Source organism: Lontra canadensis, unplaced genomic scaffold, assembly GCF_010015895.1.
Source record: "Lontra canadensis isolate GAN:19392208 unplaced genomic scaffold, GSC_riverotter_1.0 scaffold1, whole genome shotgun sequence".
Taxonomy (NCBI): Eukaryota; Metazoa; Chordata; class Mammalia; order Carnivora; family Mustelidae; genus Lontra; species Lontra canadensis.
This window is the reverse complement of record NW_022630995.1, coordinates 86,655,546-86,760,576: the sequence shown is the minus strand read 5'-3', so window position 1 is coordinate 86,760,576 and position 105,031 is coordinate 86,655,546. Positions and strand designations below refer to the sequence as shown.

General features: G+C 38.9%; 1 protein-coding gene across 5 annotated transcripts; it reads right to left on the bottom strand.

Annotated features, from left to right (window-relative positions):
• Positions 1–6,330: 6,330 nt before the first annotated feature.
• Positions 6,331–76,881, bottom strand: TRPC3 (transient receptor potential cation channel subfamily C member 3). 5 transcript variants are annotated; one of them, XM_032858375.1, is made up of 13 exons: positions 76,575–76,881; positions 56,251–57,022; positions 49,091–49,279; positions 40,069–40,233; positions 36,911–37,127; positions 34,716–34,949; positions 32,141–32,405; positions 29,176–29,371; positions 26,053–26,262; positions 24,702–24,749; positions 22,813–22,896; positions 9,418–9,493; positions 6,331–6,770 (listed from the first exon to the last, which is right to left on the bottom strand). In XM_032858375.1, exons 1-13 carry the CDS (start codon positions 76,787–76,789, stop codon positions 6,628–6,630), a joined length of 2,814 nt encoding a protein of 937 aa, XP_032714266.1. In that variant the 5' UTR covers positions 76,790–76,881; the 3' UTR covers positions 6,331–6,627. The 5 variants fall into 5 exon arrangements, with proteins under 5 accessions (XP_032714266.1, XP_032714267.1, XP_032714268.1 ...); XM_032858376.1 differs by having other exon boundaries at positions 9,418–9,490; XM_032858377.1 differs by lacking the exon at positions 24,702–24,749.
• Positions 76,882–105,031: the final 28,150 nt, after the last annotated feature.

Here is a 105,031-nt window from a genome sequence, read left to right as displayed (position 1 = left end):
GATGAGTAAGATACATCTCCTCTCCTAATTTCTTTGTTCTACTAGCGCAGAGTTCACAAGTGATGGTGAAACAAGAACTGAAACCCCGAGAAGAGGTGCTTCTTAGGTAGAAAAGTAATTTCCTGCAAGGGATCTGAGAAGGTTTTTGACTAGGTACAAGAATGTTCCAGACATTTTCTTTTTCTGAAGCTAAAATAACGCCATATTAAAACAGACAACAGTACCTGAAGATGGGTTAACTGTGTAGCAATTTTGGGGAAAATACACATCAATTTAGAATCAAGAAAAATACAGATAAATTTCAGACATAGTTCGAAAAATAAAGCCACAGAAGAGATAGAAGAATATAGAGTTGTAGAATTTAGTAGAGTTTAGGGAATTAGAAGGTATATTAGTTAGCTAGGGCCCCCATAACAAAGTACCACAAACTGGATGACTTTAAACAACAGAAATTTATTTTCTCACAGGTCTCACAGGCTAGGAGTACAAGATCAAAGTGTCAGTAGGAAACCAATCTTCTGAGGCATCTCACCTTGGCTGGTAGATGGCCATCTTTTCTGTGATTCTTCATGAGGTCTTCCCAGTTTTATAGTTGTGTCCTAATCTCTTCCAGTAAGGAAACCAGTCAAATTGGATTAAGGCCCACCCTAATGACCTCAATCTAACTTAATTACCTCTTTAGAGGTCCTATCCCCAAATTTAGTTGCATTCCAAGGTACTGGGGATTAGGACATATGAATTTAAGTGGTACATAATTCAGCCCATAACAGAAGGCAACTTATCTGATCTTAAGAGGAATACAGGAAACCACAAAGAAGCATATTAAAAATAAAGATGAAACACTTCAATATGTAACAAACATTTTTACATATAAAAAATTGGGGGGATATGAGTATTATACACATTCATACAGATTAACAAAAATGGAAATATTATGATTCCAATATGTAAACAGGCAAAAATATGAACAGGTATTTCACAAAGTTGTTTCTGAACAAACTTATAGAAATCTATTACCTTCATTTCTAATCAATAATACTGAAGCAAGATATCTTTTTTATTTTGCCTTTCAGATTAGAAAAAGATTTAAGTGATAACACTGTAGGTTGCAGAGACAGCATGTTCTCATCAACTGTGATGCTTTAAACTGGTAATAAAACCCTTTTGAAAGCAATGTATCAATATATATCCAAACCTGTAAGTATGTGATTTTATTTTTAATCCCGTAACTCCAATTTTGAATATTTAATCTACAAAAACAAAGCAAAGTAGGAAGTCATAATTAAGGGACCATTTAAAATAAGAACCTAACTGTCCAGTATAAAGGAAATAGTGCATGCACTTCATAGACTACTGCGTAGCCACTGAAATAATGGCTGCATAGCAATGTGGAAAGTGTTTGGGATAATAAAAATAGACTATAAAATAGTATATATACCATGATTACAATTATAGGAAAGGGCTTGTTATGAATTAAATTAAAAATTTTTTATTTGGTTATAGATTAAAGGATTATAATCTTGTTTTCTGTTTTCCATAAGATTTGTACATTTTTAAAAAGATTTTATTTATTTATTTGGTAGAGAGAGATAACATGAGAGAGAGAGAGTGCATGAACAAGGGAGAGGGGCAGAAGGAGCAGGAAGCCTGATATGGGTCACCATCCCAGGACCCTGGGATCATTACCTGGGCCACAGGCAGACACTTAACTGAGCCATCCAGGCACCCCAAATTTTGCAATTAAAAATAAAATTGTTATAAAATAAAATTAAAAATTAAGAGATTCTAAGACTCCTGTGTTTAACTCTGTGTAGCTCCCAAAGTGAGTATTCTTCTGTCCCTATGATTGCCAGGTTCTGATAAACGGTTATCCAGAACAGTAGGTACCAAATCTTTCCATCTATTTTCTTGTTTCCCTTCTCAAGTGCTAGCATTGCACATTAACATCTTAAGGAAAATTATACTGATATTATTCCTGTTTTTGCATTATAACAAATCAAAATATTGAAAACCTGATAAAGTGGGCAGGAATTATCTTTTCGAATATTATTCTGGGAAATTCGGTAAGTATTCCAGGGCTGGACAAAATCTTAGAAACCATTAATCCAATGTTTTCCCTTTTGGATCCACAAACCATTTTCATTGTAGTATATACTCTTTCAAAACCCTTCAGGATTTTAATAATTATTTCTTTTTTTATTGTGAAATTTTGTGACTAAATTTGTACAGTAGGAGAATGCTTGTGTAGAAATGTAACTTTAAAGAAAAGGCAGTTTATTTTAGTTTGTTATATTATTTAAGGAAGCATTCTAAAATTCATCTTCATCCAATCTTTGCAATAAAAAAATAAAATAAAAACATATACTGACAATGCTTATTTCCCATTTAACAAGTGATGCCCACTGTTTATTTTACTTTAAGCTAATTGTGTAAAATAAAAAGGGTTTATTTTGAAGATCACATTTCTTTTAAAACATTGAAATGAGGCTATGATACAGCATCAAAAATAGATAAAAAGAGCTTGCATAATATGATACTTGAAATTTGTTCATTTTACATCTAGAAAAGGCAAGTGATTTTTTTTTAAGTACCATGTTTTGTTTCTAAATGGCAAAGGTTTCAAAGTATGAATTTTAAATACTTCTTATACAATTAGCTGGGTTTTTATTCACAAAAAAGAAAAGCCAAGTTAGACAAAATTGCCACTATAGTTTCTCTTTTCAAACATATTTTAAGTTACTAGAGACAACTTGGTGGGCTACATTAAAAAAATCCAAAAACAAAAACAGATGATTGTATCTCAGATGTAATAAATATTGCCTTGAGACAATTTACAGAAGTATCATACACTTCAGTAACTTATAAATCTTATGTTGTGGTCTTAAAGCAGGCATTATGAGTATAAATTAAACAACTTATGACTAAGAATACAAGCAACTTAAACTGCATTAAAGTTAAAATCATCACACAGGTGGAGATGGCTGACTGAATGACCGACTCGTAAGTACACACATTGGGCTCCACTAACACATGGTATCAATTTGGAAACTCTCAAACTCTTATTTAAAAAAAAATAACAAATAGCCCTTTTAGATTGATTTAAAAAAAGAAACATGGGGTGAGAGATCATTATCACCTTGGATGATGATATGACCCCCTGAAACAGCTCTATGACACCCAAAGACTGAGAACCTACTTGTAGCATAACCCCGTTTGACTGAACAAGGTATGAAACCAGATTTGTCTAGGGCATTCAATTAACTGTCAATGTGATTTCAGTTCTCTTCAGACATCATAAGACAATTTACCCTCCCATTTACAAAAGCTTTCATTTGGCTTAACACATTTAAAATTGAAATATATTGGACATGATTGTGTAAATGAAATATATTGGACATGTTTGGGTAAAAGAGTTATCCTAAGTTGTACTAACTTTGCTTTTCATAATCACAAAATATGTTATTTTTAAATTTTTATACTGCAAAAAACTCTGAAAACACTGGATATTATTTTGCTTAGTTCCCTCTTTTATTTCAAGTCTATGAATCTAAGCTTCTCAACATATTGTGAAGGCCATTAAGTGAAGGGTCTTCAGTAAATTAAATACAGAAACACAAAGTGTCAAAACTTTTAAATAAGCCTAAGAAGCAATTTGAGGGTTGCCTTCTTTCCTTTATCTGTAACCGAGGAAAAAACTACGAACAGCAGCGAGGTTGAAAAAGAGATCTAGGACTTTGATAATTTTCTAATTAATCATAAATACCTAAATGTCTTCTGCTAAACAAATTGTTTTTGGTCCTGTTAAAATGTTCCCTTACCCGAGTTGCCCCTGACTTCTTTGAGCATTGCTTTTAACCCCAGTGCTGTGTTAAAATGGTGAGTGGGGCAAGGACTTGCTGACCCAGAGCTGTATCATTAACCTCAAAGAGGTACTAATTTTGACAGCAATTGCCTAGAGTAATCCTTACCTTGCCTCTATATTGCCACAATAATACCCAGGTCTTAGGATGAGCTTAGTGGGGACAAAGTCTAGCAAGATTTGGATGTGCTGATTTACTGAAGGAATGTTCTCAGCAGAAAGGGAGGAAGGGAAACGGGGTAAGACAGAGGAAAAAAGCTAAACCCATATTTGGTTTCAATTGGAGTCTGGCTGAGCCTAATCCCTCCCAAAGCTCTAGAACATGAATTACACCAAAAAGTTGGCCCTACCTTGAAACAAGGGCCCAGCCTTTTTGTCTCCACCCCAGTCAATCTGTCATTGATATGGGGAAGAGGAGGCATAACAGCCAGGGCAAGGCTGCTTCCTCTCAGTGGAGGGCAATTCCCCAGGGAAGGGGATAGTTGGGAACTGCTAAGGAGCCAACACTCACAGAATCTGGGACATGCCTGCACTGGCCCACAAAAAGGATCTGGGCAGGACATCAATAGCATCAATAGTATCCACCGCACCTTGGCAACCCATCTTCCATCTTGGCTACCACCTAGAAGCTATAAAGAAGGAAAAAAATGAAATAACAGAAATATACCAGAGTTTTATGTAAGTATAGTCAAAACAAAACAAAACAAAACAAAACAAAAACAACCTACGTTGAGAACTCTATAGTTGTGGGAGGCATGGGCTTAAAAAAAAAAAAAAAAAAAAAGGAAGTAGTTTCTCACAGGGTATATATGCCATGAGCTTTATCTTCTTCCAAGACTCCAAGGATCCTAGGCTGGATGTCCTCAGATGAATCTGACATTTTGTCATTCAAAATGTTTCCAGTCCCAATTAGGAATATTACTAAATATGCTGTTCCATAGCTATAGGCAAAAACTTATTTTTCTTGGACTCCTAGATAATACTAGAAGACTGAAAGTATTGTCTATTATGGAAACTCCATGTCTTTACTGTTTTATTATAAACAATAGTAACATATAATGATGAAAAATCAATATTCTATTCAGTTCTGAGAGATAACATAAAATACAAAAAGTATGAAAATGTTTCAGACAAAATACCATTAGCATATCACAAAAGTTAATGAAATATTTTACAGTGGTAGTAAAACTGTATAAGTTCTTTTCTTACCTTAACTGTTTTAACTCCCCAAAAGTAGAAATTAAGAAATTATCTGTAAAGATCTTTATGTAGTACCATTTAATGTTCATTTTTATTTTCATGCCTAGAAAGCCTTCCTGTGTGATATTAATGATTTTTGAAGTATCATGTATTTAATTGGTTTTTAGAACCTATAAAACTATCCTTGAGCTATGATCAAAAATCATATTCCCATAAGACCTGACAAAAAAACAGAGTGAAGAGAATCCAGGTGATAAGCACAACTCTATAAGAGATTAAAACCCAGCTGGTTAAAAAAAATTTTTGAGTGCTTTATGTTCTGTGAATAGATGAGGGATATTACTGGCCTATATTCCCTTTCTTATTAAAGTTGTGAGGTGGTGTGGATATTACCAGTATTCAGCTCAATTATAGAATAAATCAATTACAGGCTCATCACCATCCATTTTGTGTAAAAAGTGTAACTGAAATGCTTCAATAAGAAAAAGGATGTCGATCTAAGTAGTGAGAGCAAGAGATGCCTCAAAGGGAAATGAAACATACCTGGTGCTGCTTGAATATGTGTTTCCACGTAGACAGCCATTGCTTGCTCTTGGTTCTTCCCATACACATACCCTCTAAAACTCAGAATGAAGCTAATGGGCAAGATAGAAGTTAGTTGTTGATATCTTCTTTAGCATTAAACATCAGAGGCAGAAATTAGAAGGTTATCACAAAATAGCAACCCTGCATGGCCCCTAACTTTAAAAAAACAAACTCACCACCCCACTGAGTAAATTCACATTACTGAAAAACAACAAAGGAAAATTTAAGACAGAAAACAAACTCTATAGACTTTAGAAAAATCTTTAATGCGTCGTTTTGAACAATTCTATTATTATTTAATTACATTAAATATGTAATGTAATTATATTTTCTATTAATTCATTTCATTGTTAAATTCTTCATTCAGGGCTCAAAGGTTCTAGGATTATTAGTGATGCCAAAAATTCTAAGAAAATCTTACCAAGTCATAGCTGGTTATAAAATTTCTTTAATTTCTATTAGAAAAAAAAAAACAACTCTGAGCACTTGGACAAGGGAAGGAATGCTACATGGTGATGGCCTTTTCATTTTTATTTGTATTTTGTTGGCAGTTCTGTTCAGTTGGTTTCAACATTTATTGAGCACCTACTATGTACCAGGCACTGTACTAGACGCTGGAGACACTAAGATGAATAAGACATGGTCCCTGTCTCCAAGGAGCTTATAGTCTCTTGGAGGCAAACAGGTAGTGCAAAGACATAGAGTTTATTCTAAAGTGGACAAAAGTGTCAGTAATGGAATAATACTGGGCCTTTAAATACAATGGCATGTCATTGTTTATAATGTCAAGGCAGACAATTAAAATGAAGAGCATTTTCATGTGATAAAACAATAAAATCATTAAGACCTAAGTTTCAAAGATTCACATGATAAAGGTAGTTAATACTAAAAATTTACACCACAGTTTTTCAAGTATTTCATACTTAGAAATATTATTGCCCACTTTTGTGCTATAGTCAAAGCCATTATTCCAGGTTACTGAATCATTCACATCTTGGCATGCTAGGATTCAGTTTCTCACTGAGTTTATGAATCAGAACGGCTAATTCCTCAGTTGCTTGGCTCTTGTCCTCCAAAAGTTCATAACGAAGGCTGGAGATATCTTGCTTGATTTCTTTTAATTCACCTATAGTATTTGTATTTAAAAAAAAATCATTGGTAATTTGCTCTTTGGATCAGAAAAGAAGAGAGAGTGAAATTCATACAAATGCATATAATATTAATACATTTGCTTCATAAAGTCCAAGTTATTTTTGTGGAATTTTTTCCTTCAAGATATTTAAGAAGTATCAGTCTTTTTTTTAAATTTTTTTTTAGATTTTTAAAAATTTGTTAGAGGGAGAGAGAGAGATCACAAGCAGGGGGAGCCGCAGGCAGAGGGAGAAGCAGGCTCCTTTCTGAGTAAGGAGCCTGATGCAGGATTCAATCCCAGGACTCTGGGATCATGACCTGAGCTAAAGGCAGACACCTAACCTGAGCCACACAGCTGTCCCAAGAAGTATTAGTCTTTAAAAATATACTGACCTTTGAAAAAGTTGTAAGAAATAGTCCAGCTATGTTTTCAATAGTAAAACTCCACTAAAGTACTGTTCTGTGGCTCAAACACCTCATAATTCTTCAGCTACCTGATCTACAGCCAGAGTATCCTATTCTGTCTATAGAGAGTCCCTTTGGTTCCCGCAGACATAAGGGTTGAAACCTACATGGATCATCTCCTTTTGCTAGGATGGATGAAACTCCTAGCAAAAGGTGATTCAATCTGTTTAACAGGCAAATATTGACATGGGACAAGTAAATTTTAAGTCAGGTCTGAAGTAAGGGAAGGCAAGAAAAAAAAAGTAGTGATTATTAGGGAAGGCTATGGTAATGAGCTTAGGGCCAAGGAACACTTTGTAGGACACAGAAAACCAATGTATAAGGAAATAACAAGTAACAAGTAAGAAATTAAGTTTAGGTGTGATACCACTGGCAATGTGTATACACACAGGAGTCTCCAAAGGAGACTTTCTGGCTCTTAAAGCACAAGTATTCCCATAATTCAGCTTGGCAGTATTTTGAGTATATGTAGTTTGCAATTAAGAACTAGATTCTTTTGCAAATGATTGCAATGTAGATAAGCCATTCACATTGGAAGGTGAAATTTGGGGTGGAAATTTATCCTGAATCTAAGAAATGATTCTTCACAAATTATTGGTATTTTAACAAGCTTTCTGTAAAAGAATCACATGTAAAACATACTTTCCATAATATTCCCTGGTACCTTTATGATGCTTAAAAGTGTAATTTCTATATTCTTTTATATATATACAAGTCAGAAACTTTTTATCGTAAAGAACTCATAAAACATTTGCATACACATAAAACATTTGCAGATTCCTTTTTTTAGGCAAAAAAAAAAGTGCTTCTTCCTTTCCCATCTGGCAATATGATTCTAATTTGAAATCACGAGGCTGGTCTTTGGTGAAGGAAATGGATTCTCACACCATTCAGTATCACATTTGGACTATAAACCCATTAGATCCCCTTTTGCCTCCATAGCGCCATATCCTTCTTCCTTGTTTTTGAGTTATGGGGAGACTATTCGTTGTTATTTGTAGGCTCCCAATATGGGAAACACAAACTACTCAACCTCTTGGACTTCAGTTTCCTCATTTATTAAATGAGAATATTAAACTCTATGATAGTTTAGTTAGAACTTTGTTCAAACTCCATATTCTTATTAACTCATTTTCCCCTTTAGAGCAAGGATATGGAAGATGCTCCTTTGTTTTTGATGCTGTCAGCCATCCAATTACCCCAGATAACTTTGTTTTTCTTGTCCTCTCCCACCCCCACCAGGGAGGTTACTGTACGAATGATCAGATTTCTGCTTCCTGAACTACAACCCCTTTCCATTTCTCCCTGAGACAGCTTCTTGGGCATCATGATTGGATTTTTGCTGGTCTTCAATCACACATTCATACACTTCTTTTCTACATACACGTATCAGTGGATAGACCAGATTTTCCAGGGATTCCTTGCATCCATCAAGTAAAGGTTTTGAAGGCCATCACCATTTTATTTAGTTTAGCCCTTTCTTCTCTTATCAGCATAGATAGATCTAGTGGCATCTCATTGCTATTAGAAGCTACACTTTCCATTTTTAAGGCAACTTACTTTTCCCAGTTTGATTTCTTTCCAACTCTGGGCCTGTTCTTTGGCCTTGCCTTTGGAGAAACGTTTTTATAGTACAGACAGATGCCCTGCCTAGGATATGCCTGGAAAAATAGGTACCTTAAATAAGGAGCCAAGAAGAAAAGTGAAAGGCAAAAGTGAAACATGAGATGAGAAAAATGGGTTACAGATTTCTTTCTGTACAACAAAGCAAAAATTTTTCTGAAGAAACGTATGTTCTATTTGAGCCAACCAGCCAACTATTTTACTGGAAAATGTTAACGTTGCAAAAATGTTAACATTCATGTGAACTCACTGCAACAGAACTGAAACTACTGACTACTTTATATAATAGGACTTGAAAGGTTTCCAGAATGATTGCAGGTTTTACATTCTAAGAATCAGTTACAACATTGTGAGTAGAGATCAACTGTCTCTGATTGACATTTTTAATAACCTTTTCTTTTAAAAGATAGTTTTAGAAATGTAACCTCAGATTCTCCTATCAATCTTGGAACTGTTGCCTGAGATTGGATTTTTAAAAGTATCCTTCAATATCAAGTTTCCCAAGGTCATTAAGTTAGTTGCAAAAGGATGTTTCTCAAGATGGAGATGCTTACCTTCATTAACTTCATCATTTTCTTTGTCCACTTGTGCTTTCAGAACATATCGCTTTATAAGTCTTTTCATTATCTGCTGTTGATCAAAAAGAAATAATTATATCATCAATGATACACATAACTAACCTGGATCCTATTCTCCAAAGAGACTTACATACTTGTAAAGCAAACGCAGCTTGGGAGAGAAAAACTTTATCTAACTATATATAGAAGATTTCAGAACTCAACCATTTTTCACCTTCTATTAAGACTTACTGCATTATCTACAAACATTCTCCCCCACCCCTAGGAATGGAAGAAGCTAAAAAAAAGTTAAGTTGGAGGAATTAATTCATGGTTTCTCTTTAAGATGTGCTGATACCACATTATTATCTAAAAACACTACCTTATTTCTCACTGTGAAAAAAATATAAATATATGTTCAACAGAGAAAAGTTGGAAATTACAGAAAAGAAGAAATAAACAAAGATCATTAATTGTCCCACTACCCAAAGATAATCGTTGTTATTTTGGTGTATGCCTTTTTAAATTTTGTGTGTTTACTAAATACTATATATATATACACACATATATATTTTATGTTTTCAAAATACCATATATTCTGTGATGTTATATGCTTTCTTCTCATAGCAATATATATTGTAAATATATTTAATCTAAAGAAATGCTCTTACAGGATAACTATTTATCCATAAGGAAAAAGTAAAGTAAAATTGGAGCCCTACTTTATACCATACACATGAAAAATTAATTCCATATGCATCTTAAATGTGAAAGATAAAGCTTGTAAATCCTTTAAAAGAAAGCAAAGGAGAATGTATTTATAAATTCAGTGTAGAGCTGGATGTTTTTTAAACAAGATAAAAAATTCCAATTATAATAGAAAAGATTGATGAATTCAATATTATTACTATTAAAACTTCATTAAAACCTCTGGTAATAGAGATACTATAAAGAAAACAAAAAAGCAAGCCACAAACTGGAAGAAAATATTGGCAATATTTACAACTGATAAATAACTTAATTTGGATCTAAAATACACGAAGAACTTTAATTCAAGAAGAAAAACTCATATAACCCAATAGAAAAAAGGGCAAAGACAAACAGGCATTACACAGAAATGGAATCATGACTAGTCAAATCAATAGGCATATAAAACAATCTCAAATCTTTTTCTCAGGGAAATACAATTTACAATTAAACGGAGACACAATTTCACATCTAAAAAGGGAAAAATATAATAAATTTTATAATGCCAAATGTTGGAAAGAATATGAGTCAATGGGGACTTTGACACTCTACTGGCATGAGTACAAACAGACCGCTCTGGGAAGCAATTTGGCATTATCTTTCAAAGTCGAACACTGGTACTTCCTTTCACCCAGAAGTCCACTCCTTGATACAGAGCCTGGAAAAACTTTACACAAGTGGACCAAGAGACATAAACAACAATGTTTATAGCAATCTTGTCCAAAGCAGCAAATACAAACCAGGAAACAGTCTAAACAAAGATCAACAGGAGAATAGAGAAACCATGGTATGTTACACAATGTAATCTCATTATGTTCACTAATGAAATTAAATAATGAAATCAGTGAGCTGTAGCCACATAAAACAGGATGGATGAAACTTAGAAGCATAAATGTTGAATGAAAAATTCAGTTTGCAGACTTCACAAAGTATAAAATTATTCTTACAAAGCTCGATAAGTAAATCTACATAATGCATTGTTAGGAATATTTATTTAATGTAATAAGTTTATACTAGAAAAGGAAACTAAAGCAAGAGGATGAGAAACTCAAACTTCAACTTAGCAATTACCTCTTAGGTGGAGGCAAGGGGTGGGCCAGGAAGGAGCACCTAAGTAGAGGCAATGGGCAGAGAATGTCACCATTTTCAGGGAAGTGGTGGTTTCCATAAGCATACATGTCATTATAATTTATAATGTGTTACTTACATTCTTGTACATATATCAAATACCACATTAAAAAAAATAAAGGAAGGAAGGGGGGGAAAAGGCCTGAGCTGAAGTGAAAACATAGTTAAGAAAGTAGAAATCATGAAGCTAAGTGACCCATTAGATGCCAAGCTCAAGGAAAGGGAGAAATCTAGGAATATTCAAAATGTCTATCTCAAAGAATAACAGATCAAGAGACAGACTATGCTACTGGAAAGGAAAAACCCATTTTACCAATTGCAGTAAAATAGAAAACCTATTGAATTCTGTGGAATCTAGACTTCAGGGCAGACTCATAGCTGGGTGGACTTGGCTTGGACCTGGTTGTTCATTCGCCAAATATTTATTGAGAGCCAGCTTGGTGCCAGGTACTGTCCTAAATGCTAGGGATGCAACAGTAAGCACAGCTCCTACTCTATCTAATAAAATGTCATTGGAACAATTCACTATGATGGGTGGACATGTCAGGGATCTACTTAACCTTAGGGGACAGCAAAGGTGATTCCTATAGAAAGAAAATATAAAGAAATGGTTATCAGTTAAAAACAATTTGAAAGTCAGTAATACAAATCACTGGGAAAGAAAAGACTGACAAATAGTACTGAGACAAGAACTATTCTTAAGGGAAAATTAAAATTAGATCTCTACCTCATATCATATATAAAACAAATTTTTCAAGTCAAATAGATCAAAGGTCTAAATGTGAAAAGCAAAATTTTGGAAGGAATAGGGAAATACATCTTGAAAAAGCTAAAGGAAAGGATAAGCCATAAGGAAGAATAAATCTGACTATATTAAGACATTTTAAAACTTTTATGCAAGAAAGAATACCAATGAAATGTAACCTTATGTCAAATGGGATTTTTCTGGTTGTCCTGAAATTGTTGATAAATCCAAAACTGATGAGAAAGGATGCTAAGTACTCCATGGTCTAAGACCAAGCTGTCACTAGCAGTTGGGGCCAGCCACCTCTCAAGGCTTACTGAAACTCACTAGACCAGTACTTACCATGAATTTCCTCCTCACTCCACATAAGGAAAAGGACTGTGAGACGTGCGAGGAGTCAGGGGCTTTTGGGGTGGAGAGATTATTCTTTCTTTCTGGGTGGAAGGAAGGAAGATAGGGTACCTCCAGTCCCCAGAAGCCAAGGGAGAGGGAAAAGCCAAGGCAATCACTCATAAAGATTATAGTTGCCTAAACCAAAGGCCTGGCATCCTGCTCCCAATTAAATATCGATCCCAGCAAACTTGCTGACCTGCTCCTGGCAATTAAGTAAAGGCAAAAAAAGAACTCAGTTAAGAGTATAACAGCCATTGGGTCAACATGCACTCCCATTAATTTGGCAAACATAAAATTTCCACTATATTGGGTGGAAGGCATTAATACACATTAGTGGGAAAGGGGAGTCTATTCAATGAATGGGACTGGGATAACAGGCTATCCTTATGGAAAGGGTGAAAATTAGATGTGAACCTGAAGTCAGTGCTAGATCTCTGCTTCAGGAGCTGGGCAAAGGGGAGGTAGCCTCCGTGGCTTTTTCAAACACTCTCATCATGCTCCCAGCCCAGTTACAAAGGCAGCATATGGGTGCCTGCCACATGAGGACATTAAAACTTGTCCAGCATTAGAGCAGTAGTGACAAACAAGGAGGAAGCTGCACCCACAGTTCACTCAAGTGGAAAGATGCTTGCCCTTTGGCTAATTCTTCCCACTTCACATAGCAGAGGACACCTTGATGAGTTAGGGGATGGATGTATATACAAAGCAGACCATAGCCTTTCTCCACTAGAGACATGGAAAGGTTTCGTTTGTGCTAGGAGTAAGGAGGAGAAGAGATTTAGATTTGATTTGGACATTCATGGTTCAAGATAAACTTAACTGTCTTCTTTAATTATAAACAAGAGACTTTTTAATAACCAAGTCACTGGAGAGTTATGGAGTCTTGACAAGATGTTGTAAAGGGATCCTCCATCCAACAGAAAAGAAGAGTCCCAAATAGGACAGTTAGTGGGAAAATATTGAAAACAAAGTTATTTTATACACTCATATGCTGAGACGCCCTAATAAACCCATTACCCAAAGTTAAAAGACAAACCGAAAAGTAAGAGAAGTTGTTTGCGAAACACATCAACAAAGAATTGGAATGGGGGTGCCTGGGGGGCTCAATGGGTTAAGCCTCTGTCTTTCAGCTCAGGTCATGATCTCGGGGTCCTGGGATCAAGCCCCGCATCACATTGGGCTCTCTGCTCAGCAGGGAGCCTACTTCCCTCTCTCTCTCTGCCTGCTTCTCTGCCTACATGTGATCTCTGTCTGTCAAATAAATAAAATCTTAAAAAAAAAAAAAAGAATGGGGATGAAGAATATTACAGAATTTTGAGAAGTCAATAAGGAAAAGGTAAATAGCCAAGTAGAATCAGGAAAAGGAATTTAAATTCACAAAAAAGGAAATCTGAATGACCAACATATAAAAAGATGTTCAATCTCACTTAGTAATCAGAGAAGAGTAAATTAAAATAACGAATACATTCACACCTATGAGTTTAGTGAACATTTTTTCTTCCAAAAAGATTTCATATCTATTGAAGAGCTGAAAGTAAAACGAATTCACATATACTCTTTACCTAGATTCACCAGTGTGAGAAAGTTGCTGCCTTGCTTTATCTCACTATCTATATATTATTATATTGCTAAGGAATTTGAAAATAATTTTCAGACATCATGTCCCTTTATCTCTAAATACTTCAGTATTCCCAAAGAACAAGAATATTCTCTTATATAACCATCCTACAATGATCAAACTTTAGAAAAATTAACATGGGTCAAGAACTGTTTAATACATAGTTCATATTCAGTTTCCTTTTCCTGAGGAATAATATTGCTTTCAGATGTTATTTATCTTTAGTCTCCTTTTATCTGGAACAGTTCCTTGGCCTTTGTCTTTCATGAGACCCACATTTTTGAAGATGTACGGGGCAACTGTTTTTTAGTAGGCAAATGTTTTAAAATCTGTTAATACCAAGTGCTTCTGCAAACAGTGAGAAACTCTTGTACCATGTTGCTGGAACTATAAACTGATAAACTACTCCCAGGTAGGCCATCCAGAAAAACACTTAGAAATGTGCAAAAGTAGACATTTACTAAGATCCTAAATACAGCATTATTTATAATAGTCAGAGAAGGAAAATAAGAGAAATATTCATTAATAGAGGAATGAAAAAACAAAATGGCTTATTCATACAATGGAATATTACACTATAGCAGTGAGAATGAAAAACAAGATGTACATGTATCAATATAGGTAATTCTCAAAAGCATAAAGTGAAAAAAGTGCAGAATACATAGTATATTATTCGTTTATGTATATTTTAAAAACACATAAAACTAGTACATAAAAATATGAATGTACTTATGAAAGTAAAAATACAGAGAAGCATACATGGGAAGAACATACTTGAACTTCAAGATAGTAAAGATCCTCATGGAAGGATAAGAGCTAATGGGATAGGGTAGGGGCATTTAGTTGTATCAAAAAATCCTTACAAGAAAAGGTTAAAAAGAATATGGCAAAATGTTAGCACTTATTAAATGAAGATGGTAGTGGCACAGATGTCTACCAGGATATTTGTGGTACCATTCTGTGTATGAAATAGTTTATCATCAAAATTTAAAATATAATAAAATAAAAACTATTAAAATATTCTTCTGAGTAGGCTTTTAATGCTGCCTAACAAACTGATGTGCTTCACCAGCCTGGGCATTCATTCCATCTCCAGCAGCAATAGCTTCAATTATAATAAACAGACAAACATTTTTCACTTTTACAAACAAAGCTGTAAACACTTCAGCTAATACATAAACTGAGAAAAATTCAGAGCTTAATAAGGGCTTGTTTAGAACCATTCAGAAATGTGTTATTTAGAAATCCTATCTCTACAAAAAATTAAAACTGCTTAAAAATTAAAATGAGGCAGAATGAGTTTGGAGTAAAAAAAAAAATCTCTGACTTTGAACAGGTCTTTATTTATTAGCTGAGTGAACTTAAGGTGCTTAAACTCCCTAAGCTCCCATTTCCTCCGTATTAAAAAATGGGGGTAATAAAAATTCAGAAGTTGTACAGATTAAATCATCAAGCGCATGTAAAAGCAGGATTTCGGCTTAGAAGAGGTTCTTTCTTGCTAGCATTTTTTATGAAGGTAAAATGTGAAGACTAAGATATTGCTACCCATATGCTCTAATAGGATATTCTCTAAAATATTTAACATAATCCAAAACTAAGAAAAAGTCTATGAAAAGATGTACGATATTTTTAAAGCATATTTACTGCCAGAAAGAAAGAAGATAGGAAAATAAAATATTTTAAAAATTCAAATAAAGTACAGGTTCCCTAGAAACACCTGTACAGAGTCACTCAGATTAAATTTTTTCACTGCAGGTAGATACATTCATCTTTGACCTATAGGGAAAATTATGGTTATAGGTTTAAATTTTTTTCCCTTCAAAATTGGGTGTTTTAGGTTTTCCATGTATCCCATAAAAATTCTCATTTTTAAAAAAGCTTTTTATCTTAATATTTACAGTTTAAATATATTTATATGTACCACCATCCTAAATTTGAGCTTCTCTACAAGGCAAGAAGATACCTGATGTTGGATTGAACTCAGTTTCTCCACACGTGGCACTACCTGGCAACAGTCCATCCCTCAGTTCATGTTGGAAAAATAATTCATGTGAATTCCAAAATTATGTACAATTCAGAGAAGGGGCAAAGGTTGGCCATTTCCATTCTATTAGGTGGCTTGTCTGGTGAACCCAAGGCAGTATTGTGTAAGCAGTTAAAAAAGTGGGCTGTAAGGGCAAATTGCCTGGATTTGAGTTGTGACTCCATTATTTATAAGCTGTGGAACCTTGGCAACTAAAATTGCGTACTGGAAATGTTACAATATACATTGTAAAAGAGATAATATAGGTAAATTACACAGTAGGTGCTCAATTAACATAACTATTATGCTCTCATTATCGTGTATGCTTCTGTAAAGCAAATCTTGATTAACCAATCTTAATAATGATGGTTATATAGGCAAAGATCATAAAACATATGTGACACATAAAATTACCATTATAAATATTATCTTTAAATTTTCAACTGATTCCTTAACCAAAGCCAGTCCATTAACTAAATTGACGAATAACAGGTCATCATTTTCCCTTCTTGGTCAAGTTACTAACTAATGGAATAGAAAACTAAAGGAATAGAGGGTCTATAGATTAATTTCCACAGTTCACATACCTCCAGGAACTACCCAAATTTCTTGATATGATCCTGTGAATCACTCTTTAAAGTAGACATTGTGACTTTTGTAGAGTAGACTATGGATTTTCTCTATCCAGGGTATGGAAAGCCTAGGTAGCAGTTACCTTAAACATTATCTCTTGCAAATAAATCTGAGTTCCTTTCTCAACTCTCCATTAAGACTGGGAAAAGGAATGAAATGAGGGTGGTTGGATATATAGATATGCTCTTCATTCTCAAAAGGCATCAAAGCTTTTCTTCTCACTTGCTTATTTTTCACTGATTCAAATTCAAGTAACAACTGTGAAACATTCTCTCAAGTACTTTTACCTTCATTTTCTCATTTAATCCTACAGAGAAGCCAAATTTAACTGTTATCAGGAGTTCCATAATAGGGATAGTAGCAATCTTTAAAGTATGACTATAAGGCAAGACTCATTGGGAGATGGAGAGGAGAAGTGAGTTGGGGGAAATCGGAGGGGGAGACAAACCATGAGAGACTGTGTACTCTGAGAAACAAACTGATGGTTTTGGAGAGGAAGGGTATGGGGGTTGGGTGAGCCTGGTGGTGGGTATTATGGAGGGTACATATTTGTATGGAGCACTGGGTGTGGTGCATAAACAATGAATTTTGGAACACTGAAAAAAAATAAAATTAAAAAAGAAACAAACATAAAGAACTCAGAAGTGAAGAGTAAAATTTTAGAGAGGGAAGGGACCTTGGAAGTCACATGTTTTTCATATTTTCATACCACTCACTTTGAGACGGCCTGACCCATCACCATTGCCCAGCCTCTGAACAAACAGCTGTGATTCAGAGCCTAAAACACTTTCAGGACAGCTGATTTAATCTATTTTTAGACAACCACAGCAGTTTAAAAACAATTCTTTTGTATTGCACCAAATCTGCTTCATTGTACCTTCTAACCACTAGTCCAAGTTATGTTCTTTAGAGAAACATGAGAAGAAAATCACTTCTACTTGATCAGTTTTCAAATATTCCTCTCCTCTTGGTTTCCCTAGGTTCTCATACCATTTCTTTATGTTTCACTTATACCACATAGCCACAAACACAGGGTTGTGTGATGTTCATCTACTTTTTTCTGCCCTTCCCTTCCTTCCCAACTCAACCCCACCTTTCCATTCCAGGGAGAGATAAATCCTTGAAGGCATGGACTGTAACTTTATATCCTTATAATGAAGGACCATTCTGAATAGTGGGAATCTTAAAATATGCCCTCAAACTCACTGTGAGTGAAGCTTAATATGAATGTATCATATTGCCTCCTTTGAGAAAAACTGCCATGTGCCTTCCAGTAAAACCACGCCACCTATGTTAACTTTCATGGATTAGATCAGGGACTACCACGTGGGCCAAAGACAGCCTGACACTACCTGGACCAAAGTTGTCCCCAAGTCAAAGAAGCTGGTTAAAGCAGAGCTGCTACCAGAGACACCAGAGATAACAGGACCCAAGAACCTACAGCCTTGCCTCTGTGCAGCCTTAGAAAAACCTTCCATTTCTTAAGGTCACCTTAGCATATCTATGTACCTTTAACTTGAACTAACACAGGTGTTCATGAACAGAATTCAATCAAGGCCATCCCTCCAAGACCTTATGTTTTCAGAAAACTCATCCTTAGTTCTGTAAAAAAAAAAAAAATCTGTACATACATAACAAAAATGATCTCAGCATACTATTAATAATTGGTGTTAATATAAATAATACTGTCAATAAAGAATTTTGAAAAGTCTTTCTCTGTTGTACTTTGAGACACATTCGAATCTCTCTGTTTTTGAGGTAATTGGCGAGGAAATACTCATTTAGATCTAAAACGCACAGGGTTGTTAAAACCAACTGGTTTAGCCATGTGTTTTTTGAAGATGGATGTGACTATTTTTGAAAAAAATGTAACGTCAATATGGTATTGACTCAGTTAATAATGTGAATAATTATCTGAGTTTAGTAATGAGAATAAAGCATTTTTGTGTATCCTATGAACTAAGTATAAAAGTAATTCTTTAGAGATATTCCAAAAATATTCTAAGCTGTGGTAGCACCATTAGCATTGGTGTACCCCAAAAGGTTACCACTTTGAAGGAAATAATCCCCATTTAGCAGATTAGGATCTAGGATTTCTTTAAGGCAAGTCATATATTAAAATACACCGCCTAAAAAATATCGATAACAACTAAACCAATTGTTATCATTTGTGGAGTTCATAATAAAGAGATTTATCTAAATATAATCAAGGCATTTATATGAATTTTGATTGGCATATGAAGTTTGATAGCTGATCAAAACTTTTTTTCTCGGAGTTTATAGAAGCATAACAATTTGCAGACCACAAGAAGTTTGAATTTGACAGTAAACTTGGGAATTTCCCCCGCTTCTAAGTCATTCAAAAGCAACAAGGAGAATAAGAAACAGAAAGACAAGGTCCTTTGATGAAACTTAGAGACATCCATATTCTTTTTTAGAAAGGTTATATGAAAAGATCAAGTGCGAGTGTAAGGAAATGACAAGGGCAGACATTCATGGCCAAGAACTTCCCTTGACTTTCTGATACAAAATCTTGAGAAGCTTAGAATAGAAAAGGGAAGGAGAAATTATCATCATCACTGGAGACAGAGAATTGGCACTGAGATGAAGCTGCACAATCAAATCTTAACAAACGAATCCTAATCTTCCACTGACTTTCTCAAATATTACCCTCCCACAACTTACTACCCCTGGGAACGCAAACCTCTTTTCCTCTGTCTTGTCACATCTCCCCAAATTTACTACCCTTTGATAAGATGATATATAAGCTCCAAATTCAAACTACCGTCTTGAGTTACTCATCACTGAGTTCTCCAGTGCATGTACACTTTGTGTGTGTAAATAAACTGTGGGTTTTCTTCTCCTATTAATCTGTCTTTGTCAGTTTAATTGACAGGCCCCAGTGACAGAACCTAATGGGTAGAGAAAAGATATTTTTCTCCTCCTCCCTGGCAAGTTCTAATGATTTAATCAACAAAAGCTGGGAGAAGGGGGGAAATGATGGAAGAGAAAATAAACAAATTGATTTTCTCATATTTTAGAGCTGGAGGATCAAAAGAGAAAACTTACAACTTATAAATCAAGTAACAGAGATAGAAGTATGTGTAAAGACATAAAGATAAGCACCAAGACAAGTAATATTATTCATTTCAGCAGAGACTGCCAATTCTTTTCCTGGGTTTTTTAGCTTGGCAAATAGCCGCTAGGAATTATGACATTATTTCCCACACTCCATTGCAGGTAAGTTGTGCAGCTTTACAGAAGATCCTTACAGAACAGAGGATTGTCTTTCTCCCTATCACCTTCTAAATGTATTCTGGAATGCATACGTAAGAGCTAGAGCTCCAAAAGCTTTCTTGGACCATGAGAGCACGTTAGACTGAAAGCCAGTCATGACAGAATTATATGATCCAAGAGCCTTGGTCCCTGACATTGGTAGGTACCATACCAGCCCTGGAAATGACCCCCTCCTGACTTTTTGAATAGGTGAAGAGAAATAAATTTCTGTGTTTTTTTTTTTTAACTACTTAGTGGATGGTATTTGGTGGTTTTGTGTGGTTTGCACCAAACTTAATCCTAATTAATATGAATGATAAGAGGATACTTTATGATACTGAGTACACATATGAAGATCTGAATGAATGGAGAGATGTATCATGTTCTTGAAAAGGAAGTCAGAACATTATAAAGAAGTCAATTTTACTTAAGTTAATACAATCACAATAAAAATACCAATAGAATATTTTGCAAACTACACAAGCTGACTCTAAAGTTCAATATAAACAAGAAAGAAGAGCCATAGTATTATGTAAAATAAGTCTTCAAGAACATGAATATGTGTGTGTTTGTGTCTATATATTTTGACTTTTATTCTAAACATTATATAATAATTAAAATAATATGGTTCTATCACATATGGAAAGCACAGAAATAAATGTAAGGAGATAAAGAAATTTAGTAAGTGGTAAAGGTGATATTTCAAGTCACTAAAGGGATGCCTGGGTGGCTCAGTTGGTCAAGCATCTGCCTTTGGCTCAGGTCATGATCCCAGGACCCTGGGATCAAGTCCCGCATTGGGTTCCTTGCTCAGTGGGGAGCCTGCTTCTCCCTCTGCCTGCCACTCCCCCTGCTTGTGCATGTGCGCTTTTTCTCTGACAAACAAATAAATAAAATATTTTTTAAAAATCAATAAAAAGATAATTATTTAATATATTCAGCTATATAATCATCTGGAAAAAAATAAATTTGGATTCCCCACCTCACACTTTGCATCAAAATATATTCTACATGGGTCAAAGATTTTCATGTAAAATGTGACACCATAAGTACTAAAGAAAAGTGTGTTAAAAATGTCTTTAGTATTCTTACGTGGGGAAAGACCTTTCTAAACAGGATGCAAAATCTAAAGCCATAAAGTTTGGGGAGCTGACTATACAAAAATCAGAAAGTTGGGGAAAATATATTTTTTGAAAGATTTTATTTATTTATTTGACAGAGAGAGAGAGTATGAGCAGAGGGAGTGGCAGTCAGAGGGAGAAGCAGGCTCCCTGCCAAGCCAATGCAGGGTTCCATCCCAGGACCCTGGGATCATGACCTGATCTGAAGGTAGCAGCTTAAGCGACTGAGCCATCCAGGCACCCCAGGAAAAAATATTTAAAAAATACAAAGCAAACAGAAAAAAATTATTTTTCAACTCATATCACAGGCAAAGGGCCAATTTTCTTAAAAGAATTCTTAAAATAATTCTTAAAAGAATTCCTCTTAATTTATAACAAAAAGACCATCAAGAAAAGTAAATACATAGGATCTCAAACATAAGGAACACTAAACATAACAAGATGGTCAAGTTCATTCATCACAAAGGATGCCAAATAAAACTACACTGTGATACCATATTCACCCATCTATTTGGCAAAGATTAAAAAAAACCTCTGGTGAGGGGCGCTTGGGTGGCTCAGTGGGTTAAAGCCTCTGCCTTCGGCTCAGGTCATGATCCCAGGTCCTGGGATCGAGCCCCGCATCGGGCTCTCTGCTCAGCGGAGAGTCTGTTTCCTTCTATCTCTCTCTGCCTGCTTCTCTGCCTACTTGTGATCTCTGTCTGTCAAATAAATAAATAAAATCTTTAAAAAAAAAAACAAAAACCTCTGGGGATACACTGCTGGTACACTTAGGAGGAAATGGGCTCTCTCATACATTTATTGTAAGAATACAGAATATAAATTGGCACAAGGTCCATCAAAATCAATTTGATAACTAAAAAATTAAAATGTTTAGATACCAACTTCACAGATTTGCACATATTTCAAATGTCATATATACAAGGTTACTTACATATATACAAGTCATATATACAAGGTTACAAGCGTTGCTTGTAACAGCTAAATATTGGCCATAACCTCTATTTCCACTGATGGAACACTGACATATTAAATATAACCATATAATGGGATATAAGGTAACCATTAAAAAGGCTTTGACAAGCAATTTTGCAGAATGTGCTGCTTCAAGAAAACGATACAAAACTGCACCCATTAACTGACATCGCCATGCATTACAAATTCCTGGATCCTCATTCTTGTGATCTGGTACACATCAGAAATCTATAGATTTGATAGTTAAAATGATCAATCAGATGGAAAGTAAAAAGCTACAACTTCTTCTGAGTTGGAATTTAGCATTCAAACGTCACATCTAATATCAAAATGCAAAACACATTTTAAAGTAGTACTGATGAAACAATATAACCTAAGAATCCATGGGGAAAATGGATTACCTGGAGATGTGTATCAGGTTTCCATACTGTGAGAGCATTATTTTCCCAATATATCATATCTTTCACTGCTTTTCCAGCTCAAGGTATTTGAAGGTGTTCTTTGCAAACTGTGGCAACACTTTGCTTTTAATATTACAAAGAACTCTTCTTCCTCAACCAAAAAAATGAGGACCCGGACTCTGATTTCCAAAGTCCTGTCCAACTAACATACTATTTTTTTTCTGTACCGTTCTATCCTCATAATACATCAGAACACAATTCTACTCACTACACATGCACACACACACATGGAATTACATACAGGGAAAGAGAAACATCTGTTGAATGCTTACCTGATAACGTGTTGGCTGGTTGAGAATGCTGTTAAAACTGTGTGATTCAAAAACTCTTGAGTTAGACTGAGTGAAGAGGTTTAACTAGGAAAAAATACAATTAACCTAGTAAATTAGAATACATTCATTGGGAAATCAAAAATATAATCTACTATATTCTCCTTGATAACATTTCTGGAGTCAACACTTCCAAGGAACATTTTGTGGAAGTTGAATTTCATAAATGATATAATATATTTCCAATGGTAAAAATTCACGTGAGCAACATGCTCACACTTATCAAGATGTTCACAAGGTGTACTGCAGTAGAACTGAAAACGTATTTTAAAATCTGGCTCACGGGGGCGCCTGGGTGACTCAGTCTTTTAAGCGTCTGCCTTTGGCTCAGGTTGTGATCCCAGGGATCAGGGATCGAGGCCCACAACAGGTTCTGTGCTCAGCCTGCTTCTCCTCTCCCTCTCCCCCTGCTTGTGTTCCCTCTCTCGCTGTCTCTCTCTCTCTGTCAAATAAAGTATAAAAAAACACAAATCTGGCTCATACTAAACATAATTATCAAAATGTATTCATGGCATCTAGAAGGCAAAGATGCCTAGAAGCAATTGTCTGCTCCTGAGCCTATATTTGTCTCCTACACTTGAACAGAAACACGCTACAAGTTCAAAAGGTATCATTCGATATTTTATAACCCTAAAATATGAGCCAAAATAACATGTCTTCCTAGGATCATGGCCTTATACTGATTGAGATTCACAACTTTGAATAGAATAAGCTTAAAGAATTTTGATTCTCTTCTCTCTTTGGGTTTAACTTCACAGTTGGTAGAAGGGTAGAAGGAGAAAGTAAGAGTAGAACACTGTTACTGGCTACTCTTCATGTATGTGAGCGGGACCCGCCTCTTAACTCTTGGGCAAGCTGCTACTGATAAGGTATGATTCAAAGGCAGGGCCCCCTGTGCAAAAATATGTACGCCCCATCACCTGACTTCAAAGCATCATAACTCAGGAACGTGTGGGATGCTAAGAGGAAGGAAGTGGCACAATCAAGCCAAGAAAAAACCTGGGCTAATAAAATTAATTCTCCTCTTTGCCACTGGAGGTCAGTATCTGACTGTTGACTGAGATCAGTTCTAGTGGTTTGGACAAAGGATTTCTCTGGGCTCCTTCCTCTCTTCTAAAAAAGAATTAACAGAGACATGTAATTTCTCCAAAGTTTTACTAAAGTCAGTACACAGACAGTATTAATATTCATGGTATTAATAATATTAAAGAGATTTAAACATCTTCCTGCATAATTTTAAAAAATTCAAGCAAAATGACAGCTTTAAACCAGATCTGGGGAGACTGGGAAGCCAAGGCTCATAGCTTCTGAGAGATCAGTGCTCAACTTATTTTCCACTTCCGGCAACTTCTCTGAAAAAAGCTATTCTTTCTGCCAATGGTGCAATACAGGCGGGGGGAAGACACCCCAAATGAAGCACATCTGCTCCCCTCACATCCCTTTGTGCGAGCTGCATTTCCCTTACAGGGGCGGGGCCGAGGGAGACACAAGCCACCTGAACGCGCACTCTTGACCTGAGGGTATTTCCCCCCTTCAACGCTGTGGCACTCCCAGGAATGAAGTCAGTGAAATCAGTCTTCTACAGAAAGAAAACTTCAAGATGTGCTGGGCAGAGGGGCATGGGAGGGGAAAATGGGCCAGTAACCAAGCCAGAGCAGCAGGTGCTGAGTATAAGGCAACCCGTGCAGTAGAAAGAGCTAGACATCTGATGCTGGAAAAGTTGGATTCCACACCTACCCCGCCACTGGCTAGCTCCCTGACCTTGCATAAGTGCACTACTTTAAGGGTTTCAGGGGTCTTATCTATACAACGGGACTAATAATAATACCTACCTCACAGTGTTGCATGAGGCTCAAGTGTACAGCAAAGCACTTTGTGAACTGTGAATGAGGAAGGGCACTGATATTTGTTGAGGCTGGAACTGTGTACATCTCAAATCACCCTCACATTAACCCTACAGAGTTTTCTCTTTCAGATGGGACAGCTAAGTTTCAGCGTGATAAAATGACTTCTCCACGTTACTCACTAGGAAGCCATTAAGGCCCCAAATTCAAATCCGAATCTAACACAGAGGCGCTCCTCTTTATATTGTCCTGCTTCTCACCGTGTACACCTGAGCTCCTATTTGAAATCATGGGATGATACAGTCAAATCAGTGCCCTGGAACTGAACAGCCTTAAGAGCCCACATCCAAGTAAAATTTAAAAAGGTTTCAAAGGCTTAACGAATAAGATGCCGGGGTATTACAAATCTTGGAAATGCACATCAGTTTTTTTTAAGTGAGAAATTAGATTGCAGGGATCCGGTCTTTTTCACCAACTTCAACTGAGAGCAAGTACCTACCTACCTCTGCTAAACCGGCCTGTACTTTATGGAGGTAACGCTGCCATCTGGTGGGCTCCCAGGGTATCACAACTACAGGCCATCTTCACAACTAAGGCAAAAATGCTATTTTAACTCCACACATTTGCTCCTCTATGTCTTGCTCCCTGTTATTTGAGGTCCTGCTCACATCATTTGACTCCCCTATCAATTCTACCTCTGAAAATTAAGTTCATGATTATAAAGTACTATCATAAAATCCATCTTTGTTAAAATCAGAGTATGACTCAATCTAAAATTCAAGTATGACTTAACTGGGACAACTTTTGGACAAACCATTCTTAATTATTTATAAAAATGGTATTTACGGTTAATATTTGAGGGTGCTCTTAGGTTTGTGCCAATTTTATGATAGTAAAGAAAAAAAAAGATTACTTAGCCCAATCAAGAGTTTCTAGAAATAAGAATATGGTGGCGGTAAACTATGCATACAACCAAGAGGAAAATGTGAGGTTAAAACTATTTAACATCAGAATAACAGGTGAGAGGCATGGAACACAAGAAAACCAAAGTGTTTCCCCACAATAACTCTTTTGTTTACTTTTAACAAGTTAACAAGGTGTTTTTGTTTGTTTTTAATCTGGTGCTTTGCATGAAATTCTGACCAAAAGCAGGATACAGATTAAGTGACTTCTTGAAACATTATGAAGATATTAAGTCTTAGCCTGTGAAAGACTACAGAACAAACAATAACTTTCAACATCTTCTAAGTTCACACATGAAAATTACTGAACAAACATCAAAGACAAGGAGAAAGACAGAACAGTCATCCTTAGGTCTTGGTGAGTTTTGGATACCTACCCTGGACTTGGAGTTACCCATTCCCATTTCTATATCCTTCTGTAGCCGGCTCCTCCTGCATTTGGAAAAGTTAATGATCCGCATGACGAAATAAACAAATGACTTCGGACTAGGAACTAGACTGAAAGGTGGAGGTAATGTTTTTCCATCATCAAAATAAGATAACCAAAGTTTTGAACGGGCAAACTTCCATTCTACATCACTGTCATCCTGTGTCATAAAAACAGAAAAGAAACAATGACTCGTTTTGAGTAAGGGACAGGCAGGGCTAGGTAGGGGCACATAGGTGATGGCAGGGGCGGTCAGCTATGGGATCAGGCTCACAAAAGTCCCCCAAATGCAAAGGTGTAAGGAAACCAGAGAGAAGGGAACCAACCAGACCAGCCTCCCCAGGTGTCAGAAGTGGAATCTTGTTATGACAGCTACAACAGTTCCCATAAAGAATTATTGGACCCTAAAAAGGAAGTAAGCCATTAAAGGTGTTGTCACTAATCCTTACTCAATGGTGCTATCAGTAGAGAAGTTCAATAAAAGACCAACCCTCAAAGCCCTCAGTGGCAACCCTGTCAGGACCCCTCTCACTCCTGAGAGCTTTTTCTCTATTCTCGCTTAGTAAACTTGTATTGCTTTCCTCACTCTCCTTTGTCTGAGAGATTCATTCTTCAACTCTGTGAGACAAGAAACTCATTCTCCCCCTTCAATTTTAAAAACAAAATATTCCAGTAATTGATTTCAGTAGGATCATACAAGGAAGCTAAATTACACTCTTGAAATAGAAAAGTGACTTATATACATTTATCTGCATATAACCTCTATTGGCCTACATATATTCTTAGCACTGCTAAGAATGTTTTCATTTTTCTCTTCCATATGCCTCTGTCTCTACCCAGTGAAACTGAACCAGAATGTCCTGTCCCCCAGCCAAAGATTAAGCAAAAATGCTAGAAAAATTCAAGGTCAAGGAAGGACAAAAATTCAAGGTCAAGGAAGGACAAAAAGATTAACTCCTCCCTCCCTTCCCACCCCTGCCAATTCCACATATTCAACAGGACATCCCCACTCTTCACCTGGCTTCCCCCCTCATCGAGACCCATCCAAGGCAGGCTGTAGATAGACCATAACACACTTCAAGAGCAAAAGAAAAAAAAAAATAGCACTAAGCTGAATTGTACTTCGGAGGTTCTGTGTCGGCCATCTGTCCTCAAATGTCATATGAGGCCCTCAGTGGCCTATTCCTATCTTGTTTGTCCTTTTGATGAAGCATAGCTGGAAGGCAGGCAGGGAAGGAGAAGGAGAAGGAGCCCCACCCTAAGAGTAAACTACCCTTAAAAGGATTTTACACCACCCAGGAAGGAGCCCTTCACCTATCCCATGTGATCGGTGACAAAAACCTGATTGGGTGACAGGCACAGGGAGGGTTGATCAGATTACAACAGCCTGTCTCAACAAGACCATAAAAACCCCTAAACTTAGAAACTCTAGTGGCCACCCTTTTGGATCCCCTCCCTCCTCGGGAGTCTCTTACTAACACTTCACTATCACTCAATAAACCTTGGCTTGCTACCCACCACTCTGTCTGGTCTACCTCTTCATTCTTCCGAGTGGTGTGACCAAGAACTACGGGCACCAACAGAAGGAGAAAATATCCCTTTTATTCTCTGTCCTGGACCATGGTGATGAAGAGAAGAAATGAAGAGGAGGGGGTTCAAAGGTGGGAGAAGTGGCTTGCTTATCTCACACTGCCCAGACTGCTGTTACCACAAACAGATACTCAGGGTCCCACAGTTTTCATTTCTGGGGGACCTAACTTCTACTTTGAGATACCATTTTATGTGTCTCTAAAACACACACAGTCTCAATGCACTTAACAAACAGCAAAGCACTAAAGAGATATTGAACACAAACCTGGAGGACATGGAAAACACACACAATGATAAAGGAAGGTACCAAACCAAGCCTAATCCAAAACAAGTAGAGTGACTTCTAGAATACTAAAAATTCTGACTGGATACAGAACATCATCTGGGTTTGCCAGACATCTAGGAATTCCCCTACTTGATGAGGGAGCAGGAGGCTGGCTGAGGACAAAGCAAAAGCTGGCACCTTGCACCCCCTCTCCTCCCACTCCCCTCGGTAATATGTGTGACATTCTTCAGGCATCCCTGACTGCCCTAAAAGAAAAACAAATAGTTAACTTGCAGAGATCGCAATCCTGCAAGACAGGAGTCTCCCTTGGTTTACCAATGTCCTAGAGATTTACAACAAAGAAGCTATCTTAACAATAGCACAATTTCCAGAGGCAAATAACTCAGTTCCTCAAGCCCTAAATAAAGTTAAATTTCTTCTAAACCCAAATCTCACTAACAAGGACACTTGATAGGAGAAATGTGGAAACTTTAGATCTCCAAGATAGTGTCGAGAATCATTCCCAAGCCTATGGCCCACTGATATACATCTAAAGGTTCTCACAAGATTTTTACTACTAGTAATAAATAACCTTTCTCCCAACAATAGCTGGCCCCTCAAGGTCCTGGAGACCTTGCTTACAAAATTCCTTAGAAACTAACATCACCCCCTTTGTTCTCACCTACCCAACTCCTGTGTATATAATCATCCACTCCTCAGGATAACGGCGCAGCAGCTCTTCCTGCCCACGGGTCCTGTTCCCGTGCTTTAATAAACCACCATTTTGCACCAAAGATGTCTCAAGAATTCTTTCTTGTTCATCGGCTCCAGACCTCAGCCCACCGAACCTCACCTATGTTCCAGAACTTCATCATACTGAGATCTTTCAGATGGTTGCCTGGCTAATCTAGGAGAGAATAATTCCCCTATAGCCAATAGCCAATAGTTGTAGCCCCTAATTTCAAAACTTTTGAAATGTATTTTGAGAGGAGGCAGAGTGATGATAAGTTCAGGGGGACCCTTTTTGTGCTCTTAGAAGACACTGGAGGCTGTGAGCCTATCTACCCAGGAAGAAAATGCAGGGAAAGGTCCTGGCTCCCTCTGCTTGCCTCTTAATTTAGAGGAGCTGGAAATCCACCACAGGGCACAGAAACAGATGTAGGATACTATTAGAATGGGATGGCAAAAATAGACACCATGGATAGAAAGCAGGTTTACCTCAATTTCTTGATATGAGCTATTAATCATAGCAATTAACATGTTGAGTAAAACGACCACCATAGTTACATTGTATATTCCATAAAGAACGTATCCAATATTCTCTATGAATTTGTGATCGTATTTGAGCACAACGGAAGTGACTTCAGACAACCCAAATATCGACCAAAACAAAGTCTTGAAACTTTCTTCTACGCTGTTGAGAGAATAAGGTACACAGTAAATAAACTGACAGCTTTCAGTATGAAAAATTCAAAAGAGAAACCTGATAGGGTTTAAATTCTATACAGAGGTAAAAATGCCATCATTAAATATCATCATAATAAACACCACGAGTATAATTATTTTATCATAATATTTATTAGAAATCATTCTCTCAGGTTTTTAGGGGTTTGTGATTAAGTAATGCCAATGCCTAGCTTTTCTAGAAGTTATCATCAAGTGAAATGTCTCTGAATTCAGCAGAGGAAAGCTGATGTCATGCCACGATACCCATTCTTTTCTTCTAGAAGGATGGAAATTTGGGGGTTGATTTGGTAAGTGGTTTAGACATTTAAATCAGGTTTTCTGGAGTAGAACAAGGCCAGGATTAAAATCATATACTCGCTTATAAAAAAAAACAAACAAACAACATATTCCCTGCACCATGGCAGCAGGGAAGAATGAAAACCACCTACATACGCATCAATGGGAGGAGGGTAAATAATTCTGACATCTATATGATGGATGGTATGTGGCCAATGGGAAAATGAGACAGATCTATTTACATGTGTTTCTATAAAACGATATCTGAGATCTATTAAGTAAAAAAATAAGATATAGCAAGAGTGAAATAGTCTACCATTTGACTAAAAGAGACGGGTTTACAAATACTTATATTCTTGTTTGTGTATAAAATATCTCTGAAAGTATCCAAAAGAAACCATTGCCTCTGTGAACTAAGGAGAAATAAGAGGCAGGGGTCCAGTGGTGAAGAAGGGACATGGTTTTCACTATAGACACCACTCCATGATTTTTTTGCCACAAGAATATATTACCCACCCAAAAGTTTTGCTTAACTGGAAATGAAGAGGAGGGAACAGACTGAGAGATTTCTATTCTTTTCCTTTAATTTATACAACTTACTCCCTGAGTCTTCCATCACAGCGATGAACACATAGGCCTCTACCAGACTATTTACCTACTTTTATCCCCTCAATGATCTTTGCCAGCTGAATTTGCCTGATTTGGGCCTATAACCAAGTTGTACTTACTGCTTTGTGAACCACAAAAATAATCCTTAAATTAAACAATTAGACATGTGGAATTCCATTACTTTGGAAAAAGCCAGTCCTTTTTCCAAAGGAACATTAATGGGAACAGTCCAGTTTAAAAAATATATATATAACAGATTCTAAATAACAATTTTGTAGATTTACAGGTTTTAGCACTAGTTTGTTTATTCACCCCATCATTCAGCAAATGCTGGTGGAACACCTATTAGGTTCTAGAAAGTGTGCTAGAGCCTGAGAGTAGAAGCCTGAATAGAAAGGTTCCTACCTCTACATAGTTACTCTCTACCACAAAACATTTCCCTGCATGATGTTATAGCATAGATAGTAGCAGGAGACTAAGAAAAACTAGAACCTCTCTGTTCCTTGCCATTAATGTAACAGGATCCCCAAATTCTCTGACTCCTTCATCTTGCTCTCTGGCAGACCTTCTCACCTCTAACTTCGAGAATACAGATTCCCGAGAATCTCTGCAGGGGAAGAGGCAGACAGCGGAAAAGGGGAGGTTCCTGAGCTCCGACTGTGGGCTAGAGGCTTTCTATCAATGACTTTATGTAACCCTCACAAAAACCCAGTTCCAACCTTATCGTGGTTATTGTAAGAAGAAGGAAACTAACACAGAGGACTGTTGAGTAACTTGACCAAAAGCCAGAGCCAGAAACTAGCAGAGACTGCACCCGCATCTCCATCTGCCTGATTTTCCAGCCTCTATCCTTTTCACCGTATCAAGTTGCCACATCCTCACACAAAACAGTGACAACAATGTGTTGTATAAAATGAGTTCTCACAGAGTTCAAAAGGGTGGCCATGTGCGTAGGATCTTTCCGTCCCTTCCGGAGTGAGTTCAAACAGAACTTTTTTTCATTACAATAAAGTGAGTTTCAGTTCTCTTTTATCCCTAAGACTTTCTCTATATACCTATTTGAAAAAAAAAAATCATTTCAAAACAATTTAGATGCCTGAAAGGGCTTAATATTCTATTTTAGTCTACAGGGAACTTATTGAAGGTCTAGATTCTTTCCAGTTGTGGCATGACAGGTTACAAAGGGAGACAGGGAGGGTTTATGATCTCCCTACCTGGAATGACTACAGTACAAAGGGAGGGCCCCATCCCTGCCCTACTAAATGCTGGTAAGTGAGAGTATCTCCCAACTAGATGTCTCCAGGCTGAAGGAACTTCAAGGAACAATGACTAAGGAAGTTTAATTAAGGAAGACTTCCCAGGCAAGGTGAGTCTCCAGTGTGGATACCAGGGTGACTACAGGAAGGAAGCGGTATTAGTGTTACAGTGAGCTGCACAACATTTAGCTTCAATTTCTTCTTACTCAACTCTGTACTGATTAATGATACATTAAAATAAAAGCCAATGCTTCTTTTTTGAATAGTAATGGCTACAAAAGGACGAAACTAAATTTAATGTCATACATAATATAAGAGACATCCAGTATTAAAAATTTGCTGCCTAATTCTCTTAAAATAGTCAGTTTTGTCTAGGATTTTTCCAAATTCTGATTCCATTCCACTCAAAGAAATGAGCCTTTGGAGCAATGTAATCACACATAAGCATTGTTTTTAATGGATTTCTTTTTCCCCTTAAAAACATCTTTATCAGGATTTCTGAATTTTTTGTGTGTTCACTTCATTTGGATTTGTTAGAAATTCTCTTCATCATACCTTTTTTATATTTTACTTACGTGGTAAAAGCAGCATTTACTTTAGCTCCAAGGTAGTAAGAATACAGTATGAACATGCCAATCATAAAGGCAAGAAACACCATAATAAAGAGGACCATGAACTTGAAAATATCCTTCACAGTCCTTCCAAGAGAGATCTGCAGGGGGCCAAAGCTCTCATTTGCAGGAAGGATATATGCAATCCGAGAGAAGCTGAGTACAACAGCTATAGCATATAGGCCTTCAGATATGATCTGAGGGTCAGAAGGGAGCCATTTATCTCTGGCTAGAAAAAGAGAGAGAGAGAGAGATTAGAAATGGAACTTTTTGTTCATTGCTAGCCATGCAAAATAAATACCTTAAATAATATCTATTTTTTAGGTGGATTTTTAAAAAAAGATTTATTTATTTATTTGACAGACAGATATCACAAGTAGGCAGAGAGGCAGGCAGAGAGAGAGAGGGGGAAGCAGGCTCCCCGCTCAGCAGAGAGCCTGATGCGGTGCTCAATCCCAGGACCCTGAGATCATGACCTGAGCTGAAGGCAGAGGCTTAACCCACTGAGCCACCCACATGCCCCTAGATTTTTTTTTTTTTTTAATCTTGGTTGAAACTACTCTAGATTTAATTAACTGCCCAGGCACTGTTTTTCATGTTAAACCAGAAACATATGAATTCCACACTCACACGGAATCTTGTACTAGAGAAACACTCTTGTAAAGATACGAAGCCTGCTTCACATGGAGTAGAAACAGAATCAAGTACCAAAGATACAGAAAGAGGTTAAAAATCCTTCATCAGACACAGACTGTGTCCAGAATGACAAAACAATTGACTTGACTAATTTGTTCCCTCAGTTACTAGATTTATTGATGTGCTATTCCGTCACCCCATAGGCTCAGTTGGCAAAAAACTTCTTTTTCATATTTCATGGGGAAATTAGTTCATCTGACAGTTTGTGCAAGTAAAATGGCATATTATGAGAAGTAAGAATGTCAACTGAATCACAATGGTGCTGTCAGTGTGGTATCTGAGCAAAACAACTTGTTCCCAGAAAATGTAATACGCTACTAAGATGTAAAAATTTGGGGGATAGATTCTAAAGGATGACTCCACCCCTTTCAAGGTCACTTAGTTCACGACAAACTACAGGATACTCATTCCCAGGAGGGTCAGTGAAATACTATGTGGCTAATTGTGTGCAAACCTAATCGTTCTCAGATGAATGAACACATTGTAGACATTTTCAACAAGAAAAATTAACATTTGTTGAGTGTTTAATGTGTACCAGACACAATGCTTTCCCTTAATTCTATGGATTTGGTGTTATTATTATCCGCTCCTTAGAGATGCAGAAACAAATACTTGGAAGGGCTAAGTACTTGATCAAAATCATACACACAATAAGAAGTAAATCCTGAACTCACAAATTTCCCTCCAGATTACAGTCAATTAGATACACATGAAGACATTTAAATAAATAAGTTACTAAAATAGGATAGATGTTACACAAAAATACAATTTAAGCTAATTCTTTAATAATAAATGGTAATCATTTACTCATTTGATCTGGTCTCCTTGACATAAAAAAAATCCTTGTTTGCTGACAATAAGAGCTAAGGTGTTTAAATTTCCCAATGTGTGAAACGTACATTTTATATTTTGGAGCAGGCACTCAGTCTTCTTCTTTAATAATGTTAACACGCCACTTGTACTTATGACAATGTAAGCCTTAATTATACTTGTAAAGAATTATTCTTCAAAATCAGAACACATCTGAACTCTGTGCCTGAGTTTCCTTATCATTAAAATAAGGGGTAGGCAATACATTTCTAAAGTCCTGTCCAGACTTAAGATTGTGAAACTACATGAAAATTTGCTAATCACACCTCCCCAGTCTGGCCGCAAGGGAGAGGAGGCTCACATCACTTACCCCTGGTTTGTGCTGGCAAGGATGGAATCACTATCCTTGCACCCTGGTTGTCAGCGGGGGCCTCCCTGCTCTTCATGATACAGAGAAGGTAGGCATGAATTCCCTTCCACCTTGTGTGGAGGGGCAGGACATCACCCCAGTATTTCTGCGTGTTCTCCAGAGCTTATCATCTCATGTCACTTTAGCTCCTACTTCCTGCCTCTGCTGAGTTTTTGTTCACTTCACCTGAGCAGCAGCGCAGCACCTTTTACTCTTTTATCCCCTCTGAACCACGCTTTCAGAGACTCATCTTCCATCTCGATCAGTTTATCAAGCTATTTCCCCCATAGTTAAGACAGTTTCAAACCCTAAAAATATATACGAGTAATTATGTTGTTGGGCTCAAAGATAATTTCCTCCTACCCTGCAACATCTTCTTTGTAGAGTTTTGAACACTGAGGCACAGAGAAGTAAATTAACTTGAACGAAGTCACAAACAGCAAGGGAGAGTCATGGCCTTGACAGGAATCCAGTTTTATATAGTTCCATAGCTCATGCTCTCGCCTCTGTTCATATACATTCAACACACATCTCATACTAAACATGGACATATCCTTCCAAAGTGTGGTTTCAGTACCTTTCCTGAAGACCTTTCATATGAGGACCCTGCAGTCAATAACTTACCGTAAGTGAAATACTGGATCTCCGGTGGAAGTGTAACTTCACTGAGGTCGCTTTCTTGTACATAACTGTCCACATACTGCTGTGCTTTTGTTGCCTGAAGGAAAGCTAGGAATCTGGCCGTGAAAGCAGCAATGAAGATGGAGAGCATCCCGAAGTCCAGCACATTCCACAACTGCAAAATATATTCCCTAGGTCCTTCCAGCCAGAGCTCCTTACACTCAGACCACATCATTCCTGTCACACAGGAAGGTACAGATTATATCTCACAGCTTAGACAGAGAAGCTCATACTTGGTCCACCACCAGTCCCCATCTAGAAAATGCTCCATAGATAAAGCAGCATATGAGGCACCACAAAGCACCCACTACTGTTCAACTCCCTGATGCCCTGGGCAGAGTCACATGGAAGAAAAATCTTTACTAAGTCAGAATTAGAATTTGGAGTAACAGAGTTCTACATCTGGTACCAGAAATGGGATGGGCGGGAAAGAGGGAAGGAAAATAAGCAAAGAAGACTCTTCAAGCCCTGTGAGACTTTGGGAGGAGAGGAGAAAATTCATCTTTGTGAATTCCAATGGTTATCAAACTACAATAATTACTGGCGAAACAAACCCCTAAATGAGAAAGTTATGGTAGACTTTTAAAAAGATCATTTTCCCAATCACACAGGAACACTTACATCATTCCCCTACCTTCTCTCCTCTTTTTAGTTTCATGCTAGGGAGGTGAGGAATATCACTGGACAAAGAAGGAACCCTTAAGCAGGGGCCCTAGGATTCTGTGAAGAAACCGAAAGCAGAAAATGCCATTCTGGGAGAAGAGGGAAAAATATTCCAATTTAACCATTTGTCCTGACCATGTAAGGGGAAGACATTGAGGAATTTCTAAAAAGGTATTAGCTCAAGATAAAATTTATAAAATAATTATTTGACCCAGGTTGAGTCCACAGGAGTGAATGAGGGGAGTAACCATGTTATTAACTCAGGAACTAAGAAGATACAAAAAAAAAAAAAAAAAAAACTCTGGGAAAACAGAGAGAACAGATAAAAGTGACTCTGTATTAGTGATGGTTAGATAAACTAGTTCCTACCTCCACTTTTTTTCCTCTCATTGCCTAAAGTTTTTAATTTTAACATAGCTATTCAAAATGGACACTTGTGAGCCAAGATGTGAAGGCAGCCCAAGTGTCCAATGGTCAATGGATGGATAAAAATGTGATATATGTGTACATACACATACACACACACACACACACACACACACACACACACACATATACATACTGGAATATTACTCAGCCATAAAAACAAATGAGATCTCAGGTTTCCAACAACATGGGTGGGCTTAGAGGGTATATACTAAATGAACGAAGTCAGAGAAAGAGAAATACCATACGATTTCACTTCTGTGTAGAATCTAAAAATCAAAATGAAGAACAACACACTCTTCAATACAGAGAACAAAGTGGTGGCTGCTAGAGGGGAGGTCAGTGGGGGGATAGAGGAAAAAAAGGACATTAAGAGGTACAAACTTCTAGTTAATCAATAAGTCATGGAGATAAAAAGTACAGCACTGGGAATAGTCAGTAATACTGTTATAACATTGTATGGAGATTGTACTTATTGTGGGGAGCAGTGAGTAATATATAGACTTGTCAAATCATGATATTGTACACCTGAAACTAATATAACACTGCATGTCAACTATACTTTGCTAATAAAAATCTAAAAAAAGCAAAAAAAAATGGACTATTATAAGGTAAAGTAACAATTAAGGAAACTCTCCTAAAAAAAAACCTCTGAAACAAAGGCAAAAAATGTTCTTTAATTATCAGTTAATGGCTACTGGGATATTTCACAAGTATTTCAATGAAATATTTGATCATCGTCAGTGAGTCACATTTTTATAAAATTTATAATTACTCAATAATTGAAGTTAGAAATGTGGTGTATTCATAATTAGGCTCATGTTATGCATAAAAATTTTTACTTAGTGTTAAGGGATACATTTTAGTATTATTAAGTTGCCAAATCACTCAATTATTTTGTTCTGCTTATCTTACAATGATGATGTTGTCACCATATATCACATGATAACACTTTAAGTAAAAAAGCAGTCATACACACACACACACACACACACACACACACACACTATTTTTTGTAGAAATTAGAATATTTAAAACAGTAAGCTCACCGAGAACCCAGACCATAATTAGCATCTCTGTCCACGTGAACTGGGTGGTTTTCACCCTGAAGATCTGCTTGGGATAGTCAATAACAGTGATATTGGGCAGCGTGGTGATGCCTTCGAATCTGTCTGAGGCATTGAACACAAGCAGGCCCAGGAAGATGATGAAAGAAGCAGCATGTGCAACAAACTTCATAAAAGGGCTTCGCAGAATTTTCCCCAGCTGTAGGACAATAGACAAACAAAGAAGAAGAAGAAACTTCTACTTTGGAAAGCTTGGCTTCTGCTTTTGAAAATGACGATACAGGATTTAAAAAAAAATAGATGAAATGAGAAGACTTCCAAAATTCTGCTTCTGTTTGTGAAGAGCTATACATTATGAAAACTACTCTTTTTAGGGGATGCTGCCTCCAAGAGTAATTTAAGAAGTCTTCAAACTTCATTGTTTCTAAATATCCAATTTGTCTTAGAGTTGACTGCATTCACAGGTGCATTTCTGAAAATCACCAAGGCATATGCTGGTTATTCTTATTTTTACAGGAAAGACTACGCAACCAACATATAGGTTTTGAGAGTCTAGGAAAAGAAACTCCAAATTTGTAGTGTGTTTTCTTTATTGCTTTATAACTGAAACTTTATGAGTTTGGAGACTCATTCATTTATAACTGAAGTGTTATGATGTGTTTGTAGTACCTAACAAGGCCTTTGAAAATTAAAAACCTCACTAGTACAGAAATAAATTTTTGTTCTCATTTCTAAATATTCTGAAATCAAGCTGTACTTTGCATGCTATAAAAAAAGACAGAAGATATCAGAATCAGGTAAATGTTTTATGTGTTATTACCTCAATAAGAAGAAGGAGGTACGCAATAACTAAAACCTTTAAGTAGGTTAACTTAATTAAGTCAGCACTGAGTTTGGAAAATCATATAAATAGTACAAAAGCATCTCTAAAGTTCAGTGCATAATTATTCTAAGGTAACTCCTTTAAAATCCCATGTGATATAACGTCCTTAAAAGCCCCATGTTCTAACAGAAATGAAAAACAATTCTGCCTGTCCCAAGGGCTTCTTCAGCCCAAGAATTAGGTACATTTGGTAGATTTATCAAATAAGTTCTCTAGCCTACATACTCAGAACCAACTTCAAACTCAGTCTGTGACCTTACAAAGCACAAGCGTCACTTCTAAGAGAATGCAACTTCAAACAAATGTTTTGTATGTCTGGAACCTTAATTTGATGTCAACAAATCACGGAAGAATGTTAAGCATTTCTGGAGTTGAACATGAACGCAGACAGACAAGTGTCACATTTTCCATATCAGACACAGAAAAAGAAACAACACATTTACACGCCGCTGTGCTGTTCTGCAGCTGCAAAGAGCCACATTTGCAGGAGCTCATCTGTAGCACATAGTGATTTCTTTTGGGTGGCCAAGTCTGTTTCTCATCAAGGCTGATTTTTTAAAACTTGAAATTGCATGAAAATAAAGCAGCATGCCTATCTTAAAGATAGGATATATGTAGGGAGCTCTTGCTATGCTGTCTTCTTGCCACAGTCTAGGTGGTATACAGTAGATATAAAGATGGGCTCCAGCAACGATTCGATGCCCTCCTTTCACCATCTCCACTGGACAAAGAGTTCACCACACCATTTTTTTTTTAAGATTTTATTTATTTATTTGTCAGAGAGAGAGCACGAGTGAGAGAGAGAGAGAGCACAAGCAGGGAGAGGCACCGGCAGAGGGAGAAGCAGGCTCCCCGCTGAGCAAGAAGCCTGCCCCAGGACTTGATCCCATACCCTGGGATCATGACCTGAGCTGAAGCTGGAAGCTTAATTGACTCAGCCACCCAGCCATTCCTCACCACACCATTTATAGGAGCTGCACTTTTCTAAGTGAGGACAAAAAAGGAGTGGACTTCAATGTTTTAACTGATTAAGCTGCCCCCAAATATGAACACTTAAAAATCGGACCTTTCCAGGTCATTTCCCTCAGGAAGGGAAACTATTTGCAGGGGAAGTGATTTTTGCTTTAACGCATCCTCTCTCATCATTTATAGATTTTAGACTTAAGGGTTCATATATTGGAGGAATGGTAAGGTACTTTGCCATGATACATATTAAAGACACTTAGTCGACTTATCAAAACTGATCAGAATGACAGACTTTCTGCCTTCAGTTGCAGGGGCAGCTCAACCATGAAGCAAGAGGGATGAATATTCTCACATGTGTATGGGTCCTGCAGAGGGGGCCTCCCTCTGCCAGAAAGACTACTGAGCCAGAAAGATGACAGATTTCCAGGATCATTTGTAAGTGGCCTTGGCTCTTTTCCTGAAATGGCCTCTGATTTAAACAAAATCAGACTTTGGAATATAAAAACAGGATTAAAGGATCTCACACCAGCTTCTTCTCCCCAGCAGTGCTCCTTATAAACCCAATACAGATTCTGTCAGCATGACTAGTATTCCTTCCCATATCTTGTTGGAAAATCTATGAGGCATAATTAAATTGAGTCATACTGGCAAGTTGAGAGAGAGATAAAGGTAGTAAACAAAACAATTCAAGCAAAACTAAATAGATAAACAATCTAAAAATTCCAAAGCCCCCAACCCAAATTCTACCTTTTTTAGAAACTTCTGAAGGAACAAAGGGCCGGAGGAACCTGGCATGGACTTTCTGGAATTCTTCAAATTAACACCACTGTTCATGACTGCACTTAATACACTCAGCCTCAGGTCTCTTGACAGGTTCCAAGGAGTCACTCTTCCAGTTCTCAGGTTAACTGATTCTTGGTGCCACTGCTATAGGGCTGTTCTCCTACCACAGGCCAACTCAGTTGACTCTCTGTTTATTAAGCTGTCAACAGAATTAGCAAAGTGCCACCTCACCCAGGTAGCTTTTCCTCTTGACTACCATGGGGATTTTATCTTAAAAACCTGGTAAGTATCATATGCCTTCAAATGTGGTCTATCCCACTGTACCAGATCCTTTTTCCTCCCTTATTTGAATTTATCCAGTCATTAAAAAGCAGAATTTGTGTTCCTGAGTCAATTACCATTCAGGGTAAAACTGACAAAAGACTAAGTAGGGAGCTTTTTCTTTTTTTTATCCCTAAAGCACACAGTACATGAACCACTGAGGAAATGGATGGAGAAAAACACATACCCTGCTGCATGGTGCGATCCAGTAGCCAATGGCGAGAAATGGGAGGCCCAAGGCCACAACCAGCACAACCAGACACTTGATAGCTATGGTCTGTTCCCGCAGGCCTGACAGGTTCTCATACCAGATTGTCAAGAGCTGCTGCTGGCAGTTGGGGTGAGCCACAAACTGTGGGCAGAAAGAGACGTGGGTTACTGTACCATTGAGGACACTTCAGCTACTGAACACTTGTGCATCCTAAAGATATTAATATGCACTTTTCTGGAATATAGGCACTAGAATATGCTCCTTTACCTTACCTCCATTTCCCAAAATTGCTTCAGAACTAGTAGAATTAAAGTTGGCAACAAGAGGGTAAAATTGATGTTGTCCTTAATCACAGTTCTTTCTGACTGAAAGTCCCCGTAATTCACAGATTCCTCTCCAGAATCTAGGTGATGTATGCTTTCCTTTGTGGAAATGTGTCCCATCTCACTGTCTGCCAGCTTACTTGCGTTTGGTTCAAGATGGAAAAGAACAGTTGTTTTGTTTATCGTAGACTACAGCTAAAAGAAAAATGTGTCAAGCTTCACAAGCAATTCCTAAAATGCTACATGTAGGAAAAATATACACACCGCATGCCCTATGTACATGTACGTACTACCACTGCAAATGTGCAAAGATCTACAAAAAGCCAACAACTGGCAAGACTATGCATGGTCCACACTTGCACTTCCTCCAGGAACTGGTATCAAATGTCCCTTCCTTCCTGTTTCAGTAATCTGTCCTCTTTTTGTTGCTTCCTCTCTCACAGGTCAAAAACCATGGACATGTATCTCCAACAGTTCTTTGTAACTACACTTATAACCAGGAAAAACTGAGCAAATTATGTTATTTCAGCCCCGCTATTTTATCGTGCCATCTGGTTTTGCTAAGTCATCTGCCAACATCTATTCAGAGGGACTGGGATTTCATTAAAGGCCTGTCCTTATGCAGGTAGCAGAATGTATTTGTAGTCAGGCTTGTGTGAAAAGGCTCCTACATCAACAGATGCCCATTTGTGACTAGATATGCCTGTCTTTGAATGACCAGGTGCACTTTGCCCAAACTTGGAAATTATTTAGCGTCATTCACAAATCAACTATGAGTACCAACATATCTTTTTAAAGGGTGTTTAGCAATACAAAAATCTAAGTATCACTCATTATCTTCTAAAAAAACAGAATAAAAATAACAATGAACCTGTTAGGAAGTACTCTTGAAGTGTTTGTTTATTTGGTTGGGTTTTTTTTTTTTTTTTTGCAAACTCATAGAGATAAAGAAAACAGCGCCAGTCCCCACCAGGTGAAGGGTTCATCTTTAATCAAGTTCTAGTTAATGATCCTGATGTCCTAATGATTCTTAGCAACTCTAGGCTATTCCTCAAGTTATTTGGCTATTTATTAATAACATATCTACTAGGAAATGAACAGGTTTCTATTTATTGGTGTATAGTTTCCCATTAGCTCTTCTAATTAAAAAAATAATAAGAATAAAGTTAAAAAACTGGGGCGCCTGGGTGGCTAAGTGGGTTAAGCTGCTGCCTTCAGCTCAGGTCATGATCTCAGGGTCCTGGGATCGAGTCCCACATCGGGCTTTCTGCTCAGCAGGGAGCCTGCTTCTCTCTCTCTCTCTCTCTCTCTCTCTGCCTGCCTCTCCATCTACTTGTGATCTCTCTCTGTCAAATAAATAAATAAAATCTTTAAAAAAAGAATAAAGTTAAAAAATAAAACCTCATCTCCCAGGGTAGGCAGTAGAGATGCAATTTCCCCCAAATCCCCACTTTTGCCCCTGTGTGCAACTGCCCTCTGAGAAGTCTGGTGAGAACTGCTCCGGTGACGGCTGTGCCACTGAGCGCAAAGGGTCTTGTGCTGGTAGAAGGGGAAAGGATGAGTTTACAAATATTAGATTTCAAGTACTTAACTGAATTTATTTCAATAATACAAACTGGGAGGATTTGGGAGATTTAAAGTACTATAAAGAAGATGCTATCTTTTCTCACTTAATGAGTTCAATATGAAAAAGCATATTTTATCTTATAAGTGTCTTTCCATTCAATAGTAAAAATCCCAGGTCCTAGAGCTCACTCACTGGTCATTGCTAAAGTTGCTAGGTCTATATCAGATCTCCTTTCCAGACTCAAGAGCCTGCCACTCCTCTGAAGTTCTGATTTTTGATTAATACAGTCATTATTTTAACTTGTGATAAAATACGATCAATGCTGAAAACGCTGGGGGCTTGGTGACAACTTTCTAGGGTTCTTGTTGAGAACTCTGCTAAACTTACACTTCTGCCCTATACTCTACTGGACCATCTTCCTCCTGCTTTACCCCTCCTCCTGGTTAAAAATTCTCATCTCCTCTGAGTTCCTACATGTCATTCATTTATTTATTCATTCACTCTTCAAAATGTCATATACTCTTCCTGTGAGCCAGGCACTGTGTTAGGTATCTGGTAGAATAAGGTGAAAATGGAAGCATCAGTGTGCATAAAGTGATACGCCTTTCCTGTTCTAGGGCGCACAGTAAAGCTCTCAATAAAAAATGAAAAAAAAAGTGGAGAGGCACCTGGGTGGCTCAGTGGGTTAAACACCCAACTCTTGATTTAGGCTCAGGTCATGATCTTGGGATCGTCATAGGGTCCAGCCCCACACTGGGCTCCACACTTGGCGGGGAGTCTGCTTGAAAGTCTCTCCCCCACATCGGCCCCTGCCCGACCCCTGCCCCAGGCTCCCTCACTTGCTTGCTTTCTCTCAAATAAATAAATAAATAAATAAATCTTTAAAAAAATGGGGACAGTCTCCTTATGCTTGCCAAGATAAATAATCAACATTTAAAATAGTACTAGTTTGAATGTTGATCTGGAAGTCTTGCTGTTTGGAGGGTCTGCATTTGTGAGAAGCTGGACAGATGCAAATAAAAAGCCCTCCTGTGCCTCCAGCTAGGCTCAGCTGAGGCTGGGGAACAGTGCCTTTGGAGAAATCCACAGGTGGAAGAGACAGTGTCATCAATCAGATTACCACCTGGGAAGCCAACATGCCCCCCCCTTTTTTAATTGGTTGATGGCTTCTGCAAAATAGAAAATCGCCAAGAAGTTGAGAGACAGGTGACATGGGTCCATATAGAACTGATGGACAAATTCCACTTTTGTGAGTGTCCAGCCTTTCTTTCTTAGGTTTTAACTCTTGAGGACAGAAATATTAATGTTGCAGCATGGCTCCCTCTTCTTGTTCCTCTTCTTCCAGATAATCTTCAAATCTGAAGCTGTGCTTTATGGCATTAATTGGACTGTACATATAGGTTGCACAGCCCTTAAAGATGTGATAGCTATCAGTGCTTTTCATATGGCATTATGTAATGATCAATCTTGGACCCACTGTGACTTGCACAATGTAGTGCAAACACTTAATGTATGTTAAATATTAGCCCAAATTGTGGTGTTTGCATTTTACTTGTAACACTTGAAAATCCGGCTTAACAACTATATTTCCCATACTGTTAATTCTACTCTCTTCTTAAGTAATACACCAGCATATGGTATCTATTCATTCCTTTCCATTCATAGGAAGAAAGCACAAATGGATATTTTCTTCCAATAATTTAAAATCCTAATGCAAGCACACAAGGAACACTAAAAAAATAAAATAAAATAAAATAAAATAAATGCAATAGTAACAAGTGAGGGAAAAAAGTTAATCCCCCTGGGAGATGAGTTCTGTTCTTTTCAAAGACTTCAAAATAGGGCAGTGACCTTTCTCTCTTAAAATTGTTTACTTACTACAAAGTCTCCTAGGCCGCCACACCAGTCATAGCCAGTCAGTTAAAATTTGTATGCTGCATCCTAACTTCAGTGGACCAGCAAATTGAAATCGTTACAAAAATAATGCCCTTATTTGAGGTTTTCTGATTTAAAAGGAGAATGCTTGACACACAAGAAAATCTCAATCTTTCAATGGAACAAAACTACTGTAGCACAGAGAAGAAACATTTTTTTTTTCCTGCCAAATGACTAACAGATTGTAAACTGAACTGCTAATCAAGACAGGTTAATGGAAAACAATGAGATAATTTCCAACTTAAAAAAATATTCACATTACACTGTCTTATCATCAAATCAGCCCTTATAAGAACTATTTTCATGGGACTACTATTGTACAAAAACATGGTAGGAACACTCTGTTTTTGTTTTTAATGACATGGTTGGAGGCACAGTTCATACCATTTAAAATACTGCTACGAATAAAAGCTCCGTCATTCAACCTCTTTTTAAAGCTCTTTGATTTATGAAATATACGGAAAACTTACATTGTATAAGTTTGCGGGATCTCGAACCCAGAGTGCAAAGTGTTCTGTTCTTTTTTGGTGCCGGGCAGCAAGCTGGCCAAGAGTCTGCCAAGTGTGAGACTCAGGAAGGCACCAGCCAGCACATGCAACAAGGTCTCTGTTTTATATTTACCACTCTCATTGCATTGTTCAATTTTGGGAATTAGGGAAAGCACACCTTCTTCATACACAATAGATAACTGTATGTGCATATTACCACATGTCTCTTTTCTAGATATTTCTATAGTTTAATCTCACCATGGAGAAAGTAAGAGAACGAAGAGGAAGAACCCAGGAAATTTCTCCCCTTTCTCAATAGCTCAGTTTTCCACATTTGATGGTCTAGCAGCTTCTAGTGTCTTTTACATTTGTCAAGGACTTTCGAAGAATGGACGGAGCTTACTAGGAGCAGTTATTTCTATGCGGGAGAAGGGACTGATGTTCATCCTCAAGTTGCACAGAAGACAGAGGCACAGGCAGAATTAGAACTCAGAGCTTTTTGGGGGGAAGTAAATAATCTATTATTCTAACTGGAAAATAACTGATGTTTTTGCCTTAAAGTTAATCTTCTGTACTCTTTCAAAAAATCAAATTCCATCTTTCACTCTATTCCATTCTTTCTTTTAGTTAAGTTTTTTTCCATTTTATTTTTATTTTATTTCTTTTCAGTGTTTCAAAATTCATTGTTTATTCCATTCTTTTTTTGTAGAATAACATGGGTAACTCTACAAATAGTAATAATATTTACTATCTTTCCAGTTTTATTATTTATCTTAGAGGTACCCCAGATAGGATTCTGGGATGGATAATTGAAAACATCCACTCCCTGCCAGAGAACACATTATTGTTTGTTCCTCATCAGTAGCCTAAGATTGCCCATTTCACCAAAGGCATTGAGAATACTTTTTATTTTTTAAAAATTTGAGACAGGAAATATTATTTGTATATTAGGATGCATTTATTTTAGTACCAGAGGGTTTGAAAATTTAAAATATGTTTGTTAGCCATTTGAATTTTCTGTGAGTTGCTCATTCAAGCCCTCTGCTTATTTTTCTGCAAAGCTCTAGAAATTTTTCTTAAAAATTTACTTAAGCTTTTTGGACATTAAGAATATCAATCTTTTGTATGTTAGAATTGAAGAATTATACCTTTTACACAATGTCCTTTTTTTGTTTATGATCTTTCTGTGTTCAGAAGTTTTAAATTGTAGGTTGTCAGATTGTTTACCTTTTTGTTTTGTTATTTCTTTGACTACTTTTGTATTAGAAAGTTCTTTCTCACATAAACAGAAACTCATTTTCAGATCAGGGCACCTGGGTGGCTCAGTCAGTTGGGCACCTGACTCTTGATTTCAACTCAGGTCATGATCTCAGGGTCATGAGATCAAGCCCCACACAGGGCTCCATGCTGAGTGTGGAGCTTGCTTAGGGTTCTCTCTCCCACTCTCTCTCACCCTCCCCCACATGTGCACACTGGTGTACACTTTCTCTCTTTTTCTCTTTGTCTTAAAAAAAAATGTTCAGATCTCTCCTCTTCAGGTCTTTCATATTTTCATTTTCTTGACTGTCACTGAGCTCTGTAAGGCCTGGGTAGAACTCATGGTGTGATTCCTAGGGAAGACCTGAGTTCTGGGGACTGTAAGGTCAGAGAGAAGATAGTAGTCTAAGAACCTGAGCGGGGGTACCTCTTGGGCACGTGGCAGAAGAGGCTTCCTGAATCTCTTGTGGGAAACAGCTTACCATTACACAAAACTGGTTTCCTTGGTGGAATTATGAATTGATTTGAATAAATATAAGTTTATTATGTTATCAGGAAGAAAAAAATTCTATCACATATATTTTGAAACCCCAATGCTTCGCATGTAGCCTTTCCCTCGAGCCCTCCAACCGGGGAACCCTGAGTCACACGCCATGAGTCCACCTGCCACCCAGGTGGAAACGGTGCCTTTCAGAACTGCGGACTACCTTTCAGAATACCTCAGTGTCACAGTGGGTAGGGTTCATGTACCACTGTAACCCAAGAAGTGGTTTCGCTTCAGGACTGGAAATGAGATGAAGGAAAAAGGAAGCACCATGAGGGATGGGGTATCTTTCCTCCTTGCTAGATGGAGACACATGAATGTTGTGAAGAATGAAGGAAGTCTTTTGGGCTTTTTTGGGCATGCTAGAATAAAGTTTTCATATACATTGAGCGAAGCTTCCAAATCAAATACTTTAACTAATACTCCTTTTATAACATAAAACAAACAAACCCACAAATACCTGCAAAGCCCTAAATCTCCTTTCAGTTTCAAATATATTATTTTGTTGTTTCCTGGCAGTTATTTGACTGATAACAAATTTATTATTAATGACACTTGGTACGTTGTAAGCTATACATCGATTTATTGAAGATTAACATGCCAGGAAGGCATTCACTGTCTCAAAACAGTTTGGTTAACAGAAGTACATCTATAGATGAACTAATATGTCTCTGCCAATATGACACTTTCAAAGTAACGATAAAGAACCAGTGACAACTGAAATCAATCCTCTTCTCTCAGGCACTAAAGAAAAGAGGTGTGTATTGCAATCTGTGAATAAATGTCCAGACAGATTTCTAAAAATGGTTTAATATTAATCTTATTCAAAATTATCTTTTTTTCCTTTAATATAGAAAACCTTAACTAGTAAGAATGCTCTAGAGAAAGACAAGAACTATAAGATTTCACTCATATGTGCAATTTAAGAAACAAAACAAGCACGGGGAAAAAAGAGAGATAGAGAGAGAGGCAAACCAGGAAACAGCCTCTTAACTACAGAGAACACAGTGATGGTTACCAGTGGGGAGAAAGGTGGGAGGATGGATGAAACAGGTGATGGGGATTAAGGAGGGCACTTAACGATGAGAACCAGGTGTTGTATGGAAGTGCTGAATCACTATATTGTACACCTGAAACTAACGTTACACTGTATGTTAACTAACTGGAATTAAAAAAATAAAAACTTAAAAAAAAAAGAAAAGGATACTCTGAGAAGAAGGCAGTTGAGCCCATTTACTTTTAAATGGTAATTCCTTGAAAAATCATTTCACATCAGTATTTACTAAGAATCTTCACATTTCCCCCATCTTATTAAGTTGATGGGAGATTTGTGATTAATAGTTGACTAAAACCTTGTGAACACTATATGTGAAAGTTCTCTGGATTGTGGTAGAATCTCTGTGTGTGTGTGCACACACATGCATGCATACAAGGAGAGAAGAGGAAAGAAGAAGTTTCCCTTACGCTTACTTGCTGGTAGGGTGCCCACACTTTCCTCCATTCCACAGGTCAGTGGCATATGCACAGGCTTCTATTCTGGCTCTGGTTCTGAGTAAGGTTTCCGGAGGCACAACTTAGATAGACTTGTTCGTCCATCTTCAATGATCTAATGATCTAATAATGATCTAATAATCTCCTCAGATCCCTTTCTAAATTCCTTTCTGCCTAAAATGACTGTAGTCTATTACTGAGGACAGAACCCAACACAATGAACATGAAATCTGAGTTTGATGACAAAAAGCTGAACTTGTTTAAGAGTCATCATTCTGAGAATGAATTTTCATAATGTAGAAATGTTATCAGCTAATGCATGTTGAATAATCCCCATGCACTAGACCTGTGCTAATTACTTTATATGCATTAGCTCTTATAATCTTATAAACTACTGAAAAAGCAGTTGCTTTTGTGGTACCTACGTCATTAACTGAGCAGACTGAGGCTTTGCCTGGCTGTGTGACTTGCCCATGGCCACCCAGGGAACAGGTGGTTAACTGAGGACTTGAACCCCTGCAGCCTGGCTCCCTGCCCTCTTAAGCACCATGCAGGGAGGAGAGAAAATTCAGCTATGCAGAGATTAACCAGTTCATGAAACTAGATCTATTCCTGAAAACAGCTTACTTCTTGGTGACTTGTCAGTTTCTCTTAGAGTACAAAAAAATATCAGTTATATAACATATAAATGCTGCTAGGTTATAGATAACTGAGACTTTTATTATAGTAAAACATCATAACTACAATTTTCATGATTTACAAGCCCTATACAAGCAGCAAATATATACACTTAACAGTTTATCTGCAATAAACAGAGTAGAAAGGTAATCATAAATTTTATTTCTGGTATCCATGGCTCTGGACCTAGACACGTTATTTAAGCTTGGCAAACCTTAGTTTCCTTGTAGATTAGAAATGCCATCATCTATTTCACCCATTTTATAGGTTAAATGGATAATAACATAGGCTTGTCACAAGGATTAACGTGACAGTTGTAGCAGTGACTTACAAAAATGTATACAAGTAACATTTTATTATTTTTAATTGCATTGTAATGAGCAGTTCACAAAGTTCTTTTGTGTATCTTAATCCACTGAAATTGTATTATCTGAGATAGATAGGAGAGATTGTCCTCCATTCACATGAGGAAACTGAAGTTTAAAGAAGTTTTATGACTTATCCAAGGTCTCACAGCAGACAAAAAGTGGACAGGATTGCAGAAGCTAGATATCGGACTCACAACTTTACCATACTTAACTTAATCTCTTTCATGACAAAAAAAAATCTTTTATCAATAACATCTTTATAATTTAAAACATTTTCCCGGGATTATGGCATAGTTGATATTACATGTTTATTCCAATATGATGCTGGATAAAAGTGGGCCACTCACCTTTTTCACTTCATACTTAATAGCAAGCTTGACACGACTCAGGGAAGCTTTATGCCTGTGTAGCTCTAGAGGCTCTGTGGATTCAAGATCTCCATTCAGAATAGCTTCTACTTCTTCTGAGTCCCGGCAAAGATCCAACACACCCACCACAAAGTCTTTGCATTGCATGGAGAGCTTCCGATAGTCATTCTAAGAACAAGAGTTTTAAAGTTTAATACAAGGAATTTGCTTTAATTCAATGGAAAGTGTTTAGAGTTTTTGTGACTTACAAAAAGCGGTCCCTTCTTCTGGGTTGGAAGCTACTGTTCCTACATGGATGCAAGGCTTGCTGAGTTAGACACAAGTGGGATTTGCCCCCACTCCCGATCTCAGCCAGTACCTTCTGCAATCCACCCACTCTGAAAATGGTATGCACATTTGTTCCTGGTTTGTATTAAGAGATGTTGGCTAAATGCTAATGGGTACAGACCCAAGAACCAAAAAGAGCTGCATCTCTCATATAAACAATAGTTTCCTTAGGGCCAAAAGAAAACCATTTCTGGAGGTGCCTGGGTGGCTCAGTGGGTTGACCCTCTGCCTTCAGCTCGGGTCATGATCTCAGGGTCCTGGGATCGAGCCCCACATCGGGCTTCTGCTCAGTGGGGAGCCTGCTTCCTCCTCTCTCTCTGCCTGCTTCTCTGCCTACTTGTGATCTCTGCCAAATAAGTAAATACAATCTTAAAAAAAAAAAAAAGAAAGAAAGAAAAGAAAACCATTTCTGTAGTGCAAATTGGTTTAAATGGTAATTTTTCTGAAGTGGCCATCTGACATTGAAGATTGACTATCCATGAAAATAACTTGTTCAGTTTCTATTCTCCGTTGCCTTTTTGGAGACATAGCTTCTCAAAGTGTAGTCCTACAATCAGCAGCTTCAACAGCACCTGGGCTTGTATTAGAAATGTATTCTTGGATCCCATCTCAGTTATTCTGACCTAGAAACTGAAGACAGGGCTCAGTAATCTGTAAACACACTCTCCATGTGTGTATGATACACCCTTATGTTTAAGAATGACTGGTTTCTAGTGAATGAAAAGGGATGGATAGGCACCAACAGAGAGAGGAGGTATTTTTCCTTGTTTGTCTGAAGGTTATCATGTCCTGCAGAACTGGAAGGAAAGAAATGTCTGATTATATGTAATTGAATTTTCAGGGGTTGCAGAATATCAATACCTGAGAGAAAATTTCCAGGCCACTGGAACTAACACCTTGCTAAAAATAATCTGTGAATCTTTAATTTCATTAGCATATTTATATAGTGCCATGGACTGGGATAAGGAAGTCACTTGGCAGCCTTCCCTGTTACCTTCTGAATGGAGGTCTATTTCTAGCTCTTTGGTTCCAGTCAAGGTATCAATGACCATCTGTTGGGAAAGTATCTTACTTTCAGAAATCCCAATTCTACTTCTACGGCTTTCACTAAAATTTTTAAGAAAGTTAACTGGATGGTGGTCTGATTTGGCACACTTCAAGAAAACACAGTTCCCCATTTCAATATGGCCTGAGATACTGTACATGTCTAATAACCAAGTAATACCTAGCACAGCAGAATTTCCAGGCTTCCTGAAATCCTACTTAAAACAAAAACATGAAGAATTTTAATTTTTTTCTTTACTTTTTTAAAGATTATTTATTTATTTATTTGACAGATAGAGATCACAAGTAGGCAGAGAGGCAGGCAGAGAGAGAGGGGGGAAGCAGGCTCCCCGCTGAGCAGAGAGCCCGACACAGGGCTTGATCCCAGGACCCTGGGACCATGACCCAAGCCGAAGGCAGAGGCCTTAACCCATTGAGCCACTCAGGTGGCCCTAATTTTTTTCTTTAAATAAATAACTGACTTGATGGCAAAAATCACGTCACCGACTAAACTAAAGGAGAAAGACTGTTTAAAGGCTACACAGTCTAGAAGAGTTTCCATTTCAGATATCAGAAATTCAGATAAGGAACAGTTACAGTTAATCCTACTCCCCTCATAAGAGAATAGATAAAATGAATAAAAACCTCAATCTTTGGTTTCCATTCAAGCTGGTACCATGCAACTGATAACATTAATAAAATGTTCAGCCTCTGGTTTCTATGCAGAGTGTCAGTTAAATATCCATCTGCCTTCCATTCCTGAAAGACTAATGAAATATTTTATTATAGCACCCAGAAGAAGTATTAAATTCATGTCTGTTTCCATATAAAGCTCCCCTTTTAATGCAGTTTTTTTAGACGAAATTTCCTCATGTTACTCCTCAGTTCAGACTGTTCTATAAGATTTGGTACAATAGAGGATGGCCATTTCTCCATTGATCCGAAAAAAAGAGACCATTTCAATGCTTGAAGAAAATGGTAGCCACCTCTGCAGTAACACCTGAATAATAACTCATTGTTTCAAGAAATCATAATCAGTAAATTGTCTTAAAGAAAGCTGTGTGGTTTGTTCACATCCACGGAAATAACAATCAAGAAACAAAAACTGGCAGTCACACGAATTGCAAAAACAACCCTTTTTCTTCGTAACACCGTAAGCATTTCCTGCAGGAAGAAGTCTGTTGCCCAAGTGCAGAAAATAATCAGTGCTGGAGATAATAGCAATTTCTTTTCTTGCAGTCATGTAATGCCACTTTATCAATATATGTGGAGCTCCCGGGGAAAGATGGATGGGGACAGCTAGAGAACCTTTTCTCAGTTGCAAAAGGAAGTACCTGAAGTCTGCACTTCAGGATGATACTAGCTCTACCACGAGGTCCAGCTGTATCTTATTTCATGACTTGGACCATTTGTCTGGTCTGCATTTTCTAGTAATTTTCTCTTAATTGAGTTTTGCTTAATCATCTTCATTGTGCCACTCTTCTAATACCATGGCTGTCCACGAGGTTACCACAAGGACCTGCTACCTTCCCTATAGAGCAGGAACTCAAAGCCCTGAAGACCTGCTCAAGCCAGGGGATGACACCTCGTCCTTGTCACAACCTGTCTACAGATTTTAGCACATTTATTTTAAGGCTTATGGTTTAATCATCATTCTAATCGCTTTTTATCTATAAGAGAAAAATTGAAATTCAGCTCTAAGGAGGCTTGGTTCGGTCAGATCCTTTCCCTGATAACAAAAGTGGCAGGAGAGTATAGTGGTTAAAAGCACAAATCTAAAGCTAGACTTTCTGGGTTCAAACACTGCTTCTACCACCTATTAGCTGTCTGATCCTGTGGCATTTACTTAGCCTCTCTGATGAGAATATGCCTATATAATGTTGCTGCTATGAGGATTATATGCTTATGGCATGCTTCGTACACAACAAATACTATAGAATTACCTCAACGTTATCAGGCACAGCACGTTAGATAGAATATCTAGACCCAGGACCCAAGATGCCTAAATCTAGGCTTAGCAGATGGGTCCTTAGCTAATAGGCTTTGTGGTCTCAGTTGTAAAATAAGAGGTCTGTACAGCCAGAGGACTCCTAGAATATCTTCCTACTTTATAAAGTGCCGTCTTGCTTTTGGATTATATTTCTTTAACTTTTCCTTGCAGCTCTACTGTGATGTAAGTTAAAAATTGCTTTTCTAATTTAAAGAGAGGAAAACTGAGACACAGGGGAGGCAAATGCCTTCTTCTTTTTTCAAAACAAAGGTGGGGCATCATTGACTCAGAATTGAGAAACTTCACTTTGCATTCTCACAGTTTAATAAATGACTAGCTTTCTTACCACTGACATTTGGAGGATTAGACCTGGAGTCTATCCTGTCCAATATTCTGTTTCTCAGAATAGCTTCAGACATCATTTGTACATCCAAACTATTTCTTTAATAACCTGTCATCAGGCTGTCCTCCATTAATTTATCTAAATCTATATCCTAGAATGTTCAACCTTTGGGGGTAATGACCTTCACATATTTTCACCATCATGCCTCCTGAATTCCCCAAGGAACTCTGAAAACTACACACTGCCTGAGAACCTTGGATGCAGCTAAGGATGGCAATTTGAGGCGTGAGATGCTAATCTTACAGGCCATTGATAAGATGAAACAGGTACAGGTGTCTAAAAAGGGAAAAAAATCCCTTCTTTTCCACTAGGGACATCTTATTTTTTCATTTCGAGGCTAGTATTTTGAGTGCACCCTCTCTATGCAAATAATATAGCAAACACACGGAATAGGGCAAATTAGGTGACCTGTTTATCTCAGAAATGAGCTTCACTTCCACTGCCCTTTCCAAGCTCAGAGTCTCTGGGTCTGTGCTGTGAAATCACTATTTTCTCAGTCTATCTAAAGCCCTGATGGATGGACAGGAGCGTAGGACAAGAGGGCAAAGAGATGAAAGGAAGACAGATATGAAAGGAATAATAAGGACAGGCGAGAATAGGAAAGAAAAGAAACATTTAGTCAGGAGAGAGAGATGTGTCCTTAGAGACTGTAACTGCTGGAGAACCATCTGTGTCCCAGCTCAGAGAGGGTCATGCTATACAAGTGCTTTCCGAATAGTTCAGAAAAAGGAATGGAGAGATTTAGATGACTTTTGCATATCCTTAGATACTTGGTAGCTTTCTGGACTCTCTCTTAAATTCAGTTGTGTTTTCTTCTCTCTTTGCCTCTTGTAATATTTTCCCACATTTCAAAGGTTATCAGAGGTGACTCTTCAAGTCAGGGTAAAGGAGGTTCTAAGTATTATCAATCCAGATTTAGCCAGCTTCAGGGGAAAACTGTGAATAACAAATTTTTTAAACTATCGCTTCACTGAGATTACTTCTCTGGGCAGAATTGCAAACATCATCATCTTTGATAAATTATTAAAGCATGATATTAGAAAATATTCCCTTTTATAGACTCTTACAGATTTTCAATATATTATTTAGCAAATGCAAAAAAAAAAGGGCTTGAATGACATTTGAAATAGTGGCAAATAAATTCAGAATTATATTACTAGGTCAAAAAAGCGATATTTAGAAATTTTTTACTTCAATGCTTTTCTATACTCTCTGAACAGAATTTGAAGTTTTCAATTTGCTCAGAGACAACTCAGAGCAACGACTTAAAAATAAATAAATAAATAAATAATTCATTTTGAGTCCAAGGAAATACATCTTTTCAAATATCACATGATGATTCTCTTCAAAGAGAGTAAATATAAGGTGATATTTATTTTTTCTTTGTATTTTTCCACATTTTTACAATAAATATGTGTAGCTCTTACATCAGCAAAAATTTTAATATAATAACCAAGTTATGCTAAGTCCAGATCTCTATCAGGACAAGATGAAGGTTGATGAATATCTAGGTGATCTGGTGTGTAGGGGAAGGGAAACAAAAAACATGCAAAACTTTCCTGCCATTTTTTTTCATGATTTTGGTTTTTCAAAAATTTTTTAAGATTTACATAATTTTTTAAGATTTTATTTATTTATCTGACAGACAAAGATCACAAGTAGGCACAGAGGCAGGTAGAGAGGAGGAAGCAGGCTCCCTGCTGAACAGAGCCCGATGCAGGGCTCGATCCCAAGATCCTGGGATCATGACCCAAGCTGAAAGGAGAGGCTTTAACTCTCTGAGCCACCCAGGTGCCCCATGATTTTGTTTTTAAAAAGACCATTTTTCTAGAGCAGGTTTAGGTTCAAAATAAAATTAAGAGGAAGGTACATAGAGTTTCCATATATGCCCTGCCCCAAAATGTGCACATCTTCCATCACTGACATCTCTCACCAGAGTGGTACATTTCTTACAACTGATGGGCCTTCACTGACACATCATAATCATTCAAAGTCCATAGTTCATATTAGGGTTCTCTCTTGGTGTAAATTCTGTGGGTTTAGATAAATGTATAACAACATGTATCCATCATCATAATGTCATAGAATATTTTCAGTGCCCTAAAAATCCTCTGTGCTCCACTGATTTATGCCCCCACCCCCATTCACTCCTAGCAATACTGATCTTGTTACTGTCTCCATAGTTTTGCCTTTCCCAGAATGTCAGATAGTTGGAATCATATAGTATGTAGCCTTTTCAGATTGGGTTCTTTCACTTAGTCATATGCATGTAAGGTTCCTCCATGACTTTTCATGGCTTAATAGCTCATTTCATTGTTTCATACCATTTTCTTGCAACCCCTTAACCTGAATTATATTGCTAGTTGCATTTGCGCAAATCTCACTTAAGTATGTAAAACTGTAATAAGATCTGAAAGACAGAATAATCACTCTTTCTGTGATCTGACACCACAACACTAAAAAGCAGATTAACTCAGCATCGAGAAAATAATTTAAGGAATTGATGTCTACAATAATCTTCTTAGGTGGACAACAGGAGACAAGAACCTGCTGAAAAATAGTCTGACTTTCACCAGAACCATGAAATCTCCTTTTGCCCCAGATTTAATAGGTAGAACCAACCAAAATACATAAGAGGATGTAGCAACTGAATAAAAGATAAAAATGTTCCATCATTCATGTATAATTTTTATTAAAAAAATACTGCCTAAAAATACTACTACTTGTGGACTAGAAATGATGTTCAGAAAAAAAAGTTCATTTATTAAAAAAATCCATTAAAATAAAACAATTTGCTATCCTTGTATTTCTGTGTTGACCCAATGTCTATGACTCGCCACTCTGAATATACATTTGTGGATTTCAGGGAGAAGCATTTTTGTCATAATAAAATGACTTTAACTGTATTTCATGTTAGTCTTTTGACTTTCTATTTAAAGGGCTATAGAGATGTTTGGACCAATAAACACTTCGTGCAAAGCTAAATACCCTTCTGTGTTGTGTGCCACCATACCACTAACTACAGAAGAGGAAGAAGAATTTGGGAGGCAAAAAGTCACACCTAATCCCTCCTTTAAACAAAAGGGGTGGTGGTGGGAGGGGCGGTCTTGCGTTCTACTTAATGCTCATCCACACAGAACAGCACCTTAACTATAGCTCTCTGATTCAGTGTACACCCAAGCCCAAAGCGAATTTATCACAGCACCATGCCGAGAGGGGGAAATCATCGAATCATTTCTGAACGACATTTCCAATCCCTCATTATTTTGAATCCGCTGGGCAAAACGGATTCCAGAGCAAACTTTGGAAGGCACCAGGCGGCAGCAGGAAAGCGGATGAGCGTGCAGGGTAGCCGGGGTGGAGCCCGGAGCTTACCTTGAACTCCTTCTCTATGTTGGCTAGCTTGGCCAGCTCGTTGCTGAGCTCCAGGGCGGTGAGCACCGGGTCCTCACTAGACAAGGACAGGTACGCGGGGCTTGCCAGCCCCTTGTAGGCATTGATCCTCGAGCGTGAGTGGCTGAAAGAGTCGTGCCTCTGCTTCTCAATGCAGTCTCCGCACTTGCAGAAATAGTCGTGCGGCCGCTCGATCCTGGCGCCCTTCATCAGCAGCATGTGTACCACCTCGTACTTCTGGCAGTGCGCCGCCAGGATGATGGGCGTGATGTCGGGCGAGAAGCGCGTGCCGTCCTCGTCGTAGGCGTAGAAGTCGTCGTCCTGGAGCTCCTGCTCGCAGGGACTCAGGGTCAGGCGCTTGCTGGCCGCGAAGCCGGGGTGGTTCAGGATGGCTTCCACGATGCGCACGTAGCCCTTGCTGATGGCAAGCAGCAGGGCGTCGCCGATTCGCGCCAGGTTCTCCTTCTTGAGCAGCAGCTCCGTCACCTCCAGGTGCTCGTTGCCGACGGCCAGCTGCAGCGCGTTCTGGCCCATGTAGTCCACGCAGTTGACGTTCAGCGTCTTGGACTCCTCCAGCATCTTGCGCACCACAGGGATGTTGCCATACTCCGCAGCGTCCAGGAAGCGCTCCTCCTCGGCGGTAAGGCTCGTGCCCCGGTCATTAAACATGAAAGCCGGGCCTCGTACCGCCTGGCGCCGGCCCTTCTCCCGCATCACCGTCTTGCGCCTCAGGGATGGGCTTCCCTCCATGGACCTAATCAGCAGCAATGAAAAGCAACTGTAGACTATTAGGGCTTATTGCTTCCTCCCACAGATCCAGCCCTTTCTAAGTAGTCAACACCTACAGCCGACCTGCGGGCCCGCGGGCAGCTGGGTCAGTTGCTAAACAAGGCACCTGAAATTAACACCTGTACCTAACATGGGCTGCTTGGGCCCAGAGAGGGGCCTATAGCCTATCAGAATGAGGGTTCCTGTTCAAAAGAAAATGGCATTTGGAAAAAATAATAATATAAGCAATGTCCAGACATCCATGCTTCCCTTGTGGCTCTGGTAAAGATGGAACTCACTGGACCTCGTATAAATAGCCATACTAGTCTTAAAAGTCTTGAAAATAGAGGTCTAGCAGGTTCTTGGCACCAAAGCACTAGGATTTGAGGCTAAAGAAAGCAAATTTTTCAAGAATTAGGACAGAAGAATCCTCTCAAGTCATTGCTTATTTTTACCTAAGTAAAATAATTGATGGGGCAGGGGAGGGAAGCATAGAATTTAGGCCAAGGATCTTTCAGGATCTTACCTTTGTTATCTTTTTCTCTTAAGGGTATCTTGCCTCTGACCCCACCCCCACCCCCAAAAAACTTAACTTGCTTTGTTGAAAATAACTGTGACTTTGTAATGACTTGTTTAATTACCAATATTATATAATTGCCTATTTAAAGTAAAACGATATAGAATGATTTACGGTTTAAAAATCACTACTTACTGGGGCACCTGGGTGGCTCAGTCAGCTAAGCCTCTGACTCTTGATTTTAGCTCAGGTCATGACCTCAGGGTTGTGAGATCAAGCCCGAAGCCTCACATCCAGCTTCACACTAGGCAAGGAGCCTGCTTAAGATTCTCTCTCTCTCCCTTTCTCTCTCCCTTACCCTCTGCCCCTACCCAACCCCCTCCCCATCTCTCTTAAAAAAAAAAATCACTACTATTATTTTATGAACAAAGCAACTGGACACTAATTGTAATATCCAAAACAATGTACCTAATATCTACCACATTCATTGAGATTTTGCTGCATTATTAAATTGATGTGTACAGTGATTCAGGTTCACATTTTAATTTCTATGATGGTGAGTAAATTTACTTTTTTGGACTTCTTTACCCCAGATGTAAAATGGAAATTTACAAAATGCTCCAGAGTTTCCTCATTAGCACATGAACAAAAAGCTTTTTTAGAAGTTCTGAGTCTCTGAAAAATGATGCTAAATAAACAACATAATTTTTAACACTGTGATTACTTTTTTTTAACATTGTTATTACTTTTACTATTTAAATGGCTGTTATTATAAATACAAATCTGCATCTTCACCCTTAGCCAGTTCTAACATTCTTGCTGACTGAAATGCTCAAGATAAGCTCCTTTAAAATATCTGTGATTTTTGTTTTCTGTGTGAGTTGCAACCAAAAATACCAGATAAAGCTCTTTTTACATTACCGACTTTTGAAGCAAATAATAGTGGCAAGTTAAAAGTGAATGGCTGAGGGAGAAAAATGCTTTCTTTCTGTAATATATATTCCAGAAATATTTTCCACCATGGATAAAACAATATTCATAGAGTCAGGGGCTGAAAACTAGCTAAAGGGGACACTGTTCCTCTCCCTGGGGGCATGGGAGCAGAAGAAATCAGAGACAGTTACCAGCCCCCGCTTCATTCTCACCTCTGTTGACCTCAAACCAAGAGAGGAGTGCAGAAGGCTTCCCATATGGAGACCAAGGGAATGTGGCCAGGCAAACCTAGGTCTTCAGAGGTGATAACCAAGAGTTCCAGAGGGGCATGTTAACTTCAAGGACAAGTGCTAGCCTGGCACCCCATTCTAGCTGCTCAACTAGTGTCAGGTGGTCAACTTTTTAAAATTAAATAAATATGGCATTTATATATATACATCTTTATATATGTACATAAATATGCACACCCATGTATGCACACACATACCTATGCATTTGTAGCAATTTCCAGAAAGCAACAGAAGAGGCTTTTAATTATAGTTATACTGGGCTTTAAGCAGTAGAACTTAGGAGCCATAGGAGAAGGGAGATTTTTGCTCTTCACTTATACCCTTTGGCATATTTTGAATACTTTTAACTGCAGTTTGAATATTTTTATTAAAAATAAAATGCATCATAGGTGCCTGGGTGGTTCAGTGGGTTAAGTGTCTGCCTTCGGCTCAGATCATGATCTCAGGGTCCTGGGATCGAGCCCACATCGGGCTCCCTGCTTAGTGGGAAGCCTGCTTCTCCCTATGCCTGCCCTTCCCCCCTGTTTGTGCACGCTTTCACTCTCAAATAAATAAAATCTTTTAAAAAGTAAAAAATAAACACAGTAGAGAGCCCAGATATGAACCTTCAACTTTATGGTCAAATAATCTTCGACAAAGCAGGAAAAAAATATACAGTGGAAAATAGACAGTCTCATCAATAAATGGTACTGGGTAAATTGGACAGCTATGTGTAGAAGAATGAAACTCGACCATTCTCTTACACCATACACAAAGATAAACTTGAAATGAATAAAAGACCTCAATGTGAGGCAGGAATCCATCAGAATCCTAGAGGAGAACATAGGCAGTAACCTCTTCAACATCGGCCACAGCAACTTCTTTCAAGATATGTCTCCAACGGCAAAGGAAACAAAAACAAAAATGAACTTTGGGGATTTCATCAAGATCAAAAGCCTCTGCACAGGAAAGGAAACAGTCAACAAAACAAAGAGGCAACCCATGGAATGGGAGAAGATATTTGCAAATGACACTACAGACAAAGGGCTGATATCCAAGATCTATAAAGAACTCCTCAAACTCAACACAAACAAAACAGACAATCATATCAAAAAATGGACAGAAGACATGAACAGACACTTCTCCAAAGAAGACATACAAATGCTAACAGACACATGAAAAATTGTTCATCATCACTAGCCATCAGGGAGATTCAAATCAAAACCACATTGAGATACCACCTTACACCAGTTAGAATGGCCAAAATTAACAAGACAGGAAACAACAAGTGTTGGAGAGGATGTGGAGAAACGGGAACCCTCCCATACTATTGGTGGGAATGCAAGTTGGTGCAGCCACTTTGGAAAACAATGTGGAGATTCCTTAAGAAATTAAAAATAGAGATACCCTATGACCCTGCAATTGCACTATTGGGTATTTACCCCAAAGATACAGAAGTAGTGAAAAGAAGGGCCATATACACCCCAATGTTCATAGCAGCAATGGCCATAGTCACCAAACTGTGGAAAGAACCAAGATGCCCTTCAACGGACGAATGGATAAAGAAGATATAGTCCATATATACAATGGAGTATTATGCCTCCACCAGAAAGGATGAATACCCAACTTTTGTATCAACATGGACAGGACTGGAAGAGATTATGCTGAGTGAAGTAAGTCAAGCAGAGAGAGTCAATTATCATATGGTTTCACTTATTTGTGGAGCATAAGGAATAACACGGAGGATATGGGAAGATGGAGAGGAGAAGTGAGTTGGGGGAAATTGGAGGGGGAGATGAACCATGAGAGACTGTGGACTCTGAGAAACAAACTGAGGGTTTTTGAGAGGAGGGGGTGGGAGTTTGGGTGAGCCTGGTGGTGGCTATTATGGAGGGCATGTATTGTATGGAGCACTGGGTGTGGTGCATAAACAATGAATTCTGGAACACTGAAAAGAAATTTTTAAAAATAAAAAAATAAAAAAGTAAAAATAAAAATAAAATTCATGTTTTTAATGCTTATATATTTTAATCCCTTAGTTGACAAAAATTTTTAAATATGGGTGTTTATTGGCAACCATTACATTATAATCTTTCTGAAACTAATGAAATGCCCTATCAGTGTAGAATGGATGTATGTTGTGTAGGGTAGCATGCTGAGTGAGGTGTGTGGAGTGTATGGTGAATGTGGGAGACACGGAGGTGCAAGACTGGATTGGGGCTGTGGTGTGTTGTGTGTGTGTGTGTGTGTTTGTGTGTGAGTGTGTGTGTGTTGGTATGAGGATGACTTTTAGGTGGACAAGAACTGGGAAATAACATTCACTGAACTGCATCGAAGAGAACTTTGTTTCAAGACCAAACTCTATTATAAGGTTTTATTTTTTTTTAAATATTTTATTTATTTATTTGAGAGAGAGCATGAGAGGGGAGAAAGTCAGAGGGAGCAGACTCCCCAGGGAGCAGAGAGCCAGATGCGGGACTAGATCTCAGGACTCTGCGATCATGACCTGAGCTGAAAGCAGTGGCTTAACCAATTGAGCTACCCAGGAGCCCCCTATTACAAGGTTTTAAACAAATCTGATAAATACTGTTATTGTGGCAGGGGAGTATGTTTTTTTACTCCTAATGGTACTGACTTACTGGGTTCATATTTTTACTATGAAGCTACAAACTGGAACTCCTCATATGGCTAGAATTTCCATATGGCATAAAAGATGAATTTTTTGCTTACCAATGATACTAACATTTTCTATAACTGCAGAAGATATTTGCAGAGTATATATGTCTGAAGAGTTCCAGTCTATACTCAAGTACATTATCTTGGGGGAAATAAACTCATTATTAAGGTGTCACATCTTAATGGACAGGGCTTCTTATCTAATGATTGCTATCTACAACAAAAGTCACTTATAAAAACCCCACCTTTTCTCTCCAAAGAGTGTGATTTTAAAATACTGGAATATGATTTTTAATGAATTTTTCTTTACATTTCTTAGTATTTAGAAGTTTTTTCTTAGTATCGCTTCCTTTCTTAGAACTAATGTCTCCATATTGTGTATTTGTGCTGAAATGTGGCATATTAGTACTATACAACACATATCACATGAGTCATTTTGATTTTATCTTTAAAATATTCTAACACTGAGTTAAGTGTGAAGTCAATTTCTGAATTAGAACAAATTATACAGCTATTTCAAAATAAAAGAGCTGATCTAATGCTACTTATCTTCATGGAAGGATCCATGTAGGAAGTGACTTTGAAAAAAAAAAAAAGATTTCTAACACTGTTTCTCTAAATGTGACATGAGGACCACCTGCCCCAGGATCATTTGGAGTGCCTATTATAATGCAGATTTCTGGGACCCATCATTAATCTGGAATGATAGAATGGTGTGAGTCACACTGAATTCAACTTGTCCACAATCATAAACATGGCCCCAATCTCAGCTGGTCTTGACAATGCATCTCCTCTAGCATGAGAAATAAGGAAGGAATGAGGGTGAAAGGGAGAGGATGCTTCGCTTTAGTAATACTAACATTAAAATCATTTTGCCAGACAGTTTCTTACCTTCGGATCCTCATCCAGTGGGTTGACTCATTCAGCCCTGCAAGGGTCCATTGCACAGGGGTTTCTTTCTTGTAAGAGCACTGAAGTGACCACTGATCTAAACCAGATGCTCTACAAGTACCAGTGTAAGCTCAGGCTGATATGGATTGCTGGTAATATCTGTCTGCTGTGAACTGAACTGGTTCCCCCAGAAACCATATGTTTAAGCCCCAATCCCCAATGTGATGGCATCTGGGGATGAGCCTTTGGGAGGTTTGGAGGCAATTATGATTAGATGAGGTTATGAGGGGAGAGCCTGCATGATGGGATCAGTGCCCTTGCAAGAACAAACAGCAAAGAGGTCTCATGTTCTTTCCCTCCTTCTGTCTCCCCACCTCAAGTCCCTCACCCCACTCCCATCCACTAGGGGAGGACCCAGCAAGAAAACAGCCACCTGCAAGCCAGGAAGAGAGAGCTTTCACTGGAAACTGACCATATTGGCACCATGATCTCGGACTTCTGACCCTCACAACTGTGAGAAAAAAACACTTTTGTTGTTTAAGGCAGTCTATGGTACTTTGCTGACAGCTCCAGCTGAGTAAGAGAGTGACCATACATCTTAAGAAAAAAAAAATGCATGCTATATGAAACAAACTGGGTTCTTGGTACTTCTCCAAACACTTAAGCAGATAAGAAGTTCTTTCTGAGAAATACTTTGGTGTACCCAAAAGCAACCCTCTGCTCCATTCCATTCAGAGGTAAAAATACGAGTAACACTCCTCAGTTTTTGTAACTCTGACATAAACTCATCTGACTTCTAACAGTTTCCCTAAATGTGACAGGAGGACCACCTGCCCCAAGATCACTTGCAATGCCTGTTAAAATGCAGATTGGGGCGCCTGGGTGGCTCAGTGGGTTAAAGCCTCTGCCTTCAGGTCAGGTCACGATCCCAGGGTCCTGGGATCAAGCCCCACATCGGGCTCTCTGCTCAGCGGGGAGCCTGCTTCCCTTCCTCTCTCTCTGCCTGCGTCTCTGTCTACTTGTGATCTCTCTCTGTCAAATAAATAAATAAAATCTTTAAAAAAAATTAAGAAAAAAAATAAAATGCAGATTTCTGGGACGCATATTAGATTAACTAAATCAGAATCTCTTGTGGGTGGGGATATGGAATATGCATTTTATTTTTTAAAAAAGATTTTATTTATTTATTTGAGAAAGGGCATAAGAGAGAGCATGAGAGAGAGTGTGTGAATGCATAGGCAAAGGGGAGGGGCAGAAAGAGAAGCAGACTCCCCAAGGAGTAAGGAGCCTGATGGAGGGCTCGATCCCAGGACCCTGGGATCATGACCTGAGCTGAAGGCAGACGCTCAACCAACTGAGCCACCCAGGTGCCCAGGAATGTGTATTTTCAATGAGCATCCTTTGAAACTCCCAAGCACACTAAAGGTTGGGAACCTCCAGGATAAAAACAATGGGATTATCCTGAATCAATGACCCCAGACTATGAGACCTTTAAATATCTGTCATACTGGCCCTGCCAAAAGTAAACTTGAAATAACATGTGTGGTCAGTGCAGCCTAAGGGACAAGAGGCCTTATGTTCCTTTGTGTTCCCTTTGTTTTATTAACATTTAAAATTTGAACTTCAGGAAGCAAGTCCCTGAATCAAAGTAAATGAGAAGCCTACAAAATGCCTTCACCAGTGACTCTTTAATGTCACGCCCTTGTTTTTATCAAGGATTGATATTTTTAAAAGGTTACTATGTCTTCTTCAAAATCCATTTAAAGGGTTAAAGAGGTCATCCATTATCATATCCATAACTACTGTACCTTTTATGAGGATTCAAGTACTAACTAAAATTATCCTAGAATTGTGTATTAATAGGCCTCTCTCCAGATCAGTTTGTTTCTGTTAATCTAATAATATATAAACTATATAATAATATATATATAATACTATATATTATAGTATATAATACTATATAACTATATAATAATATATAAACTATAAAATATATAAACTATATAGCCCTTGCCTTCCCCTCCCCCCCCAAGGAAATACAGTAATTTAGCCGAGATCTAAAAGTGCTCAGTTACCATTACTATTCTACCCCAGATTTCTGGTACGTACTTTTTTCTCCTCCTAAATGATTTCTCACACAGATGTAAAATCAATTATCCTGTATTCCAGGTGTTCTACATCTTTTTATGGTTACATGAATTCTTTTTTAAAGAAACATAGTCTTAATAAATATCCCCTCACATGTGCACATATTCCTGCATGGCCAGATAATGCTTTATTTGTCATTATCCAGGGACTATAGGGAGTAAGTACTCAAAAACTATCTGCTCCATTGAGCTCCCAAATCTCTTCCCAGGCTCTGTCCTCTCCCTTGACCTCAGATCCCACACGTACAACTATCTGTCCCTGGGTCACTCTAAAATGTCCCAACTCACCCTCTCCCTTAACAAGCACCCCCTCCAGATTAAGCAACTTTTTAATTTTATTTTTTTTAAGATTTTATTTATTTGACCCAGAGAGAGAGAGAGCACAAGCAGGGGGAGCAGCAAGCAGAGACAGGGAGAGAAGCAGACTCCCCACTGAGCAGGGAGCCCAGTTCAGGGCTTGATCCCATGCCTGAGCCAAAGGCAGCTGCTTAACCAACTGAGCCACCCAGGCGCCCCAGATTAAGCAATTTCAAGGTCATCTATGACTCACCATCTTGATGCTATCAGTCTCAAAGTTCTGAAGCTTCTTCTTTGGAATGTTTGTTGTACTGGACCCTCCCTTCCAATTCTCATTGCCAGCACCGTCCTCCAGATCTTTAACCAATCATAGCTGGATTATTACAGCTTTCCAGCAAAGATGACAGGAAGGAAAGCTACTAAACTTTACTCAGCACCCAGCATATAGGTACGTTTTTTTGTGCTATCATATTTAACTCCCATTTAGTTACTATCATATTTAATTCCCATTTAGTTATGAAGCAGCTATTATTTCCCTTTCACAGATAAGAAGACTGGGATTAAAAAACCTGCCCACCATAACACAGATAGCAAAATGCAATCTGGGCTTCAACTGGGGTCTGTCTGACTCCAGATTCTTTCCAGTGCCACAAGCTACTCCTAATTTTCCTCCTTTTATGCCGCAGCCATCCCCAGCATCTTGCTCTTTTTAAATTCTGCTTTTACTCTCACAGGGCTCTTAAACAACCACAAACAAACTAGAATCCTCCGGTTGACCTTCAAGGATGCTGAGCAGCCAACCTTGTTTTCCTTGCCCCTCAGATTCATTTCTCACTGTCCTATAAACACATTATCCTGCTTATTTCTATACTGTCAAGGGTATTCCTATACAGTCAAGGGTATTTTTGGAAAAAAAAAGTAGTAAGGTGCTTTTCTCTTTTGTCGTTCCAAATATAGTACCTTTGCCCTGGTTGACTCAGGACGCCTTGCTGTGGGGGTAGCCGGAGAGGTGTGGTGGGGGGAAGGGCGAATGGTTAGTTAGAGTTAGGTGGGTGTGTTTAAGGGAGAAGTAGAGAAGACAAAATTTAGAGGCATGCAAAGAGAAAAAGTAAAGTAATTTTCAGCTTTTTGTAGGAAAAATGGGATTTTGCAAGCAGAATCTAGGAAAGAGAGAAATTGTTTTGAGGAAAGATTCACTCAGTTCCTTGATCTCTCTAATTAGTTCTGAAGGAACCTGATCATAGAATGTTCTCAACACCCAGACAAGACAGCTTTTGACTGCAAAGCCAAAGACATTCTTGTCCTAACAGAAGAAAGAAAAAATTAAGATGTAGAGTCAAGAAAGTGAGGAACCACTGAGGGCAAGAGATCTGGGACAGCCCAGCTCAGTTAAGTAGGGAATGGTGTGGGATTTCTTTAGCCCCCCTAAGTTCCCATGTGGTGTGGACCCTGTGCTGAGAGCCAGAGACCCTCCTCCCTGACTAGGGATACTACTGGTGCTGAAAGCTGGATTAGAGCTCTGGAGCTCCTGGAAGCTGAGCTCAAACCATATATGCCAAGGAGCATGTCTGGGTTATAACAAAGGCAAGTCAGCCAAGATCGAGTTCTTTTCACTGACAAGCAGCACCCAAGTAGACAATGAACATCACCCAGAGACCAGAAGAATCAGAGGACAACAACTCTTTCTTTCTTCTAGGGAACACATAAGTTCCCTTCCTCCAGTGCCCAGATACTACAGAGGACAGCGAGGGCAGGGGAAAGGGTGCTTTCTGAAAGCCTGAGCTATTTTATTCAAGCAAGAGGCTATTTATTAAAAGGAAAATTTACTTTATAACATCAAACTAGGATCAATGAAATTGGCTTCACAGCGTCTCCCCAGAGTGCCCTGGACTAGAGATGTATACATGAACCATAAGGAGACTATGACCCCTTGTAGAGATTGGAGGGAAGAATCAGTAAGCAAAAGTTCCTTAGATAGGAACTCAAGGCACAAGGAGGTACTGTCCTAGTTGACCTCATCCCTGCATTAGTGTAGGGCAAGTCTTCCCTCCTGTTAACTCACATAACTGTTTAATCGCTCAATTAACATAATTGCTTAATTGATTGATTGTTTAATTTGCTTGTTGGATGAGAATAAGTATCTGTTTAGCAAACAAACAGAAAAACCCCCAAAATTTAAAAAACAAATTTCAACCACGAAATGGACATTTGGTTCATTTTTTTTTTTTTTCTCTCCTGGTCAGCAGGCAGGAGGTTGAGGAGAAAGACCTATCACAGGTAGATTACAGAAGCAACACGTGGCTGCTCATCTAAGTTTTTCCAGTTTCTTGACCCTGTTACACCTGCCTCTGGGTAGTTCCTTTTGTTTCCATTCCTGGACCTACTCTTATTTCTGCCCAATTGACACTAAATCTACAGACAAAGAGACTCAGTCAGAATGGTAAATCATTTCTTTAAGGTCATTAAAGGATAAAGACTTAGAAGAAGGGAGCGCAGAGATCCTCTCCCAGCTCTCTGTACTCTACCATGCTGTCTCCGGGGAATAAGAAAAAATGAATAAAGGTTGCAGATCAAAATAATGTTATTAAAATGTATGCTTAGTTTACGTTTTGGAACATTTGGGTTCTAGAAAGAACAGCTTCAAAAACCTGCTCTTTGGATGGAATCACCAACTCTTTAGGACTCAGCAACAAATGAACATTATTAAAGAAGTCAAGTCCTTTATTGAAACGGAGAATTAGCCAACTACTCAATTCAGCTAGCAAGCTGGCAAACAGACTAACACCACCATCATTGTGTGCCAAAGCCATGAGAGTAACACCCAAGTTGTTTTGACGAAGCTGTTCACCCCACTGAAGAAAGTGAACGTGCCAACCGGCCAGGATCCAGTCCGTCATTCTGTGAAGGGCAAGAGGAACAGAAGGAGCCACACAAGCTAAGTACTGAGAAAAGCACGAGGGGGTGGTGGGGGGAAAGCATCAGAGAGCAATGGCCATGTTACAGTGTTGGGAGTGGTGATAACTGGAAGTGGCGATAAGGGGGGGAAGCAGCAGGCGCTGACAAAGGACAGGAAAGTCAGAGAAGAAAAGTCAAAAAACAGACAAACCGCATAGGCCCCCTGGCAAGCAGGCAGGTGTCAGTCAATGCGCTGCCTCTGGAGACACCCGACATCTATAGGATCTGGCTTGTCTGTGAGCGTGCTCGCAGGGAGGGAGGGCGTCTCACAAACAGCCTCAGTGGTGTCATCAAAAACACATGTTTTGAAAATCTCTTACTATATGTATTTGGAGACGGGAAGAAGTGGAGTGGGGGACACTCTGAACTTCAGTATATCCCCTAAGGGAATCAGCATGCAAGGCTAGAGGAAGGCAGCCCAATCTATTCAACTGCTTGGTGTATAGGGTACGGGGCTAGGGGGAGTTTCAGGTCCCACACCGCCTACTGCTGAGCTCACAGCTACCCACACCACACTATCACAGAAGCAACCAAACCAACAAGATAAGGAGTTCCATGTAAGAAACAGGAAAGCACAGCTTTCATGTCTAAAGATTCTCATCCCACCAAAAAAAAAAAAAAAAAAAAAAAAAAAAAATTTACAGATTCCAGCACTTACAAGTCTGGAGAGATATCTGGGTCTCCACAGTAATTAATTTCCTGACAGTTTCTGTTGGCCTGTGCTATATTCAGAATCCTCTAGGTATGAGTTTAATAAATCTATTGGACAATGCTAATTTGGGTTTATACCGTAATCGCCAAGTCAGAGAAAAGAGGCTGTTGTATATTTAAGGAGGAAAGCTCCGGTCTTCCCTCTTCATCACTTTCCTTGTCATCCCTCTCGAAAGCTCTTTGCCAGACCCCTCAGCAGCCAAAACCAGAAAAGCAAAAGGGCCACTTAACAGTGTGTTCCTTCCTCCACTGGGAGCAGAAGGGAGAGCCCCTAATCATTGCCTGCGTGACATGATAATACTTCTTAAATGCATGTACCTTCTAGAACTTAGATGTTTCTGCTTCCAGGAACTGTGTTTTGTGTCAACTCTGTTAAACTGACTGTTGCATTGCCTTTTTTTTTTTTTTAAGTTTTTATTTATTTAACAGAGAGAGAGACAGCACAAACCGGGGGAGTGGGAGAGGGAGAAGCAGGCTCTCCACTGAGCAGGGAGCCTGATGTGGGGCTCAATCCCAGGACCCTAGGATCATGACCTGAGCCGAGCCAAAAGCAGATGCTTAACTGACTGAGCCACCCAGGCGCCCCTGTATTGCTTTTTAATTATCTGCTTTCATGCCTGGCTCTACAATGATACTGTAACACCTTAATGGCAGAGACCGCCTCCCTTTATCTCTATACAGCTGGTTTTTAATACGGGGCTGATGCCTATCTACCTATTGGAGCCAGGGGTGCACAGATGCATGAGTGCTTAAATCCAGAGAACAGACAATTTTCCCCTCCAGTTAAAGAAAACTTTTTGTTACATATGAAAATGTGTGGAAATAGAGGCAGAGGGGAATTAGAATAATTCTTCTATAAAAGTCACAAATAATATAAATTAATAATCAGAAGTTAAAGTAATGTAAGCAGTTATTCTTCTTTTGGCAGATTTCTGCTTAATCACATTTAATTTTTAGTTACACCACAAAAAACTATCTGATGAATCCCACATCTCTTAATTTTGATATTAAAGTGATATTTAACAGAATATGGAGATAAATCTTAAAATTAAGAAGCTCTAATAATGAAGCTTATCTTCAAAAATAAACTCTTTCACAATACTTTCTAAAGCTAATGTTTACTATTTCAGGAATATTAAATGAATAATGAAATTAGAAGTCAAATATGAATTCGATGTGTAACTGAACAAGAATTGAGATAAAATAAACTCAATAATAAAATAAAAATCTTCTACTGACCCAAAAAAAGTTCATATTTGGCTACTAAAATATATTAGATGCTATTATATACATATTAAGATCTTATATAATATACATATAAACTGATTATATATATGTACATGTATATACTTTTAATATTATTAGAAGCAAAGGAATTTGGTTTTCTATCACTATCATCTACATCCTAAGTCAAAAGTCTTACTGTTTTTTTTTAAGATTTTATTTTTTTGACACAGAGAGAGAGATTACAAGTAGGCAGAGAGGCAGGCAGAGAGAGGGGGAAGCAGGCTCCCTGCTGAGCAGAGAGCCCGATGAGGGACTCTATTCTAGGACCCTGAGATCATGACCTGAGCCAAAGGCAGAGGCTCAACCCACTGAGCCACCCAGGTGCCCAAGTCTTACATTTTTAGATGTTTGTTCCTGTCTCATCACCCTGCAATCTACTTTTCAACAGAATCCGTATGTACCATTACTACTTGACAAAATAGATTTAGAAAAGCACAACTGCTATAGAGTATTAGCATCGTCATGCCCTTTCCTTAACAGGTCATATACTTGTGGACATTTAAATCTCATTTTTTAAAATCTCATTTTTTAAAAGATCTAAGACCAAATCCATACTATCAGCTATTATTTGAATAGTGAAAAGTAGGGAAGTTTACTTTTTAATCAGGGATTTCTTTTGATTAAGTAACTGTAAACAGACATCCCTGGCCTAGATGCTAAATTAAAGACAAAACACTATACCAACCCTAATTATTCTCATAAAGTCACTGCTGAGCCCCTTAAGCCCAAGTGTGAAGTTGGTCACCCATAGTTTACAACTCTGAGATCTTCTATCTGGGGCCAGACTCCTATGTGCTCATCCTGCACGGGCAGCTAACCTGGCTTCCATGCCAGACTTACACTGTGTGGTGTTGAGGGCAGCGTTGAGAAGGAAGACTGCTGGTCAAGGTAAGAGCCTCCCTCCTGAGGAGACTGCTCAGCGGCCATTCACTGTTCCTTATGCATGCTCCCTAGGGGGACAATCTCAATCCTGAGCCAGGAAGTTTAAAGTATTCCTTCCTACCAAGAGCCTAGGAGCCCAGTAAAAACAGGTTTCTTTCGTATCACATTTCCCATGGTGTTTTATTGCTTACTGTCAACTGGGGTAAGGGACTTTATGGGATATTGTAGGCAAAGGCAAAACATAGTGGTTGAGAATACTGGAGGGTGTAGGAGAGGGAAAGAGAGGAAGGGTGGGAGAGAGAGAGAGAAAGAGAGAGAGAGGGAGAGAGGATAAACATTTGCTATCCCAGGACAGCAATGAAAAATTCCTAAAACTCTAACCCCATCATTAGATGATGCCCCAGTCCTGCGCCATGATTCTCTCACCACTTTGATGTTAGGAAAAGAGAAAACCATAAATGATATTTGGCAGGGGGTCAATTACGTTTTGAGATACTCTTTTCTCCTTTTTGTTTCCATCCTCAGTGCTCCCACTTAGCTTACGAACTTTCTCAAGTTGACCAGCCATCAGCAGTCAAATTGAAATGATGAATTAATTGGATCTCATAAATGAATTAATACTAATTAGTAGTGTCCTGTGTTATTCCTCCTAGGAGTAAATGCATTTTTAAATTTCTTTGAGGAAGAGAGAAAAGCTAAATCCAAAGGAGGCCACAGTGTGAACAGCACAGCCCTAAGAGATTTCCGATGACCTGGGGCTGCTGTGAATTAGAGGCCAAACTTCATCTTCAGTTTATCAATTTGTAAAAGAAGAGACTGGACGAGATGAGATCCTTTGTAACTCAAACAGTCTATTTTTCTCCCCCAAAATATTCTCTACTAGTTAGATTTAGGAAGTATGGTACTAAGATGACTTTAGGTGGGGGAGTTCAAATGACCCTCATATCACACTGTATAGCTTACTATCTACTCCACTCACCCAATAAGATCAGTCATGATTAAGAATAGTTTTCTTTCTGCGGTCTTGGTCTGTTAATAATATAGTCTTCACTAGGGCATAAATTAATATCTGAAGCATAATCGTAGGGATATTTGGTTTCAAGTTGATGGAATAGGGGTGCCTGGGTGGCTCAGTGGGTTAAAGCCTCTGCCTTCGGCTCAGGTCATGATCCCAGGGTCCTGGGATCGAGCCCCGCATCGGGCTCTCTGCTCCGCAGGTATTTCCTCCCCCCTCTCTCTCTGCCTACCTCTCTGCCTACTTGTGATCTCTCTCTCTGTCAAATAAATAAAATTTAAAAAAATTCAAGATGATGGAATAAAGGCCTCTCTTACCCCTTTTCCTCTTCAAAATTATGCCCCCTAAATAGCAAGGAAAACCGAGAAAAATAACATAGGTTTCATCTTCCATGAAACCAGAAGACATTTGTTGATATCTGTAACTACACAATATGTGAAGTTGGAAGAAAGGTAAATGATTTAGTGGAGACAAGGGAGGTCCAACCAGAGTGCCAGAGTGCCTGTAACAACAAGCAAGTTGATCCACCCTGCTCAATGCCAGAAAAGTCCCAGAAATTGAAGGCAAAAGAAATCCCAGAAAGTAGAGATGGGGCAAGAGCCAAAAATAAGGGAATTGGCTGAAAGTCTGTATAAAGAGTAGGTAGACCTCTTTCCCCAGATCTCTACCCCACTGACAGATACCCTTGCCCCTATAAGAAAGATAGGATATGAAATCTCCACAGAAACAGAAACACAGATGCTCTGGTGGGGATACCAGACCCAAGAGAGGGCAGGTACTAAGAACAGGGGATCTCTTCCCAGTTCCAGCATGAAATATTATATAAACACAAATTACTGCTTTTGTTATGACACATTTTTGGCAGTACTTCCTCTGAAGACAAACTAAACAGAATCTTCCTTTCTAGAAGTCTTTCTCTTTTAAAGATAATACTGCTGAGAAATCTAATGACTATGTGTAAAGTATGTTAATACATATAAGGATTGATTCTTCTTCCCACGAGTAGACTCATTAGTTTCTCTCTTGATTTATCAGGTATTTGCTAACTATGGGTCAATTCTTCTCTTTTCTTGAAACTGTTCTTTCTAGGCAGCTTTGCCTTAGTACCCACCTGCTCCTTCATCTTTTTCTGTGTCCTTTGCTTGCTACCCTTTCTCTGTACTCTCTAAACAACAACAAAAATAATCATTCCAAAAAGGGAGTCTAGAGCTCTCCTTGTTTCTCTCTTTACATTCTTTCTTTGGATAATATCGTATACTCACATGACTCAGCAACTAGCTCCATCAGCCAGTGGATTCTCAAATTTTCCCAAGCTTTAAACTTGCATTCCCATCTTCCTGCTTGACACATCTAATCAGAATTATCTGAAAAATCAGATCCTCCTCTTTGTCCTTTCCTTTTCAACAATGACATCAATAATCTTAGTTATCTAGGTCAAAATCCCCAAGTCATCTCTGACCCTGCTTTCTCTCTCTCTCTCTCTCTTTAAGATTTTATTTATTTACTTGAGATAGAAAGTGAGAGAGAGAGAGAGAGGGAGGGAAGAAGGAGAGGGAGAAGCGGGCACTCTGCTGAGCAAGGAGCTTGCCATGGGGCTCAATCCCAGGACCCTGGGATCATGACCTGAGCAGAAGGCAGACGCTCAATCGCTCAATGGCTTACTCAATTAAGCCACCTACGCACCCCACTGCTTCCTCTTTAAACCTCTCATGGGCAGTTAGTTGCATATTGCATTGATCCTATCTGTGTGTTCAGTCTTCCAATGTCTCTCCTTTCTATTCCACAGTACTACACTATTACAGATCCTAATCTCAGCCTGAATGGCTTTAGTTTATTTATTATTATTAGTTTATTATTTATTAATTATTTAAATAAATAAATTATTTATTTATTTATTTGCATTCTCTCAATTGCCACTTCAATCCATCCTACTCTCAGACTGTCTCTGATCAAATTGCTGCTGCTCTGTAACCACCCTATTGTAACAACCCTATTGTCTCCTCCTCACAAGATCATCCATATTAATGCCCAAACCAATAGATCCAGCTAAATCTCACTGGTCTCCTACACACATTCAATGTTCCAACCAAGTTCAGTTAGTGTCCCTCAGACATACGTAGCATTTGGGGGAAGGGCTTCAATTAATTTCCCACTCTGTCTCTGTCTCTTATCCTATCTTTCAGAGCCCATAAAGGTTTCCTTGATTTCTCCATGACCTTACCATAGTCTGTCACTCTTTACACTTGATCTTTCATAGTTCCATCCTTGTGTGTATGTTTTTATGGTACTCATTTTACTCTAATTTTTAGCAGAGTAGCTCATGCCCAGTTACATTTCCACCTCTCCCTCATGAGATTTTAAACTCCTTGACTGCAGAAAAGTTGCCATACTCATCTTCGGGGCTTGCTGTACCTAACTTGCACTTGGCACATACAAATGCTTAAGAATTGTCTTTGAATCACATGAGAGCTGCCTTCAGATGCCTTTTGGAGTTTCATCAGATACATTTAATAACTAAAAACTTCGAGAATGAGGTAATCTTGCCAGTGACAAACTACTTGGCCCAAAGTTTGCAAACAACTGGGAAAAGGAAAGTCTTGATGTGAATCAATGGTTGAATCAAGAGTTCTACCAAAGGATATTTTTAAAAAGTCTTGTTAGTGATATAGCAGATGACATTCTTTCTCCTAAGTCAGTCTGTTTAAAATTCTCAAGTGGAATACTGGAGCACAGAGCAGTGAAATGAGAACAGGATTACCCTCAGGAATCTTTTTGGTAAAAGTGGGATTCTATCTTCAGCATCCTGGCTGAATTTAAAGCCAGCTATTCTAGTCTGACTCCTGAAAATGACCCTGGGGCTTTGAGAGACTGGTTATCCTGCTCCAATTCCATCCCAGGCTTGTTGTGCTCACTCTCTGAGCTGTTAAACTGGGGCTATATTCTACGTGAAGGTGGAATGAAGAGCTGATTTTTTTTTTTAAGATTTTATTTATTTATTTGACAGACTGAGATCACAAGTAGGCAGAGAAACAGGCAGAGAGAGAAGAGGAAGCAGGTTCCCTGCTGAGCAGAGATGCAGGGCTGGATTGCAGGACCCTGGGATCTGGACCTGAGCCTAAGGCAGAGGCTTTAACCCACTGAGCCACCCAGGCACCCCAAAGAGCTGATTTTTGCTACGGATATCAAACTAGTGCCCGACGTTAGCAAACGACAGATTCAAACATGAAGAGATCGCTGCCCTACCTCCCGAAGAAACGTTTATTAATATTTGTCTCCTGAAGATGACCGGGTCTTCTCAACCGCTTTACAAAGTAAATACACTAGGACATTTACTTGTTGAATTATGAAAAGTCAGAAAAAAGAAAAAAATGTTCTGTTCTATTAGCAGGTAGACAAGTCTGCGATAGAATTTGCCTCAGTATTTTGTGTAGTTGACCTCAAACTCCAAAAGGCCAAGTGAGTAATCTCTGCTCCACCCTACTTTCTCAGGTAAGAGGGCTGTGGTGACCCATTTAGTGTGGATTTAAGGTAGCAGGGAAAAAAATTAAATAATCGAGAAACTGAACTGGGTTATAAAAACCAAACTGGCAAAAGGAAAATAGGCAACGTCTTTAAACCTTAGAGAGGTTGGATAGCATGCTGGCCATGCTTTAATCCCTAAGGATATGCCTTCCTTCCTTTTCCTGGGACATTTCCACCCCAGGCTAATCTTAGGCAATAATCGAACCACATCGGGATGCGTCGCTCATTTTAAATGACAACCCTTCCCTACGCTATCTGCTCCTAGCCGCTGATTTCCGTTTTTTAATAAGCAAATCCGGAAGGGCCAGGAGCGGGTTCTGAGCCGGCTGAGCCATGCTAGATTAGGTCGGTCTGGAGGTCGCCCAGAGGCCCGGGACCAGGGGTGTGGCAGCTCTAGAACAGCAGGGGGCGCTGCATATCCTCGGTCCCTTCACCAAGAACCACTTACCCCGCCCAGACGGTTAGTGTGGCCTGCCACGTCTGGCCCCAAGTTCTCTACCTAGATCTGCGCGTTTTTCCTAAAAAAGACAGTAAACCTCGTGGCACGCCCAAGGTATGTGACAAGAAAAATAGCATGCACCCTATAAAACTAAGGATTCTCTTTTAATCCTCTCTATGTCGCGTAGCGGCGAAGGCTGGCTCCAAGATCTGGAAATTGAGAAAAGTTGCTCTTTCTCACACACTAAGGGCCGACCTCTACCTTCCTTTAAAAAGAAAACAGCTACTGACCCTGAGCCGCCTGGGAACTACAGCCAAAGTTACCACTGAACAGTTCCCGCGCTCTCCCTTGGGGATCTGGCTTCAGTTTGCCCCCAACTGTGAACGGGTCGTCGAGAAACAATGCGACTGGGCAAACTTAAACCCACACAATGTATCGCACACCTTTCCTTCCCTTCTCCCCACTCCCCTGGCCCGGCTCCGCACCGCCGGGAGCGTCGCGGGGGAGACGCACTTTCCCAGCGTAGTTTCACGCTGAGGAGCTGGGGAGCTGGGGAGGAGGTCGAAGTTCGAGCACGCGCCTGGGTCCATGGGCACCTTCGCATTCTCTCATTTCCTCGGGTAAGCTCAGGGTTCCTATGCCGAGGGGTCCCGGCCGCGGGGCAGCAGTGTGCATGTAGGAGAGGACGTGTCTGCTTGCTGCAAAACGAGTCTGGCGTCCGTTGTGTGGGTCCGGGGCCGTTCCGTGCGCTTGAACCGGGACAGAGCCCCAGCCACGCCTTCAGCGGTCCCCAAGTCCCTACACAAAGCAGAACCAAGGGGACGAGCTCCCGACCGAGGTCTGCATCCCCAATTCGCCCCGAACAGAATTGTCATGCCATGCCGGGCGACGTTTGGGGGTCCCTGGCACGTCGTGGGGCGGCCGGGAGCGCGCCATCCTGCTCCCCGCCCCGCACTGCCCTCCCGACGCGCGGGCCGCGGGCCGGCCGGGTACTCACATGTCCAGCCCGGGGGAGAAGGGCGGCGGGCAGTAGCCGTGCGGTTCCCGCGGGGAGGGCGCCGAGCGCGGCTCGAGACCCCCGTTGACGCCCCTCCAGCCCCGCCGGCGGCGCTGCGGCTCCGAGCCTTCGTCCTCGCCCTCCTCCTCCTCTTCCTCCGGCGCGGGGAAGGTCACCCTCGCTTGCTCCTTGCACTTCCTGACCTTGGTGGACATCGCGCCCGCAGCGGTCCGAGCGTGGGGATGCCGGCCGCCCGCCGCCGCCGCCGCCGCGGGGTCTGTCCGCGACGCCCCTTCCGCACCGCCGGCCGCTCGGGCAGCCCCGGGCAGCCCCGGGCGGGAAGGCAGCAGGAGAGAACGGCGCGGCCCGACACCGAGCAGTTAGAGGCGGGAACCGAAGCCGAGTCGCCGCCGCCGCCGCCGCCCACCATGAAACCGTGGGAGCAGCCGCCGCGGCTGTGGCTGCGAGGAGGAAGCCCGGGGCCGAGTGGGGCGCTGGTGCTGGGAAAGGTTCTCCCGCCTGGCGGCGGCGGTGCCGAAGCCTCCTCGGTGCGGGGCTCCTGTCTCCGACAGCATCACTTGCTAGGACACTACCGTTACTCAGGGTGAAGGACAGAGAGGGAGGGAGCGGGGCGGGGGGGGCGATAGAAGGAGGGGGAGAATCAATTACTTATCAGAGCGAGCTGGAGAGGAAATCAGACCAGCAGGTAGGGAGTGAGGAAATCAGAGAAACTTCCTTCCGTATTCTCCCATTTCTCTGCCGGAGGCTCTACACCCTTTTTCCACTTACAGATACAAGTTTCCTAAGGAAGGGAAAAGGAAATCGTCTGGCTTGCTAATTTTTCTGCATTCGTATTTACCCAATTCGACTCCAGATTTGTTTCAGCAAATATCACTTGGTCATTGTGTTACTCTAAGACTTAGTTGAAACCACAGAGATTTAAGTACATTTCCTTGGGTGCCTTTGTACCCCAAGAACGGTAATGTTTGAACATGCACGTGCTTCAGGTTTGTTTGTTTTTTAAATAAGTCTCAAAACCATCTGACAAGATTTATATACATTCCAATATTTTCTAGCAAAATTTAAAGTCTCCTTTTTAAAGTTTCAATAGTAATAATCATTAATAATTTTTTTTTTCATTTTAAAAGTCAAAAGCAATATTTCTTCTGGAAGAAAAGACTTGTGGAGTTTTAGTCAAAAGGAGTCTTAAGGATCAAAGAATTTATCCCTTGTTTTAGAAATAAGAAAACTGAGGCCTAGAAAGACAAAGTAAACTAGTCACAGAAGGCAGCTAGTGAGAAAACTCAGATTAGACTGAGGTAAGTGTATTTTCCAAGGCTTTCTATTGCCTCTATTGTCTCAAATATGCAGTTTTCAATCAAGTCCAACTTGGAAGAGTCACAGAAATACCAGACATGCTATGATAAGATAAAATAAGATACTCATGTTCTAACTGTATCAATTACACTGTATTTTTTCAGGGAGCAGTTCATCCTGAAATTAAATAAAACATAAGTAAGGAAATGTAGTAGCTCTTTTTAGTTTAATTCTTTAAAATTAAATGAAATATTGTGTTTTATTAAGTTGATAACAAATCTGCATGTTTAAGGAAATGATATTTTTTGTACATCTGACAGAAAATACAAGTAAATATTGTCTAGTGCTTTACACTTGGAAGCAACTTTTCTATATTAGCACATGCAGAAATGGAGGTGTTAAAATCTTCACAATATATATTTCTAGACCCCTTCAATTCCACTTCGGAAATATCTCTAAAGCAAGACTGCTCTCTGCACCCCAATACCACTGCCTCAGTTCAGGCTCCCATCGACCTCCTGGTTCTCTGTTTTTATGCAGCCTACCTCTCCCCATACCATTTCATTTTCCACACTGTTAGACAGACCATGCTCAGAGCAAGTCTGATCGTGACTTTTCGCTATAAAAATCTCTGGTGGCTTTCTACTGCTTTCAGGTTAAGATCCAAATTTGGCATTCCCAGCCCTTAGTGGTCTGACCCTATTACTTCACTCTTTCCTCCCATCCTCCCTCATACACATTCTAACTCCAATTACCCTGAACTTCTCACTCATCACCTGACATTCTAGACACTTTCTCATTTCCCTGCCTTTGTCTCCAGGACTCCTGTCACTGAAATGTCTCTCTTCCCCTGTCCACCCTGCACACTTCTACTTTTTCCCAAAGACTTCGGTTACATGTGGCTTCCAATCTGATCCCCTTTCTATATTTCAGTGAAGTTCTCACAGCCTCTGGTCCTTACCTGTGGCACTCCGTGCATACCACAGTCTTACCACTGGTCACATCATACTGAAATTAACTCTGTGCCTGTGTCCTCTTTAGACTGAATTCCTTGAGAATGGTCTGGGGTCTTAATTACTTTGAGCCATTTGGGGGTTTATCTTTTGTTTTTGCCATTTAGCTCAGTACATGAGCTACATGTGTGCTGCAGAAGCTCAACAAATATTTGTTGAATTAATTTATGAACTCTACAGCTTCTTTATAATTATGTTAAGTTCGTGAACTGCTTTCTTTTTTTTTTCTTTTTTAAGATTTTATTTATTGAGAGAGCGTGCACGAGAGAGCACGAGGTGGGGAGAGAGGCAAAAGAGAAGGGAGAAGCAGACTCCCTGCAGAGTAGGGAGCCTGAGTACTCAGGGCAGGATCCCAGGACCCTGGGGCCCTGACCTGAGCCCAAGGCAGACACTTAACGAACAGAACCACCCAGGGGCCCCTTGAACTGCTCTTATTAGGCTCTGAATAGAAGCACTTTGGGAATGCTGGAGTTACCAGGGTTTATTCTTACACGCTGTATTAGTTTTGCTAGGGCTGCTATAACAAAGTATCATGGATGAAAAACAGAAACTCATTTTCTGACAGTTCTGGGGGCTAGAAGTCCGAGAGCAAGATGTTGGCAGGGTTGTTTTCCTCTGGCAGATTCTAGGTGATCATCTTCTCCTGTGTCTTCACATGGTCTTCCTTCCGTGTCTGTGTCCTAATCTCTTAGAAGGTTATCAGTCATTTGGGTTAGGGCCTCTGACCTCATTTTTAACTTTCATGACCTCTTTAAAGACTCTATCTTCTAATAGACATCCTGAGGTGTTGGGGAGTATGACTTCAACATATAAATTTCCAGGGGTGGAGGGGGCAGCTCAGTTCAGCTCGTAACATAAACTAATTCTCCTGGTCTGAGAGAACTCTTTCACAGAGTCTGCTAACATTTTTATTATTAAGAAGTATGCCCCTGATATTATGCTGAGCGAAATAAGTCAATCAGAGAAAGACAATTATCATATGATCTCCCTGATATGAATAGTTTAAGAGGCAACATGGGGGGCTTGCGGGGTAGGGAAGGAAAAAATGAAACAAGATGGGATCAGGAGATAGACAAACCATAAGAGACTCTTAATCTCACAAAACAAACTTAGGGTTGCTGGAGGGAGGGGGGTAGAGAAAGGGTGGTTGGGTTATGGACATTGGGGTGGGTACGTGCTATGGTGAGTGCTGTGAAGTGTATAAACCTGGCAATTCACAGACCTGTACCCCTGGGGCTAATAATACATTATATGTTAATAAAAATAAAAAATTTAAAAAAATAAAATAGAAAACAAAATAAAATTAAATTAATTTGTATTTAAAAAAACAAAAAACAAAAAAAAGAAGTGTGGCCCTGAGACTGATGAAAACCCAGAGGAAAGGAAATCTCAAAGAAAGTAGGTTCTTGAAGAGGGAGGAAATATAGACTTCCCTGGCATAAGCCAGCTTTATCTTATTTCCTTCTTTGTAAAAGATCTATCACTGCATATGTGTTGTTCACTGTCTGTGTATTCACGAAATGAGTGTTCGCCTAACATACATTCAAAATCCATTACTCCTTTGGGGGAAAAATCATTATTCGATATTCAGAAAATCCAACTATTAAAGTTTATTTTCAAGAAGAGATGACCACTGAGGCATAAATAAAGCATAACTTTTATGCTAAGTACAAATAAAATAAAAATGATTTTTTAACCTGATAACAGAAGATGGTCTCCCAGTTTCCTCCTAAATTTCTAAAAAAATGCTGTATCTTCTTTCAAATCTATTTCACACACTGCAGAAGGCCCCTGTTCTCTTTCTCTGTGTCTTTCTTTTCCTTTCTCCAGTGCTGTCTGTAACACACCTAATAAGAAGTCACTTTTTAGCAGTAATTCTTGCACCCCAAGATGAAGGTTAGCAATTTTCTCAAGGGAGCAAGACAGGTATAATGTTCCAGATAGTGCACATTTTTTTTTCCTCCTTAAGAACAGAAGTTTTCTTATAAATAAATTTTGCTTTGCTTTTTAAAAAAAGATTTTATTTTTTTAGAACAGTTTTACGTTGGCAGAACAATTGATTAGAAGGTACAGAGATTTCCCATATACCCTATGCATATATGCATATGCTCCCCCATTATCAATATTCCCCACCAAAGCGGCACATCTGTTGAAACTGATGAAGCTACATTGACGACACATCATTATTGCCCAGAGTATATCGTTTTCAATGGAGTTCACTTTTAGAATTGTACATTCTGTGGGTTCGGACAAATTGAAAATGACACGTATCCACCTTACAGAGGAGTTTCATTGCCCTAAAAATCTTCTGCGCTCTGCCTGTTCATTTCTTCCGCCTCCCAACCCCTGGCAACCCCTGATCTCTTTACTGTTGCTGTAGTTTTGCCTTTTCCAGAATGTCACAGAGTTGGAATCATACAGTATGTTGCCTTTTCAGATTGCCTTCTTTCACTTTGTAAGATTCATTTCGGGTTCCTTCATGTCCTTTAATAGCTTGAGAGCTCATTTCTTTCTTCTTCTTTTTTTTATTATGTATTGTTTGTTTCAGGGGTACAGGTCTGTGATTCATCAGTCTTGCACAATTCACAGCACTCACCGTAGCACATACCCTCCCCAGTGTCCATCATCCAGCCACCCCATCCCTCCCACGCTCCTCCCCTCCAGCAACCCTCAGTTGCTTCCTGAGATTAAGTCTCTTAAGGATTGCCTCCCTCTCTGGTTTCATCTTGTTTCATTTTTCCCTCCCTTCCCCTTTGATCCTCTGTCTTGTTTCTCAAATTCCTCATATCAGTGAGATTGTATGATAATTGTCCCTCTCTGAGTCACTTATTTCGCTGAGCATAATACCCTCTCGTTCCATCCACATCGTTGCAAATGGAGAGCCCATTTCTTTTTAACACTGAATAATATTCCAGTGTCTGGATGTACCACAGTTTCTTTATCTACTCACCTAATGAAGGAACTCTTCCTTGTTTCCAAGTTTGGGCAATTATAAACATAGCTGTTAGAAACATCCATATGCAGGTTTTTATGTGGACATACTTTGTCAATTTCTTTGGTAGATCTCAAGGAGCGTGCTTGCTGGATCACACGGTAAAAGTATGTTTACTTTTATAAGAAACATCCAAACTCTCTTCCAAAATGGCTGTGTGGTTTTGCATTCCCACCTGAATGAATGAGAATTCCTGTTGCTCCACATCTTCTACAGCATTTAGTGATGTCAGTGTGCTGGATTTTGGCCATTCTGAAAGGCATGTAGTGGTATCTCATGGTTTCAATTTGTAATTCCCTAACGACATATGGTGCTGAGCACTTTTTCATATGCTTGTTTGCCATCTATATGTCTTCTTTGGCGAGGTGTCTATTAAGATCTTTGGCCCTTTTTTAATATGGTTGGTTGGTGTCCTATTGTTGAGTTTTAAGGCTTTGTGTATTTTGGATAACACTCCTTAATCAGATGTGTCTTTTGTAAATACTTTCTCCCAGTCTGTGGCTTGTCATCTCATTCATTTGATTCTTCTCTTTTTAAAGTAAACCTAAGTCTTTAACTTTCTCAGCAGCATAAACTAGTAAGGGGGGAACTAATGCCTATAAGAAAAATTGAGCCTAAAAAAGGAGGATCCCTAAACTTACAGTGTGGCAGTTAATACTCTAATGCCTTTTGTACCGAATTTACAGTGTCCTGTTAACTATAGGTCACTAATGCTCATAGGTCTCTTCTAGACAGGAGGTTTCAGGTACTTTCCTGCCTTAAAACACTCGTTTGAAAATTTCTTCATGAGTCACAAGTTTGGAAGTCAAAATGTTATTTATCACAGAAAGAAGTTGTAAGTGATGGTTATATTTCCTGGGCAGCTCACAAATGCCTAGTTACCTTAAAGTTGGTTCAGTGACAGTTACCACCCCTGCACTGGCCCAGAGGCCTGGAATCAAACCCCACCTCACTGCTTACTGGTTGGTGACATTAGGATATATAGATACACACTTTGTAAGATATAATCATAGTACTTATTTCATAGGGCTGTTATAAAGAGGCTTATTGTTCATTGCACTTAAAACTTTGCCTGACCCGGGGTACCTGGGTGGCTCAGTGGTTAAAGCCTCTGCCTTCGGCTCAGGTCATGGTCTCAGGGTCCTGGGATCGAGTCCCGCATCGGGCTCTCTGCTCAGCAGGGAGCCTGCCTCCTCCTCCTGTCTCTCTCTGCCTGCCTCTCTGCCTACTTGTAATCTGTCAAAAAAAAAAAAAATCTTTAAAAAAAAAAAAAACTTTGCCTGACCCATGATGGGTACTGTGTAAGAATTAGATGCTATTGGCTCACTCTTGTGGACTATAGAATGAATGATGGAAATGGGAAGTCTGGGTCCTAAAGCAAGGACCTACCTTGTCTGATTTCAATACATTCACTAAATGGTGTAATTGTTGACTTCCTTGTCTGTCTCCCACATGGGACTCTAATGTCTTACCTGAGCTTGTCACAGCAATGTAAGCATAAAACTGGAAGCATAGTGAGAGTTCAATAAATGGTAAAGAGTAATGAATAGTAGCAGTGGCTGTTGCAACAACAGATACTCAATAAATATTTATGCATAGAAGATCCAGGAGTGAGGAGAAGGAGGAAAAGGATGTTCTTCCTCTGCTTTGAACACAGTGCCAACTTCAAGACTATCAGAATGGGTGCAATTTCTCTTGGGCATCTCCCTAGTCTTTCTCTCTCTATTCTTTCTCTCACATCTTTTCCTACCTTGTAGTGCCCAGCCTCCCTGCACTACAAGACTCTGACATCATATTGTTTTCATTTTCCCTCAGTATTATCTCTCTGGCCTGCTATGCCCCAAAACTGCTCCAAACTTCACAATTACCCTTCTTCTCCCCTACCAGTGAAAATTTTTATTCCTTCATAGCAGCCAATCTCAGCTAACTTTTAAAGGACAAGGATCTTACACAGATTCACACTCATGTGTGTAAAAACCCAAGAGTCCTTAATGCTCCAAGAGATTTACATTTTTCAGAACTGCAGTGATTATTCATTTAGTTGTGCATTGAAGGAGGGTGCTTTTGGGGAGGATGGAACATGCGGTTGAGAGCTGCCAAATAGCCAGCCTTCTCTGGGGTAACTTTCCTACAGAGTTTTGGATTTTCATTTTTCATCTTCCCACTACTAAAGTTACAGTACCCAACTGTTTTAAAATTGCCCCCATTCCTCTCCCCATCAGCATCTGCCCATAGTATTGTCAAGAAAGACTCCCAGTTTGGCGGGGGGTGGGGAGTGGAAAATGTGCTAAGGGACAGAGCTAGGGACTTTATGTATATCTCAAGCTTGAGAAAATAGGGACAGAAATTTATTATGGTTCAATTCTCCACGGGTGCCTCACATTTCTGTACATCTTGCAAGCAGAGGCAATGGCTGCTTTTGTTCTGGAATATCTTTTCAAGGGTGTTTGTATTGAAAACAGCCTTGGAAGACAGAGATATAGTCCCTCTATGGAGCAAAAATCAGGTTCGTTTACTGTCCACAATAACAAAGAGAATGTGAACAACGTTCACATGGGCTTACTTATTGTTACAAAAGATTCAGTTACCGAAGCTCAGAGTTCCTGTCTTGTAATGTACCCCATTGCCTGTGAAGGGATCATCTAGTTCTCTTCATGTCACTCTGTGGAAACTGAGACTCAGGGAACAGGCACAAATGCTGACACTCTGGCTCATGTTATTGCTGTGAGTAATGCACTGTCCTTTGTCTCTGGTCTGGGGGTTTTGTGCCTTCTGCCAGCATCCATGAAACTGTGTCAACTTGTGAGCTTGGGAATACTGTAAAATCTCAGATGCTTTATAATTCTTGACAACTATTACGTCTACAGTTGAAAAAAATTCACAACTGTATCCCCCCAAGCCTGAACAGAAATCTCCAAGAGTAAATTAATTTCTTTTTTTTTTTCCTCTTCAGTTGAAATAGAGTTGACACACAATGTTATATTAGTTTCAGGTGTATAACGTAGTGATTCAACAGGTTAATATGCTATGCTATGCTCCCCACAATCCAAGAGTAAATTAGATTCTTAAAGGAATTGTAATAACTTTCCCATGGAACTAAATGCATTATTAATTAATTTTTCTATGCCAATTCTTTTACATATTTGCTAATTTGATTTTTTTATGTGAAACTAGTACCAGTGGAAATCAATGCTCTCTGCTAATAAGATGCAGACTTCATACATGCTTACAGTTTTATATCAACAATCTGAGGAGTGGCTTGATGCCAGCACTGCCCCTTGAGGCTCTGAGTGCTGTTGTGTTTAGAGGCTGGGGGGAAAGGGAGGATACATGTTTAGTTTTCATTTCCTTGACCTCTGTCTGTGTGTACATAGAGAAATTAAATCTGTGTAGCCTCTATTTTTGGCAAGGATAAGAACAACTCTACTCCATCCTAATCCCGATGATCCTTGCCCACCTCCTTCCAAAACTTATTAAAAAAAATTTTTTTTTAAGATTTTACTTGCTTATTTGAGAGAGAGAGAGAAAAAACACAAGCAAGGGGAGCAGCAGGCAGAGGGAGAAGCAGGTTTCCCGCTGAGCCAGGAGCCTGATGCAGGACTTGATCCCAGGACTCTGGGATCATGACCTGAGCTGAAAGCAGATGCTTAACTGACTGAGCCACCCAGGTGCCCTCCAAAATCTATTTAAAGACATGTTCCTCAAAATTATATTTGTCCTTCCTTGAGGGAGAATAGAAATACTGATTACTTACAAATGGACAACTGGCAAAAATGTGTCCTATAAGTCACCTGTCAGAAAGGGAGTTTGAAAAAATAAGAGAAATTCAATCTTTCCAGTCATAGTATTTATACCTTTAGTGAAATGAGCTAATTCATTTCTTATTTATATTATTCCTGTGCAGGGTGAATTCTTAGGACAAATTAAAAATGGTCATAAAAACTAAAGTATAATTCTCTTTCCTTTACCTGCTCACATAGCCCTTCTGTCAAATTTATTCTGTGCAACACACACACGTCTCTTAAGAGGTTGCAAATGAAATCACGTTCTAAGGTCTACATTGTTCAGTAATAGACTTAGGGTAAAGAGGCTGGTATCCACATTACCAGCTCACTGTCCTTTGTTGTATTTAAAAGCACAAGGATCTACTTACCACCAATAGATGAAAGGAGACCTGACTTGCTGACACTCCAAGTCTGAGCAGATAGGAATTTAGGGAGGGGAAAGTGGGCCCCGCTTAGACACTCTGAATATATAAAAGACAGTGTTTCCCCATTGCTTTAAGTCATGCCCTTCCCAGCCCCCAACTTCCTTATCCCTCATATTCAAATAAAATTTCTCTATCCCGTAACTCTTAACTTTAGACAAATGTGTTAAGAGAAAGTAAAAGGAAAGAGAAATAGGAGAGAAGGCAAAGTTTTCTGCTTCTCCATATATTCATCTGGAATAAATTACCTTGAAAATGAAATTCCCATATATACGAATGCTCAATGGTCTCATTTTAATGCAAATTTTGATTAAAAATTAAAATTACAAGATATTCACATAGCAACATAAAATATTTATCTCAATTAATACTTTTGGTATGATATTATAATCATTATAATGTTTTTAAGGATTTTAGGGATAAAGGAAAGGGAAGGGAGTACATTGTCTAGAAAATCATGAACTATGTGAATTTGAAATGTATCTTAAAGGACATCTGGTATGGTCACCTTATAATGCTTGAATCCTTCCACACTGTCCTGGCTAAGTGTTCATACATACACATTGGTGTCTTTATCATGTAAATATATTTTAAAAAATGTGATTCCCTTACCTCTATAAGTTGTTTTGTAATGCAATAAATCCTTTCTTAGAAGAGATTGCGGATGCAGGGGGTGGAAAACAATGATGTGAGTTGAATCTTTTTTGTTTGTTTGTTTAAGTAGGCTCTGGGTCCAACATGGAGCCCAATGCAGAGCTCGAACTCACAACCCCGAGATCAAGACCTGAGCTGAGATCAAGAGCGAGACACCTAACTGACTGGGCCATCCACGTACCCCTGAGGTGGCTTACATCTTAATCAATGAGTAAGTTACTTAAGTCTGTGAGCAACTGCCCTTATAAAGAAGATTGCTATATCTCTTAGCAATGTGTTCTAAGAGGGACATTAAGTGATATCTATGAGGGTTCCTGGGAAGCACTGATGTCCAATGCCACTTATATTTACAAGGATTGGAAAAGTCCACCTGGATATATACACATCAAATTCAGTAAACAATTGAGTCTTCATTGAAAGTTTGTGCTTTTTATTTTTTTATTATTTTTAAATTTTTTTTAATAATAATTTTTTAATTTTTTTATAAACATATAATGTATTATTAGCCCCAGCGGTACAGGTCTGTGAATCACCCAGTTTACACACTTCACAGCATTCACATAGCATATACCCTCCCCAATGTGATAACCCAGCCACCCTCTCCCTACCCCCTCCCCCTGGAAACCCTCAGTTTGTTTTGTGAGATTAAGAGTCTCTTATGGTTTGTCTCCCTCCCGATCCCATCTTGTTTCATTTATTCTTTTCCTACCCCCCAAACCCCCCACATTGCATCTCCACTTCCTCATATCAGGGAGGTCATATGATAGTTGTCTTTCTCTGATTGACTTATTTCGCTAAGCATAATACCCTCTAGTTCCATCCAGGTTGTCGCAAATGGTAAGATGTCATTTCTTTTGATGGCTGCATAGTATTCCATTGAAAATACAAGGTTTTTGTTTGTTTGTTTGTTTCCTTTTTAAATTTTTTTAACATGGTATATATATATATTTTTTTATTTCTTTTCAGCATAACAGTATTCATTGTTTTTGCACCACACCCAGTGCTCCATGCAATATGTGCCCTCCTTAATACCCACCACCTGGCTCCCCCAACCTCCCATCCCCTTCACCTTCAAAACCCTCAGGTTGTTTTTCAGAGTCCATAGTCTCTCATGATTCACCTCCCCTTCCAGTTTCCCTCAACTCCCTTCTCCTCTCCATCTCCCCATGTCCTCCGTGTTATCCCTTATGCTCCACAAATAAGTGAAACCATATATGATAATTGGTTCTCTCTGCTTGACTTATTTCACTCAGCATAATCTCTTCCAGTCCCGTCCATGTTGCTACAAAAGTTGGGTATTCATCCTTTCTGATGGAGGCATAATACTCCATAGTGTATATGGACCACATCTTCCTTATCCATTTGTCCTTTGAAGGGCATCTTGGTTCTTTCCACAGTTTGGTGACCGTGGTCCTTGCTGCTATAAACATTGGGGTACAGATGGCCCTTCTTTTCACTACATCTGTATCTTTGGGGTAAATACCCAGTAGTGCAATTGCAGGGTCATAGGGTAGCTCTATTTTTAATTTCTTGAGGAATCTCCACACTGTTCTCCAAAGTGGCTGCACCAATTTGCATTCCCACCAACAGTGTAAGAGGGTTCCCCTTTCTCCACATCCTCTCCAACACGCGTTGTTTCCTGTCTTGCTAATTTTGGCCATTCTAACTGGTGTAAGGTGATATTTCAATGTGGTTTTAATTTGAATCTCCCTGATGGCTAGTGATGATGACCAATTTTTCATGTGTCTGATAGCCATTTGTATGTCTTCATTGGAGAAGTGTCTGTTCATATCTTCTGCCCATTTTTTGATATAATTATCTGTTTTGTGTGTGTTGAGTTTGAGAAGTTCTTTATAGATCCTGGATATCAACCTTTTGTCTGTACTGTCATTTGCAAATATCTTCTCCCATTCCATGGGTTGCCTCTTTGTTTTGTTGACTGTTTCCTTTGCTGTGCAGAAGCTTTTGATCTTGAAGTCCCAAAAGTTCATTTTCGCTTTTGTTTCCTTTGCCTTTGGAGACATATCTTGAAAGAATTTGCTGTGGCTGATATCAAAGAGGTTACTGCCTATGTTCTCCTCGAGGATTCTGATGGATTCCTGTCTCACGTTGAGGTCTTTTATCCATTTCGAGTTTATCTTTGTGTACGGTGTAAGAGAATGGTCGAGTTTCATTCTTCCACATATAGCTGTCCAATTTTCCCAGCACCATTTATTGAAGAGACTGTCTTTTTTCCACTGTATATTTTTTCCTGTTTTGTCAAAGATGATTTGACTATAGAGTTGAGGGTCCTTATCTGGGCTCTCTACTCTGTTCCACTGGTCTATGTGTCTGTTTTTATGCCAGTACCATGCTGTCTTGGTGATCACAGCTTTGTAGTAAAGCTTGAAATCAGGTAACGTGATGCCCCCAGTTTTATTTTTGTTTTTCTACATTTCCTTAGCAATTCGGGGTCTCTTCTGATTCCATACAAATTTTAGGATTATTTGCTCCAGCTCTTTGAAAAATACTGATGGAATTTTGATCGGAATGGCATTAAAAGTATAGATTACTCTAGGCAGTATAGACATTTTAACAATGTTTATTTTTCCAATCCAAGAGCATGGAATGGTCTTCCATCTTTTTGTGTCTTCTTCAATTTCTTTCATGAGTGTTCTGTAGTTCCTCGAGTGCAGATCCTTTACCTCTTTGGTTAGGTTTATTCCCAGGTATCTTATGGTTCTTGGTGCTATAGTAAATGGAATCGATTCTCTAATTTCCCTTTCTGTATTTTCATTGTTAGTGTATAAGAAAGCCACTGATTTCTGTACATTGACTTTGTATCCTGCCACGTTACTGAATTGCTGTATGAGTTCTAGTAATTTGGGGGTGGAGTCTTTTGGGTTTTCCATATAAAGAGTCATATCATCTGCAAAGAGAGATTTTGACTTCTTCATCGCCAATTTGGATACCTTTTATTTCTCTTTGTTGTCTGATTGCTGTTGCTAGGACTTCTAATACTATGTTGAACAAGAGTGGTGAGAGTGGTCATCCTTGTCATGTTCCTGATCTCAACGGAAGGCTGTGAGCTTTTCCCATTGAGGATGATATTTGCTGTGGGTCTTTCATAGATAGATTTTATGAAGTTCAGGCATGTTCCCTCTATCCCTATACTTTGAAGCGTTTTAATCAGGAACAGATGCTGGATTTTGTCAAATGCTTTTTCTGCATCAATTGAGAGGACCATGTGGTTCTTCTCTCTTCTCATTAATTTGTTTTATCACATTGATTGATTTGCGAATGTTGAACTATCCTGGTAACTCAGGAATGAATCCCAGCTGGTCATGGTGGATAATCTTTTTTTTTTTTTTTAAAGATTTTGTTTATTTATCTGACAGACAGAGATCACAAGTAGGCAGAGAGGCAGGCAGAGAGAGAGAGGAAGAGAAGCAGGCCTCCTGCTGAGCAGAGAGCGCTGGGATCATGACCGGAGCCAAAAGCAGAGGCTTTAACCCACTGAGCCACCCAGGTGGCCCTGGTGGATAATCTTTTTAATGTGTTGTTGGATCCTGTTTGCTAGGATCTTGTTGAGAATCTTAGCATCCATATTCATCAGTGATATTGGTCTGAAATTCTCCTTTTTGGTGTGGTCTTTGCCTGGTTTGGGGATCAGGGTAATGCTGGCTTCATAAAAAGAGTCTGGAAGTTTTCCTTCTGCTTCAATTTTTTGAAACAGCTTCAGGAGAATAAGTGTTATTTCTTCTTTGAAAGTTTGGTAGAATTCCCCAGGGAATCCGTCAGGTCCTGGGCTCTTGTTTTTTGGGAGGTTTTTGATCACTGCTTCAATCTCATTACTAGATATCAGTCTATTCAGGTTGTCGATTTCTTCCTGGTTCAATTTTGGGAGTTTATAGTTTTCCAGGAATGCATCCATTTCATTTAGCTTGCTTAACTTATTTGCATATAATTGTTGATAATAACTTCTGATGATTGTTTCTACTTCCTTGGTGTTAATTGTGATCTCTCCCTTTTCATTCATAATTTTATTAATTTGAGCTTTCTCTCTTTTCTTTTGGATTAGTGTGGCCAATGGTTTATCGATCTTATTGATTCTTTCAAAAAACCAGCTTCTGGTTTCATTGATATATTTTACTGTATCTCTAGTTTCTACCTCATTGATCTCTGCTCTAATCTTGATTATTTCCCTTCTTATGTGTGGAATTGGTTTGATTTGTTGTTGATTCTCCAGTTCTTTAAGGTGTAGAGACAGCTGGTGTATTCTGGATTTTTTCAGTTTTTTTGAGGATGGCTATGTATTTCCCCCTTAAGACCACCTTTGCTGTATCCCATAGGTTTTGGACCGAAGTGTCTTCATTCTCATTGGTTTCCATGAATTGTTTAAGTTCTTCTTTGATCTCCTCATTGATCCAACCATTCTTAAGCAAGGTGGTCTTTAGCTTCTGGGTGTTTGAGTTCCTTCCAAACTTTTCCTTGTGATTGAGCTCCAGTTTCAAAGCATTGTGATCTGAGAATATGCAGGGAATAATCTCAGTCTTTTGGTATCGGTTGAGTCCTGATTTGTGACCCAGTATGTGTTCTATTCTGGAGAAGGTTCCATGTGCACTTGAGAAGAATGAGTATTCTGTTGTTTTAGCATGGAATGTTCTGTATATATCTATGAGTCCATCTGGTCCAATGTGTCATTCAATGCTCTTGTTTCTTTATTGATTTTCTGTTTGGATGATCTGTCTATTACTGAGAGAGGCGTGTTAAAGATCTCCTACTATTAATGTATTCATATCAATATGACTCTTTATCTTGATTAATAGTTTTCTTATGTAATTGGCTACTCCTATATTGGGGGCATAGATATTTATAATTACTAGATCATCTTGATGGATAGTCCCTTTAAGAATTATGTAGTGTCCTTCTATATCTCTGACTACAGTAAGTTTGTGCTTTTTAAATTCGGGCCTTGGATATAACCCAGACAGAACTTCTGTCAGCATTATGAATCAGAAGTGGGAATGGAGAACAATTAATAAGGATCTGCATTCTTGTAAACCCAAAACAAAACAAGTTAGACACTTTTGCATGGAATAGATAGATTTAGGCTTCACTACAAAACAGAATTGTCTAAAATGTCATTTGAAAGTGGAAGCTTTAAATCTTGGCTTAAATGTGATTTATCCTGGAGAGGGAGTTTTGTCCAGGCGACTTTGTTGGCATCTCGTGAAGGTGATCCTTGCTGCAGAACCCAGGCGCAGTAATAACAGAGCTGGTATCTGCTTCAAATAAACAATTCCTGCACATCAAAGTATTTTTCATAAAAGTTTTACGTTAGTTTTGGCTACTGAACCACCAAAAGGAATCATTTATTTAGAATGTTTTATTTGTTTTATGAGAATTTTTTCCCCTACTCAACTGTTCAGCTTGCAGCTTAAAATGCTGAAATCCCAAAGGGAGACAGAGGCTTCTCACACTTCAGAAAGGCATGGCAGGCTCCCAAGCCATAGATGGCTTCAATTTTCATGTAAAATCAGCTTAGCGAATCTCAGGTGGATTTTTACCAAAAATGCATTGAGGGGCTTGTGCCACCAGTAATACTTATTTAAAAATATTCAGCTTATCCATGCCCAGAAATATTATGTGTACTGTAGCCAAATACATTGAAACATCAACAAAGACACCTTTGCAGATAATATGGCAAAAGCCCAATACCCGCAGAAGAATTGATTTCTGGAGGAAGAATAAAAGCTCATAGTGAGCATGAAAGGGCGCTAAGGATTATGTCTATTAGAACTATTAAGGGAAAAACTGGATAGTTTAATTAGAATGACTTTTTGTGAGATTATATAAGAAGATCTTATTCATGTGTTTAGGTCTGTTTCAGAAGCTACTTTTACAGAAATGCAAACTACAAAATCAAGTACAAAGCAAGAAAAAAAAACCACCCGTGCCTAAGGAAGTTAAAATTCCCATGAAATTAATGTGGCCATGAATGAAATGATCTTAAATGTAGAAAATAACAATACTGGTGTGTCATATGAGGCAGTCATGAGCAGAGTCCCAGGATCTCAAATCATGACCAGAAAGCAGCTATTCTTTTCTATTATTTCTTTCTGTTTAGCGTAGAGTGAGCATCTATAGGATGATGTGCTGGAAACCTGTTAAACTCATATGTGTAGAACAGTCAAATGTTCACTTCTTAAAACCCTTCAAGTCTTCTCATTGCTGCCACATAATGTCCTGTACTCCACACATAAGACCTTTGGTGATTTGGTCCTTGCCTATCCTTCCAACCTTATTTCTGGCTACCTTCCCTTTGAGGCTTTGTGTACGTGTCCCTTCTACCTAGAATACATTTATTCAAAAACAGTTACTGAGCACCAAGTATATACTCTTTCCTAAACATCTTCCTGGCAGACCCTTCATCCTTTAAGACTCAAAAATCTCCTCCTTTACATTTCCTTCCTTGAGGCAAGTTAATCACTATCCTTTTACCCTTTTAAATAATGCCACCATAGTTACCACATATAACCCTGGTACAGAATGGAAATGTACAGCAACTTTTTTTTTTAAGTGAGCGAAAAAAAGAAAAAAGCCCCAACAAGCTATACGAGTGAACATATTCCAACTGTTAAAAGTTTAAAAATACTTGAAGTAGTCAGAGTAACAGCTAGCAATTATTTTCACTTTCAACCTCCATCAATCCTGCTCTCCTCAAAGGTAACTACAGTTGGGATCCCTGGGTGGCTCAGTGGGTTAAGTGGTTGCCTTTGGCTCAGGTCACGATCCCAGGGGACTGGGATCCAGTCCTGCATCAGGCTCCTTGCTCAGCTGGGAGCCTGCTTCTCCCTCTGTCTGCCGCACCCCTGCTTGTGCTCTCTCTTACTGACCAATAAATAAATAAAATCTTTTTAAAAAGTAACTGCAGTTAAGAGTTTGGGTCATATTGTTTCAGGATTTTTTTTCTTTACACTTACATACCTGATAGACAGTTTAATGTATTTAAAAGCACAGACCCTGGAGTCAGGGGTTTGGGACAAAATTCAAGCTCTACCCCTTAATATTTTGGAGGTTTGGGGCAAATCCCTTATCTTTGCTGGGTCTCAGTTTCCTTATCCATAAAATAGCTGTAATTGTAATACTACATAACTTATTAAGGAAGTTAACACATAAAGCACCTAGAACAGTGCCCTGCACATAGTAAATCCTTTTGAAGTAGTTGCTCCATATGCAATCCCAGTATAGGTTTCTATGTTGCTTACTAAATGATATAAATGAAATTGTAGTGTAGTTACTATCCTGCAATTTTTAATTTTTGCTTAACAATCTATCTACCTTATTTTATAATATGGACATGCTATATTTAACCATCATCATTTAACTTGTTTCTAAATTGATCACCACATAAGAGTATTTTGAGGAAAATTCCTAAAATTTTTGAGTCAAAATATATATACACTTTCTGTTTATTCATATACTAAGAAATTGCCCTATAAGGAGAATGTAGTTGTTTAAATTCCCATCAGTAGTACTGAGCAGCAGGGGTCAAGAGTGCATCTAGTACACATTGAATGAGATCTATCTCCCTCGTCAGACACCCTCATCAACAGGTGTCAAGAAGCCTCTGAGAGAGCGCTTCTCTGTCTCCTTATCTGTAACTGCTGAGGACATGAAGAAGCCCTGGATATCCTGGGTATCTTCTTTCCCCGGCCTGTAGCAGTTACAGCCTTCCCAGGACTACATTGTCTGGCTGGAGTCTACCAGCTCTGTCTTCATCGTGCCTTTTAGCTACACATTTCTGTCACTCACCATAAAAAACTCTAGACTTCAAGGCACCTCCTCTCCCATCAGCTCAGCTCATTTCTACTTCTGACCCCATCTCCTACATGTCATTCACTGAACTCTTGAATTTTTTCCATTTTGCCTTCTAGAATTTTTGAGCCATCCTCAGCAAAATGTACATCTTCAACCTCTTTTCTTAGAGTTTCCATCACCTTCTTGCTCTACAGAGAACCTGGCTGTCTTCTGAGGATGCTTCTTCCCCTGCAGCCTTCTCAAGTTGGGGCTCTTTCTTCTACCACACACTTTGTATTGATAGACTGGAATCAGGGTAGACGTAATCAGGGTGTCGAGGAATCAAATTGAATAAGAGACTGCTAGCCTAGGAATAATCTTTTCCCCCAATGCCTCTCTTTATTACCAGTCTGATGTTTTACTTCCTATAAAAGTTTATGGATTAGGGGGGAAAATAGGTCACCAGCTACGAGGATGGCTAGAAAAGAGAAGAAATAAACAGTCCATTAAATGATTGTTTTAAATGACATTCTGAGATTTTTTTTTTCAGTGTTTTTCATCATCTGTGTTGGTGAGGTAATTATTAGAAAAAATGATGTTGACCTGTGACAGATAATCTCATTCTCATTCTTTATAACTAAGTAAGTATGTAATCATAGTCTAGAATTTTAGAGTTTTGTAGAAATCATATAGTAGATTTTTGCATATGATACAAGCAAGATTGAATTGATCAATGATCATGTAAAAGTGTATTAATTTATATAATAATATCTGGATATTTTTATCTGGAATGTACTTGTCTTCAAACTTTCCTGAATTAGCAAGAATTCCTCTCTCTTTCTCTCTCTCTCTCTCTCTCTATATATATATATATATATATATTTTTTTTTTTAGTAATTCACTGAGATAAGGTAAATGGTATAGAAAATAAATACTAAGACTTTTGTTTGCTCCATTTTAAATGACTTAAGACTTTAAATCATTTTATAATTATTTTATACCCTAAAATATAATCTACATGCTATAATCTATATACTCTACTTTATAATCATTTTATACTCTAAAAAAGGAAAGTAGTCACTGTATAAAGGCATATTTTTACCTGTAAAATCTTAGTATCTTACTTCTTAATCATATTTCAGAACTCAAGAGATTAGTAATTTTTTTTAGGCTTTATTTATTTATTTTAGAGAGCGAGAGTAGGAGGGAGGGGTAGAGGGAGAAGAAAAGAATCTCAAGCAGGCTCCCCATAGTCTCAGGACTCAGTCTCATGACCCTGAGATGATGTCCTGCGCCAAAACCAAGAGTCAGACACTTAACCAACTGAGCCACCCAGGTGCCCCAAGATCAGTAATTGTCCTATGTGAAAGTGTAAAATACGCAATACGTGATTGCATAAACCCATTTAACTCAATTCTTTGCCTCTTTTTAATTAAGCCTCCTCCCATATCAGAGCTCAATTATTTGATGAATTAGTAATTGCTATGTTTGATATAATATTAACATGAATATTCACAGGAAAAAATAGAAACAACAGGATTTTGAAAAAATAATCATGGTGCTCCCATGCAGTAGAATATTATACTGGCGCAAAGGTCATGTTGTGGAAAAATATTTATTGACATGGGGAAAAGTTCATGATATACATTAAGTAAAAATTGAACTCTGTACAGCTTTATACTTTTTTAAATATTTTTTTTCTATAAACCAACATGGTTAAAGTACCATAAGAACTTCCACCTATTTCTGAGGAAAAAAGGCAAGTGGAGAAAGGTGTTTAGGACTTGTGATGACTTTCGAGTTCTCCTTCAGGATTTCTGTGTTTGTCACATTTTCAGCACTAACCATGTGTTACCAACGTGGTTTAAAACCATATTGCGAAAATTAAATTCGGTCTTTGCTTAATTTCATTTTCCAAATCAACCAATATTTACTGAATACCAACCTAGTATAGAGCACTGTAGGAAAATATTTTAAAAAAGACAAATTTTTGTGCCATCAAGGAGCTTCCAGTCATGTTCCAGAAGAACTGGATGTAAAAAATATGCAATTTTTTTTCCAATTTAATTAATTTTTTTTAAATTTTCAGCATAACAGTATTCATTGTTTTTGTACCACACCCAGTGCTCCATGCAGTCCGTGCCCTCTCTAATATCCACCACCTGGTTCCCTCAACTTCCCACCCCCCCATCTCTTCAAACCCTTCAGATTGTTTTTCAGAGTCCATAGTCTCTCATTGTTCATCTCCCCTTCCAATTTCCCCCAAATGCCTTCTCCTAAATATACAATGTTTTAAAATTCGATAGGGTTTAAATAACAAGTCAAGCCAGAAATGAAAAGGTGATAAGCACATATAATTAATTATTGCCAATTGTTACAATGGGGAGAATCACTTTTCCACTTAATGTTCCTGTGTTTAACCCCATACAGGCTGAATCTAAGCAACTTCCAGGTTTTCTTTCCTACTCGCACACAAAACTAGTTGTGTTTCACTGAGGACCTCATCATTTGTGTATAATCCTATTACTGAGTTCAATTCTGGTGGCATTCAGTAGAACACACTTCTGGAAACTTCTAGTTCCTTGACTACAAGCCATGTAGCAACACGTAAGAATTTTACTGTACAGTATCCTCCCCACCCTTTGTCTGAGATTTCAATTTAGATAAAGCATGTAAATTTTCTTTCTTTTCTATTCCTTGAAGTGGATTAAATGGCGGGAAAGAAGTCATATATTTTGACTCATGGAGGTTTTGAGCTATTTTCTCCACTACAGAAGGAAGAATACCATAGACTAACCAGTCATTTAATCAGTGGTTATTTCTTGAGAAGTATTTAGAAATATACAAATAAACAGTGCTGCATGCCAGTCAGTGAAGTGGCAAAATAAAGAGGGGTGAACTGCGGTACCTTAATGTATTTCAGATAAGGACCATAATGTTGGTTGTTTTTCTCTCTCTGTGTTTATCCATGTTTGTTAATTCTTCCCATGGGAAAGACTAGGAGTGAATTATTGTCATTCAGAGAAGCTAATTCCACTGTAAAGAAATACATTACTTAGCACCAAAAAAAAAAATTAGTATTCTTAGTCTAATAATGGAAAATGATAGTTTAAAGTTCCCTGAATGTTATCTATGGGGTAGGTAAGCCAAGTTATTTTTGAATCATATTCTTCTCTTACACTATATAGATTTCACAGATTTCCTGCCAGGATAATTTTCAAAACTCTGTATGAAGATGCGTATTTCCCCCCAGAGGAAACTTAAGGATAGGATAAATTTAAAAGTGGTACAATAAAAGTGATGACAGGGTTTTAATAACATTTTCTCATGTCTGATAAGTGAGAAAGGTACAAGGATAAATAGTTCCCTATTGCACTTGTGAATTACATTCATCTAATGAAAATTTTAATTTTTATTGATTTCTTCTCTCTCCTTTCCTATTTTCTTCCAATAAATTACATGCATGTTTGAAATTAGATTTCTATAGCTACTGCCTGAGAGTGAGTATGTCTTTTCTCATTGATTTTGCAAAAACAAAAGTTGATAAATTCTGTTCTCTGGGAACAAAGCAAATATGGTAACCCAAGGAAAAACAATAGTAGCTGCCTTATTGAGACAGAACTTTTCAACAGCTCCTTTAAAAGCTAAAATAATTTATTTGAAATAAAATAAGCACAGCCAAAGGAATACTTTGTCCAAGTAATGTATTTTGTGTCAGTATTTTCCCATAATACCAGGAAGTTTTTTTCTCTGAAATAAAAGTCTTTATTAAGGGATGACTTCCTAAATCACACTCACTCTAACACAATTATAAGCCTATTAAAACCGCAAATTGCTCTTTTAAATACATTATCATTTTCATAAAATATTTATTGAATATATTATATTAATATTTGTTTATTTTATGAAATAGTATTTTCTATATCCAAAGCTAGAAATTCTGCTAATAAAATGACCAATGGGATGGAGTAAAGTTAAACACTCTCTGGAGTAAGTGACTTTTCTCCCCCAGGAGTCACTGTTTACATTATTCACTTTGTATGAGGTAAATTTAAGATCTGAAATAATGAAATGGCAGTGGCTTTTTCTTTGATACCTTTGGCCAGCTGAATATTCTTTTTTTTTTTTTTTTTTGGCCAGCTGAATATTCTTGATGTTATATTTTTACCTAAAAATTAAAAAGTAATAATAATTGGGCACCTGGGTGGCTCAGTGGGTTAAGCCTCTGCCTTCCGCTCGGGTCATGATCTCGGGGGTCCTGGGATCAAGCCCTGCATCAGTCTCTCTGCTCAGCAGGGAGTCTGCTTCCTACCCCGCTCTCTCTCCCTGCCTCTCTGCCTACTTGTGATCTCTCTCTCTGTCATAAATGAATAAAATCTTTTAAAAAAAGTAATAATAAGGGGCACCTGGGTGGCTCAGTAGGTTAAAGCTTCTGCCTTTGGCTCAGGTCGAGATCCCAGGGTCCTGGGATCGAGTCCAACATCGGGCTCCCTGCTCAGCAGAGAGCCTGCTTCTCCCCCTCCCACTCTCTCTGTATGTGTTCCTTCTCTCGCTGTGTCTGTCAAATAAATAATTTTTTTTTTAAAAAGTAATAATAATAATAATAATAATTTCTTAGGCTCCGAATTTCCAGAGACAATGAGAATAGAAAAAGGAAACCCTAGGACCTTTCCAAGGGTCCTGCCTGTTCACAGAGATCTGAGAAGTCAGTGCACTAGTGTGTATTGAGAGGTGTGGCAGGAAAAGTGCTCTGCTGTCAGACAGAATATTAGTGCTGGAATCCTAGAGATCTCCTTGCCTAGCACCCTCATTTCCCATGTGAGGAAAATATGAGTGGCTTCCCAAAGGTTACTAGGCTGGCTGGTTCCCTTACACACTGCACTTCTCTTTCTCCTTTACCCTCCTCCCAGGTACCTGGATAAGTTGGCCTTAGGCTATTTCTCTTGATTTCTTGTGAATCTTGAGCAATTCTTTAAAAAGGCATGCTTTAGGGAAAAAAAAAATAGTTTCAGAGGTAGAATTTAGTGATTCATCAGTTGCATATAACACCCAGTGCTCATTATACAAGTGCCCTCCTTAATGTCCATTATCAATTACCCCATCTCATCACTCACCTCCCCTCTAACAGCCCTGTTTGTTTCCTAGAGTTCAGCATCTCTTATGGTTTGCCTCCCTCTCAATTTTTACCTTGTTTTATTTTTCCTTCCCTTCCCATAGGTTCATCTGTTTTGTTTCTTAAAATCCACATATGAGTGAAATTATGTGATATTTGTCTTTCTCTGACTGACTTATTTCGCTTAGCATAATATACTGTGGCTCCATTCATGTCATTACAAATGGCAAGATTTCATCCTTTTTGATGGCTGAGTAATATTCCATTACATATTTTATATATATTATGTGTATACTATATATAAAATCTCACCTCTTCTTTATCCATTGACAGATGAATGGATTTAAAAAACATGCTTTTTAAAATTTATTAAGGAATTGGCAGTGTGATCATGGAGAGCCATTCAGAGTATCCAGTTTGCTATCCTGCCAGAATTGAACTCAGCCTAAGTCAGTGGTGTGGTTCCTATCCTGCTGCTTCGACATTATCCTGCATCCTTCACTCACCACCCTCCCACTTCCTTGTCTGGTCACTTTGCTTGAGCACACCTAGTGCCTTGATGCCTTTGTTTGTGCCATGGCCATCATGCTCATCCTATACCCCCAAGAAATAAACTCATCTACTTTCTTTTCTGTGGAAGGAATTTTCTCTGTCCTTTAAGCCCAGTATAGGCACATGCTCTGAAAAACTCCCTAACCATCAGCCCTCTCTTCTCCCAGGGCAGAATTAAGTATTCCCTCCCTTGTACACTAATAACATTACTGTAGTAGTACTTCTGGTTTCCTTCGGTTGATATTGGCCTGCCAATTTGGCTTTGGAAAACTGTATCTTATTCATCTGTGTGTCTCTAATGTGGCCACTCAAGAAATCTTTTGAGAATTAAATCTAATTGTGGGAGTCATGAGTCCAAAGTCATGACTCCAATGTTCCTGCATTTCACCCCTCCTAGGGATTCACTGCTCTTGGGCACTACTGTCATTACTCAGAGATTTTCTTGGCTGTAGATGTGAAACTTTATTTATAGCATTGCCCTTCACACTTACAGGAAATATGCAATAGAACTGTTTCTTTGTCACACCCTTTTTGACAATAGTATTAAATGCTTATTAAAAAATAAGGGTTCTCAACACAAAACACCACTATTGTAAAGAATGACAGTAAAACATGTAAGTGTTTTTATGTAATTATAAGATTCCATTAGATATGGTCATTAGTGGGCTGCGCAGTTGTTTGGAATGATTTAATTTTTTTAAGATTTTATTTTTATTTATCTGACAGAGATCACAAGTAGGCAGAGAGGAAGGCAGAGAGAGAGAGGGAAACAGGCTCCCTGCTGAGCAGAGAGCCTGATGTGGGGCTTGATCCCAGGACCCCCAAGATCATGACCTGAGCCGAAGGCAGAGGCTTAACCCACTGAGCCACCCAGGCACCCCCAAAAAGGTAATTCTAACAATGTCCAAGTTTAATGAGGAAAATTGATACCTCATTTCATCCTCCTTTTTCCACAGCATCACATCCTCGATATGAGCAACACTATTAACAATTCACTGTGTATCAAACATATAATACAGATGTTGATATAGATAGGGTCATTAGGTCACGATGTTAATTCCTTTAGTAGAGAGAAAAAGGTAGGATTACATGGATTCTCTTGGTTTCTCCTTACAAAGTATTCATTTGATGTCAGCAGTGGCAAAAAAAAAAAAAATCTAAATCATTAAATGAATAAGTGGCCCAATACCAAATACATTGGACGCTAGTATACTAGATACCACAAGCAATGGCATTTTTATTTTGTATTAGGACAGATCATGATGGAATGAATTCATGAGGTTCATAGAAATTAGAAAAGAAAGAGTAATTAATAGGGACTTAATGACCAAAAAATAGCAATACACCATGCTTAAGTATTTCTAAAAAGTCATTGTTCTGTCAAGTGGAGGTGGTTTTTTTCTACTGTTATTTTTTATAGAAATTAGTTATACTATTGCTTTTTAACATATAGAGGCCTGGCTTTAAAAAGCCTCTAGATTTCTGGGGTGCCTGAGTGGCTCAGTCAGTTAAATGTCCAACTCTTGATTTAGGCTCAGGTCATGATCTTAGGGTTGTGTAATTAAGCCCCTTGTGGGGCTCCGTGCTCAGCAGAGAGTCTGCGTCTCTCCCTCTCCTTCTCCCTCTAACCCTCCCCACACTCATGGGCTCTTTCTCTCTCTCTCAAATAAATAAACAAATCTTAAAAATAAATAAATACATTAATTAATTAATAATAAATAATAAAAATAAACAACTTTCAAATAAATCTTAAAAATAAATAAACAAATAAAAATAAATCTTTTTAAAAGCCTCCAGATTTCTAATTACTATTAAAATAGTATTTCATTTCCTGTATTATTTAGGTGTTCAGATAAATGTCTGAAAGCTCATTCTCCTTTTATTGATTACAAAATAATAAAAATACAACCAAGAATTTCCAAAAGTATGCTAAAAATACTTTTAATTTTAATCTCTGGGTTAAGGATTTACATCCTAATCATAGCATGGAGTCTTAGAAGGAACTAGAAAGGACCCAGGAAACACCTGAAGGGAAATCCTTCACCTTACAGATGAGGGAAGTATGGCCGCAGAGAAATGGGACTGGTGGCTCTTCCGTGGCACAGTGCAGGAACAGCTGCACCAGGGCCTCAGAAGTCCTGGGTTTGAATCTTATCTCCGCTACTAGTGCCCTTCTGAGTCTCAATTCCATCTTCAATAAAATGGGGCTAAGAACAACTATGGTATGGGCACATATGAAGTGAGATCATTAAGTGAGATAAAATAGATGGGCCTGCCTAAGTAGTGGAACTATTCAGGAGTGTTCCTACCCTACCCTGTTCTGCCTTGTCTGTGGCTACAGATCAAGGCTGGAGGAAAAGTGGGGATAAGAATTTAGTTTATCTGACTTGCAGGCCAGTTTTCTTCCCACTAATTCCTTTCAGCCAAACCCTGATGCCTATCAACCTCTTCAAGGAAGTTACTTCCAGTATCTTAGACACACAAATAGAAGTACCTTCACTATGAGCGCCGAGAGTGTTCTTGGCTGAGGATGGATCTTGGCAGTCTTCTTCAGTGACTTTCCTTTGCTCTCTGGATAAGGTATACCTCTTTCACCTAATCTGAAAGACCACTGTTGACCTCTCTTAGCCTCAATGTCTGCCCTTCCTACACACTCGGATCCAGCCATAACAACCTATTCTCAGGCAGTCTGTTATCTTTGTGTACTCAAAGACCCTTTCAGCTCTCACCAGGCAAATTCATACCCATACATTGTGTTTGCTCCAACTTACATGTCATCCTTTTTGTGAAGCCTTCCCCAACCTTGGATGTGATCCCCTCTATTATAGAAAATATCCTAACACTACATAGTAATGGATTACTGACTCATGTGAATCCTCCATCCACCTATAAAAATCCCTGAATCTTGAATAGACTTTATCTTCTCTCTGTAATACCTTGCACAGCACTTCACACTATAATTTTATTTTTTATTTTTAACTTCTTAATTGAAGTAGAACATACATTCCAAAACTACATAAATCATTTATGTATAGCTGGATGGATTTCACAAGTTAAACCCATGCTGTAACTAGCATACATCAAGAAACAGAACATTACTCCAGAAGCCCCTTTATGCCCTTTCTAGTCATTACCCCTCTTATTTATAACACAATAGAGTGTTGCCTTTTTTTGAACTTTATATAAATGAATATACTTTCTTTTGTGTCTGTCTTCTTTCACCCAATATTATGTTTGTATGATTCTAAAAGCTTTAAAAAAATGAGTAATGTAATGTAACAGTATCTAAGATTTTAATCAATGTATATGAGATGTTTTCCGTATCATCAGTTCAGAAAGAAGGCAGCTATTATAAGGCATGAAATTCCCTTCTAATGAATGCCTGTTCAGCATTCTTTCCTGTCATTCCTAAGGGAGCCCAATTTTTTAGATTCCCTCCCCACTCATGCAACCCATATTTTGGTTGATGGGGTGAGCCTGATTGGCAATCTTACTCCTCCTTGCAAGTGATTGGCTGAGGAAGGGGAGTCCCCAAATTGACCAGTGAGACCTGAAGAGAGGTTTGCTGGGGCTCCTGGGAAGTGTTTTGCCCACTACTCCAGGAATGCTTGCAGAAGTGACCCTCTAACTCTTCTTCTGGATCTTGACATGTATGGGTATGAGGCTCAGACCTCTAAGGCTATCCCATCATCAACCTTGAGGATAGAACAATACTAGGAGAAGATAGAACCAAGAATCACAAGGGAAAAGGGCTGTCTATAGGATTAAGTCATCTTCAAATCTATCCTACGACTCAGTTTACAGTTATATCACTCAGCATATCTCATTATTGTTTTATCCAGCTTGAGATTTTTCTTGTTTGCTCATTTTTGTTTGTTTGTTTTACTACTTAAAATTAAAGGCATTTTACCCGACATATCTTCTAAGGATGTGTTTGACTACATGGAAGGCACATTTAACTGAATGGAGGGCGATATAAAGCCTCAGTTTGGGGAATGAGATTCAAGTCAGGTAGTAAGGGATGGAGTGGCATGGGAATGAAGGGCTCCAACCAGGGCATGGGGCCGAGATGGCAATCTCTTGAGAATAAGCTATTCTGGCACTGCCCACGGTACCTTGGGCAAAGGATCTGTGGGTACATTGTTGTAGACTTGAGGAAAGATGTAACCTCAGAACAGTAACATTCTGAGTGATGGGGGATGAAGGCAGCTGGTTGTGCCTACAAGTAGAGAGGCTTTTCCTTTTCCCCTTCCTGTGAAGGAGATGCTTGTCAGAGCAACAACAGTTGTGTAATCTTATGTGACCTCCAAGGGAATTTCTTGGGAGGACAGGGATTGTGCAGACTTGGTATTAGTACGTATCTAAGATGACAAAGGTCCTCAAGTAACAGACCTGAAGTGTGGTACAAGGATAGGCCCGTTGGCTGATGGAGCAGGTTTTCTGTTTCCCCCCTTCCCACCCCCCAAGATAAGAATAATTAATATTGCCCACTGGAAATGAGAAAGGAAGTCTCAGGGCACTGGAGTTCCCATGGAGAGAGGACTCCCCAACGGGGAAAGACATTCAGTGAGGTAGCACTTCAGAGTAATTTGAACCAAAAATTAAAGGGAAAATGGTTCTTTCTTCCACCAGAGCTGGGGAAGAGGAATAGATCAGCTAGGTTTATATAGGGATTATCAGAGGGACTTTGTCAATAAGGCGGCATCTGTCTGCCTGTGAAGGAAAGACAGTATTTACACTTGAAGTGATGGGGAGGGTATTTCAGTTAAAGGGAACTGCAAATGAGAGACGTAAGGGCAGTAAAGAGAAGAATGGACATAGGAAGGA

What these genes read in the sequence shown, in the direction of transcription:
- TRPC3 (XM_032858375.1), bottom strand. Translation starts at nt 76,789, where the DNA reads ATGTCCACCAAGGTCAGGAAGTGCAAGGAGCAAGCGAGGGTGACCTTC. An exon ending in ACATAGAGAAGGAGTTCAAG is followed by an intron (nt 49,280 to 56,250) that starts GTAAGCTCCGGG and finishes TCTTGTTCTTAG; the next exon opens with AATGACTATCGGAAGCTCTC. An exon ending in GCCTCATGCAACACTGTGAG is followed by an intron (nt 22,897 to 24,701) that starts GTAGGTATTATT and finishes ATTTTTTCCTAG; the next exon opens with TTAAACCTCTTCACTCAGTC.